We start from the raw sequence: 144179 nt of genomic DNA, 5'->3' as shown, positions 1-144179 counted from the left end.
TGAAGGAATTTGGGGGCCCCAAGCAAAATGGACATGGAGTGCTTCATAATTGTGCTTGCATTTATTAATTATTATCTTAATGAATAATACGACAAGGAAGAAGCATGTAAACTGCGTTGTTTGTTTATTCAGAAATAACTGAATGGATCGGAAAAGTAACAAAAGAGGACATTGAGGGCTGAGACTGACTACTATCATCATCATTTCTGTCATGGCAAGCCTGCTTCATGTGTCTGTTCATCGTTGAAGTCCCCGTTTTTTTTTTTTTTTTTTTTGCTGTCATAGGCGAGCAGCATGCCGCATTTAATGCACGAGACAAAGCCAACTCATATGTTGTCACCCACGACTAGTTTAAAATGTTTCCATACCTCCAATTTTCCTCCAAACTTGCTCAAAGTTAATTCTCCTGTTTTTTCACTTTGCTTCTTCAAGCTCCATGTTGCACTTAAGCTACTGAATAGTACAGCACGCACAGCAGGTGTGATGCGTCACGCGTGCAAGACTGCGAGTGACTGCGAGTCGTATTTTTGTATTTTGCCGGCAGCAGAGATCACGTGGTTGGCTGGCTGCTGTCAGCGACTACTGAGAGGGGCCCCCTTGAGGGGGAACCCGATAACAGTGTCATTGCACTTTACTGCATTGACAAGGGGAGCTCACACAGTTTGTCGTTGCATTTTATTCTTAACCAGTCGTTGTCTTGGGGCCCCTGGCCAGCTCGGGGCCCCAAGCAATTGCTTGGTTTGCTTGCCTTGTTGCGACGGGCCTGATCATGGGTGTGGTAATGAGAACTTTTAGGAGAGTCACAGTTTCGGAAAATACTTCTTCGAGATTATTCTCCATAAACAGCTGGAATATGTATATTTTTCAGATAGATGTTTGAGGTCTCTTACCCCCGTTGTTGTCCACAAAACTTCAGTGACAAAACAAAACGGCACTGCTAACATCACATCCAGCCAGCCACCTCCATTTCTCATAACACGCGCGGGTGAAGCTCCGGGTGTAGCGTTAGCTTCGTCCTCAGTCACTGGGCTTTTTTTTTTTTTTTTTTTTTTTTTTTTAGCGAAAGCCTTGTGAAAGTTTTTTTTGTAAATAAATTTCAGAATTTGGATTAGCTGCTGCGATTATTTCTACCAAAGTGGTCAGCCTAGCAAGGTTTTGATGGAGTCAGAGTGACGGTGTCGCCCGCACACTCGCAGTAGTGGCCAAGAGCGTAAAGTTGAATGACAGGTGACGAGAACCAGTCAGATTGGATAAAATAACATGTTTCCAATTCTGATTCGCCAGGGACGCTACAACCTGCGTCCAGAGGAGAATCTTGAAGAAACCAATTAGAGACCAGCTTCAGGTCACATGCTACCCGAAAATTTAAGGACTCAGATAGATATCCATATGTCCGGTGTCCCTTGCTCTTGAAACCGCATGAAACATTGAAAAACATAGAAAATAATTAACCGATTAAAGCCAGTTTTTATTAAATGTTGATGCTCTTCTTACTACCAGCCGGCACATCGCTGGTATTTTTATTTTTGTATTTTTATATAATTTTTGTACATGTATATTTCTCGAATTTTGATGGGGGCGGCGCCCCAGCGCCCTCTATTGACATGCCGCCACTGGTTAACAGTGAGTTTCTCTCTACTGGCAGCATCATGGAAATGTTGATCGTCCATCAGTTTGTAAAACAAAATGCAGAATGTTACTGCAGTAAATATACGTACGATGGAGGTCTATGAGATAATCATAAAAGAGGGTTTAAAAGCAGAAATGTCAAGTTGTATTTTTATTAAAGCTGTAATAATAATTCAGTGTAAAAAGAAGTGTTATTTTTGCTGTCTATATTGTCCTTGTGAAGTGAGGAAACCTTTTAGACAGTTTATTTTATAGTCAGACTTCTGGTTGTGTGTCAGTGACGGGATCTGTTTGCTCATTTGAGATCCTAAGTTTTTGAACAGTTCTTTTGATCTGATGTGGATTACACTTACTGGAAACGGTATTTTACCCAGGGTTATTCTGCCATGAATTTCACACCACTATGATATTATTTTGCCTTACAACATTCACGTCTGGGAATAACTGCTGGACAGGCCAACAAGACGCCCCCTCACCTGTTGTCACTTATTCACTACGCCCTACTGGCGGCTCTTCATCTGTAAACCTTGAGGATTGTTATGCAAACCGGCTGCATGACAGATGGTGTGAGACACCGAATCTGGAAACACTGGATCAGGTTTCCTTAGCCCATCATTACCCTGTCAAATGTGCATCTGGTAATGAACTTATGCTAAGAGCTGATCATGATTGTGAATTCAGGCCTTGTCCGCACTAATACGTTTTTGTTTAAAAACACATCTTTTTCTCTCTGTTTTGGCTTTTCGTCCACACTGAGACCGTGTTTTTAGCAATGAAAACGAAGCTTTTCAAAAACGCTCTCCAAAGTGGATACCTTTGAAAAAGCCGTTTTCGTGTTGTAGTGTGGACTGTCAGAACAGAGGTATTTGAAACCGATGATGTAAGTTTAGTCATGTTGTAACGCTTTAAATGTAGCCCTATGCCTAAACTCACTGCTTCAGATCTATGTGTCCTCCAGAAGCTTGTGTTCTGCAAGTGAACGGCGCCTTGTGGTGCCATCATCCCAAAGAGACACAAAACCACTTTCACTGACATTTACCTGGACTGTTTCCTGGTGGTGGAATTACCTTCCCAACTCAACACATTTTCAAGAAACTGCTAAAGATCCATCTTTTTCATAAACACTTCACCCAATAAAACTAAATCTTAAAAAAAAAAAAAAAAAAAAAAAAACTTGCTATGTGTACTGTGCTAGACTAACTGGGACTTGTCACTGCACTTGTTGCTTTTTATTATCTTTAATTATTATCTTAATTGGTAAGTCACTTTGGATATATGTAATTGTAAATGTTAAAATAAGTTATACTGTAAAGGTATACGGTAATTGCCTTTTATTGTGGATATTTTTACATGTTCTAAATTATATACTAAGCTTCTATTTCCTATCAATCACTTATCTTGATGTTTAGTGTTTGTTCAATTACTAATTACTGTAAATGTGCAGGTATTCTGTACTCATACATTTAGTTAATTTGAAAGAATTTGAATTTTTTTAAAGGTGTATATGTCTTTTTTTAAACGTTAAAAATCCCAATAATTACATAAGATTTAATGTAATATTAAAGATACAATCTGTTATTTAATTATGGAAAATTACTGTATTTTAACGAGATTGTTTTTTGCCATTATTTTACGGCAATTTTTTGGCGCCCCAGCTGCCTGAATAATACCGTTTTTTCACATTTTTTTTTTTTACAGTGTACTTGTAACAATGTGACGCATATTGAACTTTTATGCTGCAGGAGAGAGAATAGCGAAGAGCTACAATGATGCACTCGCTCTGCAGGTCAACCTGTTTTAATTCTTGGAGACTTTCATTTATGTGACTTATCTGAATATCTACCTACTCTTAAAGGGATACTCCACTTTTTTCGGAAATATGCTCATTTTACATCTCCCCCAGAGTTAAACAGTTGAGTTTTACCGTTTTAGAATCCATTCAGCCGAACTCCGGGTCTGACGGTACCACTTTTAGCATAGCTTAGCACAGATCATTGATTCTGATGAGTCCAGTAGCATTTCTTTCAAAATGTTTTTCCTATTTAAAACTTGACTCTTCTGTAGTTAAACCGTGTACTAAGATCGACGGAAAATGAAAAGTTGTGATTTTCTAAGCCTATATGGCTAGGAACTACTCTCATTCCGGCGTAATAATCAAGGAACTGTGCGGCTGTACCATGAGTGCAGCAGGCGTAATGATATGACGCAGCGCCTGAAAATAGGTCTAATAGGTTAGACAAACTTAGTCCCGGTCACGTTGGAAGAAGTTACCGAGCTGGGGACTATTTTCAGGCGCTGCGTCATATCATTACGCCTGCTGCACTCATGGTACAGCCACATAGTTCCTTGATTATTACGCTGGAATGAGAGTAGTTCCTAGCCATATAGGCTTAGAAAATCGCAACTTTTCATTTTCCGTCGATCTTAGTACACGGTTTAACTACAGAAGAGTCAAGTTTTAAATAGGAAAAATATTGAAACTCTTTGGTCATTTTGAAAGAAATGCTACTGGACTCATCAGAATCAATGATCTGTGCTAAGCTATGCTAAAAGTGGTACCGTCAGACCCGGAGTTCGGCTGAATGGATTCTAAAACGGTAAAACTCAACTGTTTAACTCTGGGGGAGATGTAAAATGAGCTTATTTCCGAAAAAAGTGGAGTATCCCTTTAAGCAATATATGGACTGTCCCACTCATTTAAAGGAGTCATAACCTAGTCTTAATTTGGATACCTACTGCTGTATTATAGTCTTTCATGCCCTTCTAAAAAAGAAAAGTGGAAAAAAAATAAAAACAGAGCTCCTAAAACCTTTATTTCTGAAGGCATTATTGTCTCGCGAGATCTGATGCGATGTTTTGGCTGTCGTGGACGGTCATTTTAATAATGCAAATGAGGGGCGCGTTGATTGGTTGCAGGAAGGAGGGGGGTTGACACCGCAGGTAACTTCAGCATCATTACAAACTGACATCATGGCGCAAGTTGTCAATGAACCCGACCTGGCCGCGACCTACGGAATTCAACCGTATATGTTTGAGCCAGACTCTGAACCTGAGCTGGAAAGGGAAGATGTGGAGTCGATGGAAGGACGTCTACATCAAGATGTCTCTGAATGGTAAAGATAATCATTTTGACTAACGAGCTAAAACATTTGTTGCTAATTTCTCCCAAATAGGTTTACCTTTTATTTAATGTAGATTACATTAACGGAGATGTAGTCGAATTTTTTTATCAGCTTACAGTGGTTATTGAGATCAACGTTTGCTATCATGTGGTGTTTTTGCCTTGTTTCACGTTCTGGTTTTTTAGACATTTAATATTTTTCTTCTACAGACATGTAACGTGATGTTTTTCTATAAGTTTCTTATTACTTGACTGTTTGTTTTATTTATCTATTCTATAAAAAAAAATCAATACAATGATATGGCTAGCATTCGTAGAGTCCATTCCCCGTGTTTACCTCGAAGCTAACGTTACTTACAATAGCCGCATTAGTAGTTAGCTGCTGTTTGTTACACACAGTAGAGCAATAAAAAACAGTCTTACCGTTTCAATTTCAGGCAAGTCCCGGATGGTTGGAATGACACCTTTTTTCAAACGGAGCTTCGTGGCCAACTTCGCCTGATACTGCCCCAAATTTGTGAATGATTCCGGCATAAAATGTTTAGCGCAGACACCGAACAATAAGCCAGTTGAAAGTGTTGCTGGGACAGCGTCATTAAATTTTATCCACTGGTCCCTGATAGTTTGGTCCGTTTTTGGTATAGAAAACACATTTGCATGTTGTTTCTGGCAGTCAACCACAGAGCAACTCACGTGTGCACTCGGTTTCTCCATCTTTCGCGACTGAAGTGAACTGAATATGAGGGGGAGAGGGGAAGGGCGGGCTTCCTGCTGCGGTGTCCATATATGGTATATCCTGCCCCGTCTTGACGTCAAGACGGGGCTGAAATCAAAATCTCGTTTTTTAGTGCGCGTGCACGTGGGCTATTTTACAAACCCTGAAGTAAACAAACGCTTCACTTTTAAATATCGGCTTCCCGGCCAGTGTATAATCATTATGCAATCATAACATACATTGATTCTCGTGGAAAAGTGAAATTTGCAGGTTATGACTCCTTTAAACTGGACTATTGATCGATGGTGTTATGTTGTATATCAAATTTTGATAGATTCAGAAGATATTGTCTGAAACTAAAACTGAAAATTTCCCCAAATAACAAGCTCTCAATAACAAGGCCAGTCATTTGACCTCCACTGTGGCGTCTTTACGCTCGATGGTGTTTTAAGCCCCCAATGGCTCCTTAGAGGCAGCTAACCCTACCCTCAACCTTAAACCTACCCATGCCCTCGCTGCCTGGAAGGCGCCGTTTGGGGCTTAAAACACCAAAGACCCGTCTTTACTAGATCCACTCCAGTTCACATATAAGATAGACAGAGAGACAGATGATGCTGTGCTGACCCTGCTTAATACAGTTACTAAACATCTTACGCATCCTAAAGGATATGCCAGGGTTTTATTCATAGATTTTAGCTCAGCTTTCAGTTCAACGAAGACACACATTCTCCTGAAAATGCTGATTGATCTCAATATTAATACAGGGTTATTGGTCCACAACGCTGCGTTCTCTCCCCTGTTCTTCTTTCTCTTTTAACAAATTACTTTTTGATCAATGAGAAACACATTAGATTGTTTAAATATGCTGATGACACGGTCTTAGAGAACACAAACCCCTCAGCTGATGCTGCCTATCTGACTCACATTAAGACCCTTGAAACATGATGTTGCTCTCGCCAGTTAGAAATTCACTGGAATTTCAGCTTCTCTGGAAATACAGAGTATGTAGATGTAGTTTTGTGTTGGTGAGCCATAGACAAATTTCCACTCCAGTGGACAATAAAGATATTTAAATTCAAATAAAGTTTATACAAGGATAGTTACATAATGTGCTTTACATGTCACTAAAGTTCACATAATGCTTCATTAAAGCTGCAGTCCGTATCTTTTGGGGCTTTAGCGGTTAACATTAGAACTGCCGTGGCGGTCATTTTGACCGTTTTGAATTTTATATCTGCAATAACTTTGTTGAAAAAATAAATACAATCCTGCCGGTACCTGACTTTTCCTAAAACTGTCTGTATTTTCATTTAAAATGTGTTTCATATAAATTACACATAAGGCAAAAAAACAAATGAACATATTTACCTATTTCGGCCATAGACGGTCATATTGACCGCACTGAATTTTGCGGTATTATTATAGGCTATACTAATATACACAACAATAAAATGTGGTAAAAAAATACACTAAACATATTCAACAACAAATCATTTAAATATAATGATATTCAGAACAGAACAAGAATGAAAAAAACAAGCCAAAATGAAATAGCCTACTTTATAAGCGAAAGTGAAAGTAAGCGGCGTTGGGCTCACGTAACTCTCTAATTAGAATAAAAATGTTTCAACATTTGCGATGTATTTGGATGGTAAACTATTCTTTATTATAGGCTTTGTACTTCACTCACGTTCCAATATCGACAGAAAAAATCATCCTCTTCACATGCGCAAAATGGTACGAATTGTAGGCTATACTGACAAACAGAGCAGTGGAATTTTTATATGTTAGGTTGACTATTTTATTATTCTATTTTATTATGGCTATAATGAACAGGCTGCAATGTCAAGATTGCAATGCTGGAATATGGTGTGTGTGTGTCAGTGTTGCCAGATGTACGATAATTATCGTATTTGTACGATAATTTCGACCTCTGTACGATGTACGATCAATAATGGAAAAAATCCTATAATGTACGATAATTTCAGAACTGTGTGACACTTCAAATGATGGTCGTTGTAATAGGACTTCTCATTGATCTAGCAGTGGATTTTACCGGGGGAAGAACGTGTATAGAGAGGGAGTGAGAGACCTTGCGTGTGTGCTAGTGTGCCTCATGAAGCGCATGTAAGGACCCAACCAATCAACTGTAAGTGCAGGCGGGCTTTTATCTATACTCCCGAATCAGAACCGAACAATCATTTTATTACATTACATTTATTTATAAATATATAATTAAACTTTGTTTAAATGTACAGTTTGGTGTTGTTTTGTTTTTAAAAGACATCCTAATACAATAAATGCATTAATCTCTCAATTGGGTATTTATCATCTAAGATATATATATATAGTTTGGAATCTAGCGGTCAAAATGACCGCTTACGGCCATTCTAGTAGTTATGGAATTCTGGCACTTCTAGAGTTAATAAACAGACCTGCATGCGCCTTACGGAAGAACATTGTAGCCGGAGCTACTTCTCTCTGTTTATGTCTATGACGAGTTACGCAGGCACTGGGCTCCTCTGCAGCATGTACGATCCGAACCAGTCTAAAATAGTCCCAATATAAACACTTATTATAGGTGTACCGTAGTGATTCAGTTTGGAAATTGGTTTCATGATGTACTTGCTCATTATATAAATTTGATAAATTTTGAACACAAAAAGTGTTACGGTCTGCAGCTTTATGACATGAGTTGAAGATATAACTTTAAGTGATTTTATAATAATGTGGTGATCACCAGCACATCACAGATGCTTACAATTAATTTAACACTTTTAAAAAAAGTTAGATAAAAACCCTGTAATTGATATTCACATACCAGTTTGATTGAGGTCACTGTTTCTCTTCTTCTGCTCAGTGATTTCCTGCTCCAGCTCAGTGTTTCTCCTCTTCTGCTCAGTGTTTTCCTGCTCCAGCTCAGTGTTTCTCCTCTTCAGCTCAGTGTTTTCCTGCTCCAGCTCAGTGTTTCTCCTCTTCTGCTCAGTGTTTCTCCTCTTCTGCTCAGTGTTTTCCTGCTCCAGCTCAGTGTTTCTCCTCTTCTGCTCAGTGTTTTCCTGCTCCAGCTCAGTGTTTCTCCTCCTCTGCTCAGTGTTTTCCTGCTCCAGCTCAGTGTTTCTCCTCTTCTGCTCAGTGTTTCTCCTCTTCTGCTCAGTGTTTTCCTGCTCCAGGTCAGTGTTTCTCCTCTTCTGCTCAGTGTTTTTCTGCTCCAGCTCAGTGTTTCTCCTCTTCTGCTCAGTGTTTTCCTGCTCCAGCTCAGTGTTTCTCCTCTTCAGCTCAGTGTTTCTCCTCTTCTGCTCAGTGTTTTCCTGCTCCAGCTCAGTGTTTCTCCTCTTCTGCTCAGTGATTTCCTGATGCAGCTCTTTAATGAGATCTTCAGCCTGTTTCTCTGCTGCTTTATGCTGTTCCTCCATCATCAGCAGCTCAGACTGATATCTCTAAAAGGAGCGGATCAGATCAGTTAAGAGCTCAGTATAAACCAAGCTTGACATTGCTATTCTCTTGTCTTGTCATGGTGAGCGTGTGGTTCCCTTTCAGTCGGTCACTCTTGACGTCACGTTAGTGACCGACGAATAGGAATCTCGCTAGAGAGGCCAATCTACTTTGAGTGTAACTAAAACGAGTCAATGCACATCTCTGATAATTGCTATCAGCTGCGCTGCATCATGGCACGAGCATATAATGAGCAGCAGGTGCATCGCATCTCAAGGTTACTCTCATACACACTCTCACATACTCACGGTATATTGTTTAGGCAAGATGATCAATGTTGCTACCAACAGGACACCCAGACCAATAATCATCCAGTTGGAAATGTGGACGGTCCGAGACGAAGTAAGGAAACAATCATTGGAGGCGCGAGTCTGCAAAAAGAGGAAGATTAAGTTCAAGCAACACTTCTCGAAGAAAGATCGCAAAGCTCGTGTCAAGTTGTGCAAGAAGCCAAATTATAAAAAAAAAAAATTCCACTCACTTTTCTCTGCTCTGAGCGCGTGATCTCTTGAATCTTCTTCATTCTGTCCTGGATCATCTGCATACAGAGAAAAACACAGACACATTTATCACTGAATTTAGCGTTAAATCTTCTGACAAAAAAACAATCTTATTTGAATAATGAATGTTAATTTTTTTGTCTCCTGGCTTTTAGTCCATGTCTGTCAGCTTTGAAGGTAACATATTGCATTCTCAAAAATTTACAAAATTAACTTTTAGCTGGTTTAGGATGCATTTCACAGTGTGTTTAATGTGCTTTGTCTGTGTCTGTTTGCCTTCTCTCGACTCACCTCCTCTATAGGAACAGTGTTGTGAGTCATGTGTTCTCCTTCAGTGCAGGACAGACAAACACACATCTGGTCATCTCTGCAGAACAGCTCCAGAGGTCTCTCGTGTTTCTGGCATATATAATCCTCCAGATTTTCCACAGCGTTGATGAGTTTGTGTTTCTTTAGACGTGGGACACTGAGATGAGGCTCCAGATGAGTCTCACAGTAAGAGCTTGGACACGTCAGGCAGGTCTTCACTGCTTTCTGCTTTCTTTCACCACAGAAGTCACAGAACACCTCAGATTCTTGTTTAAGCTTCTTAAAGTGTTGCACAAGCTTTCCGAGTGTTGTATTAATCTTGAGATCAGGTCTTCTGCTGAATTTTTCTTCACAGAGTGGACAGAAGCAGGTCTGTGTGTTCGTCCAGCTCTTGCTCAGGCAGGTTCTGCAGAAGTTGTGTCCACATGGAGTGGTGACTGGATCAGTGAACACCTCCAGACAGATGGAGCACTGGAGCTCCTCATTTAGTGCTGGACCACTGGAGGATGCCATGACTGAAAAGATAAGTAATGACGACAATATATCATCTGCATTGCTGAAAAGAGCAACTTTCATAATACAAGTAATGTTCACTGAGTAAATTAGTTTGTGTTCTAAAATGTATGTTGCATGGTTAAAAATGATTGTAACTAAAATCTGTACTATGAACCACTGTCAAGCAGTCAAAGCAGCCATACGTGCCATAAACTGGCGTATATGAGACAGCCGTTTCTGACAGGAAGTTCCTCCGCCTCTAACTCTAACCTCACTGAGCCTATAAGCTCCGCCTCTAACTCTAACCTCACTGAGCCTATAAGCTCCGCCTCTGACTGCCAGTCTGAGACCATGTGCTGTAGTTAGATCTATTAGGCTGCAGAAGAAGAATCTAAATACAGAAACTAAATGTGTCACTAGGAGCCATAGTACAGCGAATGTATCTGGTTTTTACAACAACATATTATACAATCATGAAAAGATATGTTTATATATAAAAGACAACACAGAAAGGGGTGAAAGTGTATTTTTCAAACAAATAACCCACTAAATGAACATCTGTAAACACCACGTGTCAGTTTTGTTCAACCCTCTACTGCACACATTTTGATGGTACATGATAAAAATGTGTTCCACATCATTTCTTGGTTCATTTAGGAACATTTTATTGATAAAATATTTTTTCGTTGCCTAATGATTAATTGACATATTACAAGAAAATGGTCAGAGAGCAATACAAAATCACAAATCTTTTAAAAAAATGAAATCTACTAACTGTATTTAGAGCTTATATTGTGCACTAATACGTGATAATATGTGATAACGTCCAAACACATTGTTAGCAAAGACATCCTTGAAAAGTACCCCTTAACACACAACGTTGCCCTGAGGCAACAAAAGGAAAAACTAAATGAACTGAAAATGCAAAATAAATAAAAAACTTCATAAAACCTTCTCTACACCGTCATTCACACACACGTTTATGTACAGTTCATGTCATTTTAAATAAGATTACTAAAGCAAATAAACTTACTTTCTTCTCACACCATGTGCTCCTGTGACTATGTGTCAGAAAAGGAAATCCTGCTTTCAAATGCTGCTCGACTCCCACACCTTATTACACTGCTCTTTGATTATTTTTTGTCCATTCTAATTGGTTGCAATCTTTTATAGAAACATATAGTACTGAACATAGAGCTTAAGAAAACTTTCAGCGCTGTGCTGTAGAGGGTTAATAGATGTGACTTTTACTAGAGAAGTCATCATTCTGATTTTTCATTTGTTCATTCTGTCGCCAATTCAAGTACTTCCTGTTTCTAAAGTCTCTAAAGTGTGACATGACCACAAATAATCACACTTTGATTTACAGCCACAAAAAAATAGACATACAGTACTTTTACCAACAATCTGATGAATCTACTGAACTAGCTCTTACATTTCCATCACTTACCTGTGAGTGAATATCAGATCTGGTCGTTGATTTCAGAGTTTCTGAAATGAAATGCTGTTTGATGAAGCCTCCTGTTCATATGTTTAGCTTCACTTTCACTTAAGTCTTTACACACTTGCAGTGATGCTATAGCTCTGCCCATAATCATGAATATGGAACAGTTCTGCTCAGATTGTAATAGTGTAAGAAAGTTTTAGAATATCAAGTTTATATTCTCATTTTACCACATTTATGTATCACAGTTTATACAATTGCAGCTTGATAGAAACGACACGCTAAACATGTTTCACAGTGAAATCTTCTGTGTTCCCTTTCAGTCGGTCACTCTTGACGTCACATCGGGTTAGACTGGCGAAATTTTTATCTGCCTTTTATTTATTTATTTATTTTCATATTTGCCTTTCGCTTCAGAGCCGAGCAGTTCATATGTTCTGCTCTGCGAATTCACAGACGAGTTTACCAAGACGAGTCTGTTGTTCTTTTTGTAGGAGCCTCTCGAGTTGGTGTTGGTGTGACAGTGCTCACAGTGGAGATCGGGACTCCAGAGAGCTGCATAAACAGCAGTTTTCACAGTTGCGCCTTCAAAGAGTTGCTGTTTTACAAGCCTGAGAGAGAGGTTGCGCCTTCAAAGAGTGTGTGAGTACACGGCGGGCTAATAAGGTGTGGGAGTCAAGCACCATTTGAAAGCGGGGATTTCCTCAAACGAGGTGGAGTCCCCTCGCCTATGCCCTGATCTAGTTCCTCTTCTGCTGCTCCAGAGAAGGGCTTCTTCAGCGAATAGCCAGGGTGACCTGAGGATCACAGTGAGGGCCTCCCTGCCCGGTAACCAATCCCTGTGGACCCCTCACTCCTCTATCACATCGCAAACATGCTGAGACTGCGTTCGTGGGTGGTTCATGTTCTCTCATGAGAGCATTACCATGTCGGCACATTGTTCGTCTTGCCTTTCACATTAGGAGCTTGAGCGTTCAGCGCGCCGTGTGCTGTCGAGTTTGACGGCCACGTTCTCTGTCTCGTATGCCTGGCAGCTTCCGGATGGGATTGCTGGTCCTTCTCATGATGGACCTAGCATTTCATTCGGGGCTCCAGCTGAGGATCAGATGTCGATCGCTGCATCGGAGAGAGAGCTGTTACGCTCTGGAAATGAAGATGATGCTGAGCTTCCCACTGTAATGGTGTGCGTGCTCATGCTGAATCAGATTCAGACTTGACAGCTGTGCTTTCCCTGGCTGTGATGCATAAATCATCTTGCCCTGCCCCCGGGCCTTTCCGGATGTGTGTGAAGAACTATGGAAGCATATTGGTGATGCCAAATGTGCCTAAATCTGCAGAAAAAGTTTTTCTTCTCTTACTACCCTCAATGCTGGGGCTGCAGTGCTACTGTAGACCGCCTCTTCCCTGCATGTGACGGCCCCCCTGCAAGTCTGTGAAGGCCAAAACACTCATAATGCACGAGGATAGTTCTGAGTCAGGTTGAGCTGCGCATGGTGACTGACTGTGATTAAAGTCACAGCGTTGGCCCTCGGCCAGACGGTGTCCACTCTGGTGGTCCAGAAGCGCCCCTGGCTAAACCTTGCAGTGGTGTGAGAAATCGCCAAAGTTTGCTTTCTCGATGTTCCCATCTCACGAGACGGACTTTTCGGCGACACTGTTGAGGACTGTGCCCAGCCGTTCTCCGCAGTTCAGAAGCAGGCTGAGGTAACCAAGAACTTGCCCTGATGTGCTATCAGAGTCTCTCATGGGCTGCTCCTCAGTCTGTTCATCTCCAAGGGTGTCAGTTCCCTGTGGAAATAAAAGAAATTAACAAAAAAAAAAAAAAAACCTCTGCCACAGTCAGCTCTACTGTGACGTCTAGGCTTCGCAGGAAGATGGCACCACCCTTCTCAGCCACCCCTGAGACGGGCGACCCAGAGTTGAACTGCTCTTTTCCCGGAGGGCGGAGAATCTTTTGTTGAATCAGAATTCTGATCCATCTCTGGCGTCTCAGTCATCGGTACCCACATTCTCAAGCCTTCTCTCACACACCCTTTGCACAACCGTGGAGTCAGGTAAGTGTTGCACCAGACACTCAGACCCCACTTCAAGACGCTATGCCTCCTGAGTCGGGTCCCTACCCTCCACCTCGCTGTAGGTACTGTATCTACAATGTGATTATGACTAGTCATATTCTTAAATTGACTTCCATTGGAAAATATTTCCAGATATCTTCAAATGAGTTTTGACTAGTAGAAATTGTAATTAAAGATATCTATAATTGATTTTGTACTAGGCATAATTCTAGAGATATCTTGAATTACAATTTTACTAGTGATAATTAAATCTCTAACTGAATTATTACTAGTAACAATTATATAATTCAAGATATCTCTAACTGGTTTTTGACTAGTCATAATCAAATTGAAGATATCTTTAATTTATAATTTTTAAAGATATTCAAAATACATTTGAGGATGTCTGAAAGTAATTTATTCCTAGTCAAATCTCATGTAAATATATCTGCAATTTAATTATGGATATCTCAAACAGATTTTTGACTAGGAAGACCTTTCTTTGGAGATATCTGCATTTAGCTTTGTGACTAGAATTCCAATGTAGATATCTGGAATTAACATTCTGACTAGTCAAAATTCCTTTATAGATACATGCATGCAAATACACATTTGCTAAACTACACCTTAAACATTTTTTTACCAATCCTACCTTGGAAACTGTTGGCATCCGCCATTTTGTCTAAGAATTGTATAATAAAAGTCCTACGTCTTGGGGTCATTTTAAACTGCTCTATACAGTGGTAATTCAAAAGTATGGAAAATAAAAATGTAGCTGTGGCACATGTAGAAGTGACATGTAATATGCAGAGAAGACTCAAGAAGGTTTTTTTTCCTATTCTATATTTAAAGGGTGTCTAGAGGATCTACAGACGGTTCTGGTGTGGCAAAGTGAAGAACCCCAAAATGTTCCTCCTGGCACTTTTTATTTTTACAGTGTAAAGTTAGAACTATTTATGATTAATAAATTGTTAACAAAGCATAATCATGAGCACATTAAACACTTATTAAAGTGACAATGAATGAAGAACTCACTATTTGTATATAGTTTATTAATGTATTAACTACAGTTTATGTAAGGGTTAATGCCTGACGAGGTGTCCATTGTCAGGTATTAATGGACGACGGCGAGGCGTGAACCGTCCACTGCGCAGCCGAAGTCCATTACCTGACAATGGACACCTTGAAGGGCATTAACCCGCTTATACCATGGTCACTTGCCAAATAACACATTTTTAAAACATTAGTTTATATTTTAATTAGTTTTACAATCAAATCTAAAGTTTTTACAAACAATAACTTGGTTTCCCTGGTTACGCCTGACGGTTTATTTAGCAACCGGAGATATTTATAGTCTGCTCAAATTATAGTCCGTATAGATACTTTGACTGCCTGTTGCTATGGTTACTCACAGCTGATGTAGCCAGCACATTTATTTATTAATTTCGAACGGTAAACAGTCAGTTTCACCAGAACTCCTTTACTAGGTGTCCTCTATCACTTTTTAATGGACACCCTGCAGCCAATCAGAATCGAGTATTCACACAGACCATGGTATAAAAACTATTAATTAACTATAAATGAATAGTTTGTAAATTACTTAAGTGCTTTATTACTGTGTTATTATAAAGTGTTATGGTAAAATCTACTTGATTGTGGTTGTTGTGGCAAAAACAATAATTAACAAACAGCATCAAGGCATAAGAGACATCAGAGTCAAATTGTATTAAAGAGAAGTAGTTTTATTCTCTTTAAGAGGCTTGGTCACAAAAATCACTGCAGCTACCCAGTGATAGGAGCAAGACCTAATCACACAGAAAACAGACAGTCTTTTTATACCTATAGTCTCTTCTGTAATTTTCCGCTCCCCTAGTAAACCAGATCTAGCTGGATTTAAGAAATACAGTGGTCCTTCCCCCTGGGGTTTTACTGTCCTCACTCCTGTGAGGTCAAAAGGTCTTTGTTTGTGGCTAAATAACCCCTCTGTCTTTCCTGACTAGAGAGTTCAAAGGATCATCTGACCATTTGTTTTACTGTGTGTGTGTCTTTGTACCTGCCAGGTGCACACATACATTCCAGGAGAGAAAACACTTGATTGAATTGAAAGAAAACCCACACAATGTCTAAGGAAGTAAATAAGGAAAAAGTAAACTATTCATTTTTCCATAACATGGTTTAGTGCAAAATCTTTTTTGGGTTTTCATTGACATATTCTAATCCATTAAAGGTGAGAAAGGAGTGATGATCAGTGGGTTTGAGTTTTTACCTTCATCATTATCGCATGGGCTGAAATATGGATAGAGTTTGTCAGTGAAAGTCTGACCAGTGAAAGAGTAGATATGAGATCTGGACTCCACGTCATAAAAAGAGACCAGACCCTCCTCATAATCCACAAACACACCAACCTTCTCACGTCCTGAGACATTGAGTCTCCTTCATTGACTTGTTTTCCATCATCAGACAGGATGAGAAATGGATTCGCTGAATCAGGATCCAGAGTCACATCCACTGAGAGAGATCAGACATTATCAATCAACTTCAGAACAAACATTTTCAGATGTACAGTATATAATATAGATTAACACAGTATTGTGAGTGTATTGAAGAAAATAGTGTCAGTCACACTGTACCTGCAAACTTCTGCACAAACTTCAACCCTGTGGACACAGATGACAATATAATGATGAATTATTTATAGCAATAATTTCAGGTTAACAGTGAGTTTTATTTAGAAACACCATTGTTAGTTCCCAGCATGCTTTGCACATGACTGGAAATGGAGAGTAAATATTGAAATTAAGTGTTATTTTATGTGTTTTTGAGTGAAGGGAAACATCAGTTAATGTTTAATGTTCAGTTATGTTTGACATGTGAAAGAGTTTCTGTTATGTTGATGTTTTGATCGTTTCCATCTACATGAGGAAATGATCAGAGAGTGTATCGTATGGGCATAAGAGATGCAAAGCTCTCGGAGAAACTGGAACTAGATCCAAATTTGATATTGGACTAACTCAGCTCAGGCAAAACAAGGAAATAAAACATCAATAATATGACAAGAAAAGTCTGAAGTGAGAGAAGTGAAAGTCGAAGGAGTCATGACAGAGAATGTCTAAAGCAAAAGTGACGTCGCAGAGAGTAGAGAGGACAGATCAGAGAACACAGCAATTATAATACAGTTCAGAAAATAAAACAGATGGATTCCTGTAAGAGATGCGGGAAAAGTCCTCAGGACTCATGGAAAATGTGTCCAGACAGAGAAATACAGAGAAATGCTGAAAGAAAGGACATTTTGCTGCAGTGTGCCGGTCAGCTCAAAGACCAGAAGCAATAGTCGACAGCTCATATGAGTCAGCTTTCTTGGGAGCGATCGAGACCCAAAACCAAGAGAAAATGTGGCAACAGAAAAACCTGGTGAATAAAGAACCGATCGCCTTTAAACTATGTACTGGTAGGATGTTTTGGACGTGTAATGTGCGCATGCGCGGGATGCGCGGGGAATGTGAGTTTCAGTAAAAGCTTCCATGTTAAGAGCCCGCTGTCTCCTGTCTGTTTGTTATGAATAATCTAACATGGTGTCAGAAGCAGATAAGAGATAACAGTCATCCATTCCACACCAGCGCGGCGAAAACAAGAGGTTGTAAGTGAAGTTTCGAGGAAACAAACGAGATCACGCGATCGGCACGGCGGCAGCTGCGAGACGGACACAGAGTGTGAGTGAGCTCCGAGACTATAAACTCGGAGACGAAGAAAACGCTCCGAGACGAAGAAAAGTCAATATAAAACAGCATCAAGGTAAACATATAAGATGGATACTTTGTTCTCAATAAGCCCGCCTGAACATTTCGACTTCAATGATTTTGGCAGCTGGCCAAATTGGATTAGACGATATGAGAGATTCCGCATAGCAGCAGGAATTAGTGAAAGAAGCCAAGAATATCAAGTTAATTCGCTTATCTACACAATGGGAGATAAAGCTGATGATATCATGTGCACGCTGGCTCTTTCTGAAGAAGACAGAAAAAAATATGACAAAGTTAAAGAAGCGTTCGAGAAACACTTCGTATGTAAACACAACGTGATCTACGAGAGGGCTAAATTCAACAAGAGGTGCCAAGAACAGGGCGAATCAGCTGAAATGTTCATCACTGCAGTTCATAAACTAGCAGAAAATTGCCAGTATGGAGTCCTTCAAGAGGAAATGATACGAGACAGACTGGTAGTTGGCATACGAGATCACGGATTGTCAGAGAGATTACAGCTTGACCCCGAGCTCACACTCATTAAAGCCATCACAAAGATAAGACAAAGTGAAGAAATAAAAAAGCAGCAGACGATCTTAAGACAAGCAAGCGGTGACTCAAATGAGGTAAACATGGACATGTTAAAATACAAAATGAAACCAAGATTTGCACATAAAGGACTGCAAAGACGACAAGACAGTGCAAAACACAATGAAGCCAGCAAGGGATGTGGCAGATGTGGAAAGCCACAAGCACACTCACTGAATAGCTGTCCAGCGAGGGAGGCTGAGTGCAGGAAGTGCAACAAAAAAGGCCACTTCGCGGCAGTCTGCAAAACAAAGAAAAGACTGGAGGAAATATATCATTGTGATGAGACGGAGAGCATAGAGACTGTGTTCCTGGGAGTCGTAAAGTCTGAGAATTCGACTGATGTCTGGCAAAAGTTCATTGCAGTGAACGGCGAGCAAATTCTTTTCAAACTGGACACAGGAGCTGCAGTGACAGCCATCCCAGAGAGCATGTACTCAAAGACGAGCCACGGTGTTCTCAGCCCGCCAAACAAAAAGTTGTGTGGACCAAGCAACATGTCAATACAGGTGAAAGGGCAGTTTAAAGCATCACTTTGTCATCTGGGAAGAGTGATAAAACACCCAGTGTTTGTGATACCAAGACTGGTGTCCCCTCTCCTTGGACTACCAGCCATAAAAGAGCTGGACTTACTTCACACAGTGGATGCAATGCAAACAGCAGATCCAAACTACAAAGAGATGTTCCCAAAAGTCTTCACAGGACTTGGAAAATTGGAAGGAGAATACAAAATCAAACTCAAAGAGTTAACCACTCCATTTGCTCTGGCTGCCCCTCGTCGAGTGCCCTTGCCCATGATGAACAGAGTGAAAGAGGAGCTAGAAAGAATGGAAGAAATAGGAGTTATAACGCCCATTGAAGAAGCAACTGAGTGGTGTTCAGGTATGGTGATAGTGCCGAAACCAAATGGCAAGATTCGAATCTGCGTTGATTTAACACATCTAAATAGTAATGTCTGCAGAGAGAGACATATTCTGCCTGCAGTTGATGAAACACTGGCTAAACTGTCAGGGGCAACAGTGTTCTCTAAGTTGGATGCTACTGCTGGATTCTGGCAGATTCCTTTGCATAAAGATTCGGTCCAGCTCACTACCTTCATTACGCCTTATGGAAGATACTGTTTTAACCGCCTTCCATTTGGCATTTCCTCAGCACCTGAACACTTTCAGAAACGGCTGACACAACTGCTGGAGGGCCTGGAGGGCACACTGTGCCACGCAGATGACATTCTGGTGTTCGGTGCTACACGTAAAGAGCATGATGCAAGACTTCTCAAGGTTCTGAACCGTCTGGAACAGAAAGGGTTGACACTGAACGAAAAATGTCAATTTGCAGTGCCTCAAGTTAGGTTCCTAGGACACATTGTCAGTGCAGAAGGCATACGGGCTGACCCAGACAAAATAAAAGCTATCAAAGAAATGCCAGAACCTAAAAATACGGCAGATGTCAAGAGATTCCTTGGCATGGTGAATTACGTTGGAAAATTTTCACCCAACATTGCAGAGTTGACTGGACCTATCAGAGACCTGCTCAAAGCTGAAAACGTCTGGGTGTGGGGGAGTCCACAACAACAAGCTTTTGAAAAATTGAAACAAGAACTCAGTTCTTCGGCAGTATTAGCACAGTACTGTCCAGATCGACATACCAGAGTTTCAGCTGATGCGTCTTTCTTTGGGTTAGGAGGAGTATTATCTCAGCTGCAGCCTACAGGTGAATGGAGACCTGTTGCTTTCAGTTCGAGGAGCATGACGCCTACGGAGAAAAGATATGCTCAAATTGAGAAGGAGGCCCTAGCAATCACGTGGGCCTGTGAAAGATTTCAAACCTATCTTCTGGGACTAGATTTTGTGGTCAGGACTGACCACAAGCCACTAGTCAGTCTACTTGGCTCGAGATCGCTAGATGACCTGCCTCCACGCATATTAAGATTTCGTCTACGACTCCTGCGGTTCTCCTACACGATCATGCACGTTCCTGGAAAAAATCTGATCACAGCGGACACACTCTCCAGAGCTCCACTCAAAGATGAGCCATCAGAAGCAGACCTAAAAAGAGAGGAAGAGGTAAAAGTGAGTGTTGATCATGTCATTCAACAATTGCCAGCAACACCTACCAAGCTTGCTCAAATAAAGAGGGCTCAGGAAGAGGACGAAGTGTGCAGACAGCTAAGTTCTCTTGTACGTACAGGTTGGGATGGAAAAAAGAGTGTTCCACCACACCTAGCATTGTTTTGGCAACACAGACATGACCTGCTCAATGCAGAGGGTTTGCTGATGAAGGGAAAACGACTAGTGATACCTGGCAGTATGCAAAAAGAAGTCCTAGAGAGGTTGCACCAGGGACATCAAGGCATCACTAAATGCTTGGCAAGAGCCCAAATGTCAGTATGGTGGCCAGGTATAACAAAGCAAATCAAAGACAAAGTAAGTCAGTGTGAAACATGTGTCAAAAACAGCTAGTTACCCAGAACCCCTGTTGACCACTCCATTACCTTCACGACCATGGCAGAGAGTGGCAGCAGATCTTTTCCATTGGAACAAGGGTGATTATGTTCTGCTGATAGACTACTTTTCACGCTACATAGAAGTTGCTTCTCTCACTTCAACAACATCAAGAAATGTGATGGAGAAGCTCAAAGCAATGTTTGCTCGCCACGGGGTCCCAGAAGTCCTAGTTACAGACAATGGCCCTCAGTTTGCAGCATCAGACTTTGCTGACTTTGCAAAAGACTATGATTTCCATCATGTAACCAGCAGCCCGCACTATCCTCAAAGCAACGGAGAAGCGGAAAGAGCAGTGAGAACTGTTAAAACACTACTGCGTAAAGGTGAGGACCCTCACAAAGCACTTATGTCTTACAGAGCTACGCCATTAGCATCAGGAGCTTCACCTGCTCAACTCCTGATGGGACGGAACATCAGAACTACTCTCCCAGTGAGTCCATCCACACTGAAACCAGCCTGGCCAAACCTCAACACCTTCAAAAGAAAAGACAAAGAGTTGAAGGTAAAACAGACTAAATGGTACAATAAACGCCACAGAGCACATACAAAACCTGCTCTACAGTCTGGACAATCAGTCTGGATTAAGAATGTGCCAAACCCAGGCATAGTCATGAGTCCTGCTGATGCTCCACGTTCCTATATTGTAGAAGGGCAGTCTGGTAATTTGAGAAGACACTGTTCCCATCTGAGAGCAGTTCCTTCACAGCCAAGAGAGATTAGGGACTGTGTTAGAAGCAGAGTGGGCAGGGTGATCAGACCGCCTTTAAGATTAAACCTTTAGAGTTTGACTTGTTATTGTCTGTTCTGTTATTTCCCTTTCTTCTGTTGAAACATAGTAATAAGTAAGGAAAATTAGTAATAATACCTGTGTTTTGTTTTTCTCCTACAGAGACATTGTTTTACTAAAAAAAAAAAAGAAGGGGAAGGAATGGACTGAATGAGAAATTAATAGTGCAGTAATATGTTATGTTAATGCAGGGAACGTTCTTTAGCTAAAAGGGGGAGATGTACTGGTAGGATGTTTTGGACGTGTAATGTGCGCATGCGCGGGGAATGTGAGTTTCAGTAAAAGCTTCCATGTTAAGAGCCCGCTGTCTCCTGTCTGTTTGTTATGAATAATCTAACAAACTAGATACAGGCGCAGGAGTTATGCTGAAAAACAGGAAACCGAAAGATTCCAAAAAGACAATCTTGAGCCCTATCAGTTCTCCTTTATAAGTGATGGGTATTAGTACAAGTAGCCAACTTACACGAACCTGGAGAGCAGTACAAGGCGATGTTCTTTAAGGTTTTCTCAGGACTTGGGAAATTGGAGGGCAGCTTAGAGATCAAACTGATGGAAGGAGCAGTCAGCCATGACGAGCACCGCTGCCTCTCGTGGAAAAAGTAAAACTAGGACTGCAAAGAATAGAAGAAATGGTGAAACCGAGCCACTAACAAAGTTCATCACACCCTTTGGGAGGTACTGTTTCCGGCATCTTTCGTTTTGGGAAATCTTTGTCCACGAAGCATTTCCAGCTCAGAATCTCACAGATCATTGCAGGATCGACTGGAACTCTTTGCCATGAAGACGATATACTAGTGTTTGGAAAAGAAAATGAAGAAAACAATGAGAGACTGCTGAATTTTTTTGAAAAAGCAGGGCTGACCCTCAATGACAAGTGTGTGTTCGCTGTCGAGAGTGAAGTTCCTAGTGATTGAAGTACCAGATTAAAGATATTCTCAACACGCCTGAGCTACAGAACGTGGAAGGAGTGAGACGCTTCATGGAAAGGTTTACTACGTCAGGAAGTTTTCATCAAAGATAATCAAAGAAAAACTGCATAAACAGAACAGACGCACGCAAGCTACAGCGACAATGGAGGCCTACATAGACGAGAGATTGTGCGAAGATGTTTAAAAGTACCCTTATTTGTACAACTCTAGCATGAAAGAACACAAAGCTATTTACATGGGTTGTAACTCGTGGCGAGAGATTGCTCAAAACTTCACGTGTCAAACGCCTGTGTATGCGTACGAGTCAAGTGAAGTATACTTGGTGTGCGTTCTAGCATACTCGTAAAAAACTTTTATTTTCTGCTTTAGAGTTTACGGTGCATATCGACCACAATCCCCTAATCTTAATACTTAATACTTCATGATAAGTGTAAAGGTCTTTGTACACCGAGTTCGAAATTCTAGTCTGAAAATTCCCCATGTTAAAAATTAAATACGACCTCACGTTGTGTCTATCACGTTTACACACTGCCTCCGCAACGTTCGTACATAATATAAAATATCTGGATCGGGTTAAATTTTCGGAGCTTTTCGCATCTGTAGCAAGTATGTTGAGAGGTCTTTTGACAATCCAGAGCCACCGTACTAGCGAACGCCAAGATACAGAACTGTTCAGGATCAATATGTCCTCATAAATGGGTGGTCTTGTTTTTAATATGCGTCTCCAGTATCGCTCGCAAAGCATCAAACTGAGCCACTGACATCCTTGAAGTAAACTTTGAATCGGTCGGGATAATCCCGCAGCTTTCCTTCCTCTCTACGCAATCTCAGGATTGGATTGATTGATTGATTTATTTCTGGATCAAGACGATATAAAACAGTAATCCAGAGGATAACATGCTAAAGTAAAATATTTATTTCTAGGACGGTCCTTGGTGTTACACACAAGAAACAATAAACAAGAAGCAGACAAACCAGATTAAAAAAAAGACATACAGTATGAGGAGGGGGATAGAAAAGACATCATATAACCCCCCCCCCCCCCCCCCCCCCCCCCCCAAAAAAAGACACTGTAAAAAAAACTCCAATTTATCCATAAATATTCACCTTATTCCATACAAATTTCTTGACCTGTGTTTTAAACATCCCTCGTGATGGACCCAATATTTCCTTTCTTTTTCTCTTTTTACGAAGAGAGAGGACAACAAAATCCTCCTCACTGCTTGAAGACTCCATTTTTTTATGTTTTGCGAATTTTTTCGCAACGGATGAATAAATACGCATCGGACTCAGTGTACAAGGTTTCTGTGTGTGTCAAAGTTTTAGGATGACAAAAACCGCATACGAAAATTTCGGATTCATTGTGGACCTTAAGAAGCTAAAGTGATGATAATGTAGCTTCATTCATTAATCACTGTGTTAGTGAACTAAAACTACACACGTTTAGACCCTTGACTGTTCAACTTTAAACCTCTGAGTCACAGAGGCTAGTTATTTAGACAAACTAATGTTATCTGAGCGTTCAGTTTAAATCTTATGCGCTCCTATCAGAATTGAAGGAACATTCTTCCTTGTTTATGTGTAAAGTTATCTATATCAACCACAACAACAATTCTAATGGGGACACATTAATTATATTGGAGTTAGATAAATATTTGAATTATACACGTGATCCTCCAGCTGTCTTTTGTTATTGGTTCAAAAGAGCAGCTTAAGCTTCCAGCCTTACATACTCCAGTCTTCAGTGTCACAAGATCCTTCAGAACTCTTGCTAATATGATGATTTGGTGCTCAAGAAACAAGAAACATCTCCTCGTGTCAGCGTGGGTTTCCTCTGGATGCTCCGGTTTCCCTCACCGAGTCCAAAGACTGTAAGTGAGGAACAGACTCAATTTATTCTCTCTATCTTAGATTTAAAATCTCATTCTCTATTTTGAACATTCAAACTCGCACGATGTGTTCAGTTATTTCACGTGAGAATCTATTGCTTATCTGGATTCAGTTCATCACAAAAATAATCTCTTCTTCTGTTGATTGTGTTTGCATGTTTCAGCCTCTAGAGGGCGCTGTGGTGGGTAAAGAGTTGACGGTCAAGATCACGTTCCAGAACCCGCTGTCACAAGTGTTGAGGAACGTTTTGTTCCGTATAGAAGGATTGGGAATTCAGAGCGTCAGAAAGATCCCGTTTGGGTAAGTGTTTCACAGCAGTCTAATTTCAGCTGTGACGTGTTCATGCACTGTAGATATGCTTCAAAACATAAATTATACTGCATTAAATATGATATTTAAAGAGTGAAGCTTCCAGAGAGTTGATATTGTCTTTGTGTCTGTCAGTGATGTGGAGAAGCTTGCGGCGGTTACACTGATGGAGAAGTTTGTTCCCACCGTCTCCGGCTCTCAGAAGCTCCTGGCATCGATGGACTGCCGTCAGCTCACTCAGGTGCACGGATTCACTGATATTGTGCTCAAACCAAAGTCAAAAACACTGTCATTGTGAAGTCTTCTTATGCTCTCGCTTCTCTTGAAGAATATGTACTAGATTTAAGGATCATCTGCATTGAATAATAATTCTGTATTTTCATTCACATTTAATGTAATTCAGCAATAAAGATCCTCCATGTTTAAATTATATTCTGTTGGTCTGTTGTAATGTTTATGTGAGCAGTTTGTGAGTTAATGTTTTTTTTGGTTTACAAGACATATCAGTTATAGAATTGAACACTTTCAGATGATGCAGTCATTAAAATATAAACCAAAGCTGGAGAGGAGAGAGAGAAAATGGCTTCAGAGATTTCCTTACAAAATAACATGGAGAAACACTCTGGAAATTTAGCATATTATGTAGAAATTCAACATATATATTTAATCATATAAAATTGTATAGTAGATAAAAAAGCAAAGAAATAATGACTGAGAAAAGCAAGGAAGTCATTGTCTTGACTAGAAATATAGATTCATAACAAATTGGACATTCAAATGTGCATAACTATATTGTAAGTAAAATATACTTTTATTTTTTAAACAGCACATCCATTGTTAATCTTTTCAGATTTCTTTTTTTTTTTTTTTTTTTTTTATCTGACAGGAGTGATGATCAGTGGGTTTGAGTTTTTACCTTTATCATTATCGCATGGGCTAAAAAATGGATAGAGTTTGTCAGTGAAAGTCTGACCAGTGAAAGAGTAGATATGAGATCTGGACTCCACGTCATAAAAAGAGACCAGACCCTCCTCATAATCCACAAACACACCAACCTTCTCAGGTTTCACTCTCAGAGGGAATATAACCGGTGGATTATCACTAACTACATTTTGATCCTCATTAATCAGACCCAGAATCCAGTATCCATTCTCAGGACTCGGGAAACTGTCAATCTCCTCCTTGTTAATGGATTCTCTGAACACTCCTAAAGCCCACTGAGTCTTTCCCTTCACCTGCACCTCATAGTAAAATCTCCCTGAACTGAATCCCTGCTTTGCCAGAACACAATCCTCATCAAATATCTTTGGGTTTTCTGGGACGTCCTGCTCAATGTCTCCATAACTGACTTGTTTTCCATCATCAGACAGGATGAGATATGGATCCGCTGTATCAGGATCCAGAGTCAAATCCACTGAGAGAGATCAGACATTTCAGATGTACAGCATATAATACTGATTAACAAAGTATTGTGAGTGTATTGAAGAAAATGTTGTTAGTCACACTGTACCTGCAAACTTCTGCACAAACTTCAACCCTGTGGACACAGATGACAATATAATGATGAATTAATTATAGCAATAGTTTCAGGTTAACAGTGAGTTTATATCCACTGGCAGCATCAGTAGCATGCAAATGTTGCTCGCCCCTTCATTTGTAAATGTAAATATTGTAAATATACTTACAATGGAGGTCTATGGGAAAAACATAATGAGGATTTAAGTGACGAAATTTGAAGCTTTTTTATCAAAGCTCTATTATTAACAATTCAGTAAAATGTGTCATTATAGTTTGTATACAGATAGATACACATTCTGTTCTAGTATTTCAAGCAAAACTGCTTTAAATGGTCATGAGTTAAAGTTTATACAGTGAGGAAAATAAGTATTTGAACACCCTGCTATTTTGCAAGTTCTCCCACTTAGAAATCATGGAGGGGTCTGAAATTGTCATCGTAGGTGCATGTCCACTGTGAGAGACATAATCTAAAAAAAAAAAACAGAAATCACCATGTATGATTTTTTAACTATTTATTTGTATGATACAGCTGCAAATAAGTATTTGAACACCTGAGAAAATCAATGTTAATATTTGGTACAGTAGCCTTTGTTTGCAATTACAGAGGTCAAACGTTTCCTGTAGTTTTTCACCAGGTTTGCACACACTGCAGGAGGGATTTTGACCCACTCCTCCACACAGATCTTCTCTAGATCAGTCAGGTTTCTGGGCTGTCGCTGAGAAACACTGAGTTTGAGCTCCCTCCAAAGATTCTCTATTGGGTTTAGGTCTGGAGACTGGCTAGGCCACGCCAGAAACTTGATATGCTTCTTACAGAGCCACTCCTTGGTTATCCTGGCTGTGTGCTTCGGGTCATTGTCATGTTGGAAGACCCAGCCTCGACCCATCTTCAATGCTCTAACTGAGGGAAGGAGGTTGTTCCCCAAAATCTCGCAATACATGGCCCCGGTCATCCTCTCCTTAATACAGTGCAGTCGCCCTGTCCCATGTGCAGAAAAACACCCCCAAAGCATGATGCTACCACCCCCATGCTTCACAGTAGGGATGGTGTTCTTGGGATGGTACTCATCATTCTTCTTCCTCCAAACACGTTTAGTGGAATTATGACCAAAAAGTTCTATTTTGGTCTCATCTGACCACATGACTTTCTCCCATGACTCCTCTGGATCATCCAAATGGTCATTGGCAAACTTAAGATGGGCCTTGACATGTGCTGGTTTAAGCAGGGGAACCTTCCGTGCCATGCATGATTTCAAACCATGACGTCTTAGTGTATTACCAACAGTAACCTTGGAAACGGTGGTCCCAGCTCTTTTCAGGTTATTGACCAGCTCCTCCCGTGTAGTTCTGGGCTGATTTCTCACCTTTCTTAGGATCATTGAGACCCCACGAGGTGAGATCTTGCATGGAGCCCCAGTCCGAGGGAGATTGACAGTCATGTTTAGCTTCTTCCATTTTCTAATGATTGCTCCAACAGTGGACCTTTTTTCACCAAGCTGCTTGGCAATTTCCCCGTAGCCCTTTCCAGCCTTGTGGAGGTGTACAATTTTGTCTCTAGTGTCTTTGGACAGCTCTTTGGTCTTGACCATGTTAGTAGTTGGATTCTTACTGATTGTATGGGGTGGACAGGTGTCTTTATGCAGCTAACGACCTCAAACAGGTGCATCTAATTTAGGATAATAAATGGAGTGGAGGTGGACATTTTAAAGGCAGACTAACAGGTCTTTGAGGGTCAGAATTCTAGCTGATAGACAGGTGTTCAAATACTTATTTGCAGCTGTATCATACAAATAAATAGTTAAAAAATCATATATTGTGATTTCTAGATTTTTTTTTTTAGATTATGTCTCTCACAGTGGACATGCACCTACGATGACAATTTCAGACCCCTCCATGATTTCCAAGTGGGAGAACTTGCAAAATAGCACGGTGTTCAAATACTTATTTTCCTCACTGTATATGACACGGTTAGTTGTTAAATTATTATATTTTTGAAACACTGAGATCCTTTACAAACTGAGACTAAATATAGTTTCTGCTGATCACCAGCATGACATAGATTTAACCCAGAATATTCCTTGAAAATAATATTTTCTTAGTTACTGCCAAAAAAAAAAAATCTATACACTGTTGTGGCGAAGGGGGCGTTGTTCAGCGAGGTCTGCAGCGGGAGAGAGAGTCGGGAGAGTAGTGGTAACCTGGTCAATTGCAAAATGACAAACACCTGTGTCTTGTTGCCATAATTGGCATGGAGAGACCGGATAAACCACTGGGAAACGGGAAGCAAATGAGAGAGACTGGACTGAGGAGGACCAGATGGTGGTGTGCCCTGGGGTTGGTGAATCCTTGCCATCTCTCTCTCTCTCTCTCTCTCTTTCTCTCTCTCACACACACACACACACACACACACACACCTCCCCTATGATTTCTCCCTCTCTTCCTTCCAACTTGTCCCTTTCCCTAGGTCCCGTTTGAATGTCCCTCCTCAAGCCCCATCCCAAAGGGTTGGGTGGTCAGGCTCATGAATCTCCAGCTGGCCAGAATATACCACCCGGGGGGACGGGGGTGGCCAGTGCTGGCAGAGCGTCAGCTTCCATTCCTCCTCTCTCTCCACATCAATTCCTTGCCCATCCTGTTGGTGTTAAGGGGACACGGGACATTGCATTGACAGGTGTCCAGTAATTGAGGTGGGGACCCTGATTCAAGTACTGGAAGCACCGCAGGCTGCCCCAGATCAAGCTGGGTTGTTACAAATACCCATGAGTATTAAGAGGGGTACTTAGTCTATGGTGAAATCAGGATGTAACCTAACCTCGATCCATTAAAGCCTGATTCAATCCGAGGCATTGGATAAGAGCTGGATGGTTCAGGTGCGGTGTGTGCACCGGTGTGGTAAAATATCCAATAATGTCTGCTTTTGTTCAATTTTCAGGGACAAAAGAATACTGTAGAGGGTAAAGTTAACCCGCGCCTCAGACATTCACTGATTTTTGGAACGAATTGGCCAGCTTTTAGTCATTTATTGGGGTATTTAGTGTGCAGATGAGAACAGAGAGTGGGAAAGGAGGGCGGTCGCTCAGTTGGGAGAAGCTGCGGGACAGACGAGACCTGAGTCAGGGGAACAGAGCACTATTGAGAGGCTAATCCTCATAGAGTGCGATGATTTTCCCCTGAAGCAGTCTCAGGATGAGAGATTAAAAATGCTTTTGAACAGGTCTGCTCTATCGATGGTCAGCTTCTCCAACCAGCTCGACCGCTCTCCTATCCATATTTCGCTTTTTTAAAAGATAGGTTGTATCGAGTGACCCAAGAGGCTCAGACAAAGCAAGACACAACCCTATATTTAGTATCCGAATACCGTTGAGAAATGCTTTTCCAGGTGGCTTACTGTAATCCTATGGCAGGATATTTAGGGAAGTCAACGACACTAAATCATCTCACGACCCGATATTTCACGAGAAAGTGTGCAAGTGATGCCTCTCTAAAAGCACCTTTGCGCCCTCTTCCTCTAATGCAGGTCCCCTTCAAGAGAATTGGTATGGACAACACAATAACACGACACACAGAGACAGTTGCACTCCGCAGCATTTCTGCAAAAAGCGCAGCGGACGCACTGTTTTGTTTAATCTCCCGAGTGGGAATCCCAAAAGAGATTCACTGATTAGGGCACGGCATTCATGTCACGGACATTACACAAACTATACGTGTTTAGTTGGGCATTACATCAATTCGCACCAGCGTTTTTCAGCCCACAAACAGACGGTCTGGAGGAACGATTTAACTGCACATTGAAAACCATGATTCAAATGTTTGTTCATGAAGACGCCAAAAAATGTTGTTCACTTTTGTTCACTGTGCGCAAGGTCCTGCAAGCCTGCTGGACGCCCTGAGAGAAACTTGGAAAGACGGACCTTCTGATAGCAGAAACGAAATTCAGTAATTGCTGGACCTGAGATTAAAACCCCACACTTTGGGGCAGCTCTCTATGGAAAATTTGTTACAGGCCCAGGACAAACAGTGTCAGCTGGGAACCAGACTGCGTGAATTTTCACCGGGAGATAAAGTACTTGTATTGCTCCCTACATCTAGTTCCAAATTACTCATCAAGTGTCAAGGACCCTTTGAGGTCACACAGTGAGGAACACCCTAACCCCAATCTCAATTATGAGGTTAGTTGAACAGACAGGAGCAGGGCATGTCAAATATATCACCTAAGCCTTCTTAAAAAATGGAGTGAGGCAGGGTCAGTGATGCCAGCGATGGCGGGAAGGAAGATCTCAAGCCAGAAGTGAGCACCAATATCCAATCTCTTGCTCTTTCCCAGGAGGGGATCACCTCTCGCCCTCGCAGCTCACTGATGTAGCAAGGTTGCAAGTAGAATTTGCAGACGTGTTCTCGCCCCTGCCTGGTCAAATGAACCTGATTCAGCACCATATTGAGATCGACCCGGGCGCGGTGGTACGCAGCCGGCCATATCGTCTACCTGAACACAAAAAAAGGTGGTTCAGACTGAATTAGAGGCGATTCTAGACATGGGAGTAATAGAAGAATCCTACAGTAATTGGTCATATGGAACATCTGCGTGCTGTCCTGAGAGCGCTAAGGGTGGCCGGCCTGATGGTCCACCAGAAGAAGTGTGCGGTTAGCTGTGTGGAGGTCAGGTATCTGGGCTTCCACTTGGGTCATGGACAGGTGTGTCCCCAAATTAGTAAGACTGCAGCAGTTGCAACCTGTCTGAGACCCAAGACCAAACAGAAGGTAAGGCAGTTCCTGGGGCTGGCAGGATATTACAGAAGGTTTGTGCCTAATTATTCAGACCTCACCAGCCGCTGACTGACTTGAATAAAAGGAAGTACCAGATCCGCTCCAGTGGACGGAGCAGTGTCAGCAGGCTTTCAACCAAGTAAAGGCTGCTCTGTGTGGCAGGCCGTATTACATTTTTCTGATTTTTCTCTCCCTTTTATGTTGCAGACTGACTCGTCAGACAGAGGGCTTAGAGCGGCCCTGTCGCAGAAGATAGAGGGAGAGGCCGGTGCTGTACATCAGTAACAAGCGCTCAAAGAGAGAGAGACGAAGTACAGCTCCATCGAAAAAGAGTGTTTAGCAATTAGATGGCCCTCCGCTATTATCTCCTGGGATGAAATTCTCCCTCTGTTTGGACCATGTGCCCTTGCAATGGCTCCACCGCATGAAGGATACCAACGCATGGATCACGCGTTGGTGTCTGGCATTACAGCCCTTTAAATTTAGGGTGGTCCACAGGCCGGGGGTACAGATTCCTATCCAGGAATGTGGGGCCTGAGTTGGGCAGTGGGGGTATGTGGCGAGGGGCGCGTGGTTCAGTGAGGTCTGCAGCGGGAGAGAGAGTCGGGAGATGAGCAGTGAGTAAGTAGTTCAAGCGCGGAGAGACCGGATAAGAGCCAAAGGGAAACGGGAAGTAATGAGAGAACCTGGACTGAGGAGTTGTGCTGTTTGAACTTGTGATACTGCTTGAGAAACTGCTGTCACTTTGTTCAGAAGTTTGTTGAGAGCGCAGAGAGCACAAGTTTTGTTTTTGTTTCATTTGTGAAAATAATAAAAAGCACAAGCCTCAGTAAGCCGGCCCAGCCTTCTTCCTCACTCTGAACTTTATCTCGACTGTATCAAAAATTCACATACCAGTTTGACTGAGTTTTTCATTCAGTGTCTCTTGAGTTTTCTTCAGATGAGTCAGGGCTCTATACAGAGAGTTCACATTCACATCAGAGTCAGTCCTGATCTCAGTCCAGTTCTTGGTGTGTGGACGACTGTCCAGGGATGAGCACATCTACAGCAGGAGAGACAATTATTTTATTATTGTTATTTTTTCAAATTTGACATTATTACTGTTTCGTTCTGTTCAATTTCGAAAGACAGGTCCTGTAATATTGTACATAATGACAGATGTTAACAGACCTCTCTGAGATCTAGATGATCGTCAGTGTGTGAGAGCTGCTCCAGCTCAGTGTTTCTCCTCTTCAGCTCAGTGATTTCCTGATGCAGCTCTTTAATGAGATCTTCAGCCTGTTTCTCTGCTGCTTTCTGCTGTTCCTCCATCATCTTCAGCTGATCAGACTGATATCTCTCAATGGAGCGGATCAGATCAGTGAAGATCTCAACACTGGAGGATCTCTCTTTATCTGTGTTTCTCTATAAAATAAATGAGCAGATTAAATATAATATATAAATATATAATATAAAAAAAAACATTAAAACGTCACAGGAAAAGTGTTCAAAAGCAAAATGTCGTAACTTCTAATGATTTCATGTAATGTAAGTGTTTCATTCTTTTATTTATTTAAAATGTTATTGTGAACATGCACTGTATTAATGATTAGGACTCATAATGAAGGTTTTTCATCTGCCATTAGATAAACTAGTGCAAAATACCCGTGCAAAATCAGTTCTTGTGTGTGTTTTTAGTAATTGTTGGTTTGGTGTGATTGAATGCTCATTGTTACAATTACACAGCAAAAGTTCAGTGACATTTTTATTTGTGCATGGTAGAAAGCACAAAGTGAACTCTGAGAAAACGCTATATTTGAGCAAACAGTTTGTGAATAGGCAACTACAAATGATGCCAGTGAAAGAGACTGTGAACGCATTGAATAGGATATGTTTAGTTGGTGAATAGCATAGGCTACTATTACACAGTAGCGATTAACGTTAAGCGCACCAGAATGAAATATAATATTCAGAAGTAAACAGCATAGCTGACATATAGATTCAGTTAAAGGAGTCATAATGTTGTGTTACCTTGGATACCCAAATGCTCTATTATAGTCTTTCAGGCACTTCTAAAAAAGAAAAGTGGAAAAAAAATCAACACAGAGGCCCTCAGACCCTTATTTCTAAAGGCATTATTGTCTCGCGAGATCTGATGCGATGTTTTGGCTGTCGTGGACGGTCATTATAATAATGCAAATGAGGGGCGCGTTGATTGGTTGCAGGAATGTATTTTACTACTTCCAAGCGGTACAAAAACATAGACAAAATACTGCAATAGCTCAATAAATGTGACGGTACTTATTGTTAGTGAAATTGTAATCACAACCAACGAAAAAAGAAAAAATACACCATTGCCAGATACATTCTTACAGAAGCCCCACTAACTGAAAGCTATTTTCAAACTGCATGTTTTGCATGAGTTTGGCTAATAATGTTTAGTGGTATATTGTTTTCATACTTGCATTTAAACAGTTTTAGCCACTGAGCATGGACTCCTGTACCGTCACTACTGTAGCTGCTAGTGTAAAACAAAGTGGAAAGATGTGGCTAGCATTCGTAGAGTCCATTCCCCGTGTTTACCTCGAAGGTAACGTTACATACAATAGCCGCATTAGCTGTTAGCTGCTATTTGTTAACCACAGTAGAGCAATAAAAACACAGTCTTACCTTTTCAATTTCTGGCAAGTCCCTGATGGTTGGGATGGCACCTTTTCCCAAACGGAGCTTCGAGGCCAAGTTCGCCTGATACTGCCCCAAATTTGTAAATGATTCCGGTGTAAAATGTTTAGCACACACACCTAACGATACGCCACTTGAAAGAGTTGTTGGGACAGCGTCATTAAAAATGAATTTCCTCCACTGTTCCCTGATAGTTTCTTCCGTTTTTGGTAGATAAAACACATTTGCATGTTGTTTGTGGCAGTCACCCACAGAGCATCTCAGGTGTGCACTCGGTTTCTCCATCTTTCTCGAGTCGACTAAACTGAATCTGAGGGGGAGAGGTGCGGGCTTCCCGCGGCATAGGTTTGCGGTGTCCATATTTGGTATATCCTCCCCCGTCTTGACGTCAAGAAGGGGAAGAAATCAAAATCTCGTTTTTTCGTGCGCGTGCACGTGGCCTATTTTACAAACCCCGAGGTAAACAAACGCTTCACTTTTAAATATCGGCTTCCCGGCCAGTGTATAATCATTATGCAATCATAACATACATTGATTCTCGTGGAAAAGTGAAATTTCTACATTATGACTCCTTTAACATCCACAAATGAATAAGCACGTCGATTCAGGGAGCAGTGCAAAGTGCCCGTGCAAAATCAGTTTTTGTGAGCTGATCGCCGTCAAAAAAGTTCAGGAGATATTTCTTAGCGACGGCTGATTTCAACAGTTTCAATATGATAGCATTTTGAAGAAAAAAGTGTCATGAATTTATTGCATTTTTGGGGGAAAATAATCCGTTTTTATAATAAATCTTTGAAAATCCAAATCTGGATTTGAATTTTTTATGATATTATAACCTAAAGATGCTATGTGAAAGTTTGAAACAGAAAATAGTGGTTTTCATCTTGCCACTTTCTTGGTAAAGAAAACACATTTTTACTCAAATTAATCAAAATGGATTTGTCACGTTTTGGAACCAAACTCTAATATTCAGAAGTAAACAGTGTAGCTGACAGATTGTCAGAATGTTTATTTTTAAACCACAACCTTCTCGGGGCTTCTTTGACCGATACAACTCTCTAGTGTCAGAATGTTTATTTTTAAACCACAACCTTTTAAAAATGATATATTTAACGATATCTTTTGCATTTCTCATCCAAACAATGTCAAACTTGGCACTGCACTTACTCGTGCCCGTGGCGAGACACCTGTCGAGTTTGAAATCAATCGGACTAACGGTTCGAGAGATATGCGAGGAACAGACACACACACACACACACAGACAGACAGACAGACAGACAGACAGACAGACAGACAGACGTTTCTGTAATTTATAGATAGATGTGCGTCAGTTTCACTAAACGGCCCAACGCGCTCGCTGGTATGGACATTTTAAGAATGGATGGATATTTGCTTCAAGTGACAGGCTTGGTGAGTGAAATTTTATTTGTATTATTTTTCTGTACATGTATTATTTTCTTTCGATTTTCTGTCTAAAAGTGACCAAAAAGACATTTAACTCCAGCTCACCATCGGTGTCGCCAAACTGCTCCATCTCCAAAATGTTCGTACGCATGGGTCAGAGTTTGCGTGCTGGTGTGACAAGTTTTCCCGTCAAGTTTGTTTTTATAAATCACAAATTATGCGTTGGAAGTGCTCTTTCAGGGCCTGTTTTGTGCGTACGCAACGGTTATAAATGAGATTTTATCTTTTATCTTCAAAATCTCCTTCTGCCATATCATCTACCGGGATTCGGCTTTTGCTTTCTACAGTCGGCATTCATTATGTTTACATTATTACATTATTTGACACTGACACGTACGTGCCAGCTTTGCAGGTCATGCATTCTGTTTCACACGGATCCTTTCTCCACAGAGCAAGAGACTGTTAGCTTAGCTTTAAAAAAAAGATGGCTGACAATATTTGTACATTCTGTGAGTGAGATCCACCCTCTATGGGCGGGTTGAAAACATGCGGAACGAGCTCCTACTACTGGCTACTACTCTCACCTCTGGACAAAAAAAGCCTCAGATGACGCAAAATGACGAATTTTTTTCCAGACACACTATATATAAATCTCTGGTCTCAGGGGGACATGAGGGAGGGAAGCACAGCCATTCGAAAATACTTCCGGGTTTCCACTGATACAAAGCTTAATGCTAATCAGTGAAGTATCCCTTTAAGGGTTATTATGTATTTACATGTTTAAAGGAATAGTAAAAAAAAGAAAAAAAAAGAAAAGGAAATTCTCTCACCATCTACTGGCCTCATGTCACTTAAAAGTTGTTTTAATTTATTTAATTGAGCACCTTTATTAAGCAGATTAAAATATTATAATTCATTATTAATGTAGCATTTTTACTTCCACTCACTTTTCTCAGCTCTACTGAGTTCTGGATCTCTTGAATCTTCTTCATTCTGTCCAGGATCATCTGATAAACATCTATCAGTGTCTGATCCAGCTGATGAGACACACAGAGAAACACACAGGTATAGATTACATATTAATTTCATATTAATTCCATATTAGTGCAAGGAACCCTTAACTGGACTGCTATTTTCCTCCTGGTCGGCAGTTGGCGCCTCTCACCAGACTCCTGCTGAACACTACCACTCATTATGCCTGATGCATCACACCTGTATCTTGCCCTATTTAAGTGCGTTTGTGACATGCCTTATTGTTCAGTCTTGAGCCTATGTTACCTGTTGCAAGCTAAGTCTGTTCGAGTTTAAGTCTTTGGACCCTTGTGTCTATTTTTCTTTGTACTGTTTCTTGGAAGCCCGACTTCCTTTGTTTGGTTGTACTTTTTATCAGTAAAGATTGTCCTTTTGTTGAAGATCCACGACTCCTTGCCTTTTGACCACCCCTGCTCTTGGTTTCATTTATTGGGGAGCTACAGTAGCTCAATCCGTTAACTCAGTGACTTTGAACACAACAGACCGGGTTCAATCCCCATCTAGAACAGTCCTGTTACAATTAGTCATTTGAATAATTATTTTTAAACCATTTTAATGACTTCAAAATTTAGTTTGGTGGCTTTTAGTTCATGTCTCTAAGCTGTGTACTCTTGAAAGTTGACAATTTATTTCTGGCATATATACAAATTTAAGATGTATAATCTTTATTTTCTGCGAAACACAATTTCAAGACTCATCTTGCACCGCTTGTCCAATCAAACTGGCTGAAATAAAGGTTACGAGCCCTTCAAAATGACCTGCACCAACATCCACATAGGAAAACTGCATTTCAAACTGTGTTTAAGGAGTTTAGTTTGCATCTCTTTACCTTCTTCTCTCGACTCTCCTCCTCTATAGGAACAGTGTTGTGAGTCCTGTGATCAGCGGAGGACGTCATGACTGACAAAACAATGAAGAGAAGTAAGAGAGCAGTTTTGATAATACTAATACTCAAAGAATATTATGTATTTCTCCACTGACGGCCCTTCAAAAGTAGCTGAGAAAATATTCCTTCTCCAAGTGACATAAATCACACATATCTCACTGTATCTGAGATCCACGGCTCATACAGCAATAGTAAAGGAAAAGTGTTTGGGACTGTGTTCACGAACTCTCTTTCCAGTTCAGCTCCGGTTATGTGTGGCGTTGTATTATTTCAACTCCAAACATAAAATGATCTTGTGGCTTTATGGACGAGGATTTATTTGAATTTCAGGTTTTTGAAGGGGAAATGCACAAGTTAGACCAGTTTACAAGACCTCTCACTTTTAACTAACTATTAACTACGACTTTCGCCTCAACAAACTCCTAATTACTGCTTATTAATAGTTAATAAGATATTGGGTAGGATTATGGGATGTAGAATATGGTCTTGCATAATAAAGGCATTATTATTTGCTTTATAAGTCCTAATAAACAGCCAATATCCTAGTAATATGCATGCTAATGCATATTTAACAGTGAGAATTGGACTAAAGCGTAACTAAAGTATTTAATACATAAATACAAATAAATGTTTCAGACTCTTTCACACAGCAGACTGATCTCAGGTAAGTTAAGTTAAATGATACACTATCAGACTTCTCTTTGACATAACTATACTAAAATGATTAATTAAATGAACATTTACTTGAAATGCAATAGTTAGACGTTAAAGCATTTGAGTAACAGTTGTTTCCTCTGGAATGTGATGATTTTTACTAACCTTTAGCTTTAAATGAGTGTGAGAGAAACTGCTCTGTGTTGTCTGAGGATGCAGTCGTCATGGTAACTCTCAAACTCTCAACTGCCAATCAGAATTTAGAAAATGCAGCTTAATTCCCTGCAATACACACTCATTAAAACACCTTAATGTAATAAAAACACCTTATAAAATACAAGTAAATACTAGTTCACACATGCAAACATCACATAATACAGTACTAATAACACAACATTCTTGTGACCCAAATTCAATGTGTGTGTGTGTCTTTATTGAAGAGAGAAACCACAGCTGAGGAAGAACAGAGCGATGAAGATGATGATGATGAAGATGATATTATTCCATCAGGTATGTTTCATCCTTTAATCTTTTAAACTTTTTCATGATATTTGTCTGCTATGTCAGAAACTGTTCCAGAAAGATTTTTTTGTTAAAGTCACTTTTATATAGTTGTTTTTTCTCATCTGTGTAATTTTAACAATGATATATCAATGAAGGGCTGCTATTTTGATTATCTGCCATTTATTTCTTGTTTTATTAAGAAAGAAACATGTCAATCCTCATCCTGCCCATGTTCTCCTTCAATCAATGTGCAAATTACATACATTATAAACAAAAGCATGTTTCTCATTACTGTTATAACTTGACAGAGTAGACTGACTCACAATATCATGCAGAATCTGCTATTTAACAGATTCAGTTCAGTAACTCTGAATTCAGTGAGTCTGGATTAGTCTCTTATGGGGGAAATTACACTAATAATGATGTTTCTTGGTCTTGGCAAGCAGTTATACTGTATTATCTACTATATTTGATCATATAAACATGACAGAATTGACCTTAAACATGTAAAAACAAATACTTCTGTTTATTTCTGTCTAGGTCCCTTCCATTTCTTTTTGCTTAACATTGGCCACAATAGAATTAATTTTTGACAATTTCTGACAATTTATACTTGATGGATGTGAAAGATTGCTGCAACGTGATCTCATGAGAATACGTGTGTATTTTTACGTAAAGTGTTCTACCATACGTACATTTATTTACGTTTTATACACACAGAAACGTATTACTGACGTATTTACAGCACTAAAACGTATATTTACGTATTGACAGCAAAAAAAACGTAATTTATTTACGTATAAACAAATTTACCGACGTACAAATTTCTACGTATTCATATTTAACTTATTAAAATCGTGGCATTACTGTTTTGACTCTATTGCATTCAATTGTCTTAATTAAATTTCCAGTCCATAATTAATAGTTTAACGTTACTCATAAATAATAACAATTCGCTCTGTTCGTGCCTTCTGCTGCAAACTCGTTTCGGAGGATTAGCCTAACTTACATGGTGTTAAACAAGAATACACTTTAAAACCTTAAAAATGCCTTCTTTAATCGTTTAACCATTTTGTAATATTAGTTTATTTACCGTGAGACACAAAAGGCGTTTTCTCCTAGATCCATAATACACTAAAACACAACATAAATTCACAAAAGACATCAATTTTATTAGCTTGGTGTAATCCAAATCATTAGAATCCATGCGTTGTTTGCAAGAAACAGATCATAAATTCAGCCTTTATCCTGTGATCTTCATAATTTCTCAACAGCAGCGACCGTAAACGTCAAATCCCGGCATCCCGCACTTGTTGTGAATTCAAATTTAAAAATTGCGCCCGAAGCATTACGACATGTTTTACGGCAGTGATATCAAACGCTCATTGGCTCTCGCATGCTTCGTCACAGATTGCGACATGCCGTGTTTAAGTTGGTGTGCTACATTTGAAATTGAGAAGCGCGCGCGCCTTCACAGAGCGAACGAACCAAAACTGGATTAACATTTTCATGGATTAATAACTTAAATTCTGCTCTGTAACGTTACCTCATACAAAACTATTAATATACTGCCAGAGAGGACTGCGACACATCGTCATTTAAATGACTTTTGGTACCGGTTTTGACATTTTCTCACTAAATAAATTATTGTGATTAAACGTGTGTTGTTTTTCTTTATAATTGTAGCCTAAAGGGCCTTACACACCGGGACGAATATCGGCGCGCGTTATTCGCCAGCGTTTTTCAACGCGTTTTTTGTGTTCACACCCAAGCGATTTTCGCTGACGATGAGCCGAGTGAACATGCAAATTCATTCCCTGACATTAGATGGCGCGATTGTCAAACGTTCGTGGGAAAAAGTTACAAGCCTATGTACATGAAAGACAATTAAGTAAAATGAAACTCACCATCAAGGCCCATTTGCTCTGCAATACCACTCCATAACAGTTCTCTTTTATCAAGATTTTTGTAGTCGCGTTTGTCATATAGTTCTTTATGTTCCGACACCAACAAGGCCAGCAGCTCTACATTCATCTTGCCTTGCATCTTCCTCGTCTTATTTCTTCCCAGCAGTGTAGACGCTATCTTCTTCGCCTGTATGTGTGCTCGGCAAGACCGTTTTGTGTTTGAGCGCCCCCAAGTTGTGTTTTACTGTAACTTCAGAAGCTCCAGACACGTGAGCAAAAGCGCCAATCTCATTGGTCGGATAGTTTTTGACGCGGTGCGTCAAACCAAAAAAACGAACCCGAGGCGTTTTTTTTAAAATGACGCTTTTACGCGTGGCGTTTTTCGCGTCGGTGTGCACACTCACATTGGCGCCCTTTGTTTAGTCACGAGGCGTTAAACGTCGGCGAATATCGCACGCGAAATTCGTCCCGGTGTGAACAGGCCTTAACGTTACGTAGTTTTAAGAAATTGTGAGGGGTAGGGGTAGGATTAGTGGCTCAAACTATCTTTTAATGCTATATTGTTAATAAAACTGCCATTTCCCTACACATGTTCATTACGTTTTATCCTTTTAATATTGTCAATAAAATGAGTATGTTTAGGTGTGGGAGTATAGGGTTAAGGGATCTAACATTTATAATCTATAAAAGGGGAAATATACAGATATCTTTTTTTTTTTTTTTTTTTTGCTGTAAAAACGTAATGTTACGTTTAAACGTTGCAGATACGTCCATATTATACGTTTCAGCATCTATCCAAACGTACAATAAAGTACGTTTTCTATCTTTGAAAATTATGTATTAATACCACTGATCTATATAGAATGACAATGTCATTATATAGATCAGTGATAAATACCTACGTATTAACAATGAGACCAGGGTGAAGATGAAAGTGACAAACTGAGATAATAGTTTTTTTAATTGTTAAGTGACAAACTGCTGATATTGTGGTAAAAACACTGTCATTGTAAAGCCTTCTAATGCTTTCGCTTCTCCTGAAGAATATGTAGGCTACTAGATTTAAGGATCATCTGCATTAAATAATAATTCAGTATTTTCATTCGCAATTAATGTAATTTAACAATAAAGATCCTCCATGTTTAAATTATATCCTGTCTGTCTGTTGTAATATTTATGTGAGCAGATATTCATTGTTCTCCAATGTGTATTTGCATAATAATTATCAAGCTGTTTAGATTATAATCAATATCAGTTATAGAATTGAACACTTGTCTTTATTCAGATGATGCAGCTATTACAATATAAACCAAGATCCTCAATATTTCACAAGTAATTCAATGTTTACAGCTGGAGAGGAGAGAGAGAAAATGGCTTCTGAGATTTGTAGCATATTATGTACAATTTAACCATATATAATATTAAATCATATGTCAATTCCATTTGAAAAGCAAAGTAAAAATGAAAAATAAAAGCAAAATCATTGTGTTGATTAGAACTATACAGATTCGTAATAAATTGCCCATTCAAATATAGCCGTGATGAAATATATTTTTTAAACAAATCACACTAATATGTCTCACAAATATCTGATTATAGTTGATGTTTTGTCAATGATTGAATATAGGCTACAGGGTTTTTGCACTTGTACACATTTTGTCTATCACATTATTATTTTATAATTGTAAGTAAAATCGGTAACAATTTATAAAGTAATAAAGTATTTAAAAATCATTTGCAAACTATTAGTTTATAGTTAATCAACAGTTAATAAACTGTAGTTAATACATTAATAGACTGTATTCAAATAATGAGATCTTCATTCGTTGTCACTGTAATTAATAAAATGATTATTGTTTAATTCGCTCATATATAAAGAGTTAGCCTAGATGATGCTTTGTTAACAACTTATTTTTATTTTTTTTACTTTTTTTATAATTAGGTGCACTTATAATGTTAATATAATTTTGACATCAAAAGATTGTCTGTTTTCTTTCCTGATTTTAGCCTCTGATTTCTGTTTCCGTGTCTACTGTGAGACTTCAGTGTAAACGCCCACTGCTGTGATTGGCTGTGAGACTTCAGTGTAAACGCCCACTGCTGTGATTGGCTGTGAGACTTCAGTGTAAACGCCCACTGCTGTGATTGGCTGTGAGACTTCAGTGTAAACGTCCACTGCTGTGATTGGCTGTGAGACTTCAGTGTAAACGTCCACTGCTGTGATTGGCTGTGAGACTTCAGTGTAAATGCCCACTGCTGTGATTGGCTGTGAGATGTCAGTGTAAACGCCCACTGCTGTGATTGGCTAATGTTACCGCCCCGTCCCGAGCGAGAGTACACTGAACTCTCTTCATTGCAACTTTTTCTGAACTCTCACGAATGCTTTCACCATAAATAACAATGCAAACTCGATGTAAGAGTAAACACTGTTTGATTGACAGCTCCAGCGATTATAAAGAGACCGTTCTTTGATCGCTTTCTGAATATAATTTAATCAATTTAAATAACATTGTTTTCATGCTACTAAGAGAAACAATGTGAAGTTGATCGTTTATTATAATTATAATTTAGTCACTGGCTGGATTTACTGATGCATAAACAGTATTGAATGATTTTGAGAGAAAATCTGTCTGAACTTGAATAATTACATCAGAAATCACTGATCAGAGATCAGACATTAGAGTAAACATGGTTACTTACATGTTTGTGGCGTTGCAGTGTGTGTGTGTGTGTGTGTGTGTGTGTGTGTGTGTGTGTGTGTGTGTGTGTGTGTGTGTGTGTGCGCGCGTGCATGAGAGTGTTTATGTGTTTGTGAGAGAGAGAGAGTGTGTGTGTGTGTGTGTGTGAGTGAGTCTATGAAATAAATATAAAATAAAATAAATAATCTAAAGTGAGTCGAGTGACTCACACACTGTACAAACTACAGTTTGTAAACTGTTAATTAACTATAAACTAATAGTTTATAAATGACTTAAAGCCACAGTGTAACTTTTCAACCTTCATAATATTTCCAACCCTTGTGATGGTACATCGACTTACAATAGGTTGAATGACACATCTGCCAGAGCCTGACGGGGTCTGTATCGCTTTTACTGGCACTATGTAACTTCGGGGTTCGGGTAGTAACCAGAGCACAAAAAGAACTACAAAATTCGACTGCTTTACGGCATACGTCACTTCCCCCACCACTTCCTCAAATTCGGACGAGCATTTATATACTGTCTATGGACGTGAGATGCCAACCAGCGTTTGTTTTCGGCTTTCGTGCGTATGTTTTTGTCATGGGGGCTGTTGTGTTTAGACCTGGCCACTTCATGCGTTTTCTCAGATCAGATAGCTATCCGATCGTGAAAAGCCCAGGTGTAAATGTCCTCCGAAACGCATTCAAGACGGATTTGAATCCGATCGTTAAAACCACTTCAGGAGGAGGTCTGAGACGCATTCCAGACGAAACTGGACAAGTGTAAATGCATCTGGTTGTTGAAACCACATATGTAAATGGTACTCCTCCCAAAAATGCTAAAAAATAAATAATTAAAAAAACGTGTGAGAGCGTGTTTATAGGCTATATGTTATTGCCAGATATGACGACGCGCTGGAACACGCATCACCGCAGACGAGCAGCTGAGCATCTATTCATTAAACCAACGTGCAAACTATCGCAAATCAAAGTGAAAGTAAGTCGCAGACGCTTAACACACAATCATCATCATTGAAACGAAATGATCTTTCCAGGGCTGTTGCTGCTCTCTCTAATTGCGGTCTTTGATTTAGAAATTTTAGCTGGTGATCAATAAAATGCAGCTCATATCTGTTGCTTTCGGTGACGTGCACTCCATTAAATCTGCATATAGCGCGAGAATTGGAGATCGGATTTAAATCCGTTTCGCAAAAACACATTTGTGACCAGGTGTAGATGGAGTCGTTTTGATCAATCTGATAGCTATCCGATCTGAGAAAACGCATGAAGTGGCCAGTAAATAAATCTCTTATTTGTAAACTTGTTTGCATTCTATGTTGTATGTTGTTGCGCTTGCTTGTAGTATGTTTTTTTTACAAGCTGTTCATTGATCCATTGTTGATAATTAGACCAGTCCAATAATTTCCACATATGTCTAGCTAGCTTCGATTATCAGAGCTGTTAACAGACTTACAAACACTCGTTCTCTTACGTGTTTTTTGCATTATGCTTTATTGCCTAGCTTGCCTCACGAACTAGTTTGCCAGCTGAACTCAGGTGTTGTGAGATTTACACCAGTGCAAGTATTCCACAGCGACTCTAGGGGTCGCTGTTTGACAAAAACACAATTTCTCCACAGTGTGCCTTTAAGTGCTCTATTACTGTATTATTATAAAGTGTTCTGGTAAAATCTACTTGATTTATTTTGTTCGTTTCATCTGACAGGAGTGATGATCAGTGGGTTTGAGTTTTTACCGTCATCATTAAACCCTAGGCTGAAAAATGGATAGAGTTTCTCTGTGAAACTCTGACAAGTGAAAGAGTAGATATGAGATCTGGACTCCACGTCATAAAACGAGACCAGACCCTCCTCATAACTCACAAACACACCAACCTTCTCAGGGTTCACTCTCTGAGATAAAGAGGAAGATGGACTATCAATAACTACATAATCATTTTCATTAATCCGCCACAGAGTCCAGAATCCATCCTCAGGAGTCAGTATGATCATCTCCCCCTTCCTGTCAATGGATTCTCTGACCACTCCTAAAGTCCACTGAGTCTTTCCCTTCACCTGCACCTCATAGTAAAATCTCCCTGAACTGAATCCCTGCTTTGCCAGAACACACAAACCCACATCAAATCTCTTTGGGTTCATTGGGACGTTCTTCCAAATGTCTCCATGACTGACTTGTTTTCCATCATCAGACAGGATCAGATATGGATTCGCTGTATCAGGATCCAGAGTCACATCCACTGAGAGAGAACAGACATTATCAATCAACTTCAGAACAAAACATTTTCATGTGTACTCTGTGAGTGTATTGGTGTCAGTCACACTGTACCTGCAAACTGCTGCACGAACTTCAACCCTGTGGACACAGATGACAATATAATGATGAATTATTCATAGCAGTAATTTCTGGTTAACAGTGAGTTTCTCTCTACTGGCAGCATCATGGAAATGTTGTTCGTCCATCAGTTTGTAAAACCTTGTGAAGTGAGGAAACCTTTTAGACAGTTTATTTTATAGTCAGACTTCTGGTTGTGTGTCAGTGACAGGATCTCTGTTCACCGCGTGTGTTTTGTTTGCTCGTGTGTGAGATCTTAAGTTTGTTTTGAACAGTTCTTTTGGTCTGATGTGGATTACACTTGCTGGAAACGGTGTTTTACCCAGGGTTATTCTGCCATGAATTTCACACTACTATGATATTATTTTGCCTTATGACATTCACGTCTGGGAATAACTGATGGAAGACCGACAAGACGCCCCCTCACCTGTTGTCACTTATTCACTACGCCCTACTGGCGGCTCTTCATCTGTAAACCTTGAGGATTTTTATGCAATCCGGCGGCATGACAGATTGTTAAAGAGGTGAAAGAGAGGAAAAAGAGGAGGTGTGAGACACTGACTCTGGAAACACTGATACAGGTTTCCTTTGCCCATCATTACCCTGTCAAACGTGCGTTCGGTAATGAACTTAGAGCTGATCATGATTGTGAATTCAGGTCTTGTCCACACTAAAACGTTTTTCGTTTGAAAACACATCTTTTTCTCTCCGTTTTGGCCTTCCACCCACACTGAGACCATGTTTTTAGCACTGTCAACACTTTAGGACTGTCAAAATGGAGGTATTTGAAAACGACGACGTAAGTTTAGTCATGTGACCAATACTGAACCCATAGATATTCATGTTTTTACCGGTATTGTGCCCGTTATGTGCTATTCACTTTCACACAGTTGCTAAAATATGTTACTTTGCACACTCTTCATATCACAGTCCTGCAAAGATGACAGAAAATTCACTCGCATTTGCAGCAAAACATGAGAGCAGTTTTAGCATTTTAGACCAAACCAGTGCTTGAAGTGGGGCGGTACTGGCACTTCTGCATTTTACTCTTAAGCGTACCTGCACTTTTCATTGCGTACCGCTACTTCTCGCAAGTAGCTGGTATTCTACCACTGACAGAAAAGCGTCAGTGTCACGTCCGTTTCACATATACTGCGTTTGCAGTGCGTATGCGGTGCGTATTTTTTCCGCACCCATGTTAACAGGTTATAGCTTTTACACTGCATGCGGATGCGGTCCAGGAGCGTTGCGTATACAGCATGACATGTAGAGATCGTTTCCACACCGAGTCTATTTCTGCTGTGCTGCACGCGCTGAATTAAAGTGACAGCGCATGGTTCGTGGTCAAAATGAACACAGATTGACATGAAAACAATTTCTTTAGCCCATTTTATCTCTCAAGGGAGATCAGCAAGATCACAGTCAGATTTACTAATGTACTCGGACCGAACGTTGATGCTGCAGGAGAGAATAGCGAAGAGCTACAATGATGCACTCGCTCTGCAGGTCAACCTGTTTTAAAGGGGTCATGACATGGTTTTTTCTTTTCTTTTATTGTGTTCCCTTAGGTGCAATTATAGTATTACTATAGTTTTTTGGACAAAAAACGTTTAAAATTGAGTGATTTATGACCTTTTCCCACCCTGTTTCTCATGCTCTGATTCAAACAGTCTGTTTTGGGGGTGTTTCCCCTTTAAGAGTTCAGTGTTAACACCCACTGTTATGATTGGATAACGTCAGTGCCTATTCATCAATTGTTAACGCCCCCTTTTCAAAACGTGCGGATTTTGCGGAGCTGTGTTTACCGTTACCATAGTAACGGGTGATGCGTGCGAGGCGATGGCGATTGCAATGATGTTTGAGTCGGAATCAGAGGAAATGAACCATCAATCAACACAACTAAGAATGCATCAGCCCGTCCACATAGAAAGTGTGAAACTATTTTGTCAGTTTAACAGCCTACATCTTTTAATAGCCTACGGGGCATGAACATGATGGTCATAAAACAATACGTAGGCTAAACTAAGTAAAAACACGGTGATTATTCATAATGAATTAAACTGCAATTAACGTTTTAAAAAAGTTTTAAGTTTTAAATAGCCTACATTACTTACAGTTTGCGTCGTTGTTGAGCCCAGAATAGTCCACATGGCCTTATCTTGTACAAAAGTTTTCTGGCAAAGCCAGCATCAAACTGCGATTGTTCTCAACTGTCACTCATCCTTGAAATGTGGAGAACACACGCTTATTAACTCTGCCATGACTGGGACGTCCGCAAAAAATAAACTGCATCCATTTTCCCCTGACGTCTGGATCTTTCAGCAGCGTATATTATTCAAACATGTTGTTTGTCCACAGCCAGGAACAGCACATCTGCGTGTCGTGACATCGCAATCTTCTTGTAAACAGACCCACTCGCTGCACGTCGACTGAACACATGTGAAGCGCGTGACAGATGCGATGATGAAATGAGGCGTAGTTATCTTGCGCTTGAAGCGTAGTTGTCTACGCTAGAGGTGGTCATATGCAAACGACTGCTACGTCACTTCGTACCGTGACGTCACTTCATACCATGGATCCAGAACGAGCTGTATTTAGAGCTTGATTAAATAAATGATTCGTTTATAATGGGAAGGACGTCTTAAGCTATGAAACTTGCAGGACGTTTTAATGGTACAAAGACCTCTTATATGCCAAAAGATCAAGGCAAATTTGGTTTCTCATGTCATGACCCCTTTAATTCTTGGAGACTTTCATTTATGTGACTGAATATCTACCTACTCTTAAGCAATATGTGGACTGTCCCACTCATTTAAACTGGACTATTGATCGATTGTATTACATAGTATTTCAAATTTTGAAAGATAGATTCAGAAGATATTGTCTGAAACTAAAACTGAAAATTTCCCCAAATAACAAGCTCTCAATAACAAGGCCAGTCATTTGACTTCCACTGTGGCGTCTTTACTAGATCCACTCCAGTTCACATATAAGATAGACAGAGAGACTAATGATGCTGTGCTGACCCTGCTTAATACAGTTACTAAACATCTTATGCATCACAAAGGATATGCCAGGGTTTTATTCATAGATTTTAGCTCAGCTTTTAATTCAACGAAGACACACATTCTCCTGAAAATGCTGATTGATCTCAATATTAATTCAGGGTTATTGGTCCACAACACTGCGTGATTTGCGTGATAACTTTAAGTTTATAATAATGTGGTGATCACCAGCACATCACAGATGCTTACAATTAATTTAACACTTTTAAAAAAAGTTAGACAAAAACCCTGTATTTGATATCCACATACCGGTTTGAGTGAGGTCAGTGTTTCTCCTCTTCAGCTCAGTGTTTTCCTGCTCCAGGTCAGTGTTTCTCCTCTTCTGCTCAGTGTTTCTCCTCTTCTGCTCAGTGTTTTCCTGCTCCAGCTCAGTGTTTCTCCTCCTGTGCTCAGTGTTTTCCTGCTCCAGGTCAGTGTTTCTCCTCTTCTGCTCAGTGTTTTCCTGCTCCAGCTCAGTGTTTCTCCTCCTCTGCTCAGTGTTTTCCTGCTCCAGGTCAGTGTTTCTCCTCCTCTGCTCAGTGTTTTCCTGCTCCAGCTCAGTGTTTCTCCTCTTCTGCTCACTGTTTTCCTGCTCCAGCTCAGTGTTTCTCCTCCTGTGCTCAGTGTTTTCCTGCTCCAGGTCAGTGTTTCTCCTCTTCTGCTCACTGTTTTCCTGCTCCAGCTCAGTGTTTCTCCTCCTGTGCTCAGTGTTTTCCTGCTCCAGGTCAGTGTTTCTCCTCTTCTGCTCACTGTTTTCCTGCTCCAGCTCAGTGTTTCTCCTCCTGTGCTCAGTGTTTTCCTGCTCCAGGTCAGTGTTTCTCCTCTTCTGCTCAGTGTTTTCCTGCTCCAGCTCAGTGTTTCTCCTCCTCTGCTCAGTGTTTTCCTGCTCCAGGTCAGTGTTTCTCCTCCTCTGCTCAGTGTTTTCCTGCTCCAGCTCAGTGTTTCTCCTCTTCTGCTCAGTGTTTTCCTGCTCCAGGTCAGTGTTTCTCCTCCTCTGCTCAGTGTTTTCCTGATCCAGCTCAGTGTTTCTCCTCTTCTGCTCAGTGTTTTCCTGCTCCAGCTCAGTGTTTCTCCTCTTCAGCTCAGTGTTTTCCTGCTCCAGCTCTTTAATGAGATCTTCAGCCTGTTTCTCTGCTGCTTTCTGCTGTTCCTCCATCATCAGCAGCTCAGACTGACACCTCTAAAAGGAGCGGATCAGATGAGTGAAGAGCTCATTATAAACCAATTATGACACGGCTAATCTCTTGTCTTGTCATGGTGAGCGTGTGATCAGTGTTGGGAAGGATACTTTCAAACCATATTTCATTACAGAATACAGAATACATGCCCCAAAATGTAATTTGTAACGTATTCCGTTACGTTACTCAATCTGAGTAACGTATTCTGAATACTTGGATTACTTCCACATTGAATTGCATTTTATAAGTGTAGGAATGCGGAATGCGGTGCGGTGATGCGTTCATGTAACGGGTGGCGCTGCCAATAAAAGCTGTCACAAAGAACCGGCAAAAGTAATGATTATGAATATGTCAAATATAGCAAGGATATATTTTAATTGTTTATTAATAAACAAGTGTTTTCTGTGTCAGTGTCGGCTGCAAAGATTAATTTGACAATGCTGATTCACGATCTTCGCAGTAGTGAACGCGGCAGAAATGCACATTTCATACGGATTACATAAGCAGAGAGCAGTCTGTTTTCTTTCATTTTGAATAGTTCTGTTTAAAAGTAGACATGTCTGTGAGGCAAGTATAACCTTATATGCCAAGTTTCGGTTCATTTATGAGATGAGCTCCAGTTCACCCCCCCGGTGCCTCCGTGTCGTGATTATTGTCTGCTATTACTTCTTATTTATTAAATCCAGGCAATTGGTTGATGAAACATTTATTAAAATTAAGATACAATTAATACAAAACGAAATTCACTTTAAAGACAGGCTTTGTGCTTTGAGGTCTCTGTGAAAGTTTTAAAGCAGTCTTTTAGTGCCGCTTTCAGAGCGGTCACACCGGTAACATTGTTTTTTCCTCATAAATGCGAACATTAAATTACTATTTTATGTGGAGAGACAACCCTTCTTCTTCTGGTGGGTAGTATTATTTTTGGTTTGCGCAGTGTAATTCAAAGTACTAAAAAAATATTTTGCTACCTAAAAGTTAAAGATTTTTTTTGTGTCACACAAGTGTATTTCCCTCATATTAAATATAAAACACATGTGTAGACAGATATTTTTCTAATGTCTGGACTCCTTTATTAAGGGAGTATGGATATATAAACAGACGATAGTACTTAGTAGTAAGTCAATGAGACCAGAAACTGTCTGGTTACTGACATTCTTCTAAATATCTTCCTTTCTGTTCAGCAGAAGAAAGAAATTCATACAGGTTTGAAACAACATGAGGGTGAGTATATGATGACAGAATTTTCATTTTAAAGTGGAGTATCCCTTTAATAGTGCCATATTTGAGGGTATAGGGGGCGATTTCAAATTTATATACTGTCTATGATCGTAACGTGTGTATCTTACTACTTCTCACCACTGTGTCCTGATGGTTTAGAGGACAATTACTCCCAGTCACACCCTGTCGTTTCAAAGAATATTACAAAGGCGAGCGCATCAAGTACAAACGCCTCGTCTGTTTGGGGAGAAGTGTGCGGAGCCAGCGGAGGCTCGCGCTGCAGAGCCAGGCCAAACTATAAACAAGGCTTCTGAGTTCTCTCATCAAATCCACTAATAAACAGACCGAAGTGACAGAACACTGACACTGTTTTAATGACCAACAGTAATATCAAGTGATGCAAACCAATTTTATTTTTTGGTGAAATTTTCAGTTACGTGTGATTTATGTAATTCATTGACTGTGAGGAGACTAGAAGACTAGATTTTTTCAGTTTTGAATATTCAACAGATTAGGTATATGAATACGACTGAATAGGTGCATATTTAAAAATATATACATATATTATTTGCAAACAGTAACAAAAAACGTTATTCTTTTACTGCTCTATTTATTTTAACCTCCAACTGAACTGCTGAGACCATCACATTGTTCAAGAAGCAGCTGAAGACACACTTAACCGCAAGTACCAAACCACACACTCCTAAACAAATGCACTTACACACACTCTCGCACACTCACGGTATATTGTTTAGGCAAGATGATCAGTGTTGCTACCAACAGGACACCCAGACCAATAATCATCCAGTTTGAAATGTGGACAGTTCGAGACGAAGTAAGGAAACAATCAATGGAGGCGCCAGTCTGCAAAAAGAAGATTCAGTTCAAGCAACACTTCTCGAAGAAAGATCGCAAAGCTTGTGATAAGTTGCGGCTCAAATTGCAAGAAGCCAAATGATTCAAATAATTTCTTACACTCACTTTTCTCAGCTCTGAGCGTTTGATCTCTTGAATCTTCTTCATTCTGTCCTGGATCATCTACATACAGAGAAAAACACAGACACATTTATCACTGAATTTAGCGTTAAATTTTCTGACAAAACAATTCTTATTTGAATAATAAATGTTAGACCTCATGAATTAAATGGCTTTTATACATATGGCTTTTAGTCCATGTCTGTCAGTTTTGAAGGTAATATATTGCATTCTCAAAAATTGACTAAATTAACTTTTACCTGATTTAGGATGCATTTCACAGTGTGTTTAAAGTGTTTTGTCTGTAACTCTTTACCTTCTTCTCTCGACTCTCCTCCTCTATAGGAACAGTGTTGTGAGTCCTGTGTTCTCCTTCAGTGCAGGACAGACAAACACACGTCTGGTCATCTCTGCAGAACAGCTCCAGAGGTCTCTTGTGTTTCTGGCATATATAATCCTCCAGATTTTCCACAGCGTTGATCAGTGTGTGTTTCTTTAGACGTGGGACACTGAGATGAGGCTCCAGATGAGTCTCACAGTAAGAGCTTTGACACGTCAGGCAGGTCTTCACTGCTTTCTGCTTTCTTTCATCACAGAAGTCACAGAACACCTCAGATTCTTGATTAAGCTTCTTAAAGTGTTGCACAAGCTTTCCGAGTATAGTATTAATCTTGAGATCAGGTCTTCTGCTGAATTTTTCTTTACAGAGTGGACAGAAGCAGATCGGTGAGTTCGGCCAGCACTTTCTCAGGCAGGTTCTGCAGAAGTTGTGTCCACATGGAGTGGTGACTGGATCAGTGAACACTTTCAGACAGATGGAGCACTGGAGCTCCTCATTTAGTGCTGGACCACTGGAGGATGCCATGGCTGAAAAGATAAGTAATGTCAATATATCTTCTACATTGCTGAAGAGAGCAATTTTGATAATTATATGTACTGAGTAAATTAGGCCATGGATCTTGCATGTTAAACACCTGTAGAAAAAAACTGAAGAAACGTACTCGGTTACTAACGTAACCTCGGTTCTCTCTAGAAGAGGGAACGAGTACTATCTAAAGAGGGAACGAGTAAACCATCTAAAGTTACCACGAATGAAATACAAATCTGCATGAACGATGGAAGATCTCTTGTAAATGTAAATGCATTTAAGTACCTGGGACTATGGTTAGATACTGAGCTATCATTTAATGCTCATATTGAAGCTACAGTAAAGAAAGTTAAACAATGCTTGTGTCAGTTGTACCGTTCAATTGATTGCTTTACATTTGGTACAAGAAAGCGTATTGCACAGCAACTCCTAATACCGCTAATTGATTATGCAGATATTGTTTACCACACATCAAGTGTTACTTCTCTCAAAGCTCTAGATCTTTTATTTAATTCCATATGTAGATTTGTTTTAAGGTATCCATTTATGACACATCACTGTACGCTCTATGAAAAATTGGATTGGCTCCAACCTAAAGAAAGAAGAATGTATCATTGGTATATGTTTATTTTTAATTGCACTAATTATGCCAATAAATGTCCCCCTTATCTTCAACAATACTTTGTCAGACACATCTCAGCCTATCCCATACGACATTTGCTACATCCATTTTTTGTTACACCAAGAATCCGACGGGAAATTGGGAGAAGAGCATTTTGTCATAAAGCTCCTATGGACTGGAATAACCTCCCACTGTCACTGAAATCTATTACATCTTTACATTTATTTAAATCAGCTTTATTTTCATATCTAAAGACACCATGCACATGTTTTAATTGAGGATTCCTTTTCTCAGTTCATTTTGTAGTAAATCTTGGGCACATTAGAATGCTGTAATGACATGTGAACATTCTATGAGGCCTTGTTATTGTTATTATTATTATTATTATTTTTTTTTATTTTTTTATTTATTTATTTTTTTTTTTTTATTGTTTTGTCAATGTAAACCATGTCATTTATTGTATAATTTGGGAAGGTGGTGGGTCTTGTGGGGAAAATGCTGTGAATGATGTCCTGTTGAGTTTGGTCTTTATTTTTGTGCTGTTTTTCTTTTTACATGTGTTATTGTGTATTGTTATGTTTTGAGCATGTGTGGCTCTTGGTGTTATTTTCAATTAGTGATTGAAAGGACCCCCTTGAAAATGAGATGGTACATCTCAAGGGGCTATCCAAAATAAAAGAATAAAGAATAAAGAATACTGCGTAAGATTATCTTACGCTAGGGGAAAATCCTTTTTCCGCAAGATATTGAAGCCAAAAATTATAATTATAATTTATAATTAAAAATTATAAAATTGTAATAATGCAAAACGCGTTGCGGCAGCATACAGACATAGGCGAGGCAGCTCGCGCGCCTATTGGCTGTTCTGCGGCAACTGCAGCAGCCTATCGAGCGAGGCCTGGCGTGACGCCAGACCCAATGAGGGTGCTTCGCGCCCACTGCGTCACATCCCGCCGAAACGGGCGTGGTCTAGGCCTATAAATACCGCTCGCAGGCAGCTATTATCCGTTTTTTTCATCATAGAAGCAACCAGAGCGTGCGCATGCACGGCAAGATACGCAGTACTCGTTCCCTCTTCTAGAGAGAACCGAGGTTACGTTAGTAACCGAGTACGTTCTCTTACGAGAGGTCTCTCGTACTGCGTAAGATTATCTTACGCTAGGGGACCCAATGCAAAACGCTGTGCATGCTGAGATCTGACACCAAAGACCCAAGGGCGAAAGCCCGGGGTTCATATAGTGCACAATCACCCAGGGAACTCACAGGGAGTCCGGGAAGAGGGAAGGGCGAAGCCGCACTCTTCCACATATGGCAGTGTCGCTCAGACACAAATTTCATCATACAGACAGGGCGGGGTACGGCCTGAACTGATGGGGAAATGTGGGTCTTACACAGTTTGCCCAGGCACATCTTGTGCTACTGCTTTTCACTGTCGATCATCGAGCTGTGCTCAGTATACACAGCATTCTGAGCTGATAGCATCAGGTCAGATAATACTGGTTAACTAGACCGACAGCAGCCTGGCCTGTAGGGCGGGAACCTCTAGGTTGTAAAACCTTATAAATGTAGACGGGGAGGCCCAGCCCGCCGCCGTACAAATATCTTGTAAGGCAATCCCACTCGACCAGGTCCACGAAGAGGCCATGCCTCTCGTGGAGTGCGCTCTGACACCCAACAGGCACTGCATGCCCTTGGAGGTGTATGCTAGCGCTATAGCATCAACTATCCATCTGGATAGGCTCTGTTTCTACGCGGCTAGTCCCTTAGAACGCCCGCTGAACGAAACAAAGAGCTGCTCTGTCTGTCTGAAAACAGACGAGCGAGACACATAAGCTCGTAATGCCCTGACTGGGCAAAGGAGGCCCGCGTCTCTTTCCTCATCAGGGACCGGTAGGGCTGACAGGGAGATGACCTGCGCCCTAAACGGTGTGTTGAGGGATTTTGGAACATAACCGTGCTTAGGTTTGAGGATAACTTTTGAGTCATTAGGCCCAAATTCCATGCACGTCGCGCTCACAGAGAGCGCGTTTAAGTCCCCTATGCGCTTCACTGAAGCGAGAGCCAGCGGAAACACAGTCTTGAAAGACAGATGTTTCAGATCAATCGTCTGTAAAGGCTCGAATGGTCCACCTTTCATGGCTTCCAGCACCGTAGAAAGGTCCCATGCGGGGACTGAGGGAGGTCTGGGAGGATTCAGTCTCTTAGCCCCTCTAAGGCAGCGGATGACTAAATCGTTCCTTCCTATTGACTGACCAAGCGTTGTTCTTGAGAACGCTGCTATAGCCGCCACATAAACTTTGAGCGTGGAAGGGGTCCTGCCCTTATCCAACAGCTCTTGTAGGAAGGAAAGCACCTCCGTCACTCCACAGTCTGTGGGTGACACGCCACGGGCTGTGCACCAGCCCGAAAACACTGACCATTTCGAGGAGTAGAGCCGTCTCGTAGACGGAGCCCTAGCCTGTGTGATCGTGTTTAATACTCCCTTAGGGAGTTCAACATGTACCCGTTGATGGCCCAGACATGAAGGGACCACAATTCCGGGTGAGGATGCCAGATCGAGCCGTGGGCCTGAGAGAGGAGGTCTCTCCTCACTGGCACTGGCCACGGGGCAGTGCTCGCTAGCTGCATCACAACTGGGAACCAAGGTTGGTTTTCCCAGAACGGTGCTACAAGCAGTACTGAGCATCCTTCTTCCCTGATCCGTTCTATCACCTGAGGCAGGAGAGAGACGGGGGGAAAAGCATAGAGCGGGCGGCGGGGCCATACATGAGCCAGCGCGTCCCTGCCCTTGGAGAAAATTTCCGGGCAGTGAGCGTTTTCTTGAGACGCGAACAGGTCTACTTCCGCTCTGCCGAATATCTTCCACAGCAGTTGGACTATCTGTGGGTGTAGAGACCATTCGCCTGCCGCAATCTGTTCCTGGACAGTCTGTCTGGTCCTATGTTTAGGAGCCCTGGCACGTGCGCTGCTCTCAGCGAGCGCAGGTTGCGCTGAGCCCATACCAGGAGGCGTTCTGCTAGCCTGTACAGGTTCCTGGACCTGAGGCCGCCCTGGCGATTTATGTAGGACACCACAGACATGTTGTCCGAACGGACCAGGACGTGGTGTCCTTTTATTTGGGGACAAAAACGCGTCAGCGCGTTGTCTACTGCCAGCATTTCGAGGCAGTTTATGTGCAGGAGCTTCTCCCGTTCTGACCACTGGCCGAAGAACGGTCTGCCCTCGAGCAGCGCTCCCCATCCCGAGGTGGATGCGTCCGTGGACACCACTTTCACCCTCGGGGAAGTCCCCAGGCTTACACCTGATTGGTACCAGTCGTCCGCTCTCCAAGGTTTCAGAGCTATGACGCACTTCTGATTGACCTTGAGGCGAAGCAGACCGGATGCCCACGCTTGCCGTGGGACTCGCGCTTTCAGCCAAAACTGCAGCGGGCACATGCGGAGCAGGCCCAGCTGGAGCACTGATGATGCTGAGGCCATGAGACCCAGCATCTTCTGAAATTTCTTGAGCGGGACAGATGCGCCGCAGCAGAACGAGTTCGCTGTACGCTGAATGTCTACCGTGCGCTGTGGTGATAGTCGCGCTATCATGGACAGCGAGTCCAACTCTGTGCCCAGGAAAGATATCGTCTGACTGGGGGACAGAGAGCTCTTTGTCCAATTGACACTGAGACCCAAATTCTCGAGGTGATCGAGTAAAATGGTCGTGTGTTCTATGAGCACTGAGTGAGATTGCGCTAGAATCAGCCAATCGTCCAAATAGATCAGTACTCGCACGCCCCTCATCCTGAGGGGTGCGAGCGCCGCATCCATGCACTTCGTAAATGTACGGGGTGCCAGGGATAAACCGAACGGCAGGACTGTGTACTGATATGCCTGGCCCTCGAAGGCGAATCTCAAATATCGCCTGTGACGTGACGCTATCTGTATTTGAAAATACGCGTCTTTCAGATCTATTGACACAAACCAATCTCCTTGGCGAACCTGCGCGAGGATTTTTCTGGTCGTGAGTATCCTGAACTGTCGCTTCACAAGCACTCTGTTCAGTTGCCTTAGATCTAGTATGGGTCTGAGACCCCCGTCTTTTTTCGGTACCAGGCAGTATCTGCTGTATAGCCCTCCTTCGCTCTGAACTTGAGAGAGAGGCTCTAAGGCCCCTTTGCTCAATAGTTTCGCCACTTCGGCTCGAAGTAAATGTGCTTCTTCTGTTTTTACCGTGGTCTCGACGCGCGCCGTATAGCGGCGAGGGCGTCGGCGAAACTGCAGCGAATAGCCTCTTTTATAATGTTTAGCACCCACTTCGAAACCCCAGGCAGCTTTGCCCATGCATCTGCATGAATAGCTAGGGGTTGAATAGGAAGCGTGCTCCGTTCGCTCAGCGATGGAGAGGCTTCGGTGTGCTGTAACACAAGCGTCGCGCTCGTGACATTTCAGGCAGGGGCGCGCTGATAACAGCGGGCAGATTGCCCGCGCTCGACTCCTCTGCGGCGGTCAACCGAGAGAGGGAGGGCTGGGCGAGTCCCGTAGGAACTGTCATGTCTGTGGATGTGGGCGCGGGATAGCGGGCACATTTACCACACCGGAAGCATTGTTCGCTTGAGTGAAGCGAATGCACATTGGTTTCGTTTTTACAGAAACCGTGAGACATGCATAACGTAGTGTTTGTGGGCACTGGGTAGTGGGCACATTTACCACGTTTGATGCGCAATCGATCTGAGTCGATTTTATGTGCGCGAGCCCTGTGTGACGGGCTGTGCTTGTGTGTAGAGATGGGCACTGGGCAGTGGGCATTCTTTCTACACATAAAACACCATCGGCCGTAGCCGGGACACCAGAAAATTCACTCTTATGGGATTTATCTGGGTAGCCGTAAAAGCGGCGTTTGTGTGCAGGCAAGCGTGCTGCGTCGCCGACTTGTTTACTGCAGAATACACTGGAACAGTCACATTTACTGGAACTGAACGAGCGAGAAGTTGCCATAGAAACAGAGAGCGTCAACGTGCTGGCGTTCGTTTGCAGGCATGCGTGTATTACAACAGGCTTGCTCACTGCAATATAGACATTTCCAGTCGCCCGAACTTCAGAGGGGAATGAGAAATGTCTGAGGAATGGAGGTCGGTCCGTCTGCAGCGGGACCGGAAACACTCTCTTTCCTCCTTATGCCAGTGGGGAGGAGCAGTCTCGGAGAAGGCTGCCAGGTAAGTCCTAAGAGTCACCATAGGCAGTAGCTAGCTCGCAGTGAGGGCAGTCGCCGTCAGTGAGCGCGAGAGCTGCGTGATCCTCAGGAAAGGGACGTCTTGAAAAAGACGCCCGGCTCTTTTAGTGCAATGAGAGTGTGTGTCGCGGCGGCGAGCGCACACACACATACATAAACACAGTAGCAAAGAAAGGATATAATGCCGGAAAGCGCAGCAGGAAGGCAAGGAAGGCGGCGCAGCCAGCGACTTCAGTGACTCGTCCCGCTGAAGGTGCTCTCTCTCAGACGGCGCGGCTTCTTCTCCAGCTCCAGCGATGCGTGTGCTTCGCTTGAAGGATGAAAAAATCGGATAATAGCTGCCTGCGAGCGGTATTTATAGGCCTAGACCACGCCCGTTTCGGCGGGATGTGACGCAGCGGGCGGACTCATTGGGTCTGGCATTACGCCAGGCCTCGCTCGATAGGCTGCTGCAGTTGCCCAGAACAGCCAATAGGTGCGCGAGCTGCCTCGCCTATGTCTGTATGCTGCCGCAACGCGTTTTGCATTATTACAAAATTAAGGACAATATCTCGCGGAAAAAGGATTTTCCCCTAGCGTAAGATAATCTTACGCAGTACGAGAGACCTCTCGTAAGAGAACCAAATACAGAAACTAAACTAGGGAAAAAACTAGAAACTAAGAGCCACACTACAGCAAATGTAACAGGTTTTTACAACAACATTTTAATACCATCCAGGGCTCCAGACTAACTTTTTAACATGGTTGCACTGGTGCGCCTAACTTTTTTATTTAGGTGCACCAGCACAAAATTTGGGTGCACCCAAATATTTCCTCGGCTTGCGTGACCTTTAACGCCACAATTTCAAGGTCACCTTTTTATCACGCTCTATATACATTCATATATATTATGTAAATGATTTTAAACAAGAATAAGTTTAAATAAATAATTTTTTAAATAATAATGTTTAAAGTGCTTCACTGAGCTGCCAAACTAACTATTTTGAGTCTCTAGCTCAGGCGTGGTAGGCTCTACCTCCGTCTCTGAGACGGATGCCATCTCCGACGAAGGACCAGGGCTTGGCATCTTACCAGGGACTGGGGAGACTGGAGGCTGAAGTAGCTCCATGTCTGGGCTGTTGTTGGAGCATTGACAGGGGAGTCGGGTTTTAACAGTATTCCTATACTCTTACTGATACTGTATTCTTATTGGTTCTTTTTGTTATATATATATATATATATATATATATATATATTAAACAAAGATAAACAATAGATAAACAAAAGATAAACAATTAAACAAAGATACACATTATATAGGCCTACACAGGGCTTTAATTTCAGGAAGGTGTACTAACATTGCTGTTCAGGTATGGTCTAAAAAGAAATCTAATCAAATGTAAAATAACACTGCATAATTTATCATAAATAGATGAATGCTTATTAAAGCTGAAGTTATTCTTTCAAGAGCCGTGAGTGATTTTTTTCTTGTTTGATTCACAGTAATGGCGCAATCGTCAGCGTGTTTATTAGACTGCGGCCCCTTTAAGACCGAGTGCAGATCTAATAGGCTACTGATGCACCATATTCTCCCAACTATTTCTATAGCCTAGAAATCTAGACGCACCCTAGTGGCAGCAAAATGTATTTTGCACCCAGGGTAGTCTAGCAACTCTCCATTGACTTTCGAGCTGCAAAAACCTAAATTGGGTCAGGCCAATCACATCATGTATAGAGTAGGCGGGGCGGGCTTAACATAATGACGACAGAGTTGCAACGGTTCCCTGCTACTTGAAAACAAAGAATGGCTGCTGGCGAACAGTCTTTCGAATCGGCTTTGGCCGCGACTCTGGAGGACTTGGAGGAGTTAAGTTTTTCTTTGAGAAAAGAGCAAAGAACGGCACTTAAGTCATTCTTAAAAAAGGAAGATGTGTTCGTAGTTTTGCCGGACAGATTCAAAAGTTGAATCTATCAACTAACGTTAGCAACTAACGTTAACTCTGCTGGGAAAACGCTCTGGTTGGTTGAAGCGCTGTCCTATTGCGTGCAGCGGGAATTTGAAAGACAGCCATTTATCCCGCCCCTCGGATTAAAGCTACATTCACACTACACGCGACCAAGCGACGCGATACCATTCATTTTCAATGGGGAGCGGGCGACTTCCGGTGACTCGCGCAGTCGCGACCGTTGGCGACTGGATGGGGCGTGTCTGGCGACGCGACAAAGTTGAGAAATGTTTAACTTTATGCAAATTAAGAGCGACTTTCGGGAGCGACAACCCATAGGAGTGAAGTCAGTGGAGCACACGTGATCCGTCACTCTTCAGTGCTGCGTCAGACCGAGGCAAGATGAATGAGAAGTTTATTTTAGCAGTCCGAAACGGTCCAATAATGTATGATATGTCTCCGTGTACATACAGTGGTACTCGCCGTGCTGACTCCGAGTCTGGATGGTTTCGTGAACTCAGAAAGACCAGTATTTGCCCATTTGCTGCAGTTAAATAGCCGTGATAGCACAGGGCACTCGCTGTTTCTCATTCATCTTTAATATTATGCATTTAATGTACTGATTCCATTTATATTTAGACTTTTCCTTCCAAAATGTTAGCTTGTAGCGGCAAGAAAACAGATTTGTTGTCTACAACATGGAGTAACATCCGTGAATGTCACTCACAAACATTACTAGGCAACCAGTAGTGGGAACGCCCACTAAAGACCTCACCGCCAGCCACTGGCGACATGCAGCGACAAAGTCGCTTGTAGTGTGAACGGGGCTTAAGCTGTGTCTATGGTGAGTTGCCAGACCTAACATCTTGATGTAGGTTTGGCTTGCCAGGCTAATAACTACGTCCATTTAAGACATAAACCCCTGGTTTCACAGACAGGGCTTAAGACTAGTCCTAGACTAAAATGTAAGTCTGAGCTGTTTCCACTGAAATAAACTTGCACTGACTGATCTTAAAAATATATCAGTGCCTTTTTAGTTTCAAGATGCACATCGGTAATGTTTTTTTTCTAAGCATGTTTATAAAAATTACTTAAATGTCCTAATTGATCTATGGTCTAATCCTGGCTTAGTCTAAGCCCTGTCTGTGAAACCGGGCCAAACTGTTTTTAGTGAATCTCCAAGCCGGTCATTTTGACATACTTTTGTGTACATTTGATCGTTTAGACGCGCACATGAAACCTAAAGTATAATTTGCTTGTCTCGGTCTGTTTCGGAGCGCGCGCCGCCTTGCGAACAGCATATCTTGCTCAGATTTTTGTGCTTTTAATAGCTCTTTTAATTATTTAACGCGTCCCGAAATTTAGCAACAGTAGCTAGACTGCATTTTACAACAATCACCGATCGTGCTGATTCTGTCGTTAAGTTTGAGTTTTAGGGAGAAATGACAGCGTAACGCTGCGAAGGGAAGAAGTAGCGCTAGACAGAATGCGGCTATAGTTTTTAATTATAATGATATATAGTAATTATAATGAACTATAGTTTTTAGCTATAATTTAATATTTTACCTCAATATATTATTTTTTATAATCTTTGGAAACCGAAATCTAAAATAAAATCATACTAATATCACAGACCTTAAGTGTTACCAGGCTACGTTTGAATGTTTAATTCTGTCCTCCGTCGTCACTCATTAAGCAGGGCTGTAGTGTTGTGCGAGCTGTGGCACCGCGTGAGAGAAGAGTGTGAGTTCCCATGAGTGTGAGTTCCGTCAAAGGAGAACAAACGCTTACGCCCGTTTCACACATACTCCGCGTGCAGTGCGTATGCGGTGAGTGTTGCAGTGCGTATGCGGTGCAGGAGCAGCACGCACAATAGTGCTTTCACATATGCTGCGTTTGCAGTGCGTAACTGATCCGCGGCTGTACAAAATACATACTCTATTTGTATTTCAAATCCAGAAGTTATTAGCAACTTTTTATTTTAAAAAAGTTTTTTTGTCAGCATTGCGATTCTCTTTGTACACATATACACTCTTTAATAGACGTATTCACGTTTAAATACAATTTAAACAACGTATTATTCAATGCATTATACTTCTATATAATTATATATTAAGTTGCTCAAGCAAGTGGTAAAAAATGCAACCATGTAATTATATTAAAATCGCATAGCCTACATTTTTCAATTACAACTATAAAATTGACAAAAACAGCAGACTCATACTTTTTCTTTTGCATAATTTAAATCTTTATACAATAAATCTTGCATGTCACATAGAACTTGTTTTTCCACCTCCACGAATGAGACGAGTGTTGTTCATTATGTTGCCTTGTTGAACGTCTTAACGCTTAACGTCTCAGCATTGCGATTCTCTTTGTACACATATACACTCTTTAATAGACGAGACGTATGCACGTTTAAACACAATTTAAACAACATAGGCCTATTATTCATTGCATTACTTCTACTTCTATTAAGTTCCTCAAGCAGTGGTCAAATATTTAACCATGTACTTATATAAAAATCGCAAACATTTTAAATTAAAACTTAAAATTGACAAAAACAGCCGACTCTCATATCTTTTCTTTTGCATTTATTAATACAATAAATCTTGCATGTCACAAAGAACTTGTTTTTCCACCTCCACGAATGAGACGAGTGTCGTTCATTATGTCGCCTTGTTGAGGTAAATTGTAGTTTCCCTTGCTTTACCCCGGTCTTAAAGTGAAAATAGTATTTAATTAAATACATTTATGGTGAGATTACTACATTTTATTTAATTAATCGCATTTATGGTGAAATTACTACATTTTTAGGTCATTCTGTGTTCATTTTGACCATGAAACATGCGCTGTCACTTTAATTCAGCGTGTGCAGCACAGCAAAAATAGACTCTGTGCGGAAACGATCGCTGCACTGCTGTATACGCACCGCAACTGGAACGGATCGACGGACATACGCACTGCATGTGCGTATGTCCGTATGTTCACATTTATGTGTGAAACGGGCGTAACGCCCGTTTCACACATACTCCGTTTGCAGTGCGTATGCGGTGCGTATTTTTTTTCGTACCCATGTTAACAGGTTAGAGCTTCCACACTGCACGCGGTTGCAGTCCGTCGATCCGTTCCAGTTGCGGTGCGTATACAGCAGTGCAGAGATCGTTTCCGCACCGAGTCTATTTTTGCTGTGCTGCACACGCTGAATTAAAGTGACAGCGCATGTTTCATGATCAAAATGAACACAGATTGACCTAAAAATTTAGTAATTTCACCATAAATGCGATTAATTAAATAAAATGTAGTAATCTTAACATAAATGTATTTAATTAAATACTATTTTCACTTTAAGACCGGGGTAAAGCAAGGAAATCTACAATTTACCTCAACAAGGCGACATAATGAACGACACTCGTGGAGGTGGAAAAACAAATTCTTTGTGACATGCAAGATTTATTGTTTTAATTTAAATGCAAAAGAAAAGGCATGAGAGTCGGCTGTTTTTTATATAGCCTAGGCTACATGGTTAAATATTTGACCACTTGCTTGAGGAACTTAATATAAGTAGAAGTAATGCATTGAATAATAGCCTACGTTGTTTAAATTGTGTTTAAATGTGCATACGTTAGAGTGTATGTGTACAAAGAGAATCGCAATGCTGAGACGTTAAGACCAGGGTAAATCAAGGGAAAATACATATTTCAACAACGCAACATAATGAACAACACTCGTCTCATTCGTGGAGGTGGAAAAACAAGTTCTTTGTGACATGCAAGATTTATTGTATAAAGATTTAAATTATGCAAAAGAAAGAGTAGCCTATATGAGTCTGCTGTTTTTTTTTTCAATTTTAAGTTTTAATTTAAAATGTAGTCTATGCGATTTTAATATAAGTACATGGTTAAATATTTTGCCACTTGCTTGAGCAACTTAATATATAATTATATAGAAGTAATGCAATGAAGTTTGTTTAAATTGTGTTTAAACGTGAATACGTCTATTAAAGAGTAGGGTGAATTGCCCTAATGTGGGACACTGCCTAATGTGGGACACCTAAGGTCTAGTGTTTGTAGGTCCCCCATAAATACATGAATGACAGTGAAACTATGGGTTAGACAAAGCTGTGGTGTCATGTAATCAAAATCACATGACCTATCAAATGTCCAATAATATTTGAGGGTGGAGCAATCATCAAACAGGAGGCACCTTGTGTGAAGACCATCCGAAGGCCAATGACATAGAGTTTTAACCAGTTTGATATTAAGGAGTTAAATACATTTTAAACAATGCAATCCTGCAACTTTTTAGCCTAATATGCTTATGAAATGTTTGTCCATCAAAAAATAGTCTAACTTTGTGCGTATCAACTATATATTTTATATTTTTATCAAATTTCTTAGTGTCCCACATTAGGAAATGTGGTTTCCAAATCCGGGACAGTATGATCAGCCTAATGTGGGACAGTACTTCATTGAGTCAAAAATGTGTGGTGGGGCATGGTTTGTGGGACAAACATGGTTATTTACATGGTTTTAGTCTTGTAATGCAATATTACAATACTGTTAATGCAGATTTTTACAGTCATGTGAATTTTTTATTCTTGGAGGGCTGTTTGAAGGCTCTTTTGTGCGTGTGCATGCCTATATACGTGTGTGTGTCTCTCTCTATCTCTCTTTCTCTCTCTCTCTCTCTGTGTGTGTGTGTGTGTGTATGTGTCATGTATATGTCATGTATGTGTAAAAGGTATAGTTGACTTAAAATTAAAAATAGCTCTGAATTTAAAAATGCCGTTTAAAAATCCACTTTATTTTATGCATCTGATTAATTCAATGAAATGCATTTTAGATCACAATGGTAAAGGTGAGAAAGACAGGGACAGATTGTCAGATGCAGAAAGAGAGGCAGAAACAGGTAAAGGATAAGAGAAAGAAACTTAATCAGTGGAGGCAGGACAGGATGAGAGGAGCCATAGAGGAGTATAGGCAGATTGTTGAGGATGGTGGGGTCCCTCAGCTGAGACTGTTGGCCAGGGCATGGAATGTCCCTAAATCTACTCTCCAGTGAATCTAAAATAAAAGATTTTACTATTCTACATGTATCAATGTGATTTTTTTGGTGTTTTATCATAGATTTTTCAGTGTCCCACATTGGGGACACGTTCTGTCCCACATTAGGAAGCTGCAGTTTTTCTCAGACGACTTGCAATAAGAGCACTAATATGTCTATAATTTATCTTATGAATGGGTTATCTGAATTTTCTCTTTTGTTTTCATTAGGATACATCCTGGTTTTTTTTTAATGGTATTGGGTGTGGATTTAATGTTTTGGTTACACATCGAAATATGTCACAGAAGTCTGAAGTGCAAAAAATGTCCCACATTAGGGCAATTCACCCTATATATGTACAAAGAGAATCGCAATGCTGACAAAAAACTTTTTTTTTAAATAAAATTTGCTGATAACTTATGGATTTGAAATACAATTTGTTTGTGGTAGAGCCGGATCAGTTATGCACTGCAAACGCAGCTTATGTGAAAGCACTTTAGCGCGTGCTGCTCCTGCACCGCATACGCACTGCAACACGCACCGCACACGCACTGCACACGGAGTATGTGTGAAACGGGCGTTAGTTCGTGGAGAGGCAGCGGATGCGAGGACGTTACGTGCACCGGTGCGACCTAGGAAAAATTTTAGTCGCACCTTATCAAAATTTGGTCGCACTAGAGCCCTGCCATCATAAGATCTTTTATAAAAGACAACACAGAAAATGAGTGGAATTGTAATTTTTCAAACAAATAACTTACTAAATAAACATCTGTAAACAAGTGTAATTTCTGTTTGAAGTTATGATTTTCACTTTACTTGTTTATTCTGTATGCAGTTCAAATACTTCCTGATTCTGATATGTGTTGCATAAACACAGACTTTCATTTTACAAACGTTCTTGTACTGCATCATGCTATTAAACTAGTGAACTTACATTTCCATCGCTTACCTGTTTGTGAATGTCAGATTTGATCGTTAATTTCAGGGTTTCGGAAAATGTTGTTTGAAGAAGCTTCCAGCTCATCTGTTCAGTTTCACTTTCACTGAAGTCTTTACACACGTGCAGTGATGTCATGGGCTATACTGTAGCTCCGCCCATAATCATAAATATGAAACTGTTCCTAATCCATCCATGATGAGTGAGTAAACAGTGTAAGAAACTTTTAGAATACGTGTAGTTTTGTCCTTAGTTTTTTGTCCTAGTAGTTTTTCCTTAATTTTTTTAAGAGAGCAATGGCAAATATCAAGTTATCACAGTTTATACAATTGAAGTTTGTTTGAAAAGACACATAAACATATGATTCAGTGTAATTTGCCTTTATTTCCTGGATCGGTAAAACAATAAAACAAAGGCTTTCTAGTAGCTAAAAATAAATTATGAAGGCGTGGTAAAAAAAAAAAAAAAAAAGTAGTTTTTAAAATCAACCCCATAGAGATAAAATGCTGACCGTTGTCTGGCCACTGTACGAGTGCACACTCACGTCACCATCCTGAAGCGCGAATCACAGCCATTTAAATTTAAACACATATTTTGGAAATCTGATTTTACCCGCCGGCAAAACCACTAAAGAAAGAGCTCACAGGAGGATAAAACATATATTTATTAACATTTTTCAAATATGCTAGCAGTCACTATAGTGTGAAGTGCTTTTTGTTTGCCGGTGTGTTTGTTTGCCGGTGTGTGAGGCTCAGTGTGGATATGAAGAGATGAAGGGTGTTTTCTGGTCCATATACTGCCAATAGGTGGCGCTAATGCACTGTTTAGTGGTTTAACCCAAGGGGCAACATTCTAATCTGAAAAATGAAGCCTACCCGGAAGTGCTAAAAACTGCAATACATCGAAAATCCGCTAGAGGGATCCGCTAAATGTCCATAGACCCCCATGTTAAAATGTCCGTTTTCACAGCATAAATTCATGTTTTTACAGGTTGGTCCCATGGACTTTTATTGTATTTTTCGATAGGTTCCGAGTGCCTGACAACTGTGAGGGGGTGAATTTTTTTCTAACTCGTTAGTTTAGATCGTATTTAGATGTATGACAAATAAGGGCGTGGTTAACTTTGATTGACAGCTTGATTGATAGCTGAGCATAGGCTGCGCCGAGTGGAATTCCTGATATTTGACATCTCGGCCATGATCTGACACAACACATCATACCACCTCTGTATCCTTTCTGAACATTTGTATTGAAATATCGTACATAAAATGGGTTGCTCTGCTATAAACTGCACTAACCGACACTGTAGGAGGACTTCGCTCCAGTTTTTCCGGTAAGTGACAATCCACTACTTCACGTAACTAGTGAGCACTATTTAGCATCAATGTTTGTGGGCAGTGGCACTGCAACAGTTAGCATGTATTTTAACTTATACGTTTCATATACTAGTATTTAACCGAAGCTGTAGTTTGTGAAATTAAACATTTCTCGTTGTTAGTGTGTTTTTTAGTTAGCTTAGACAGCCATTATGAAAGTATAAGTAGCCTAAAAGGTATAAGAAGCCATAAAACGATTTGCCAGGGGAACAAATTATAGATTAATGAGATCAAAGATCGTCCATTAGATATAGCCTACACAAGACTAATTATATCCCATGTTTAACCACTCCACTAGACTAGAGACATCAACCAGCGGCAAACGTCAGCAACACTAGCCGAGGTAAGACTGTTCCAGGGGGGATACATAGCGTTGAGCGCCCGGTGATCCCTTGGATCTCACAACTCCGCAAACGTCAGATAAAAATTTTAAATAGGCGCTATCTGTATAAACAAACAACATATTTGAGATTAAAACAACTACATTCTCGACTGAAAAACTCTTAAAACTACATTTCGTGACACAATAACAGTAGTATTTTTCAATTTCGCGGCCTTTCTCCTCTCCTATTGACGCAACTTGAGATTATAGCAGCGGGATTTAGCATTCTACATAAAGCTACCACATAATAACACAAAAACAGCTCGGACGTTAGCCCGGACCAGAGCCATAGAGAGAAATTCTCTCTATGGCTCTGGCCCGGACTCATCACACCGGCTCAGTCTCACACAAAGCCCGCCCTTTTACCCATATATGGATTGGCCAGAAGGTGGGCGGGGTTAGGATTTCCCAAGGTTTTCCAAGATGGCGCCGCCCATACCCCCCATAAACGGCCTCAAAACAGTTCTTCAGAAAGTCTATGGGTGACGTCACAGACGCTTTGTCCATATTTTTTACAGTCTCTGGTTAAATGTAGATAATATATCTATCCATCCTGGATATTGATAGTTTCATAACAGAAATCTGTCAGCTGATGAAAGAGAAGGCGTCACTGGAGGTAAAGATGATGGAGAGAAACCAGAAACTGAAGGGATCGAGAGGTTTGTACATGATAAAGATTCACTTCATCCTTAAATACCTGAATTACCTGAAACTCTGTTTGTTTGTTTTTCTTTCTCCGTTTTTTTCTTTCTTTCTGCTGACTAATGAACTAATCAAATTGATTCATTGATTCAATTCTCACAATTCAAATATCTTGATATGACTGCAGATTCTGACTGCAATGTTTATATATAAAATAAATGTGATTTAGTGTCAATATTACCAGAACAACGAGAAGCTTCCAGACATTAGAATGGCTCCATGGTCTAAGATAGATACTGCTATTTTGACATATCTTTCATATAAATTGAACATCGCTGTGATTCTGTGTTCCTCAGGAGCTGGAAGAGGTTTGAGTGTGTGTGACTGATGGACAGGATTCAGTGGAGCGTCAGAGATCAACTTTCTGAACACACACAGATCCAGAGACACACAGGACTCACTTTACTCTGTTACACTGATGCTCAGGAGAGAGAGAGAGAGAGTGTGTGTGTGTGTGTGTGTGTGTGTGTGTGTGTGTGTGTGTGTGTGTGACAGTCATGGATCCACCGATCAAACCTGCACAGAGTCTCTGGGTTCAGACTGTAACGCTGGAGAACAGCAGATGCTGCAGACTCCACTGAAGATGATGAGAGAAACCACAGCTGAGGAAGAACAGAGCGATGAGGATGATTATATTCCATCAGGTATGTTTCTTCATTTTATTACTTTTTCATAATATTTTACATTTTTAATTTCAGAACCTGTAACAAGAAAGATGGTTTCACTTGAGTCAAAGACAACAATTTTAAAAAGGCTAAAAAGTGTGATTTTTATTGTAGATTCAAAAGTTCTCAGTCCCCTTTTAACATGTGCACTTTTTATTTGTGATAATTATTTTAAGCTACAGCAGTTCTGCAAGTGAACTGACTCTGAGTTATGAAGCGCAGACATTTAACAACACATAACTAGTGTTATCTAGACACAGCACATACTCAGTGTTATTCTGCCTAACTCAAGCCACATCTACTGCCTTCTGCCATCTCTCACATTTCAAAATTAATACAATTAATAAATACAGATGAATATAAATGATGCCTACGTATGAGTTTCTTTACAAAAATCTAGAACTTCCCAGAGAAGATGTGAGATGATTTGCAGTGCTAAAATGAATGTGCTCACACTGTAAAACGAGACGTAAAAACACATTTCATGGCATCTCTATCTTTGCTTAAGATTCACTTATTGGGTGACAGTAAAGTGCAAAGTTTTTTGAGGAGAAGAATCTGTAGGTTTATCGAGCTAAGATTTGAGTATTGTTTTTGTTTGTATTTTTGTTTTACATTTACATTTATGCATTTGGCAGACGCTTTTAAACAAAGCTTACATTGCATTTCAAGGTACACATTTACATTCTTATCAGGTCTTGCTTTCCCTGGGAAACGAACCCATGACCTTGGCGAATCTGTAGGTTTATCGGGATAAGATTTGAGTATTTTTTTTTTTTAGGTTAAATCTTTTTAAATAACTGCAAACACGTACAGATTGGGACTTTTATAAGCGGGTAAAGTATTCATTAGTCTTCATCATAGAATTTATGAAATTCTTGTAACAAACTAGAAACGATTCTAGTGCCGGTAAAATCATAGAAAAGAAAGAAATCTCGCATGAGGATAAAACATGCCTTGTTGTCTTCAATCAGCTGAACAAATTCTTATGCTCGAATGGATACTTTGACAATTTTCAATCTGGTTTCCGACCGCACCACAGCACAGAGACAGCGCTCATAAAGATAATAAACGATATTCGCTTAAATACTGACTCAGGCAAATTATCAGTGCTGGTACTACTCGACCTCAGTGCTGCATTTGACACTGTCGATCACAACATACTTCTGGACAGGCTGGAAAACTGGGTGGGGCTTTCTGGGATAGTCCTAAAATGGTTCAGGTCATACTTAGATGGGAGAGGTTATTATGTGAGTATAGGAGACCATAAGTCTGAGTGGACATCCATGACATGCGGAGTCCCTCAAGGCTCAATTCTTGCACCACTCCTGTTCAACCTGTATATGTGCCCAATGAGCCAAATAATGAGAAAGAACCAAATTGCTTACCACAGCTATGCAGACGACACACAGCTCTACTTAGCCCTATCGCCTAACGATTACAGCCCCATTGACTCCCTGTGCCAATGCATTGATGAAGTCAACAGTTGGATGTGTCAAAACTTTCTTCAGTTAAACAAAGACAAAACTGAAGTCATTGCGTTTGGAAACAAAGATGAAGTTCTCAAGGTGAACGCATACCTTCACTCTAGGGGTCAAACAACTAAACATCAAGTCAGGAATCTTGGTGTGACACTAGAGTCAGACCTTAGTTTCAGTAGTCATGTCAAAGCAATAACTAAATCAGCATACTATCATCTGAAAAATATAGCAAGAATAAGATGCTTTGTTTCCAGACAAGACTTAGAGAAACTTGTTCATGCTTTCATCACCAGCAGGGTGGATTATTGTAATGGACTCCTCACTGGCCTTCCCAAAAAGACCATAAGACAGTTGCAGCTCATACAGAACGCTGCCGCCAGGATTCTGAGCAGAACCAGAAAATATGAACATATCACACCAGTCCTCAGGTCTTTACACTGGCTCCCAGTTAAATTTAGGATTGATTTTAAAGTATTATTACTGGTATATAAATCATTCAATGGCCTAGGACCTCAATACATTGCAGATATGCTCACTGAATATAAACCCAACAGATCACTCAGATCATTAGGATCATATCAGCTAGAAATACCAAGGGTTCACTCTAAGCATGGCGAGTCCGCTTTTAGCTATTATGCCAGCCGCAGCTGGAACCAGCTTCCAGAGGAGATCAGATGTGCTCCTACTGTAGTCACATTCAAATCCAGACTCAAAACACATCTGTTTAGCTATGCATTTACTGAATGAGCACTGTGCCAATGTTCGTCCGACTGTTTGTACTGTATTTTATTTTGTATTCTTCTAAACTGTTTTAACTATTCTTATTTCTTTTTATTATTTTAATTTCTTCTATGTAAAGCACTTTGAATTGCCATTGTGTATGAAATGTGCTATATAAATAAACTTGCCTTGCCTTGCCTTGCCTAAAACATGCTTAAACATACAGGAAATAGATATGCTCCTGAAATCAGCTGAGAATGAACACTGGAGGGAAGCCGCACACAATCTGTGTCGGAGGAGTTTAGCACGTGAAGAAATCAGTTTTACATGATCGTTCACACTGGAGCGAAGCCGTTCACGGGCCGTCAGTGTGGCGTTTCACTCAGATAGAGTCACGCTTTTTAATATCATTGTGAGTCGTAACAGTAATAAAACTATTAATGGACTGCACTAAATTGTGTTCCCATTGAAACTGAATAATTAACAATGGGAGCAAACTATTTTTCTCAGCTGATGAAGAATATAAAGATTGGGTCATAGATAGGATAGGCTACGTTAAAAATGCCATTTTTGTGTAAATTCTAATTAAAGCCACTAATACATAGAGTACAATGTGCTAAATGTATATGAAATTATCAGCAATAAAAAGTCAGTGGCTTATTTAATGAAAGCAGAGAATAGTTTTATTTATGAAGTGGTTCAACTTCTCACACTTGCACCAGATTAAATGTAAAAATGCAGGTTTTCTGTGAGGGTTGTGGGACAGAATATACAGGTTGTACAGTATAAAAATCATAATCCATAAATCATGAAAACTCAATGAGTGTGTCCCCTGGTCTGAGATTGACAGCGCAGACTTCATCATATGGTAAACACATCCCATCATGCCTCACTCACTGACCACAACACACACACTGGTTTTCACTCATCTTTCCTGACAATATTATGTTTTCTGTCTCTTGCAGGTTTGATCTGGCAGTGGTTTATGACAGTGATGTTGGACTGATAACGGATCTGATAACCATCAACGCCGGTCAGATTTGGTCAGTGCTCACAAACACATACACACACACACACACACACACCATTTATAAAAACAGCTACAGTTAACAAAATTAACATTTTAATGAAGACATTTCAGATTCAGTTTGTTCAGGAATGAGTTTAAGATCTCAGATTCTAGTTTTTAATGAGTGCTATTTCTAAATAAAACATTTTTAACTACAGCTTTTTTCAAAAACACATTCATTGGTCATTACTGGCATCCCATATATACTCCCATACCATACCATCTTCTTCCGCTTATCCCATATATACTCAGTTTCCAAATTTAATAAACTACATTCAGGTCCTTTTCAAACTGAATTGTAAATTTGTTAAAGATGTATTCTAGTTAATTATAATTTATACTATATGGTTATGATTTGACTTATCCATCAGGTTGTAAAACAAAAGAAACAATACATATAAATGGGAACATTGGGAAACAGATCTGTGCCATCTCGTGTCTCCAGACTATTTTTTGGATTACAGTAATAGACATAAAATAAGATTAATTTTCTTTATGCAAAATGCATTTCTCTTTGTTTTTCCTTTTAATGATGTGGAGACGTGACCTGACGTGTTAGTCCTGTTGTGTGTTTCTGGTCTGATGACAGCAGGGTTTTACTATGGTATTCCTGCTCATGTGTAAGCATTTAAAACAAGTATGTTAACTAATCTGTTATATACGTATGTGTATCTAAATTGTATTGTGTAAACTCGTTTATCACATTAACAATATGGTCAATCTAGCAATTGTGAAGTAATGTGAGCAGTATTTTATTCATCTTGAAGTTTAAAGTTAATTGATAAATGTAGGGGTGAGCAGGGCACAAACTAACTCAGGGCTCGTTTTAACACACATGTTTTAAATACTTCCACACATGCAGCATTTTTTGTGTTTATTTAAAATGAGACCAATCTGATATTATTTTAATCTTATATCTGTTATTCAACAGTTGAGATAGTTCTTTAATGCTTCGCTAGCAGAAGACACTAGCCGGGTTTAGATCCCAGTTGTGCAGGCGGGGCATGTTGTCACACTGCGTTACAATGAGCCCCTATTAGAACTATGCTATTCTATACTATACTTTTATTAATTCTATTGAGAAAAAAAAAACATGAGAAAAAGGTGAATAAAGACTGAGATTCAATGTTCAGAAATTATTAATGATTATTATGTTTTGAACTGTGCTCTATAGCTGTGTTTTGTGGTGTTTGTTTTGTCAAACTCAAAAATAACTTATTTTATATGAATAATTAAAAATAACTATTTTTATTTATTAAAAAAATGGCATTATTTTATATGAAAAGGTGAATAATTGTATTTTATTCACAATATATTTTAGTTTGTCTTGTCAATTTTTTTGATTAGATAAAATTGTAATCTGTCATATGGTCATGTTACTGTGGGGCATGTTGTCACATTTCACTTCCATTCTTTCGGGGTAAATCAAGAAAAAAAAATACACCGTATTAATGAAACAAAACCACATAATTTAATAATTTGTGAAATTAATGTGGGAAAATAATAATTCTCTGAACCCCAAGTGGATTTACACAAACTGAGAAAGTCAGAGAGTGTTCGGTTGTGCCCCGCTCTCCTCTATCAGTTATAGAAGTGAACACTTGTCTTTATTTACATGAACCAAGAACCTCAACATTTCACAAGTAATTCAATGTTAACAGCTGGAGAGAAGAGAGAGAAAATGGCTTCAGAAATTTTTGTAGAAACACTGGAAAGTTTGAAAATGTTGTATTTTGTAGAATCCACCATATAATATGAAAGCATATTATGTAAAATTTCATAGTAGATTTGAAAAGCAAAGTATTAATGTAAAACAAAAGAAATGTATAGATGTGTAACAAATTAGCCATTTACACGTGTGTATTCAGTATAACACAAATATTTCATTATAATTTTTAAGGGCCTGAATATAAAAAAAAACAAAACATTTTCCGCTTGTTTCACATATTCATTTTCTTAATTGTAAGTAAAAACATGATTGTGGTTAGTGTACATTCTTTTTGTTTTTTATTTACATATTCTAAAAACAGCACATCCATAGTTAATCTTTTGAGATTTTATGTTATTTAGTTCATTTCATCTGACAGGAGTGATGATCAGTGGGTTTGAGTTTTTACCTTCATCATTAAACCCTGGGCTGAAATATGGATAGAGTTTGTCAGTGAAAGTCTGACCAGTGAAAGAGTAGATATGAGATCTGGACTCCACGTCATAAAAAGAGACCAGACCCTCCTCATAATCCACAAACACACCAACCTTCTCAGGTTTCACTCTCAGAGATAAAGAGACATATGGACTATCAAAAACTACATAATCATTTTCATTCATCAGCAACAGAATCCAGACTCCATCCTCTGGTTTCAGTGGGATCCCCCCCTTCCTGTTAATGGATTCTCTGGCCACTCCTAACCTCCACCAAGTCTTTCCCTTCACCTGCACCTCATAGTAAAATCTCCCTGAACTGAATCCCTGCTTTGCCAGAACACACAAACCCACATCAAATCTCTTTGGGTTTTCTGGGACTTTCTGCCTAATGTCTCCACAACTGACTTGTTTTCCATCATCAGACAGGATGAGAGATGGATACGCTGTATCAGGATCCAGAGTCACATCCACTGAGAGAGATCAGACATTATCAATCAACTTCAGAACAAACATTTTCATGTGTACATTATAAACAAAAGTATTGTGAGTGTATTGGTTTCAATCACACTGTACCTGCAAACTTCTGCACAAACTTCAACCCTGTGGACACAGATGACAATATAATGATGAATTATTTATAGCAGTAATTTCAGGTTAACAGTGAGTTTCTCTACTGGCAGCATCATGGAAATGTTGATCGTCCATCAGTTTGTAAAACAAAATGCAGAATGTTACTGCAGTAAATATACGTACGGTGGAGGTCTATGAGACAATCATAACAGAGGGTTTAAAAGCAGAAATGTCAAGTTGTATTTTTATTAAAGCTGTAATAATAATTATTCAGTGTAAAAAGAAGTGTTATGTTTGCTGTCTATATTGTCCTTGTGAAGTGAGGAAACCTGTTAGACAGTTTATTTTACAGTCAGACTTCTGGTTGTGTGTCAGTGACGGGATCTCTGTGCTCTAGTGTTGCCGACTTCAGAAAAGGAAAATAAGGGACAATCGTGGTTCTTTATAAGGGACACTCAAAATATGTGTACTGTACCACACAGTGCATGTCATTTCAGTGTCTGCAGTTTAGTGTGTGTATAAAAGGTTCTCAGATATAAACACATTTGTTTTGCTTAACCTATCAATGCACAGTTTAATCCTTAAAATAATTTTAACGTCATAGAAATAAATGTCAATTGTTACACACAAACCATCTAAAGCTTTTGTAGCATTATACACTACCGTTCTAAAGTTTGGCATTAGTAATAATTTGTTTTAAAGAAATGAATAGTTTTATTCAGCAAGAATGCATTAAATGTATAAAAAGTGACAGTGAAGACATTTTAATGTCACAAAAGCTTTCTATTTCAGATTAATGCTGCTTTTTTTGTTTTCTTTTTTACTTTCTATTCATCAAAGAATCCTGAAAAAAAAAAATGTACACAACTGTTTTCAACATGGATTTCTCATTACAGTATCACTGTGAATATCATAATTTGTTTGAAATATAATCTACAAATGTATACACAAACAGATGTTCTGCCGCATTTTACACGCATACTAGCCTGGGTGCCAGCCCGAACCCCCCCCCCCCACAACATTTTTTGGTCGGGAAGTTCGGTCTGGACTCGCTCCGTTGAGGAGCTATTATGCCCGAACAAAAATTGTTCGGACCAATCAAATTGTCAGGGCGGGCTTTATACGATGATGGACAGATGAGCAACGGTAACGTAATCATCCACGTCACCAAAGAGCGCTTGATTTGAATTAGTTTACAACAAAGACGACTGCTGCTGGAGAATTGAGATTTCACGAGTCCACATTTACAAATAAGTCAGATAGAATAAATGCGTATATAAGATTTCACACAAATAAGTCGATAGAATAAATGCGTATATAAGATTTCACACAAATAAGTCGATAGAATAAATGCGTATATGACGTGCTGTCCGAGGAGAGGGCTGTGGGCTCGGTAGCCATACTCCCCCCGGTATTCCTGGTTGTGAGAGAACAAGACAAGAGTGAGGATTCGGGGTGGTGGAGGGATGCTGAAAAACTGTCAAGGAGTGTTAGGTAAGTTGACAGAGTGAATATGCTTCCTCATGCTGATAGATAGGGTAACGTTAGACATGGTATTGTTTGATGACAAGTTGATATTGGATTGATTATTTGTACGTGCTCCTCCCGAACTTTGTTTATGAAACATCATGTGTAGATTCCGCCATCACGTCTGTTATAGAAGATATCCAGAGCGCATTCATTTTAAAAGAGGAACAGAGAGCCGCGACATTTTGTTGGTTGAAAATATGAATGAAGAACATGCGTCATTTACTCCGTTGCTCTGATTGGTTGTAGGTCTATCCAATTGAGTGCAGAGGTTTTTTTTTTCCTGGTTCCGTTGAGACACGCCCCATAATCAAATCTCTATGGAGCAGTATCAGACTCACATTCTGATTAGAATCTGAGTATGACGACGTCATTTTACACGCATACACCTAGTTTGCCGAACAAATTAAACCAACAAACTAAACGCTCTCGTGGTGTCTGCCATTGCTAAGCAATCATGAGCCACGTTCTCCATGATGAAGTCTCAGCAAAGGATAAATACTTGCATTAGCTCTACTGCTAGATATATTTATGGAGATGAGCAAGCTATGATCAGCTGTTTGTCCATTTTGGCTGAGCTTTCAATGTTGTTACGGAAAGGCCAAAGCTGATTGCTTGGTTCGATGTCACGTGACCTGCTTGCGGCATAGACGCGCCTGGGGAAAGCGAGCGTCACAACCAGTGACGTGCGGTCTGGGTAGGCAAACTAGGCACTGCCTACCCTGTCAAAATTCAAAAATAAAATGGTTTATTAAATAATAAACTTGTATTTGTATTTTTACTGTTTATTCTTGTGATTTATATATGCAATATGTGTGTTATTCCAATTATTTAGACGTTATGATGACAAATGTAGCAGTTACGCATAATCAAATAAAAAACTAATCGTAGAATAAGCAGTGCTTTTACTGTCCATTCATTGCAGACGGCAAGCGAAAAACCCATGTTGCGCATGCGCACTTTGATCCTGTATTCTTTAACATGTACGTCAAAAAGCACAACTCTGCTGTGCCTTTGGACGTAAATATGGTATGCCCGTAACATCTCCGTAACATATCAGACATGGACCAATTAAAATCAAGATATTACTGGACATTTGCGCAGCTAACGTCATTAACGTTACACACCACAGATAGCCTACATGCCTAATCCCCGCGGCAAATTCAAAGCCAAAATGACAGCACCGGAGTTAAAAGGCTGTCATCAGAGAGTTAAATGTTTTAAATTGAGAGCCAGAGACTGTGCAAACTGAAGGCCCGTAAAGATGAGTTTTACAAAGCTGCGATCGACGTCTTCATGAGGAAATGGCGGCGGATGAATTTGATGTAGGCTACAAATAATCTACGGATTGGTGAGTCAAAAACTATTTTGGGCTTAATATTGAATTGATAAATATGGTTGAATTAATGCAAGCCATTTGACTTCATATTCAATTGAGCGGTGTGTGATTTTACTTTTACTTTTGGCCGCTGTGCAACAATAAGGATTAAGAATGGTTGCATTCTAATGCTGGAGTGGACATAAACTACTGTTACTCGCGGTGTGTGCCTGTGCCGCGCTTGTGTGTGTGCGACGTGCGTGTATGTGTATGTGTGTGTGTGTGTGTGTGTGTGTGAGAGAGAGAGAGAGACTGAGAGAATACACGCGATATACATCCTGATTTGTACATTTCTTGATATGCCGCGCTTGTGCGTAATGTTTACTGTTATTATTAGCCTTTAAACAATAAATCAGGTAATCTTTCATAACTCAGTGCCTAGCCTCTTTAAGACATCACCGCACGTCACTGGTCACAACGGCGTTGCTCTCTATGTGAGCGTGCTTGTAGCGCATCTACATTTAAAATATAAAACTTGAGTGCGCAAAAGACGCAACATATGTGAAGCCCCTTAGTGGTTAGATCAGCGTAGCAGTCAATAAACGGGACAAGGGAGGTCACATACGGGACAAATTATTTAGGCCCAATATACAGGACGTCCCGGCTAATATGGGACAGTTGGCAACCCTACTGTGCTCACCGCGTGTGCTTTGTTTTGCTCGTTCTGTATTCTGTCATGACTTTCACACTACTATGATATTATTTTGCCTTACGACAGTCACATTCGTGCCTGGGAATAACTGCTGGACAGACCGACAAGACTATGCTAAGAGCTGAACATGATTGTGAATTCAGGTCTTGTCCACACTAATACGGTTTCATTTGAAAAACACATCTTTTTCTCTCTGTTTTGGCCTTTCGCCCACACTGAGACCGTGTTTTTAGCAATGAAAACAAAGCTTTTTGAAAACGCTCTCCAAATTGGATACATTTGAAAACACATTTTCTGCGTTGTGGTGTGGACTGTCAGAACAGAGGTATTTGAAAATGATGACGCAAGTTTAGTCATGTGATGCATATTGAACCCAAAGATATTAAAGGAGAACTCCGGTCAATTTTAACATTGAGCTAATTCTTTTGTACATTTGGAGTGCTGTCAATACAGAGAACAACAACAAAAATCGGGGTTGCCTACACCGAGTTATTCTATTTTTAAAATTTGCACCCTGTTGACTTCAATGGGGCAAGTAGTAAACCTGCTTTTAGCCTCTTGACATCCTTGATGTGTCATTACAAGTGCACAGAAAATGTGAGTGATTCCTTCTGAGTGAACACGAGTGAATCTGACTGCAGTAGATGTGAAAGATATGTATAAAAATGATGTTCACGCGCATAGGTTTAGTTGCTATGATCACGCGCGTGAACTCGGCAATCGACTACTTTGGACTTCAACCGAAAACAGGATGTAAACACAGGTATTTGCGCTGGCTTAAATAACAGCCATTTTATCTCTCGAGGGAGATCGGCAAGATCACGGTCAGATTTACTAATGTACTCGGACCGAACGTTGATGCTGCAGGAGAGAGAATAGCGAAGAGCTACAATGATGCACTCGCTCTGCAGGTCAACCTGTTTTAATTCTAAACTAAAACTGAAAAGTTTTATTCATAGATTTTAGCTCAGCTTTTAATTCAATGAAGACACACATTCTCCTGAAAATGTTGATTGATCTCAATATTAATACAGGGTTATTGGTCCACAACTCTGCGTTCTCTGCGTAAAGATATAACTTTAAGTGATTTTATAATAATGTGGTGATCACCAGCACATCACAGATGCTTACAATTAATTTAACACTTTAAAAAAAGTTTGACAAAAACCCTGTATTTGATATTCACATACCAGTTTGAGTGAGCTCAGTGTTTTCCTGCTCCAGGTCAGTGTTTCTCCTCCTCTGCTCAGTGTTTTCCTGCTCCAGCTCAGTGTTTCTCCTCTTCTGCTCAGTGTTTTCCTGCTCCAGCTCAGTGTTTCTCCTCTTCTGCTCAGTGTTTTCCTGCTCCAGGTCAGTGTTTCTCCTCCTCTGCTCAGTGTTTTCCTGCTCCAGCTCAGTGTTTCTCCTCTTCTGCTCAGTGTTTTCCTGCTCCAGCTCAGTGTTTCTCCTCTTCAGCTCAGTGTTTTCCTGCTCCAGCTCAGTGTTTCTCCTCTTCTGCTCAGTGTTTTCCTGCTCCAGCTCAGTGTTTCTCCTCTTCAGCTCAGTGTTTTCCTGCTCCAGCTCAGTGTTTCTCCTCTTCTGCTCAGTGTTTTCCTGCTCCAGCTCAGTGTTTCTCCTCTTCTGCTCAGTGTTTTCCTGCTCCAGCTCAGTGTTTCTCCTCTTCTGCTCAGTGTTTTCCTGCTCCAGCTCAGTGTTTTCCTGCTCCAGGTCAGTGTTTCTCCTCTTCTGCTCAGTGTTTTCCTGCTCCAGCTCAGTGTTTCTCCTCTTCTGCTCAGTGTTTTCCTGCTCCAGCTCAATGTTTCTCCTCTTCAGCTCAGTGATTTCCTCCTCCATCATCTTCAGCTGATCAGACTGACATCTCTAAATAAAGCGGATCAGATCAGTGAAGAGCTCAACACTGAATTACCCCCAAAAGTTACATTTTAAGCTGGTTTTCCTCTAATTCTAACATCACTCATCAATGCCAAAATTACTGAGATGGCCAATCAAATCAATGAAGACAGGCTTTACTGTTCACAGATGCTGAGCTTGAATTTCAGCAAGGAGCTTCAGTTTTTAAATGGTCAAAGAATCAACATAAGAAGAGCCTAAACATTTAATACTAGTATTTGACAACTGTTTGTCAAGGTTGAGGTAAGGGATGAGGCGAGAAATGGGCTTTTGTTTGTTCCCCGTAGGACAAAACAGGACCGGTCAGCTTGCCTTGGCAGGACAAGACTTGGTAGCAGGACATGACATGGCTTCAGGAATCAGGACACAAGGAATGTAAGACAACAAACTGTCACAGGACTGAAAACACAAGGAGAATAAATTGGTAGAAAACAAGTGGCCGATGAAAACTTGACCCGTGTTCTGCACAAAACACAACAACATGCGAACAGAATAGCGTATGGCCCAAGTAAACTCGAAACCGCACGCTCACACAACTAGACAGAGCTCATGGAGAATGAGGGAATGCTCATCCCGTGTTCTCACAACAGAAGACAAACACATGGAGCATGAATGTCCAAACCTCGACACAGAACCGAAACAAAACTAGACTGAAGTGTCGGGATCTGAACACTACGCTCCACACACAAAGCAACTCACATGGACAGAAGAGCATTCGGCCCGATCGAACCGCACGCTCACCATGACAAGACAAGAGAATAGCAGTGTCAGAGTTCTGTCATCAAAACCAAGAATAAACAGACTAAAGTGACAGAACCCTGACACTGTTTTAATGTTAAACAACCAACAGTAATATCCAGTAATGCAAACTAAAAAAAAAAATTATTGAAACTTTTCTTTATGTGATTTGTGTAATTCATTGACTGTGAGGAGACTAGAAGCATTTTTCCATTTTGTATTTTCAACATATTTGGTGTATGAATACGACTGAAATAAAATATTATTTTTAAACATTTTCAAAAAAATCTTTTACTGTTCTTTTTTTCTTTCCCGTAAATCCATTTGAATCCTTTATTTATTTATTTTAACCTCCGACCGAACTGCTGAGACCATCACATCATTCTAGAAGCAGCTGAAGACACACTTAACCGCAGGTACCAAACCACTCACTCCTAAACCAATGCACTCACACACACTAGCATACTCACTTACGCTGGTATACATCAATGCTGCAACCAACAGGACACCCAGACTAATAATCATCCAGTTTGAAAAGTAGACGGTCCGAGAAAAAGTAGGGGGACAATCCATGGAGGCTTGGCGAGTCTGCAAAAAGAGGAAGATTCAGTTCAAGCAACACTTTTCGAAGAAAGATCGCAAAGCTTGTGATAAGTTGTGGCTCAAAGTGCAAGAACACAAATGATTTTAATAATTTTTTTCCACTCACTTTTCTCTGCTCTGAGCGCGTAATCTCTTGAATCTTCTTCATTCTGTCCTGGATCATCTGCATACAGAGAAAAACACAGACACATTTATCACTGAATTTAGCGTTAAATCTTCTGACAAAAGAAAATCTTATTTGAATAATAAATGTTAGACCCCATGAATTAATTTTTTTTGTCTCCTGGCTTTTAGTCCATGTCTGTCAGCTTTGAAGGAAACTTATATTGCATTCTCAAAAATTTACAAAATTAACTTTTTAGCTGGTTTAGGATGCATTTCACAGTGTGTTTAAAGTGTTTTGTCTGTAACTCTTTACCTTCTTCTCTCGACTCTCCTCCTCTATAGGAACAGTGTTGTGAGTCCTGTGTTCTCCTTCAGTGCAGAACAGACAAACACACGTCTGGTCATCTCTACAGAACAGCTCCAGAGGTCTCTCGTGTTTCTGGCATATATAATCCTCCAGATTTTCCACAGGATTGATGAGTTTGTGTTTCTTTAGACGTGGGACTCTGAGATGAGGCTCCAGGTGAGTCTCACAGTAAGAGCTTGGACACGTCAGGCAGGTCTTCACTGCTTTCTGCTTTCCTTCATCACAGATGTCACAGAACACCTCAGATTCTTGTTTAAGCTTCTCCTTAAAGTGCTGCACAAGCTTTCCGAGAGTTGTATTAATCTTGAGCTCAGGTCTTCTGCTGAATTTTTCTTTACAGAGTGGACAGAAGCAGATCGGTGAGTTTGGCCAGCACCTGCTCAGGCAGGTTCTGCAGAAGTTGTGTCCACATGGAGTGGTGACTGGATCAGTGAACACTTTCAGGCAGATGGAGCACTGGAGCTTCTCATTTAGTGCTGGACCACTGGAGGACGCCATGACTGAAAAAATAAGTAAGTAGTAATAAGATAAGTAATGTCAATATATCTTCTACATTCCTGAAGAGAGCAATTTTGAGTAAATTAGGCTATGGATTTTGCATGTTAAATACCAGTAGAAAAAATCTGAAGAAACTAAATACAGACACTAAACTAGGGAATAAACACAGTACAGCAAATGTAATAGGTTTTCACAACAACATTTTAATACAATCATGAGATTAAAAAAAAAAAAAAAAAAAAAAAAAAAAAAAACAGAAAATGAGTGGAACTGTACTTTTTCAAGCAAATAACTTACTAAATAAACATCTGTAACCACCAAGAGTCATTTCTGTTTAATAGAGTTATGGTTTTCATTGAACTTTGTTTATTCTGTCTGCAGTTCAAATACTTCCTGATTCTGATATGTGTTGTATGAACACATACTTGAATTTTACAAACGTTCTTGTACTGCATGCTATTAAACTAGTGAACTTACATTTCCATCGCTTACCTGTGAATGAATGTCAGATTTGATCGTTAATTTCAGGGTTTCGGAAAAGAAGTGTTGTTTGAAGAAGCCAGTTCATCTGTTCAGTTTCACTTTCAACAAAGACTTTACACCATGCTTTACACACATGCAGTGATGTCATATACTGTAGCTCCGCCCATAATCATAAATATGAAACTGTTCCTAATCCATCCATGCTAAGTAAGTAAACAGTGTAAGAAACTTTTAGAATGTGTGTAGTTTTGTTCAGTTCCTTAATTTTATGAAGAGAGCAGTGGCAAATATCAAGTTATCACAGTTGTTTGTTTGAAAAGGCACACATTAAACATATGATTCAGTGCAATTTGCCTTGATTTCCAGGAGGATCGGTAAAACAATAAAACATATAAAGCCTTCCGGGTAGCTAAAAATAAATTATGATTATTATTTAATTAATTATAAAAAAAATATATAAAAAAATTGGTAGTTGTTTTTAAAATCAACCCCATAGAGATCAAATGCTGACCGTTGTCTGGCCACTGTAGGAGAGCAGCACACACACGTCACGATCCTGAAGCGCGAATCTCAGCCATTTAAATTTCAACGGTTATTTTGGCGGTCCGTCTGAGGGAAATCTGATTTTACCCGCCGATAAAACCACTAAAGAAAGAGCTCACAGGAGGATGAAACATATATCTATAAACATATTTCAAATATGCTAACAGTCGCTTATAGTGTGCAGTGCTTCTTGTTTGCTCTGGATGGTGTGTGAGGCTCAGTGTGGATATGAAGAGATGAAGGGTGTTTTCTGGTCCATACTGCCAATAGGTGGCGCTAATGCACTGTTTAGTAGTTTAATATCCACTGTAAACGAGGAAGCAGCAGCAGCTCACTTTTGAAAGGAGTTCAGTTCACACAGTGCTCACAGATTCAGAAGAAACCAGTAAAAGTTTGAGAATAGCATGTTTAAAATGTAAACCTGTTAAATGTAGATAATATATATCTGTCCATCCTGGATATTGATAGTTTCATCACAGAAATCTGTCAGCTGAAGAAAGAGAAGGCGTCACTGGAGGTAAAGATGATGGAGAGAAACCAGAAACTGAAGGGATCGAGAGGTTTGTACATGGTCCGTGTACTTTTTGGTCATTTCATTTCCTGTTTGGAATGGAATAACGAGAAATGAAAACCAGCTCGTTTATTCGTTTTTTAGTTTAGTTTAAAAAACGAAAAATGAGATTTTGGCTCGATTTTTCATTTTTCGTTTGTGGTTTACAAATCGGTTTATGGGTTCAATATTTCATTTGCACACGTGGGCGGTGCTGAAACGCCCCTTTCATCTGATTGGTCATACTATATTAAACCGCTCCTCCTTCAGTAAGCTACGAGCTTTTCTTTCTGTCAGGCAGAATAAGAGTCAGTACAAACGCACTTTAATAAAATAATGTCTGAAACCACCACTCACTGTTAACTACGCACAATATTTGAAGCAGACTATGTTGCTGGTCACGTAATTCGTGCTGCTGCGACTTGCAAGTGTGACTCCATTAATGTGAGCCACAGTAAATGACAGATTATTTTAGCATGATGTATTTCCCATTGATAAATACAGTGCAAATAGTTCAAATATCTCTTTGGATAAAAGGGAAGTGGAAATAAAAATCAATAATAGGCTGAACTGTACCATGATATGTCCATAACATGTGCGTAGATGACCTACCCATAACTGTTACATTAGAGTTAGCTAAGTTTAACACAGTTTGTACAGTAGCTATAAAAGTTAAAAAATTATGTCTAAAGTTAAAACCCAACAACCCAATGGGAATATATCCTTGTTGTGTAAAACATCTGTTCATAATCTGTGATTACACAATTCCAATGCGAATAGCACCGGGAGGCGTCTGGAATAACTCTGCAATGATCAATCTGCATTTTTAAGACATCTAATTTTACAGTAGGCTCATATTCAGAATGTCGACCTTCTCGTATAACGCCAATGACCGCACAAATGGGCTTCCTTTGTGAAATATAGCAGACCACCGTTTTAAATAACAGTTTAAAAAAGATGGTTTGTTATAGTCCGACAGACAGACAGACAGACAGATAGATAGATAGATAGATAGATAGATAGATAGATAGATAGATAGATAGATAGATAGATAGATCTTGAAGTGTAAAGCTGGTTCTCATACACAGATAATGCCTATTTATGAATGAAATTCATGCGTTTATTTGTCATTTAAACTGATGCAAACAGGGAAAGAGTAGAAAAGACGTATTATCCTGTCGCCCCCTCTAGTGGACAGCATTAAGTATTACTGCCTTCATTGCTCAGATAACGCAGGCAAGTCAATGGATTTTTTGGGGAAGTCAGTCTGACCAGACCACTAGTTAGAAAAGATATTAGCGAGTCAGACCAGTGTGAAGGTCTGAGCTGAGTTTGGTGATGCATTTAAGTTCTAGGTGGAGTCAATTTCTCATAATAATAATACATAATAATAATGTTTAAACATACACTCTCAGAAAAAAAGGTACAAAAGCTGTCACTGGGACAGTACCCTTCAAAAGGGTTCTAATATGTACCATTTAGGTACTAATATGTACACGTTTGGTACCAATATATAACTTTGAGGGACTTATATGCACTCTTTAGGTACAAAGGTGTACCTTTTGAAAAGGTACCGCCACAGTGACAGCTTTTGTACCTTTTTTTCTGATATGCTAGCTTTTTCAAGCCAACATAATAAAGAAAACTCAGAGAAACATCGATCAATTCAGTATGTAATAAAATTGTATTAGTTTTATAATAAAACTAATAACATTTTAAAGGTATGCCGTGCTCTTCAACCGACATGATTTAATTAATCCCAAACCTGGTAATTTTGTCAGTACTAATGTACGTTCACTTACAGTTTCTCTCTTTTCTGTCTCTTTCTTTTCATGTGAACTGAGGCTACACATGCATACATTCATAAATATAATCTTTATTTCTATTCAATTTTCAAAATTATGTATACGTCACACACGCCTACCGGCCTTCTGATGTAAATAAAAGACGAGAGTGGTAAATGTTACGGACATATTATCAAGGTACAGTTCAGCCTATTATTGATTTTTATTTCCACTTCCCTTTTATCCAAAGAGACGGAACTGTTTGCACTGTATTTATCAATGGGAAATATATCATGCTAAAATAATCTGTCATATACTGTGGCTCACATTAATGGGGTCGCTTGCAGCACGAATTACGTGAGCAGCAACAAAGTCTGCTTCAAATATTGTGCGTAGTTAACAGTGAGTGGTGGTTTCAGACATCATTTTATTATAGTGTAGCCTATGATTTGTCAGTGCCGCACTCGTACTGACTCTTATTCTGCCTGACAGAAAGAAAAGCTCGTAGCTTACTGAAGGCGGAGCGGTTTGACCAATCAGATGAAAGGGGCGTTTCAGCACCGCCCACGTGTGCAAATGAAATATTGAACCCATAAACCGATTTGTAAACCACAAACAAAAAATGAAAAATCGAGCCAAAATCTCATTTTTCGTTTTTTAAACTAAACTAAAAAACGAATAAACGAGCTGGTTTTCATTTCTCGTTATTCCATTCCAAACAGGAAATGAAATGACCAAAAAGTACACGGACCGTACATAATAAAGATTCACTTCATCCTTTAATACCTGAATTACCTGAAACTCAGTGTTTGTTTGTCTTTCCCTCGTTTTGTCTTTCTTTCTTTCTGCTGAGTAATGAACTAATCAAATTGATTCATTGATTCGATTCTCACAATTCAAATATCTTGATATGACTGCAGATTCTGACTGCAATACAATAAAGTGTATTAGTGTATTTAGTGTATTACCAGAACAACGAGAACGGCTATGATACTGCTATTTTGACATATCTAAAAATGTTACATCCAGTTTATTTTTCTCTAAAATAGTCTCCTTCAGAGGAACAGTTGTTATATAAATTGAAAGTCGCTGTGATTCTGTGTTCCTCAGGAGCTGGAAGAGGTTTGAGTGTGTGTGACAGGATTCAGTGGAGCGTCAGAGATCAACTCTCTGAACACACACAGATCCAGAGACACACAGGACTCACTTTACTCTGTTACACTGATGCTCAGGAGAGAGAGAGAGTGTGTGTGTGTGTGTGTGTGTGTGTGTGTGTGTGTGTGTGTGTGTGTGTGTGTGTGTGTGTGTGTGTGTGTGAGACAGTCATGTGGATCCACCGATAAAACCTGCACAGAGTCTCTGGGTTCAGACTGTACCGCTGGAGAACAGCAGATGCTGCAGACACCACTGAAGATGATGAAGATGAAGATGAGGAGAGAAACCACAGCTGAGGAAGAACAGAGCGATGAGGATGATTATATTCCATCAGGTATGTTTCTTCATTTTAATACTTTTTCATAATATTTTACACTTGTAATTTCAGAACCTGTAACAAGAAACAATTTTTCACTTGAGTCAAAGACAACAATTTAAAAAAAGGCTAAAAAGCAGGGCCGTGCACAGACATTTTGAGGGGCAGTGGCTTAAATCAAAAAAGGGGGCACTATAAGGAGTTTGAATGAGGCAGTATCATCTTAATATAGAAAATTAAAAACAACTCTTTTATATGGGCAATAAGATTACAATTAGGATTTAGTGCAAAATCAATTTATGCTGTTATAATTTCTCTTCCAATTAAATAATTCAATGTCAATGCCAGTTTAACTGTCTGATGCTCAGTGGGCTCTCACTCTCTGAGCTGCCTCATCCTATGGAATTAGTATAGACATTTAATTTAATATTATACAGTTAAAGTATAAATTGAAATGATATACAGGTTACAACAGTTATAAAGTCACACCGGGGAAGAAATGCGCATTTGACTTAATTCTCTTTTATACCACTAGATGGCACAAATTCTGCTCAGCACTTTTTTTCATAAACGCTTTTGATGATGGACTTGGAAATTTGGCTGATCATTGACTTGATCAAAGGTGATTCTGTGCTAATTTAATCTACTATTTTATATATTTTTTTAATGTTTTAGACTTATGTAGCAATTTAAATACAAAGATCTCAAGAATCTTGTTTCTGTATTTTTTAAATGATCATAAAAAATGAAAATTAGGACAGATAGCCTATATTTATTGAACAAACATTTATTATTTAATTTATCAAAATAACTCCAAAAATTGTATAAACTTTGCTAAAGTGATTGGTTTGAACAAGTATCGACTTAGACATTATTAAAAGCATATTAATTTAGCTTAAGTATTTTTATCAATACTGTGTGTCTTTACCGTGCTGGTTTTACCCCGTGTGTGGCTACCTCCTTGCCACCTCATACATTAATAAGATTTTTAAACGAACCACCTTTCTGATTTATTTTCACACAAAATCTGTTGCTCCATCAATTTTCAAACATATATTGTTGTGTAATCATACACTGGGAGTAGTGAAAATTAGAATTCTTGTTCAATCAAATTATTTAACCTGATCTAATCTAATATAAATAACACTAATAAATAAATCACAAATAAATAAATAACATTTTCTGTTGTCTGCAAATTTTGTAGACAAAAAAAAACAATGCCTTCACAAAATTAGAAGAACAGAGTGAGAAAGAGCAAAGACAAAGCCTATTGCAAAAATTGAATCAAAGTTCTAGAAAGCCAGAGGGTAAATCATTATGTATAGAATATTTAGCAGACAGTTTTTCACACTTTAACTCCTGTAAATATATTTCCCATCATAATCAGTTGCCTTAGTTGATATACTAGTATATATCTATAACATACATCATATTTATAATATTTAATGAGACCATATTAACATTATACATAATAAAAAGGTAATATACTATATATTATCTAAATGTGTTCTAATCTAAATGAACAGTACCCTAGTATAGTAGGTTACAAGGGGGCTAACGGCACGAAACATTTGTTTTTCTTCCAAGAACATGGATGTTGCACGAGTTGTTAGCACTATTTGAAGACAAGGATCAGAACATTTTGCGACAGAAATACAAAAACTTATTACCAAAATACTAATTTTGTGGATCGACTACTGTCTGTAATGTGGATTGTAATTTGTAATCGACCTGTGAATGGGACAACATTCTATTCTGAAACTGTCGTCGGAGAGCGGGCACATGCTTGTCTACGAGTGACATGCTTGTCTGCGGAAAATTTTCAATTTTCCTATTGAGAGGATTAGCGGAATCAGTGGATCTTTAGCGGAGCGATAACAGAACGTTTTTATGGGAATTTTCTGGAGGGTTAGGGAGGGGGGCGAGAGGGGCACCTCAGCTGATGAGGGCAGAAGGGCAGTGGCTCTAGCCACCGGGCCACCCCCCTGTGCACGGCCCTGCTAGTATTTATATCAGTTAAATTGGTGCAGCAGAGACTATGATTTGGACTTTTGGTTACTAGTCAAAAGCTATTTAACATTTTGGAGATGTTATCCGACAGAAGATCCGCTCCGAATCTGCTTGGGTGTAAGCCATCGGCACGAAAAAGCCTAGGACGCTCCCAAAACAGATTCCAATTATTTACAAAGAGCAGTTTCTGCTCACTGCACCATAACATTAACCATTCATTTAGCGCGAATAATCTACTAAACTTTTCAAGTCCTAGTCGGTACGTGGGAAGCGGTCCTGACACAATGATTGTTGTTTCAGGCGATGTGCTGCGTACCGTATCGATCAGATTCCTGAAGTCTTTCTTCAGAACCTCCGTCTGGCGCAGCCTGATGTCGTTCACTCCCGCGTGCAGGACAACAGTTCCGACGCGCACGTCACCGTTCAGAATCTCGGGAACGCGAGCAGCGATGTCAGAAACACGAGCACCAGGAAAACAGTGACTGTGCACCTTACTTTTACCTAACGTAGCGTGTACGTGCCGAACGATGGAATCGCCGATGATCACAGCATCGCGTTCTGTTTCGCGAAGAGGGGAGAAGCGGTTTTGGGTGGATATCTTGAAAACCGGGAAGGGCGGAGAGATTCTTGGTCTAGACCTGACTCGCGTCTTCCGCTGCGGAACCATCCAGGCTTCGTGATGGCGTGTTGGAGCCGGAGTGAACGAGACCATGGCTGATCGCGATCGCGAACTCGGCGCTCGGGACCGATGCTGAGAAACGCACGGAGTAGACGAGGTCGGAGTCAGCGGGTTAGTAACGTTAATCACTGATTTGTGTGCATCGGCGCGTGATGTTTCAAGAGCTAGACGCCGGTCTCGCAGCTCGGCTTGTCTCACTAAAAGGTCGTGGATCTGTTTCTCAACAGCTTCCAGCTCAGACTGCAGTGCGTGCAGCTCAAATGTGTCCTAAACCTGCACCAAAAGGTAGACTACTTACATCTGATATATTCGCCATTTTAACAGATGGACAGTACTACCAGTGATGCTATCAATATTAATACTAGTTTATGACTGAAGTCTTGGATATAATCCGTTTTTTAGTGGTACGGGTGTAGAGTAGACGCACGATAGATGAAAAAATGTTTGTAAATGAGTGTGGAGAAGACGCGTTCAGCCGTGATCCACGGGAGTAACCTATAAGAGTATCCGATGTTGGATCACTAATAGGCTCTGCTCCACAGTCCGCGTTGTAACTATGAGGTTTGAGCAGCAGTGCTTCTCAGTGAGGAAAAGTGGAAAATGTTCGTTGTAAGTGAGTTTAAAGAGAAAATCAAGAATTATAAATCAAAACGATGGAGCTCCAAAGACAACAACGCGTTCAGACGCGACGCATGCGCATTCGTCAACAGGAAGTCCAATGAAGAACTCAAATGAGCAAAAAAGGAACGATTTAGCAAAATGAGCAAAAAAGGAACGATTAGTGGATTAGTGGAAACCGTAAGAAAAGCAGCACAGAGCACTGTGTGTGAGTGTGTGTGTGTGTGTGTGTGTGTGTGTGTCTGTCAGTGTGTGTGTGTGTGTCTGTGAGTGTGTCAGTGTGTGTGTGTGTGTGTGTGAGAGAGAGTGAGTGTGTGTGTCTGTGTGTATTTGTAAACATTTTAAAGGTCCTGTTCTTCGTGATCCCATTTTTCAAACCTTAGTTAATGTGTAATGTTGCTGTTAGAGCATAAATAATACCTGTAAAATTATAAAGCTCTAAGTTCAATGCCAAGCGAGATATTTTATTTAACAGAAGTCCCCTTTCAAAGCCTTCAGCGAACGGCTGGTTTGGACTACATCCCTCTACTTCCTGCTTTAATGACGTCACTAGAACAGTTTTTTGACTAACCTCCGCCCACAGGAATACACAAAAAAAAGGGGTGTGGTCTTGATGCGCTCCCACGGAGAAGAGGAGTTGCGCTTGTAGAGTGTGTTTGTCGCCATGTCGTCGAGACGCTGTTATTTTCATCCCGTAGTCAAATCACCTTTGTTTGGCCTTCCCAGGGACGCTGTACTTAGAGATCAATTACAATTTATAATTTAACTAGGTTCCCGGAAATTATAATCCACATTAAAACTATGTGCAGTTTGCTGAGGACAGCTTCCTCAATCTCAATCAGTTTAATGCCGGATTCGCACAAAGATTATTCTTGAAAGATGGAGTAGTTCGCTCTTTGTCTGGAGAAGGCGTTGTTTATGGACCACAACCGGTAAGTGTATTTTATTATTTAAGTTGGTGCGTTTAACAGTTTCTGTAACTCATTACACAAAGGGCAACGCTGTTTAGCTTTGTTAACTAGATGGTAATTGAAACTAATCCGACAAACTTTTTAAAAAAGTGTAGTAATTCAACCAGACACCATCGATTGTTGGTGTTTATAATGATCAGTTTAAATTATTTGTTGATTATATCTATTGTTTACTGTTTAACCACATGTTCGTTTAGCTGCAGCCACGCAAATCGTTCTATGTTTGTGTAACGTTACTTACTGTAGTAAAGCCATGTTTGTTTCCTATTTATTGCGAAGCTATTATGCTACAGTAGTCATACGAAAATAAACCTATAACCTATACACCTATAAAACATATATTACTAATCAAAACTGATGCTTACGTGTAACTAAGGTAGGAATAAACAATGCACTTATTTTAAAAATTCAACAACACCATTGTTAATTCGACAGATGGACAAAACCATATACCACAAGCTTTTATAACAGTTTGTAACATTTAACATTACAATTTAACCAATTCAAGGTAACAGCCAAACGTAAAAGTATGACAACTACTAAATAAACAGCTTACCATTGTGAAACATCCTGCAAAAGTCGATCTTGAACAGGTTCTAATCGATCCTCTTCATCTATGTTCTCCGGGTCTGATTCCGGCTCAAATTGTTAAGGTAATATTAAAGACATGTTTATAACACTGAGCGCATGCATCTCCACGTTATGGTAAGAGGCGTGACCTTTCCGGGCAACGTGCGCTAAGCTGCTGTCGAATCACAACACAGGAACCGCTGGCACAATCAGAACTCGTTACGTATGTCTGAAGGAGGGACTTAGTTGTGTTTTTTTACACGCGAAACATGAACACATGTTATATTGCACACTGTAAACACAATCAAAGCTTCAAAAACACAGGAAAAACGGGACCTTTAACTTAAAATACTAATGTAATTAATGTCCAATAAAGGCTGGATTAAACCGTTAAATGAATAACTTTTTCTGTGACCTTATCTAAAGTGAGAACTATGAAATAAATATGAATATAAAATAAAAATGAAAAATGATCTTAAGTGACTCGACTCGAGTGACTCACACACTGTACAAACTACAGTTTATAAACTTTTAATTAACTATAAACTAATAGTTTGTAAATGATTAAGTGCTTTATTACTGTATTATTATAAAGTGTTCTGGTAAAATCTACTTGATTGTGGTTTAGTGTAATATTTTTTTTGTTTGTTTTCATTTACATATTCTAATCCATTAAAGGTGAGACAGGAGTGATGATCAGTGGGTTTGAGTTTTTACCTTCATCATTACGGCCTGGTCTGAAAAATGAATAGAGTTTGTCAGTGAAAGTCTGACCAGTGAAAGAGTAGATATGAGATCTGGACTCCACGTCATAAAAAGAGACCAGACCCTCCTCATAATCCACAAACACACCAACCTTCTCAGGTTTCACTCTCAGAGATAAAGAGACAGGTGAACGTTCACAAGCAAAATATTGATGCTCGTTCCTCAGAGCCACAGTCCAGAATCCATTCTCAGGAGTCAGTGTGAACGTCCCCTTCTTCCTGTTAATGGATTCTCTGATCACTCCTAAATCCCACTGAGTCTTTCCCTTCACCTGCACCTCATAGTAAAATCTCCCGGAACCGAATCCCTGCTTTGCCAGAACACAAGAACCCTCATCAAATCTCTTTGGGTTTTCTGGGACGTCCTGCTTAATGTCTCCATGCCTGACTTGTTTTCCATCATCAGACAGGATGAGATGTGGATTCGCTGTATCAGGATCCAGAGTCACATCCACTGAGAGAGATCAGACATTATCAATCAACTTCAGAACAAACATTTTCAGATGTACAGTATATAATATAGATTAACACAGTTTTGTGAGTGTATTGAAGAAAATGGTGTCAGTCACACTGTACCTGCAAACTTCTGCACAAACTTCAACCCTGTGGACACAGATGACAATATAATGATGAATTATTTATAGCAATGATTTCAGGTTAACAGTGAGTTTCTCTCTACTGGCAGCATCAGTGGCATGAGAACATTTCACTTATAAAACCAAGAGATACATTTTCCTCATTTTTTAAGGAAACTTAAGCAGTTCCCTTTCGGTCACTTTGTATTGCGTAGCTATACGCAGTGGGGAAACTCCTTTTCCTCGATTTACTGAAGCCTAAAATGTAAAACGCATTTGCAGCTGCACAGTGAGTGTCTGGCTCACTCATTGACTGTGCTGTGGCAACTGCATATCCCAACATGACATCATGACTTTGCGTAAACATACACGCCACTTTCAAGTCAAGTGGCGTGTTATCTATACGCATTTTGAGCTATCCACGTGTATGTTCACGCCGAAACTAACCGTCATCTTCCGCGTGTATGTCTACGCCGTTAAATGTCAGAGTGATTTCGTGTGTATGTGTACGCCGTTAAATGTCCGCGCGAAACGGAGCAACATGTATATCTGGGGATCGATTTTTTTTTTTCCTAGGATGGTAGGGGAAGACTCATAAATGGTATTAACCCCAGTGACGGGTAGGTTTAGGGACGGAGCTGGGGTAGGTCATATTTATACAGTAATGTAACGTTAAGTCAACGGCGTTGATAAACACGCTGAAAAGCGATTATGCGTGTTGATAGCACGCCAAAAATGGAAATACGAATTGGCGTGTCATACATATGCCATTTCATGAGATCAGTCTGGCATATCCAATGGCGCGGGTGCCAATGAGCTAGCAGCGCGCCATTACACGTCAGCCGCCACGTTCACACAGCTTAAGGAGCGTGAACGTTGTTACAAATGCCTCGCTCTACACGTGCCACATGCGAATGCCATCTACACGAGGCCTACGGGCACACGAAGTGCGTCACATGCCTGGGAACCCCCCATGCTGTAGCTGCACTCTATGTCGGAGGCTGCTCTCTCTGAGAGAGTATGCCTGTTCTGTGACTGCGCATGCGGCTAGCTCTCTGCAAGATGGCGACGCCGCTTCTCCTGCTCTTCTTTTTTCTGAGGAAAAGACAAGAGCACGCGCTCTCTGTATAAAAGCTAGCAGCCTCATTCAAGGCAGGTGAGCGCGCACCTCTAAAGAAGTTTCAGAAACTTCTCAGTCTCATGGCAAAGGAGCCAGGAGGATGAACCCCTCCAGACCTCCGTCTGTGCCGTCTTGGGACCTCTCCACGGTCCTTGGGGCCCTGAAGAGACCACCTTTTGAACCGCTCCAGTCGGTTGATCTTAACCTGTTAACGGTTGCCAGTGCGCCCGCGCACTGAAGCGTTATTTATTTATTTAATTCAAAATTACTATCAGATTTAATGTTATACCTTGACAAACTATACATAATTAAAAAGATATAATACTCAAGTTTCAGTATTTGACCACTATTGTATTCTGAGAAACTCATAGTGACAGTTATGTCTTAATTTGTGTCAGGAGTTATGAAATGAAAAAATGAGTCGATACCTTTAATATGAATTATGCGCATCAGCAGCTTTCATTCATAAAAAACTGTCGTCATGACAGCGATACACAAAACAACGTCCCTCAGGGCTTTAGCTCAAAAATGTGCAGATTTGGAGAAATATTGATAGATTCTCATAGATTTACATCATATTTCTATAGACAGGAATAATATTTATTGAATTTATACCCAAATGCGTCGATGTAATCTTTATGAGCATTTGGTATTCCGATACTGTGTTTTTTAATTCATACCAATAGCCTGAGGGCGCTACATGCACAATAATAGTCCATATATGGAACATGAAGAAGAGCCATGACCATGTGACATTCCAGGACGTCACTGATACACACAAAGCTAACAAGAGATCGCACTGTAACATGCAGATACAGATGTTTTGAAGACAATAAACATGATTGCACTGATATTTGAGTTACCTGTGTTTTTCAAGCCATGCCAGGTATTTTCATAATAATAGATTATATTTATAATGTAATGCTAATCTATATAGACTATCATTGTGCAGAACACTATCCAATAGTATATTTTCTGTCTGATTTTTTTTATCTGAAGCCAAATTAGATCACAGAAGATTATTTAAAATACTCAACGTGCGTTAAAAAGTAAGTTTAGAGCACAAACATGGTTTTAATCTCATAAATTGTCGTGTATTGATGGTGTGCTAAGCTAACATGCTAGCTAGCCCTAGGTGCACCTGCTACCTAGAAGTTATACTTTTATTATTTTTTGAATGCTACCTGAAATGTGTCTTTATTCAAGAAATGCATTTGATACAGTTTAAAATGTGTGGTAAACTTTGAGAAAAGAAATTAGGGACTGAAACCCTATGAATAGCCTGTGAATAGCCAGTCGTTAGTAGCTATAATGCAGACAAAAGAAATGCATATTTCGAGCCATAACCAGGCTGGAGAGGTGTGAATGTGTGCAGGGGGAGACTGAGACTGAATGGGGATCGTCTGCACCACAAAACAATAGAGACAATATACTGGATAGATGGTTAGAAGATGACAATAAACATCAGTAGCATTTTAGCGTCAAATCAAAATAAAGTCATTTGACATGGTCTTGAAAAACATTTAACTAAATACAGAGTTTTGGACTTATTATCTTCAGATTTTAAACATAGAATGTTTAGACATATGGCTTTAGCTGTAGTGCATTTCTAGATTGCTCCAGTGCCAACTTCAATTTTATTTTCATGAGGATGTTTCATAAAAATTAATTTCTTATAATTTTACAAAACTTTGAAGCTATTTATAACAATTTTTGTCATTATGACAATAATTAATTCTACATTTACAATAAACTGCCAGGTGTCAGCTTTCAAATGAGATCATACTTGTGCTTTTAATGCAAAGGGTTCATGAACTGTATCTGTTTCAGTTTGGGTATGTCATTTCTGGGGATTTTTCAAAAGTGGGGTTGCAGCTTAACAGGTTAAACCTCTCACGCTAAAGACTGCTCTCCTGCTGGCACTGGCATCTATCAAGCGAGTAGGAGATCTGCAGGCCCTCTCCTTTCCATGAGCCCTTCATGTTTGGAGTTTGGGTTGGATGACGCCAGGGTCATCCTCAAACCCAGACATGGCTATGTACCCAAAGTGCTCTCAACGCCGTTTAGAGCACAGGTTATCACATTATTAGCTCTTCCCCCTTCTGCTGAGGATGGGGAGGCTAATCTACTCTGCCCTGTCAGAGCACTGAGAATCTATCTGCATTCTGCGTCTTTTAGACAATCAGAACAGCTCTTTGTCTGCTTTGGTGGCCGATCTAAGGGATATCCAGTCACTAAGCAAAGACTGTGTAGATGGACAGTGGATGCCATTTCTCTGGCGTACACCTCAGTGGGTCAGGTTTGCCCTATAGGTATCAAGGCTCATTCGACGAGAGGCATGGCTTCGGTGTCCGGTCTGTTCAGTATATATACTGAGGGTTCTGGCTTGTTTCTGTGAGCTCAGGGGTCCTGAGCTGCAGTAGACAACCAGTTACTTATAGTGCGGCGTTTTACATGGCGTCCCCACTGCATATATCTACACAATACGAAGTGACCGTTCTCGAAAGGGAACTACTCAGTTACTATCGTAACCTCGGTTCCCTGAGAGTAGGGAACGAGTATTGCGTAGTCGGCCGCAATATGGTAACCTGGCAAGTTGTCGCTTCAGTCGTTTAAATCTGCTAAAATGGCGTTTTCGGGGACTAATATAGGCTAAGGCCACGCCCCCTTGGCGGGTTCTGACGTGTAATGGCGCGCTGCTAGCTCATTGGCACCCACGCCATTGGATATGCAGTTGCCACAGCACAGTCAATGAGTGAGCCAGACACTCACTGTGCTAGCTGTGCAGCTGCAAATGTGTTTTACATTTTTAGGCTTCAGTAAATCGAGGAAAATGAGTTTCCCCACTGCGTATAGCTACGCAATACACGTTCCCTACTCTCAGGGAACCGAGGTTACGATAGTAACCGAGTAGTTTTGAGGCTTGAATTGAGGAACCGATTAAGCTGATAAAATTAAGGAAAGAAGGCTACCTATTTATTTTAAGAGAATTAGTTCAATTTAGCAGTTTTATTTAGAGACACCATTGTTAGTTCCCAGCATGCTTTGCACATGGCTGGAAATGGAGAGTAAATGTGGAAATTAAGTGTTATTTTATGTGTTTTTGAGTGAAGGGAAACGTCAATTAATGTTTAATGTTCAGTTATGTTTGACATGTGAAAGAGTTTCTGTTATGTTGATGTTTTGATCGTTTCCATTGAAGAGTGGAGCTTATGGATAGGTTATGAATAACTGCATGTACTAATAATATGTTGCTTTATTCAATAAGCAATAGCTTTGCTAATGCCAGTGCAGTAACAAGTGTTTATTATAATGTGCATGTGCACGCCATTGGCATTCTCACTGGTTCGCGTTTTTGACGTTTGCGCAGAAAGAACTTAAGAGGTTTTTTTTTTGTTAAAACGGTGTCGTTTTAGCGCTATAAAGCGCTATATAAATGAAGATGACTTGACTTGACTTGACTTATTGTGCTGTGCTGAGCAGCATACAGTCTTTTACTTGTACAACATAACTTAAAGGGATAGTTCACCCAAAAATGAAAATTAGCTTATATGTGCATTTCCTAGGTTCTTCTCTCAGTGAATGGCTGGTGAAAATTTGAAGCCCAAAAAAGTGCATCTATCCATGATAAAAACTCTCAACATAACTCCAGAGCCAGGACATTTTTTTAATATAACTCAGATTGTATTCGTCTGAAAGAAGAATGTCATATACACCTAGGATGACTTGAGAGTGAGTAAATCATGGGCTAATTTTCATTTTTGGGTGAACTATCCCTTTAATGTCCAATAAAAACAGGTAATTTCCGTTAAGTAAAAATCATACACTTTTGAGAGTCAACTTAAATTAAAATAGCACATTTCACACAAAAACATATTCAATTCATTGTGTCATATACTATATAATTTAGAATTTACATGATTTATTCAGGTAAAATTTATTAAAGAAATCAAGCCTTAAAAACTACTCAAAAATATCATGTGTAATATTGTTACTATCATTTTTTTAGATAGCATGTAACATGTTTTACAGTGATTTGTATTAGTGTTTGTTCATGAATAGGTACATTATATCACTTATATGTCTCTAAAGTAAGTTAAATTAATACTGCAATAACTGGTTATAACAGTTAAAGTTTGGATATAACTTTACATACTCTACGTTTAGTAAGTGATTTTATCATACCAGTCTAATGCTAACATGGCAAGTTTAAGTTATGTTATGATTATATTTTTCAAACAGTGTGATCTTTTGCAGACTGAGACAAAAGACTGAGACTGTGGTAATCACCAACTTTTTATTCAACCCTTATTACATGGCTTGGTTGAATTCCAATGTAGAATGCGGTCTGTTATTTCTTGATATCAGACCACTGCGAAGTATAACAGACCGTTGCCATGAAAAACAGAGCGTTGCTATGGACGCGGAACAGACTATTTTCTTTAGCGGAAGCAATATAATCGTTTTTAAATCAATAAACTCCTTTTTAAATCAATATGTTGTGTCAAATTATTTTGTAGGTAGCCATGTAATAAGCGGGATAATGTAGAGCGAGGCGGTTGTTATAGCGAATAACAACCCCTTCAGGCTGATTCAAGCTCCGCTTCGCGTCGGGGTCCCGTTTAGCCTGTCGGGGTTGTTATTCGCTATAACAACCGCCTCGCAATACATTATCCCTTACATAATATTCCTTGAAAAACATAATTTCTAAGTTAATAGCAAAAAATCTATACACTGTATTTGATATTCACATACCAGTTTGAGTGAGTTTTTCATTCAGTGTCTCATCTAGAGTTTTCTTCAGTTCAGTCAGAGCTCTACACAGAGAGTTCACATTCACATCAGAGTCAATCCTGATCTCAATCCAGTTCTTGGTGTGTGGACGAGTGTTCAGGAATGAGCTCATCTACAGCAGGAGAGAGAGAAGAATATGATCATTATTATTAAAGCAGTTCAATATTTTTTGAACTGGAGCTTTACAAAGAAGCTTTCTAACACAGTTGAAGCAAAACTCTGTATGAATATGGATGTATTATCACCGTACTTCCTCTAGTTATATCTGGGTATTGGGTTAAAATGTGCTCCACGCATTTTACTTATTATTTACAGGCCTCCAAAATACTCTTCATCCTTTGCTGAGGACTTTACAGAACTGTTATCAACAATTACCTCAGAGTTTGACTGTTTTGCCATTGCTGGAGATTTTAACATCCACATAGATAATGCAGAAAACAATATGGCAAAAGAAATCAAAACTAGGGCTGGGTACCGAGTTCGATACTTTTTAGGTACCGACCGAATTGCCTCGATACTATCGAGTATCGAAAAATGACTTGTTTTTCGGTACCAGATTTCGATACCTAAGGGGTTAACTCGTCAACGTCAGTGCTCAAACAAATACATATGAAATGCACAACGACACGCCTAAATTCGCTCACGCACATAACTCTCCGCACATACTCTTATGAGACGCGCGCGCGCACACAAACTGTCCACGCACATTCTCAGGAGACGCGAGCTCATGGACGCGAGCACACACACACAAACTCGCGCACATACTCAATGACACGCAAGCACACACACTCACAATACCCTAAAGATGTGGAAAAGTCGATCAAAAGTGTGGCTACATTTCTCCAGGCTCGATGCCAACAGCGTGCGATGCAGTATTTGTGGTAAAATAATGGCTGCAAAGACGGTACCGCGACAGATATAATGAAGCCCTTGACAGTGCACGGAGTAAACATAAGAGCAGAAAGTTGCTGCGTCTTCGACTGGTAAATGAAGAGATACCTTGTTGATCACTCTGACTGTGTTTATATTGCAATAATGACCTACAATGTAGGCCTACACTGCCGTTCAAAAACGTGTTGGTCAGAATTCTTTTTCAGTAAGCATGCATTAAAGTGATCAAAAATGACCTTCCAAAAACTGTTTTCATATTTCAGCTTTGACAACACAGGAATAAATTACATTTTGAAATATATTCAAATAAGATTTTAAATTGTAATACTATTCCACAATATTACAAGTTTTACTGTATTTTTGATGAAATAAATTCAGCTTTGGTGAGCATGAGCTCTTTATAAAAAAAATATTTTGTACCTTATGTATATGTATAAGGAATATTTTGTTCCTTTGTGCTTTTTTTGTTCCTTTGTGCACTGACTAAGGAGCATGAGTCAAACTGAAAAAATAAAACCAAAGTTTTTCTGAGGTAATGTGTTATGTAATCTTGTTAAAATGGATTTCATAAAATTGGTATCGAAAAAAGTATCGATCAGGAACCGGTATCGAAATCAAGGTATCGGTATCGGTATTGGTATCGAAATTTTTTGAACGATACCCAGCCCTAATCAAAACTGTTTTAAAAACTTTTGATCTGACTCAGCATGTACATGGACCCACACACAATCGTGGACACACTCTAGATTTACTTATCAGTAAGGGTCTAAATATTTCATCGTTTGTTATTAAGGATGTAGTACTGTCTGATCACTTCTGTATTTTCTTTGATATATTAATCTCTCCTGCCACTGAAGCTAGATCGGTGTGTGTCAAGAAGAGATGCTTAAATGAGAACACTAGTGTGCTATTTATGAAGGCTATATCCTTAAAACCAAGCATATCTGCAGACTCTGTTGATTTTCTCCTTGATTCTTTTAACTCAAAAGTTAAAGGTGTAATTGATGATATTGCTCCTGTTAAAGTCAGGAAGAAGAGTGGCAGACAAAAAGCACCTTGGAGAAACTCAACAACAGTGCAAAATATGAAAAGACAATGCAGAAAAGTAGAGCGCATGTGGCGGAAGACAAAACTTGTAGTCCATTATAACATCTACAAAGACAGCCTTCATGCTTTCAATATGGAACTGGGCAAAGCTAGACAGACTTTCTTCTCAAATATTATAAACAGTAATCTAAACAACACACGCACTCTCTTTGCTACTGTAGAGAGACTGACAAACCCCCCAAGCCAGATTCCCAGTGAAATGCTCTCAGACAACAAGTGCAGTGAGTTTGCTTCTTTCTTCTCTGAGAAAATCAATAATATCAGAAAGGTGATCAGCACATCCTTGAGTTGCGCTGGGGTCAGACAGATCAATCCATCTGAGAAAGTAGTTACGATGTCTGATTTCAAAGAAATTGATGGCAAAATTTTTGGAAGAAACCGTACAGCACCTTAAAACATCAACATGCGCTCTTGACACACTTCCCACATTATTTTTCAAAAGTGTGTTAAACAGTTTAGAAGCAGATCTTCTAGTAGTGGTAAATGCTTCACTTCTCTCTGGGAGTTTTCCAAACTCCCTAAAAACTGCAGTTGTCAAGCCCCTCCTGAAAAAGAGCAATCTGGATAAGACCATATTAAGCAACTATAGACCGATCTCAAATCTTCCTTTCATAGGCAAGATCATTGAAAAAGTTGTCTTCAATCAGCTGAACAAATTCTTAAGCTCGAATGGATACTTTGACAATTTTCAATCTGGTTTCCGACCGCACCACAGCACAGAGACAGCGCTCATAAAGATAATAAACGATATTCGCTTAAATACTGATTCAGGCAAATTATCAGTGCTGGTGCTACTCGACTTCACAGCTGCATTTGACACTGTCGATCATAACATACTTCTGGACAGGCTGGAAAACTGGGTGGGGCTTTCTGGGATAGTCCTAAAATGGTTCAGGTCATACTTAGATGGGAGAGGTTATTATGTGAGTATAGGAGACCATAAGTCTGAGTGGACATCCATGACATGCGGAGTTCCTCAAGGCTCAATTCTTGCGCCACTCCTCTTCAACCTGTATATGCTCCCAATGAGCCAAATAATGAGAAAGAACCAAATCTCTTACCACAGCTATGCAGACGACACACAGCTCTACTTAGCCCTATCACCTAACGACTACAGCCCCATTGACTCCCTGTGCCAATGCATTGATGAAGTCAACAGTTGGATGTGTCAAAACTTTCTTCAATTAAACAAAGACAAAACTGAAGTCATTGCGTTTGGAAACAAAGATGAAGTTCTCAAGGTGAACGCATACCTTCACTCTAGGGGTCAAACAACTAAAAATCAAGTCAGGAATCTTAGTGTGACACTAGAGTCAGACCTTAGTTTCAGTAGTCATGTCAAAGCAATAACTAAATCAGCATACTATCATCTGAAAAATATTGCAAGAATTAGATGCTTTGTCTCCAGACAAGACTTAGAGAAACTTGTGCATGCTTTCATCACCAGCAGGGTGGATTACTGTAATGGACTCCTCACTGGCCTTCCCAAAAAGACCATAAGACAGTTGCAGCTCATACAGAACGCTGCCGCCAGGATTCTGAGCAGAACCAGAAAATATGAACATATCACACCAGTCCTCAGGTCTTTACACTGGCTCCCAGTTAAATTTAGGATTGATTTTAAAGTATTATTACTGGTATATAAATCATTCAATGGCCTAGGACCTCAATATATTGCAGATATGCTCACTGAATATAAACCCAACAGATCACTCAGATCATTAGGATCATATCAGCTAGAAATACCAAGGGTTCACTCTAAACATGGCGAATCTGCTTTTAGCTATTATGCCAGCCGCAGCTGGAACCAGCTTCCAGAGGAGATCAGATGTGCTCCTACTGTAGTCACATTCAAATCCAGACTCAAAACACATCTGTTTAGCTATGCATTTACTGAATGAGCACTGTGCCACTGTTCGTCCGACTGTTTGTACTGTACTGTATTTTATTATTTTTTTTATTTTTCTAAACTGTTTTAATTATTCTTATTTCTTTTTATTATTTTAATTTCTTCTATGTAAAGCACTTTGAATTGCCATTGTGTATGAAATGTGCTATATAAATAAACTTGCCTTGCCTTGCCTAGTTGATTGATCACTTAAAAATTGCTAATATATTCTTTATTAAAACCTTTGCGAAATATTTAAATATGTAAATTAGTTAAAGGTTTTTAATGAGGGGATTTTGGATTTCTCCTTTTCTCACTCCATAAATCAGAAAATACTGTCAACAGACAGAAAAAAAAGATTATTTTTCACCATGTTTTCAGGAATAAAATGTTCTATAAATCAAAACTTGTACTTTGAAACCATCTCAGGTTACAAATGTAACCTTTGTTACATGAACAAAGGTTACATTTGTAACCTGAGACGTTCCCTTTCGAAGGGAACCTCGACAATACGTCATCGGCGTAAAGTCCTCTCCTTCTCCCCGATGCCAGCCAGGTTCACCCACAGGTGCCTCTCCGGAGAGCCAGGTCTGTGGTGCGGCGCAGCTCGGCCACCGCATCAGGGGATTAGCCCTGACCCTGGTCCAGGTCCCTCAGCAGGTCAGCCTGGTACGCCTGCAACACGGCCATCGTGTGCAGTGTACCACAGGCCTGACCTGCCGCCGCGTACGCCCTGCCATTCAAACGGGATGTGGTCTGAAGGGGTTTGGATGGCAGGGTGGGAGTCCTTAACGTCGATGCCCCCTCACCCGCCAAATAGTTGGCGAAGGAATCCTCAATGGGAGGCATCGACGCGTAACCATGCTCCTGCATCGCCTCCACGTTTGCATAACTCAAACGCTGGAAGCGATGAATGCGCGAGGAGTATGGTTTCTTCCATGCCTTCACGACCTGAGAATGGAGGTCGGGAAGGAATGGAAGGCTCCCGGGAATCGATGGGGTGTGGCCAGAGAGGAAGCGCTCGTCAAGCCTTCCACGAGCAGCTTCCTCTCTTACGCGCTGCCAGGGCAACTCGAGCCTGGCAGTGGCACGCTCCATCACCTCCATCAATTCCTCGTACGCGGGGCAGGAGGGCTGGGCAGGCTCAAGCATCTCAGCATCCTCGCCCGCCTCGCGCTCCTCCTGCTCGCCCTGGCTTGACGCCAGAAGAGCACTGCCTGCTGGCCTAGAAGATGCCGAAGATGCATCATCATCGGCCAGCAGCTCGTCCCGCGCTGACGATTGAGAGAGATTCACTCCTCTCTCAAACTCGTCAGCGAGGTCTCTTTGTGATCCCCACGTTCTGAGTCTTCTCTCGGCCTCGGCGCGAGAGGGGCCCGATCCGCGGGGCAAAGCAGACTGTCCCTCTCCCCTCGAGAAGAGGGACAGACGAGAACGAAGCGTCCTCAAGGGAAGACGCTCGCAGTGTGCGAACTCCGCCCCCTCGAGAGCAGAGCGCGCGTGCTCTTCACCCAGACACCAAACACAAAGGTTGTGTGAATCACCAGGTGCGAGACACCTCTCGCACGGGTCAACGCACTTCCTGTATCTTTTCTTAGCTTTCTCCATAATTACCAACTTACAGCACTCAGTAAATCAGTCCCTGAAGACGAAAAGAGGATGACATGTTCTCTGGGCGCTCTATTTATACTTCCTGGGCACGCCAGAGAGTCACGTCACGGCTGACGCGGGCCAATCCGATTGGCGGGTTTCCACAGGTACTTCAGTAATTGGTCACGCTGAGGCGATCCCCCATAACGTCGATGACGTATTGTCGAGGTTCCCTTCGAAAGGGAACTGTTTTCAAAACGTTGCGTTTTTAGGCACCCAAAAACGCTGTTATCATGTAAACGAACGGCCAAAACGCATAAAAAGTTGTAATTTTTTTGTTGAAACTGGTGTCGTGTAAACAGTCCCTAAGACTAAACTGAACTGAAGCACAAGAAACAAACACACAGGAATGAAACCAACACAAAGATACTTTGATCTCCTGAGACATGGACAATACAAACACATTCAGTCATGGATGCTGGTTGTAAATGCAACGCAAATTTTTGTTCATTTACATTTATAATTTTTTTTTTTTTGCATTTATTCATTTATTTGTAATAAACACTTTAAGTGGGCTATTTTTTTTAAAAGTATTGTTTATATGTTAACTTATGTTTTTTATAACATACGCACAGAGTGTGACGTCATATTGTGAATATTCGTCCGCTTTACTCCTGAGCACAGCTCCACCGTCAGTGTTACCAATGCTTTTTGTTTATCTTTTAATAAATATATCTCATTCAGTTGTCTTTGTGTCTTTGCGCTAGCTACATTAAGCACCCTAAACAATTTCTGCTTTGTTTTATACCACATAGTCATATTAAAAGATATAATACTCTCCACAAGATTCTTTTATACCATCTCTAAAATATTCTTGCTCACGCCAAATTGTTTTAGCCTCCGAATAAGAAGCAATCTCTGCATTTCCTTTTTAAAAACATAATCCACATTTCCAGCAAAACTCAAAGTACTCAACACATCTGTGAATGTTCCCAAGTATTTAAAACTATTGGCTATTTCTACCTGGTATCCACTGAGTATCAAGGGTTGCAGTTTTTCAGAGAATTCACATTTGTTTCTACTAATCACTAATTCCTTAGTTTTATGCAAATTTATCTCAAGTGCACTCAATTTGCACCATTTTAATACAATTTATTTATTTCGGTTCCACCTTTGTACAGAAGGCCAACAAGAATCATCAGCGTATTTAAGTAGACTAAAATATGTATTGTGAATTTTAAATTAATTTATGTACAATGAGAATAATAAAGGAGATATAGTTCCCTGTGATACTTCTGTGTTTACAACAAATGCATTTGAAACTTTACCATTAACGAGAACTCTTTGTGGACGATTTAAAAGAAAGTCTCTAATCCACCAGATGAGGCCACCATTCACCCCTAAATCAAGTAATCTCTGTAAAAGAACATCTATTTTAAATGAATTAAACGCTAAACTAAAATCTATAAATAAAATTATAACATAATTTGTGGTCTGTTGAACATGTTCAGACACTAAATTGCATCGGGTTAAAGTGGCGTCATCAGTGCCCCTAGCTCTCTTATGAGCAGGGTCTAAATCTTTATTAACATCAGTCCTAATATGCCTAGTTAGCTTTCCATACTTTACCCAAAATAGATGTAAGAGCTATTGGTCTAAAGTCCTTTAACTGAGTAGCATTAGATATTTTCGGTACCGGAACAATATTTGATAATTTCTATGAACACGGAACCACCTTATTATTTAACAGGAGCTGAAACAATTGTGTAAAAACACCAGTCAATTGAAATGCACCATCCTTTAGCACTCAACCCTTTAATCCATCTGGACCAGGTGCTTTATTTGGCTCAATACAAGCGAGACTAGCCACAATGTCATACTCTTTAAGAATAATAGGCTCATATGTAAGAATGTTAAGGCATATTCTATCACAATCAATATTACGCGTTCCACCATCAAACCCACTAAAAAAGACATTCAGATTTTCTGCAAAAGAAACACCTTGTGAAGAATACATTGGTTTCCTAGTTTCTCTCCCCATAATAGTATTTAGATCCTCCCCTCAAAAACGTATTGTCAGAAATTAAGACTCCAATCAAAGTGCCTCATTCCGGCCTTTATTAGCAGAAGCTCTCAGCCCCAAATCCTGGGTATATATATATATATATATATATATGAAGGGAAGTCTTTGGCTTTAGTCAATAGGAACATACATGACATCATATATAATACAGTGGGGCAAAAAAAAGTATTTAGTCAGCCACCAATTGTGCAAGTTCTCCCACTTAAAAAGATGAGAGAAGCCTGTAATTTTCATCATAGGTACACTTCAACTATGAGAGACAAAATGAGGGGAAAAAATCCAGAAAATCACATTGTAGGATTTTTAATGAATTAATTGGTAAATTCCTCTGTAAAATAAGTATTTGATCACCTATTAACAAGCAAGATTTCTGGCTCTCACAGACCTGTAACTTCTTCTTTAAGAGGCCACTCTGTCCTCCACTCGTTACCTGTATTAATGGCACCTTTGAACTCGTTATCAGTATAATAGATACCTGTCCACAACCTCAAACAGTCACACTCCAAACTCCACTATGGCCAAGACCAAAGAGCTGTCAAAGGACACCAGAAACAAAATTGTAGACCTGCACCAGGCTGGGAAGACTGATTCTGCAATAGGTAAGCAGCTTGGTGTGAAGAAATCAACTGTGGGAGCAATTATTAGGAAATGGAAGACATACAAGACCACTGATAATCTCCCTCGATCTGGGGCTCCACGCAAGATCTCACCCCGTTGGGTTAAAATGATCACAAGAACGGTGAGCAAAAATCCCATAACCAAACAGCGGATCCTAGTGAATGACCTGCAGAGAGCTGGGACCAAAGTAACAAAGGCTACCATCAGTAACACACTATGCCGTCAGGGACTCAAATCCTGCAGTGCCAGACGTGTCCCCCTGCTTAAGCCAGTACATGTCCAGGCCCGTCTGAGGTTTTCTAGAGAGCATTTGGATGATCCAGAAGAGGATTGGGAGAATGTCATATGGTCAGATGAAACCAAAATAGAACTTTTTGGTAAAAACTTGAGATTTTGAGTGAAAACCTCCTTCCATCAACAAGGGCATTGAATATGAAACATGGCTGGGTCTTTCAGCATGACAATGATCCCAAACACACCGCCCGGGCAATGAAGCAGTGGCTTCGTAAGAAGCATTTCAAGGTCCTGGAGTGGTCTAGCCAGTCTCCAGATCTCAACCCCATAGAAAATCTGTTGCCCAGCAACAGTCCCAAAACATCACTGCTCTAGAGGAGATCTGCATGGAGGAATGGGCCAAAATACCAGCAACACTGTGTGAAAACTTTGTGAAGACTTACAGAAAACGTTTGACCTCTGTCATTGCCACCAAAGGGTATATAACAAAGTATTGAGATTAACTTTTGTTATTGACCAAATACTTATTTTCCACCATAATTTGCAAATAAATTCTTTAAAAATGTGATTTTTCGGGATTTTTTTTTTCTCATTTTGTCTCTCATAGTTGAGGTATACCTAAAATTACAGGCCTCTCTCATCTTTTTAAGTGGGAGAACTTGCACAATTGGTGGCTAACTAAATACTTTTTTGACCCACTGTACATTGTATAACAAGTCCATATGTGGTCAGTTTCCGGCTAGATCTCCACACCAGGGGTGCGTTTCCCGAAAGCATCGTTGGCCAACTATGGTCGCAAGTTCCGTCGTTACCAATAGAGTTCAATGGACATTGCGATGAACTTGCGACCATAGTTGGCCAACGATGCTTTCGGGAAACGCACCCCAGAATGGCCCTTCAATGTGTCATATGATTGATGGTTAACTTTACTTTATTTTGGAAATTATTGATTGATATAGCGATTTTTGCCTTAACACTTTCATATTTGTTTGCTGTGGATTAATTTATTATATTGTTTGTTGTGGATTAACTTTTATATTGTTTGCTGTGGTTTCCCCTTGTTTGCTGTGATGTTGCTGGACCATTGATAGTACTGTTTTTCCTCCTTCACAAACTGCAACAACAAACACTAATTGACACACCTGTAGAACCCCGTTCACATCAGCGATCTAATTTGCCAGCTGATCAGATCACTCCCAATAAAATGAAGCTAGACCTCCTTTTGAAAAAAGACAACGCTCTGGACAGATGGACGTGCCGTGTTCTGCAGCGGACTGGTTTGCTGATCTTCTTTTCCCTCGGTGTTGTTGCTGACTGGATCTCCTGTGCCCTTGGTGGAGCCAAATCCCAGACTCTGCAGTGTCAACGTGCACAAAACTCAGACTAAAGGGAAGTGGTTCTTTTATCCCACACTGATGCGCGTGTGTTTTTAGCATTTGAGCTAAAGAAGCTGTTGTTAGTTGTTGTTAATTTTTGCGAAAGTGCCAGATCCAGGGGCCGACGGCAGAGCAGCAGACACAACAGTATTGTTGATGAGCCCACTTGAAGTATAGGAAAGGAAAGTTGTCACTCTAGTCACCCGAGACTGTTCTAAAGTTCCCGGGCAACGAGCAGGCTACCCATTGATTTTACGATCTCTCCACTGACAGAAGCAGAGCGGCGCCACGGAATTCCGGGTCCTGGATTTTTGGATTGAATAGGCTATTTGAGGTCCCGCTGAAGCAGACATTCTGTGTCGGCGACAGGGGAAACACGGAGCTAATTCCAGGCTGGACTGGACTTGTGTATTATTTCACCCTGGGACAGAATATTGGATGGTTTTATTGTCTCCCCTGTTTTTTGAGGAGGAGATGGTGATTTTTATGTCCTGTTAAACTTAACTTTTAAAATAATAAAATACTATTTTTATATATTTCTTGTGTCTTTCTCGCTGTGTTGGTGTGGCCGGGAATCTAGATTTATTTTAAATTGTTTGAAATAAAATAATTATTTTAAATGATTATATAAAATTATTTAAAATTAATTTTATTTAAAACAGACTTTCAATCTGTTACAAATGCTTTAGAATCGGGAGTGAAAGACCCTTCCTCTAGAGATGCGCGGTTGGCGGTTACAGCCGCGGACTCCGCGGATAAACCGCAGATTGGGCGGATGACGTGACGAAAAATAATATTTTAATTAGATTCGGGCGGGTGGCGGGCGGTTGAACCAATCAAATGAAAAATATATGTATACACAAATCAACGGATGGCGGGCGGGTGCGGTTTTGAAAATTGGTCAAAAACGTTGGTGCGGCTGGATGGTGGACGGATGATGATTTTTGTGATGCGGTTGCGGATGAAATAATAGCCCATCCGCGCATCTCTACCTTCCTCCCTTCGAACACAGAGGTCCTTCCTAATGCACAACAGATGTTGCCAGTACATTCATACAAAACAAAGAAATTCTATACTGCATATGTATACATTGTAAGCCATGGACTCTGCTGAGACTTAAACTAGAACTTTGTGATTTCATGTACATTTTCACATTCATCAAAGAACAGTTGCCACTCGGTTTCATCAAAACGGTCTCTAAGCTCCTCTTCACTTTGATCCGTCCACAGTTGTATCTCTTTGGTCACTGGTTCTCTTACGAGAGGTTCTCTCGTATTGCGTAAGTTGCTTACGCTATGGGTAAAGTCATCTTTTCTCGAGATATGAAGCCAAAAAAATTATCCTTAATTTTTGTATTTATTGTCAACGCAGTGCAGCAGCTAGCAGACCTAGAGCAAGCTATCTAGCGCGCTCATTGGCTGTCCTGCGGCAACTGCAGCAGCCTACCACTGAGCCCTGCGTGACGTCACGCCCAATGAGGGCGCTTTGCGAGAATGGGGGTGCCCAATGGGGGTGCTCACAGCCCGCCAGAATGGGGGTGGCTTAGCGTATAAAAGGACGGGCTCGCGGGCTGCTTCCCTGATTTTCATCTCTTCAGCAAAGCTCTCTGCATCGCTGGACTCTGAGAGAAGCCGCCACCGTCGAAGCAAGCGACCAGCAAGCTAAGGACATCGCCTAGAAAGCCGGTCGTTTTCGCCCCTTTTTTCTCGCCACGAAATGTTCTCCGTCCCAAGCGACCGGCCAGTCACCGCTGTCAGCGAGCCGCCGTATTCAGGCACAGAGAGCGCAAGCGCCGATACCTCTAATACAGGTTCCCAACCCCACGCAGTGCGGCGATCGGAACCCAGAGGCCATTCTACCCCTAGCTATACATGCAGAAGCATGGGAAGCTATCCCAGGCTTGTCAGAATGGGTGCTGAACACAGTAAAGCAGGGCTTTTCGCTACAGTTCGCTCGCCGTCCCCCGCGCTTTCGAGCACGGACCGAGACGAGAGTGAGTACGGAAGTAGCACACCTACTTCGTGCTGAAATAGCAAAGCTACTGTGCAAAGGGGCAATAGAACTGGTACATCCTTCTCTGAGCGAGTCGGGCTTTTACAGCCGTTACTTCCTCGTGCCCAAGAAGGACGGAGCTCTCAGACCTATCTTAGATCTGAGATATTTGAACAAAGCTCTCATGCAGCGACCGTTCAGAATGCTCACAACCAGAAAAATCCTCGCGCAGATTCGCCCGATGGACTGGTTTATTTCTCTCGATAGTAAGAGTTCCTCCCTGGTGTAAACGAGGACGCCATTTATAGTATCCACTCCTGAGCCGGCCGTGAATATATAAAATGTTGGCAGACATGTCGCTATCCAAATTGCGAAGCTTCATGTTGAGTTCATAAAAATAACTATATATAAAAACTGTGCATAAAAACACAAAACAAACAACAAGCAACTAACACGTGAAGCACTGGGTCAGCAGCAGAGCCGCACCCCGGAAGGTTTTAACTCCGATTTAACTCAGTTTTTAACTCAGGCACATCGGGGGATCGCGGGACTACGGGACCCGCGCTTTATTTTTTTGACCGCCCACTCCCGCACGCTGCAAATGTCCAGGTGTGTGTATGCTGTTCAATGAGTTCAATCTCACCCATACGCTTGTTGTGTTTCACAGAGATTTGACAAGTTTTACAGACTTGATATTGCTTTTTATTCAAAAGTGGTGAAATTTTATTCATGTTTGGTATCATTGATGGTATCATCTCAGTGCGATTGGAACAATGGCCACATTTCCAGAGAAATAGACCAAAGTTAGAGAGTTTAGAGCCCTTTACCAGGGTCTTTCATGCAAATTGCCTTTGGTCCTCAATAAGGTCTAAACTACCCAAGTCTGGGATCTTGATCAATGCACATTCCAATTGTTGTTTCGTGCCTCCATTTGGAGGAAGTTTTTTTCTCTCTTGTTCTGAGTATTTAAAGAAATGTTGCAAATGGCTCAGGGTGATTCTGTAGTCTGATCAGCCCGTAATGCTGAGTGTCTTTTATACATTATGATCTGTATATTTCAGATTTCAGGAATGCATCTTTTACTCTTTATTTCTGAGCATTTGATGTTTTGTATTGATTATCTTCGATATGATTATGTAATTGGCATTATAGATTTACCTGACTTAGTGGCCTTTAAATATTATTAGTCATAACCTCTGTGTCACAAATCAAGCCTCTGTGGTTCCTCCCACTCGCCACCAGAGGGCTCCATCTCCTGAATATTAACATTACACATTTTCACTCCATTTCCCATAACCCCATGCCTGGTACTGATTATCTGCACACCTGCCTCTCATCACCTGGATTATTTATACAGCCCTTCTCCACTGCTTCAGTGCGAAGTCTTGTTTCACCCTGGTTGATATTTCTGAGCGGTTTCCCTGTTTATACTGATTCCTCGTTTACTGATCCTGGACTGTTCTACTCGACCGTGAGATTCACGTTAACAGCCGGTGTGAGACTCTGAGCGACATTGGAATCTGAATTAACAAGTACAATCTAAAGTAAAGAGTTAAATAGAATAATCAAATATCTAGATACATTTTAAATAACCAATAATCCATTGACATTCCAACCTAAATTTAAGGTCAAGATAAAATTGGGTCAGATAAAAGTGTAATTGAAATTAAATCACTCAAGCGACCAACAAACAGGAAACCTTCAGATACACCATTGTTGGGTCAACTGGATGGACCTTACAGAACAGACTGTATGTCCTGTAATATTGTACATATTGACTGAGACAGATGTTGACAGACCTGTATGAGATGGAGATGATTGTCAGTGTGTGAGAGCTGCTCCAGCTCAGTGTTTCTCCTCTTCAGCTCAGTGATTTCCTGATGCAGCTCTTTAATGAGATCTCCAGCCTGTTTCTCTGCTGCTTTCTGCTGTTCCTCCATCATCTTCAGCTGATCAGACTGATATCTCTCAATGGAGCGGATCAGATCAGTGAAGATCTCAACACTGGAGGATCTCTCTATATCCGTGTTTCTCTGATGATTGAGAACAGTTTTAATTGTTAATCTATTCTGTATTCACATATTATTTACAGGGATAGTTCTATCATCTTTAATTAACCTTATGTCACTTAAAATGTGTGATTTTCAGTGAAACACAAAATAAATGTTTTGCATGCTGCTCTTGAGGACTTGCTGTTGAGGAACTCCAATAGAACTCCATACAACAGATTTGTGCTCTATGGGGAAAAAATCATATGTGTTTGGAGCAACACAAGGGTTACTAGATGATGGCTGAACTCACAATTTAATTAAACTCTTTTATTAAATAGATTGAACTATTATGATGCATATAATTTTTTTAAATGTATTTTTTTGCTAGGATAGTTAGAGAGTGAACAGAAAGTGAAAGAGAAAGAGGGATCGGAAACGACCATAAGTCAGGATTTGAACTCGGGTTGATCGAAGCACAAACCTTTCTCAGCTCTACTGAGTGTTTGATCTCTTGAATCTTCTTCAGTCTGTCCTGGATCATCTGATGAACGTCTGTCTGTGTCTGAACCAGCTGATTCTACATACAAAGAAAAACACAGACACATTTATCACTGAATATAGCTTTCCATCTTCTTAAAGTCTTATTTTTTTAAACCATTTAAAGATCAAATGAATTCAAAATTATAGTTTTGAATCTTTTAGTCCATGTCTGACTGTTTTGAGAGTGACAAAATCAGCTTTTATCAGATGTAATGAAAGACTGTTGGATTTAGCTCTTGTTGTTTTTTTAACTAAAAAGGGACAGGTTCTACAACATGTCAAGACACAGGAAAGAAAATGTCTAGGTTACTAATGTAACCCCCATTCCCTGAAGGAAGGAACTGAGATGTATTGTGATCTCGCATTAAAGCCCAATTACATTTGAGTGGTAACAGAACACGCCAATGTGAGATTTTGCATAGCAAGCCACTCACCGCTTACGTTTAATGTTACGTTATTACGTTTTCTGCTTAGGAGCTGAGATGGTGTCCCGGCCGTTTCAGCGGAGGTACAGGCTAATGTAACCTAGACGTTCTCTATCAGTCAGTCATGTTCGACATTACATCGAACTGAACTAATGTATTGGGATCCCTATGGATAGTGCCAGCTTCCCCGAGTAACTCGCCTAATCCCGCTGCACCTGTTGGGATGGAAGAAAGGACAGGGCTTTGCACAGAGAATGTCAATCACTGGTGTTCCTTCTGAACCTATACAGTGAGATTACTTGATAATAATGGGAAAGCGTGCCTCTTCCAACCAGAAAGGAATGCTACAGAGACCACATCCTACAGTGCTACATATGGAAGATTTTTGTGGTAGATCCCACCTTGTTAAGGGGTGGAGTCAATACTGTTACAAATATTGCAGAGTGGACTACGCCGAGTGAAAGACATGGGCTCGCAAACAGGGAAGCCATACTGTGAAAGAATACACATACTGTATGAGATCACCTAGGAGGGGAATCACAACATATAGGCATCTAGTATAGTACAGGGGGCTGACCAACCAGGCATACACATGAGTACTAGACCTGGTGTAAGATAACTCCGCCGCATCTGACTGCCTAGGATGCTGGAGGAACTACACCAGGGTTCAACAGTCGGGGAACTCACCTGAGGAGCACAATAGGCACTCGTATCCCATCCTTAGAGGGGAATGGTGCAGCAAGCGAGACACCGAGCCAGCCTACCCGCAAAGTACCTGTTTGGAAGAACGGGAAGAAAGCGGCTACATTTAGGTGTTGCCCAGCCAGCAGCTCTGCATATGTCTAGTAGAGAGGTGCCGTGCGCCACGCCTAGGAGGAAGCAACACTTTGAGTGAACGAGTCGAGTGAACTCTCACTACAAGGAGGCATGGCTCACCTTGGGATTGGTAAGCTGAGACAATGTCATCCACTTTCCAGTGGGCCAACCTCTGTTTGAAGACAGCCTTTCCATTCTGTTTCCATTGCAGACAGAGAGCTGTTCTGAGGTTCTGAAGCTCTACTTGTGGTCCACGTACAAACACAAGGCACAACCAGGACACAGCAATACCAGGGCTGGCCCTGCCTCCTCCAGGGGCAGCGCTTGCAAGTCCACCACCTGGTCTCTGAAAGGAGTGGTGGGAATTGTGAGCACGTTTCCAGGCAGGGACTCAGGATGATGTGAGAGTTGGCCGGCCCGAATTCCAGGCACGCTTCGTTGACAGAAAATACCTACAGTTCCCCCAGCCTCTTAATGGATGTGAGCAGAGTCAGGAGCACTGTCTTCAGAGACAGGATCTTGATCTCTACTGACTGCAAGGGCTCAAAGGGCCAGAGAGAAGTCCCAAGAGGGGATGAGGCTTGGCTGAGGAGGATTCAATCTCCTGGTGCCTCTCAGGAACCTGATGAGCAAGTCGTGAGACTTACTGTCTACTGCGTTGTGATGTGCTGCGATTGCGGCAACAAACACTTTCGAAGTGGAGGGAGACAGCCTTCACTCCAACCTGTCTTGCAGGGCATCTACGGGGGTCTTCCCTGTGAGAAGAACACCAATCAACAAAGGGGCTCCACTTAAAAGCATAAAGCACTCTCGCTGAAGTGATTGTGTCAACAGATGCCTCCAGCACGGGCTGGGATGCTGTATGCGACATGTTCCTGGACATTAACTTGACTATAGTGGATAGTGGCAGTCACTGTTTCAGTGGAACTGTTTACCTGCCCCTGAACAAATTCAAGCAGTTCAGCATATACTGTAAACACTCATTTGTGAGACGTGCTGTCATGTCAACCAAGTCCAACTCCATACAGAGAAAAGAGATTCTCTGCATGGGGGAGAGTTTGATCTTTTCCCAGTTGACCCGAAGCCCCGAACGGCTAAGGTGCCTGAGCACCAGGTCCTTGTGTTCGCTTAACTGATCTCGCAACTTTGGACAGAATGAGCCAGTCGTCGAGATACGTCGAGATAAGTATGTGTCCTTCAGGGTGATCGCTGCAAACCAAACTTGGTGGCGAAAGCACGTGAGGATGCATTTCTGCGCAGAGGCAGACTGGGACAAAATTTCAGGCCGGGAAGTCTCACACTCATCCAGGCCATCCCATAAACACACAACAAAATTTTGAAACTACGGACAACCCTATTTTTGTATGGCCATCACCATTACATAAAAAGGTTTAAATCCTTAGGGCTGTGCAAAATAATTGAAAATTCTCACCTTCACTTCCATTTTCCTTTTCATTTTCCTCATTTTCCCTGAGTGTGTTTGTTTACTTTAAAAAAAAAAAAATTCCTGTACCTTTCACTTTTTCATTAACATGTCTCTACCTTGTTGCAAAACAACCACCTCATTGTAATTTGTTTGCACATAATATAAATTAATTTTAGTTCAATTCAAATTATTACACTACGACTATGTGTTATTATTTTATCTTAAAATGACTTAAATACTCGAGATTTAACAAAACTATATTATCTAAATTTCCTAAATGTCAAAATAAGTACAATAATAACTACATTGTGAAAATATATTTATTGAAAAATCCTAATACTGAACATGTTATTGCATTATCATGAACGATGTTTTTTTCCTTACGAAAATTAACCATGGTTTTATGATAGTAAAAATATAGTATTGATTACAATTTATTACCATTTGTAAAACCAGAGTTTTACTACAAATACCATGATTAAGCTATGGTTAGTGTAGGAAAATCATGATTCATTTGTGGTTACCATGGTTTAACTATAGTATACATGGTTTTTACTTGTAGTAAAACCATGGTTAATTTTCACTAGGGTTGTGTTGTAGTCTCGCTCTAAACCTATAATAAAATGATGTGGATATTTTTCTACTAAATTACTACTGTAACATTAACATAGATAATGATATCCTTTAGCGTACAGTATTTTGAGTGATGATAGTAATGGGCTGCTACTGCTAACAGTTGCTAGCAGTTTAATTCTTAACTAAGCAAAGACAAAACTACAATACAATAGCCTATTTTACAATTACAGATGAAACTGGCCTGCAATTGAAGTCCTGAACGGGTCAGTAGTTTTGCCTCTCTGCCTTACCTCCCTTCAGTCTCTACTTCCTTTAGTCTCTCGCATTGATGATCGAAACCATTGCACGCGCAAGGCGATTCGCTTTGCCAGTCAGTGATTCATGATTTACTAGAGATTAATTATTGAAAGGAGAATTCGGGAAATAATCACTTTAGTACATTTGGCAGACAATAATATGTATGTAACTAACAACAACAATAATAAAAAAATATATAAAAATATATTAAAAAAATACAGGGCAGCAGGCAAAATCGGCTGCCAGGCCACCGGGAATTCTCCTGGTTCTCCCGATGGCCAGTTCGCCCCTGTTTCTGCGTCAGCATCTTGAACGGAAGCATCTGAAGGGCCGAATTCAGGACGCACAGATCCAAGACACAGCACAATAGCATTCTTGTCTGCCACTGAGGTAAACCACGGTAAGACGCTGCTGAATCAGGGGGATGCCGGCGCGACCTGAATCGCATTGCCAAGTCTGATTATGCAAATGATTCAAGTCAAGTCAAGTCAAGTTTATTTATATAGCGCTTTTCACAATACAGATTGTATCAAAGCAGCTTCACAGTATTAAATTAAAATAATACATCAATGTTTGTTTCTAGTGGAAACATCCACGTTTGGTAATGCTGATCAATAGTATTGTTGATTGATTAATTAAATTAAATATCCCCAAATATCCCCAACTGAGCAAGCCAAAGGCAACAGTGGCAAGGAACCGAAAAACTCCATCAGGTGACCTAATGGAGAAAAAAAAACCTTGGGAGAACCCAGGCTCAGTCGGGGGCCAGTTCTCCTCTGGCGTTTATGGACTAGAGACAAGGATTTAACTGTAAGATTAAAAGTATTATATGAATGCCTGGCTGAAGAGATGCGTCTTTAATCTAGTTTTATTTGGGAGAGCGAGTCTGAGCAACGAACAGTATCAGGAAGACTATTCCAGAGTTTTGGAACTAAATACGAAAATGCTCTCCCTCCTTTGGTGGACCTAGATATTCTAGGTATGACCAAAAGCCTTGAATTTAGTGATCTTAAAGAGCGCAATGGATTATAGGGCGATAGAAGATCCGTTAAATAGACTGGAGCTAAGCTGTTTAGGGCTTTATAAGTCAGTAGCAATACCTTGTAATTAATACGGAACTTTATAGGTAACCAATGTAGTGATGATAAAATTGGTGTTATATGATCATATTTTCTTGATCTAGTAAGAACTCTAGCGGCTGCATTTTGGACTAACTGTAACTTATTTATTAAGGATGCAGGACAACCGACTAATAAAGCATTACAGTAATCTAGTCTCGAGGTCATGAATGCATGAACTAACTTTTCTGCATCAGAAACTGATAGCATATTACGTAGCTTAGCAATGTTTCTAAGGTGGAAAAAGGCTGTTTTTGTAACATATGAAATATGATTTTCAAAAGACAGGTTGCAGTCTAGTATAACACCCAGGTCTTTTACTGTAGAGGATAAAGTAACAGGACATCCTACTATGTTAAAGTTGTATTGTGAGAGGTTTTGTGGGTGGTTTTTTGAACCGATAAGTAGTACCTCTGTCTTGTCTGGATTTAATAAAAGAAAATTGCGCGTCATCCAATCTTTTATATCTTTAACACACTCTGTCAATTTGGATAATTTAGCGTTTTCATCTGGCCGTGATGAAATATAGATTTGAGTGTCATCAGCATAACAATGGAAACTAATTCCATGTTTCCTTATAATATTTCCAAGTGGCAGCATATATACTGAGAATAACAGAGGGCCTAACACAGATCCCTGCGGCACTCCATAGTTTACTGGAGTTATGATCGATTTTTCTCCATTTAAATAGACAAAATGGTAGCGGTCTGATAAGTATGATCTGAACCAGCTTAATGCTTGTCCTTAAACACCAGTATAATTTTGTAGTCGATCTAAGAGTATTGTGTGATCTATAGTATCGAACGCAGCACTAAGATCAAGTAAAACTAATATTGAGATACAGCCTTGGTCAGAAGCTAGACTTTCGTCGTCCTGAGGGGGAGGTCCATGTGTGAGTTTGCAAGCTGCATTATATAACTGGAAGCGGGGAAGTGGCTTGCGATGCAGATCTCTTTCGCCAATGTGCATTGGCTTGTTCTGTTACCACTCAATGGTGATTGGGCTCTCAGGCGAGATCCCTATACGTCAGTTCAGTCTGATGTAACGTCAAACATGACAGAATGGTAGGGAACTGAATTTCATGGGGTGTTTAAAGTGTTTTGTTTGTATCTCTTTACCTTCTGCTCTCGACTCTCCTCCTCTATAGGAACAGTGTTGTGAGTCCTGTGTTCTCCTTCAGTGCAGAACAGACAAACACACGTCTGGTCATCTCTGCAGAACAGCTCCAGAGGTCTCTCGTGTTTCTGGCATATATAATCCTCCAGATTTTCCACAGCGTTGATCAGTGTGTGTTTCTTTAGACGTGGGACTCTGTGATGAGGCTCCAGATGAGAATCACAGTAAGAGCTTTGACACATCAGGCAGGTCTTCACTGCTTTCTGCTTTCTTCCATCACAGAAGTCACAGAACACCTCAGATCCTCCTAGATTGAGCTTCTCCTTAAAGTGTTGCACAACCTCTCTGAGTGTTGTATTAATCTTGAGATCAGGTCTTTTGCTAAATTTTTCTTTACAGAGTGGACAGAAGCAGATCTGTGTGTTCGGCCAGCACTCGCTCAGGCAGGTTCTGCAGAAGTTGTGTCCACATGGAGTGGTGACTGGATCAGTGAACACTTCCAGACAGATGGAGCACTGGAGCTCCTCATTTAGTGATGGACCACTGGAGGATGCCATGGCTGAAAAGATAAGTAATGTCAATATATCTTCTGCATTGCTGAAGAGGCCAAGTTTGATAATTATATGTACTGAGTAAATTAGGCTATGTATGTTGCATGTTAAATACTATTATAACTTACAACAGTAAATTATGTACCACTGTCTATATCAAAGTCAAATACTGTTTAACATGCACCAACACTAACCAGGGACGTGCACAGGAATTTTGAGGGGCAGTTGCTCTGACCTGAACCCCCCCCCTCCCTCCCTCCCTCAAAAAAAAACAAAAAAAACAACTCACGGGCTATATGAAGGACTGAGAATAATAGGGTCTTTATTAAAATATATATACACAAAGAAGTAAAACACTGAAATAGCACTCAATCACCTTAACTAGGCTACTACTAATAATAACACAGATTTGATCAATAATAATGCCACTGACGATTCTGATTATCGATCCGATTCTTTAACGCTTCTTCTTGATAGCACTGTGTGGAAAAATGTAGTCATATGCTTTTCAAAAAAACAAGTGGTTTTATTTATTTTAAAGCTTAAGCTTGAGTAAGCTAACTACTTTTTATGTAATTTATGTAATAAATAGAACCTTATTGTAAAGTATTACTGATTATACACCGATTCAGACGTCTCCTGAGTTCACTGTTGGAAAGATCAGCTGGTTTAACCATTCATTAAAATTAATCGGTTCAAAGGAGTCATTAGTTCGCGAATTGGACGTGTCATGCGCGTTGTGTGATTATCCCAGCAGTTAGGACATGGACACATCCAAGATTTGTGTCAACACAGAAAACATTTCATCACTGGATAGTTTTTTTTTTTTTTTTTTAATTAAAGTTTTGTTTTATGTCAGCTGAATGTCCGGAATGATTTTCAGAGAAGATAAGGCAACTTATTTAGCACAATTCACACCCAGCCCAGCGGTAATTCAGGAAAAAAATATCTCCGAATGCTCCACATGAAACTTTTGGTCTTCCGACCTTTTACCACCGTGTCGATTTATTTTGTTTAATATGTGCAAGGGAGAGAGAGCAAGACAGCGCCTAGTTTGGAGACGATGAAGTCTCGTATACACTTTCGCCAGGCTCCGAAGAGAGAGAGAGAGAGTGCGCGCGCGCGACCGAGTCTCTCTCTGCTCGTTCTTTCAGTTAAACATGCGCCCTGTCACAAGCGCAGCAGTTCATCTACATTACTCACCGATCAAATAAGACTTTGGCGGGCGCTAAAACAAGTTCAGTGCAGGAAAATTCATGCGTGAATTTAACTGAGTAGTACATGACCATGCACTCGCACAAATTGGACCACTTAAAATTTTAACTCGCACATTCTCAAAAACTGGTCGCAGTCTGGAACCCTGATGATGATCGTTCGTTTGATATACATCACAAACACACCTTTTCCGACAACGTTGAGTCATCTCACCTGACAACCGCGACAATCTCCTTCTAGGGCCGCTCATGCAGGCTCAGCTCAGGTGCTGATCGTGTGCAGCGCTGCAGCCACGTAAACAGAGTTTGCCCTTCCCCTACTGACTTTCACTTTCGGTGCCCGAATGGAAGTGAATGAGGCTTTGCGATTTTTTAATTGTTTAATCTAGGCCTACGTCAAATTCTGCATCCATTGTAGTTTTTATTTTTAAAAAAATTTTCGCCCTCGGAAGGGCAACGTGAGTTGAGAAGGGCATATGGGCAGTTGCCCGGGCAACCTGAGCAACCCCCCTGTGCACGTTCCAGACACTAAACCTAACCACACTGAGCCTATAAGCTCCACCCTTAACTTCTGGTCTGAGACTGCTGGTTTTGTTTTAGATGGGTACTGTATTGAGTAATAGAAAAAACATGAAGAAACTAAATACAGGAACTAAACAGAAACTAGGAGCCACAGTACAGCAAATGTAACAGGTTTTTACAACAACATTTTAATCAGTGTTGGGAAAGTTCACTTTCTACATGAACTAGTTCAAAGTTCAGTTCACAAATTTTAAACTAAGTTCACAGTTCCAAAAATGAACTAGTTCATAGTTCTTTTTTTCCATGTTGCTGCAAGATATTATTTTTCAAAATGATTGCCACTGCCCATATAGAACCACAGACAATTATTTTATGAGTTTTAACACTGATAATTATGTGTCAGATTTTTCCCATCCTCACCGACCTTGTCATAAAACTCGTTTAAATGATCATAGGATGCCTCCTTGCTGCTTTTTGTTTTGATTTGTAACGTAAGTGATGAGTCGTTCATGAACGATCCATTCATTGCGTCTGTCACGTGACAAATGAACGGAAGACTCGGAAGGTAGGCTAAAGTAATTATTTATGTTCCCTGTAAACGATTTTTGACTGCATTATAATGATTTCTTAATTCAGAATATGATCAAGATTGCGTAGGTGGATGTGTTCTGGGAATTTGCCAGTTAATAGTATAACATTTAACGCCCCTTAAATGAACGAAATGACTCGAAAAAAGATTTGTTCATTTTGATGAACGAGATCGAACAAGAGAGTCAGACACTGGTGGCTGGTGTTGCCAGATTTGGTGTTTTTTCCGCTACATATTAAGGCCGGTTTACGGTGTGTTTTAGCCGGGTTTTCGCCTGGAAGGTAGTGCTGGGCGGTATACCGGTTCATACCGAATACCGGTGTTTATTTTTGTTATGATATGAATTTTTAAAATACCGCAATACTGATGTATGTCGCTTTAATAATATTATTGATAATGATCGGAACGCGCCGCGTCACGACACTGTTTGAGAGGGTCCTTTTTCTCTGTTGCACTGTAGTGATGCACCACACGTGTAAGCGTGACTTTGAAGGTGGATAGGTTAAACTATAATTGATAGCTGTCAAATTATATTACAGTGTTTCCCATACATTGGTTCACAATATCAACACAGCCTTTTGAAAAATCTATTTGTGGTTGGCATTGACATCGTTGAATAAACATGAGCATTGCACGTTTCAAAATCAAACGCGGCGTGGGTGTTTTTATATTAATGTATCTGAAGTGAACTGACGGTCTTTAGACAAGTTTCTTTGTTATTACAATTGAATCTTTCTTTATCATTCCTGATAAAGCAGCGTTTATGAGCGTTGCTGCTTTGTGTACAGCCGTTACCGGGGAAACCGCTATTTCTGCCACTCCTAAAGCGCCTCCTGCTGGCACCTCTTTATAAACAGCCTTGCACACCTGTAAAAATAGGCTATGTAGGTCCAAATAGGTCCAGGACCCCCCCATAAGCATCAAGGGACCCCCCATAAGGCCCAAAAAAATTACCTTGGGGGGGTCCCCTGGTTTTTCATTAAAACTAAAATAGAAACAATATTTGACCTAGCCCTATCTATTTTTTATCAAAGTATTGCGCTGCACTCCCATAAAAAGCTACTTCAAATTAGATGTGCATCTGAAAATACGCTCAAGTGTGCCACACACTGTTTTCTGAAGAAATTTACAGACTGCGGGCGCGACGTCGCTGTGTGATTGGCTGGCAGAGTGATCCTTCCTCATTATTTTACCTCACGATGACGGTAAGATAATATTTCTTTGTTTTATGATTGTTTGGTACACCAAATTTACTGCTACTGAATACGTGTTTATCTTAGAATCGGACAGTCACTTTTATTTTAATCTTGGTCTGTCAATAGTTGCTTTTTTATCTTATGACGCTAGCTCACTATCGGATTGTTAGTAATTAGCCATCTAATGTAATTCTGAGAAAAATAGAATCTTGTTTGGAGCTAACATTGCACCCATTCTGAATTAAACAAATCATTTTAAATCTAGTAACCTTAACTGCTCAAAAACAGTGTTAATTTAATTAAGGACATTATTACTGATGAAAATGTTCATCAGATGAAGGCTTTTTGTGTGTCAACGATGACAAAGCAGGGTTGCTAACTCTCACACATGCATTGATTATTACACCGAAGACAAACATGCAGATCAACCGTTTTTGTTATGAATTGCATAGGCGTAATTTGCGGGTGGGACGGGTGGGACATGTCCCCACCACTTTTTGCCATGGTCGATATTGTCCCCACCACTTTTAAAAACATCTCGCGGCACGAATGTACCAATTCTACAAATAAATAAAACATCTCCAGTTAACTGGCAGAGCATTCATTTCGTTCGTTTTTTAAATAAGAGACTAGCGCTGAAATGTGTTTTTTAAATCAAGTGATCAAAATGTTCATTGCCGCTGCGATCAGTGGCGCGGATACAGTGTTTTCTCGTGTGGCTCGTGCACACGCCGCACTGTCTTAACTCAGACCCGCGCTTCAGGTGAAATCACAAAACATAATGCACACAAACGTGTCAATGCTTGATATACAACCACTGATGAACATAATCGGTTTTGATTAGAGAAAAAAAAAACCTATACGGGGGCGGATTAGAACACAGAACCTCTGACACGGCTGGCGAAAATTCTACCACTGGACCATTAAAGTTGGTATCAGCAATTTCAGGCCCAAACATAAATGTTCACAATCATCTAATCTTTCCTAACGATCCGCTAGCTGGCCGCCCCATAAGCATGCCGTCAAAAAAACGCGTCTCTGCAGGCAGCCTAGGCTCTGAGATCTGCACACAAAAACAGTTGGAAACAAATAGTGTTCCAACCAATCACCGACAGGGGTGGGTGTTGTGAGGTTTTCGCGTGCAGCCGAACCCCTGTCGGTGATTGGTTGGAACACTATTTATTTTGGTTTTGAGTGGTTGGTGAAACCGGGTGAAAACAACTATTTTTGTGTGCAGATCTCAGAGCCTAGGCTGCCTACAGAGACGCGTTTGTTTGACGGCATGCTTATGGGGCAGGCAGCTAGTGGATCGTTAGGAAAGATTAGATGAATGTGAACATTTATGTTTGGGCCTGGAATCGCTGATAGGCGATAGGCTAAGATAGGCTATATGTTGATCAAGCAGGCGGATCTATATTATTCACACGATGTTAAGGAGATCTAACCAATCAGCGACAAACTTATTGGTGACGTCGGCAAAGGACGTTTGGTGGCGAGTTAGAAACTTCCCGAACAGTTAGCAAGCAGACTTAAGAGAAGAACACGCCTCGTATATTCCTGTATATTAACCTTCAGAGTTTACCTTCTGTGTGTGCGTTCATGATAAAATGTAAATAAAAAGTTTATTTACTTATTTGTGTTCTTTAGTATAGTTATCTGCCGTGTTACAGTTTGATTAATGTAAATTATCGAGTTGTTTATCTCTTTAGTGTCCAACTGTATTCACCTCGTACTGATTGCCACAAATATAACATATATAGAAAGTAATTTGTTATTCAAGTTATTTACTGGCTTTATTCCTTGCTTGTGATTACTTTAATTACTGTGAAGTTTATAGTATTTGTCGTATTTCCGAACCCTGCCGATATATATATGATGATTACTCAGCGTTTTCTCAGAGACACAGAGAATTCGCGATCCTCATTATATGTGCTTCATGCGACATCTAGCGGTTAATTTCGGTAGTGCAGTACAAACCCTGATAACTGTATTGGATGTAAAATATGTATATTATTATGTATGAATACTGTAATTACTTATTGTAATGTTATTCATTTGTTTATTTCAGACCACACATATATACTAATACAAAGTAAAGATGAGAAGATTCTGAATCCTGTGATGTGTTTTGATTGACACCCTGAGGCGAGCACAATCACCTAATCAGCACATTAGTTAAAACTCCTTTACATAGTGGTCCTTCGAGCCGGATATGTGTGCTTACCACGGAGACAGGATGTCAGAGCAGCCTTTTCACCAGAGTGTGCGCCCACGACGTACAACCCAGCCTCCAGTTTATCTCAGAGACTATGAAGTCCAATATCCAATGCAGCATTCACCTGTGCCTGAATCACAACAAAGTGCACGGACATACCAGTCTGAGATATTTCCTCCTGACTCTACACTTTCAAATTCACATGATTACAGCACTGGAGCAACAGCTGGAGCCACGATTACTCCCTATTCCAGAATGACTGCTGGCAGACAACCTGACAGATGGTGACCAACCGCACCTCACTATGAAAGTGATGAAGAGGAGGAGCATGATGATGAGGCTTTCATCACAGCTGTTAGACACAGGTTGGATGTTCAAGACTTAAAACAAGAGAACAGGCAACTGCGTAAAGCTCAGCTGGTCCTTAAAGAGGAAATTCTGCAGTTACAAAATCTTCACAAAGGTATGCAAGATTTAATTATACAGCAGCAGTCAGCTTCACTAACTCCACAACCACAGCATTCAAACCAGACTCCAGTGCCATTACCCAGAACCATTTATAGACCACCTCAGATAGCAGCACCGAGTCCAGCTCCCCACACTCCACAACCTACTCCACGCAGAGTTCAAGTACAACCCAGAGAGAGTCCCTTTAAGCCTGGTGCTGACATTTACACCTATAAATCAAGTCCACAGCCTGCCACTGTTCATAATCTGCCATATTCTTCTCCCACGGGGCGGCCTCATAGCACTATATGTCCAGAGACTTCCTACAGGGGCCCACAACCAACAATTCCATGTTTCACACGTCGTGACCCTAGCGAGTTCGCTCGTTTGAAGCTAGCCCTTGACAATCTACTTCCCAATGATGCGACTGAGCTCTTTAAGTATCAAGTCCTTCTAGATCACCTGAAGTTTGAAGAAGCACGCTTAATTGCTGACTCATTCCTCAATTCCCCTTGGCCATACACAGACACTATGACTGCACTTACTGACAGATTTGGAAGACCTCACCAGTTGGCCCTAACTAAAATAGCAGCAGTCATGGATGCCCCTGATGTTCAGCCTGGAGATTTGGCCAGTTTCGATAGGTTTGCCCTTCAAATCCAAGCTCTTGTGGGTCTCCTGAGGACATTGGGTCCTGAAGGTAATGTGGAGTTACAGTGTGGGTCGCATGTAGTCCGTCTGCTCACTAAACTCCCTCCAGATTTACGTGCATCATTCAGACGACACATGCCTTATCAATCTGGTGTAGTCTACACTTTGCTGGATCTGGCTGAGTGGCTCAAGTTTGAATTCTGGTGCCAAGACTGTGATGATTTAAATTCAAGAAAGGAGCAAAGACGTAAAACGGCGCAGCAAAGATCAGGCTCTGTAGTTAAGTCCAGATTTGCCACTGTTCTTCATGGAGCTGATCAAACCCCTGACACAGCTACACAGGTACTGTCATACTTCAAGCCAACCAAGACAGCACAGAGACCTGAACAAAGCAAAGTGTTGTGCCCATACTGTGACAGTACAGAGCATTTCCTAAGCCAGTGTCCCACCTTCCAGAAATTCAGTAAAGAGGAGATGATAAAATGGATTAAAGACAACAACCGTTGCTGGAAATGTGGACGGTCACATTTAGCAAAAAATTGCACCCTGAGAAAGCCCTGCCGCCGGTGTAATGGGAAACACCTTCAAATCCTTCACAAAGTTAACGACCGGTCTCAGACAGAGGGTACCTGCCTAGTGAGTTCCACAAATGAGTCCCTGTACTTGGACAGGCCAGAGAGTTCCAAACATGTTCTGCTGAAAGTGGTTCCTGTTGTCTTGCAACACAAGAATCAAACCCTAAACACTTATGCAGTACTTGACGACGGATCAGAAAGAACCATGCTACTTCCAGCTGCAGCTCAGAAACTAGGGCTTAAGGGACAGACTGAGGACCTTGCATTAAGAACAATTCGACAAGATGTCAAGAAACTTCATGGGGCCTCCGTTTCCTTTAGTGTACGCTCGATGTCACAGCCAGAAAAGAGCTACCAAATCCAGAACGCATTTACCTCTGAGCACTTAAATTTGGCCGAGCACTCTTACCCCACTAAAATGCTCCAGCAGAAATACTTGCACCTAAAAGGCATCCCATTGCACCCCATTCTCAAAGCACATCCCCTCCTTCTAATAGGTGCAGATCATCCCCATCTGATTACCCCTATTGAGCCAGTTCGCCTTGGCCCACCTGGAGGTCCAGCGGCAATTAGAACTAGACTGGGTTGGGTGTTACAAGGACCAACTCGCCTTCTACGGCAACAGTGTCAGCCTCAGCAATGCCTGCACCTCTCCGTCACTCCTCAAATGGAAGAACTTTTCCGGAATGTTGAGAGACTTTGGCAAGAAGATACCATTCCCTACAAAAATTAAAGACTGGTCACACGATCCAAACAAGATCAGAAAGCAATGGACTTGCTACAAGTTAAAACCACCAGAGTGATGGTAGATGGAGTGATGCGCTATGCCACACCCCTGTTGCGCAAGACTGACATGCCTCACCTCAATGCCTCCAAAGACTCTGTCATGCCTAACCTGAGAAACACAGAGCGGCAGCTAAATAAAGACCCTGTAAAGGCATCTGCATACAAAGAAGAGATCAAAAGGCTGGAGGAGAGCAATTATGTGGTCAAACTTAAAACAGACTCTGTAATTGATGAGGAAGAGTCATGGTTTATTCCCCATCACATGGTTCATCATAACGGCAAAAACAGAGTGGTGTTCAACTGCTCCTTTGAATACAAGGGGCATAACCTCAAAAACCACCTCCTTGCCGGACCTGCACTAGGCCCTTCCCTTTTGGGGGTTCTGTTGCGATTCAGGGAGCATACTGTCGCAGTGAGCGGAGACATAAAAGGTATGTTTCATCAGGTCCGCCTACTTCCTGAAGACAGAAACCTACTCCGCTTTGTCTGGCGTGACCTTGAAACAAATAACCCCCCCAGCATTTATGAGTGGTAAGTGCTTCCCTTTGGCACAACTTGCAGCCCTTGCTGTGCTATCTATGCCTTACAGCGTCATGCTTTAGATAACACCAAGCCAAATGACTCCCTCAGATCAGCGGTCGAAAGGAACTTTTACGTAGACAACTGCCTAAAGAGCGTAATGTTCCCAGATGAGGCCAAGCAATTAGTGGATGGGTTACGAGAACTTCTTGCCAGTGGTGGCTCTGAGATCCGTCAATGGGCTGCCAACATGCCAAATGTCATTGATCACCTACCTAAAGAGGCTCGTTCAGACAGCACTGAGCTTTGGCTGTCACATGACAAAACTGAACCACAAGAATCCACTCTTGGATTGAGATGGAACTATGACTCAGACATCCTTGGATACAAACATCGCCCGGTACCAGAAACCACACCCACTATGCGCCACATTTATAAGGTGACAGCAAGCCAGTATGATCCTCTGGGATTCATTCTCCCTTTCACCATCCGTGCAAAAATCCTGATCCAACAGCTGTGGAACAAACAAAGAGATTGGGATGACCCCATGTTTAGGCTTGGCACGATAGTCGGTGTTACCGGTGTTACACGGTGTTCAGTCGCAACACCGGTTTCATCACTTGCCCACCGCAGCACCGCAAAAATTTTTTTTTAAAGCAATTACGCAGTATCCGTATTTTCGGTCACCAGTTGACTAGCGTTATATGATCACGCTCAACCATTCAAGCGGGACAAAACAAGATACCGCGCTGTAAGTCCTGCCTATTACACACACGTGCGCACACACGGAAAAGACGCGCGTCAGTATCGAGTTCTCTTTTCGGCCTTGAACAAAACATAACACACACAAATTATGCCAAAATGTCCGTTTTGTTGTTGCGTTTTTCATGAATAATAACGAATAATAACGAACCCACCATTCAAAACACTGTGGTTGAATCCGAAATCGCGCCCTATACCCTCAAATCGGGCGTTATTGTTCTCAACATGATCTCAAGCAGTGAAAAATAGAGGACACTGACAACGCGCTGAAATACAGGACCGAGCAGGTAATATTTAATATGAAACAAAGTCTTAACTTTCAAATTTGGTCAGTCAAACAAAAATAAAATAGGCCTACCGTTTTTTGGCTCTTTAATGTGTCGTGACAGATTGCCTCAGTTAAAGCCAAGTTCAAATCCACCGAAGTTAATCAATAACTCTTCTGACTGCTTTGTCGCACAAAAATGGTGGAATTTGATTGGTCAGATCGCATGTCAATCAAACTCAATACGAATGATGAATTGACGCCATGTAAAAAAAAAATTACATCACTCTAACACCCCCCACCCCCACGATGAAACCGGTAATACCGGTGTTGTCACAATTCGATTAACCGGTGGGAGAATATTATCACCGTCACATCTCTACCCATGTTGCCAACAGATCTATTGAAAGCCTGGAACGGGTGGGAGAATGAGCTCCTCTGTCTTTCTGAGGTTACCATTCCACGGTGCTATGTCTCAGCAGATATGGACCAACCCAGTGTTACACGACAAATTCATATTTTCTGTGATGCCTCAGAACAGGCATACGGCTCTGTGTCATACCTGAGAACTGAGAACTGAGGACAAAGAAGGCCGAATTCAGCTTGCATTCTTGATGGCCAGATCCAAAGTTGCCCCCAAGCGGAAACAAACTATCCCTAGACTAGAGCTGTGTGCAGCACTTATTGGTGCTCAAATGGCAAAGCTGCTAGAAACCGAACTTACGATGGAAATAAGCCAAGTGGTCTTGTGGTCTGATTCCACTACAGTCCTTTCCTGGCTGAAATCAGAGTCTTGTAGCTTTAAAGTCTTCGTAGGGACTAGGATTTCAGAAATCCAAGACCTTGTTGATCAGCATGAATGGCGATACGTAGATTCTCTCCGAAACCCTGCAGATGACCTCACAAGGGGTCGCAGCCTAAAAGAACTTGCGTCACCAAACAGATGGAGTCAAGGCCCACCATTCTTACTACAGGCTGAATCAGAGTGGCCAGCTATGCCAGTTCTTAAACCTCCTGAGGATGAGATGGAGAAGAGAAAGAGTGTATTCTGCGGTGTCACAAGAGTATCAAACCCCTTGAACACCAGTGAGTACAGGACATGGAAGGACCTTGTTGAAGCCACAGTCCAGCACAGTCAAAGTGACCCAAACCAACCCAGTCCAGCTACGGCTAAAGACTACATGAAGGCAGAATACCTCATCCTCCAGAATATCCAACTTGACAGTTTTTCAGAGGAATATGAACGATTGAAAGCTGGTAAGCCTGTATCCACTACGAGCCGATTACTCACTTTATCACCAGAGTTTGATGAAGCCAGTCAGCTTATACGTGTTGGAGGACGTCTACGTCGTGCTGAAGGTCTAGAACTCCAGACAATTCACCCAATAGTTCTGGATCCTCGCCATCCAGCAACCAAACTGCTCATGCAGGACTATGACAGGACTGGACTCTGTCACCCAGGAACAGAACGGGTATTTGCTGAAATGAGGAGAAATGTGTGGATACTGAGAGGTCGTGAAGCAATTCGCAAATTCCAACACAACTGCATAGAATGTCGCAAGTGGAAGGCCAAAGCTGAGGTCCCTAAAATGGCTGATCTACCCCCAGCACGTCTAAGACTTCACAAACCTCCTTTCTATAGCAATGGGATGGACTGTTTTGGTCCCTTCCAGATAAAAGTAGGACGACGCTGTGAAAAAAGATGGGGTATAATATTCAAGTGTTTGACCACTCGATGTGTACACATTGAGCTCCTCACATCTATAGACACAGATTCCTTCCTTATGTCCCTGAGGAGATTTATTGCACGTCGAGGCACCCCATCTGAACTGCTTTCTGACCAGGGCACTAATTTCCAGGGTGGAGAGAGAGAATTAAGAGAAGCTTTAACAAACTGTAGCCCAGAGCTTCAACAACATCTTGCCAAACAAAAAATCACCTTCCTCTTCAACCCTCCAAGTGCTCCCCACTTTGGTGGAATCTGGGAGAGAGAAATCCGATCCCTCAAAAATGCCCTCCGTACAGTAGTAGGTTCACAAACAGTGACAGAGGAAGTGCTTCAAACAGTGCTTATTGAGATAGAGGGAATTCTCAATAGCAAGCCCCTAGGATATGTCTCCTCCAATGTAGCTGACCTGGATCCAGTCACCCCAAATCTCCTGCTCATGGGGCGGCCAGACAGCTCTCTACCTCAAGTGATGTACCCCGCTACTGAGCTCATAGGACGACGTAGATGGAGACTCTGGTCAAGCTTTATGAGACACTACTTGCCTAACCTCCAGTTACGACAGAAATGGCATGCAGAAACTAAACCCATTACGGTCAGATCTGTTGCAATGTTGGTTGACCCTCAGCTACCCCGTGCCCTCTGGTTAATTGGGAGAGTAGTCAGGACATTCCCTGGGGCGGATGGACATGTAAGGTCTGTAGAAATCAACGTTAAAGGCAGGTTATATACGCGACCTGTTGCCCGTCTCATTCCTTTACCAGAGATTACTGACTCTAAGTAACTTAGATGCAGGAACAAATATGCCCCTGCATATTTGGGGGCGGCGATGTTAAGGAGATCTAACCAATCAGCGACAAACTTATTGGTGATGTCGACAAAGGACGTTTGGTGGCGAGTTAGAAACTTCCCGAACAGTTAGCAAGCAGACTTAAGAGAAGAACACGCCTCGTATATTCCTGTATATTAACCTTCAGAGTTTACCTTCTGTGTGTGCGTTCATGATAAAATGTAAGTTTATTTACTTATTTGTGTTCTTTAGTATAGTTATCTGCCGTGTTACAGTTTGATTGATGTAAATTATCGAGTTGTTTATCTCTTTAGTGTCCAACTGTATTCACCTCGTACTGATTGCCACAAATATAACATATATAGAAAGTAATTTGTTATTCAAGTTATTTACTGGCTTTATTCCTTGCTTGTGATTACTTTAATTACTGTGAAGTTTATAGTATTTGTCGTATTTCCGAACCCTGACAATATATATATGATGATTACTCAGCGTTTTCTCAGAGACACAGAGAATTCGCGATCCTCATTATATGTGCTTCATGCGACATCTAGCGGTTAATTTCGGTAGTGCAGTACAAACCCTGATAACTGTATTGGATGTAAAATATGTATATTATTATGTATGAATACTGTAATTACTTATTGTAATGTTATTCATTTGTTTATTTCAGACCACACATATATACTAATACAAAGTAAAGATGAGAAGATTCTGAATCATGTGATGTGTTTTGATTGACACCCTGAGGCGAGCACAATCACCTAATCAGCACATTAGTTAAAACTCCTTTACACACGATGATTCTCAGTACATGTTCTGAAACGCACAAAGTAAATGAAATTCACAAGTAAAGTAAATGAAATTATAATATTATATGGAATAAATAAATACAAATATGTATATTATTAGTTTTTTTTTTTGTTTTTTTTTTTGGGTGGGGTGAGGGGGACCCCCCAAGAGCTTTGACACAATTCGAACACTGTCTATAGAAATATGATACTCTATTGAACGAAGTTAAACTGAGAGAGCGTGACGTTCACAGACACCAGAATGAACGAGTTCACAGTAACGTTCGTCAGGCAGTAATAGTCCAGGCGTTTTAGGAAAAAAGGGTGAGCAAATTGCAACAGAATCAAACTCAACTGATTTTGTATCCTCCATATGTCCTGAGTAAGGAAAAAAAAACCCAGAAGAATCCCATTAGGGGAAAGTTCCGAAAAAGACCCAAATATAGCCTATTCATACTCCTATTCATTTTTCTCACATGAATAGGGTAAAACATTTAACCTTTAGATATCACCATGAAAATTACTGAGTTGATTACTTATATCAAGACAAACAAAAAATGTATTACAAGTTTTTTTGAATTGTTTGTTAACATGGACAAACGGTGCATAATCTAATTACAGATGTGCTAATTTGCATAAATACCACAGATCTAAACATTGGGTATAGCCAGGAGAAAATGTCTTGTTGAATCTTGTTAACATATTCCGGGTTCCATTCAGACCTTAACATTAAGTATTTTACTGTTATGTGTCAACAAGATTCAACAAGACATTTTCTCCTGGCTATACCCAATGTTTAGATATGTTGTGGTATTTATGCAAATTAGCACATCTGTAATTAGATTATGCACCGTTTGTCCATGTTAACAAACAATTAAAAAAAACTTGTAATACATTTTTTGTTTGTCTTGATATAAGTAATCAACTCAGTAATTTTCATGGTGATATCTAAAGGTTGAATGTTTTACCCTATTCATGTGAGAAAAATATTGAATAGGAGTATGAATAGGCTATATTTGGGTCTTTTTCGGAACTTTCCCCTAATGGGATTCTTCTGGGCTTTTTTTTTTTCTTACTCAGGTCATATGGAGGATACAAAATCAGTTGAGTTTGATTCTGTTGCAATTTGTTCACGGTTGACCCCCATTTTGGTTTAAAACGCCTGGACTAATACAGTAGGCTACGTTCAGTTCACGGTCACCCAAAATATGAACGAGTTCATGAACTATCGTTCAATAAACGCGTTCAGGCACAACACTGATTTTAATACCATCATAAGATCTTTTATAAAAAACAACACAGAAAATGAGTGGAACTGTAATTTTTCAAGCAAATAACTTACTAAATTAACATCTGTATACACCAAGAGTAATTTATGTTTAATAGCGTTATGATTTTCATTGAACTTTGTTTATTCTGTCTGCAGTTCAAATACTTCCTGATTCTGATATGTTTCATAAACGCAGACTTTCATTTTATAAACGTTCTTGTACTGCATCATGCTATTAAACTAGTGAACTTACATTTCCATCGCTTACCTGTGAGTGAATGTCAGATTTGATCGTTACTTTTAGGATTTCGGAAAAGAAGTGTTGTTTGAAGAAGCTTCCAGCTCATCTGTTCAGTTTCACTTTCACTGAAGTCTTTACACACATGCAGTGATGTCATATACTGAAGCTCCGCCCATAATCATAAATATTAAACTGTTCCTAATCCATCCATGATGAGTGAGTAAACAGTGTAAGAAACTTTTAGAATATGTGTAGTTTTGTCCTTAGTTTTTTGAAGAGAGCAGTGGCAAATATCAAGTTATCCAGTTTATACAATAGAAGTTTGTTTGAAAAGACACACTAAACATATGATTCAGTGTAATTTGCCTTGATTTCCTGGATCGGTAAAACAATAAAACAAAGGCTTTCTAGTAGCTAAAAATAAATTATGAAGGCCTGGTAAAAAAAATAAAAAAATAAAAAGGCTAATAAAAAAATAAAATAAAAAATGGTAGTTTTTAAAATCAACCCCATAGAGATAAAATGCTGTCCATTGTCTGGCCACAGCACACTCACGTCACGATCCTGAAGCGCGAATCTCAGCCATTTAAATTTCAACTGTTTTGGCGGTCCGTCTGAGGGAAATCTGATTTAACCCACCGGTAAAACCACTAAAGAAAGAGCTCACAGGAGGATAAAACATCTATAAACATATTTAAAATACGCTAACAGTCGCTATAGTGTGCAGTGCTTTTTGTTTGCCGGTGTGTTTGTTTGACGGTGCGTGAGGCTCAGTGTGGATATGAAGAGATGAAGGGTGTTTTCTGATATACTGCCAATAGGTGGCGCTAATACACTGTTTAGTAGTTTAATATCCACTGTAAACGAGGAAGCAGCAGCAGCTCACCCTCACTTTTGAAAGGAGTTCACACAGTGCTCACAGATTCAGAAGATACCAGTAGAAGTTTGAGAATAGCATGTTTAAAATGTAATCATGTTTAATAGAGATATTATATGTCTGTCCATCCTGGATATTGATAGTTTCATCACAGAAATCTGTGAGCTGAAGAAAGAGAAGGCGTCACTGGAGGTAAAGATGATGGAGAGAAACCAGAAACTAAAGGGATCAAGAGGTTTGTACATGATAAAGATTCGATCACTTCTAGCCTGGTTAAAACCAGACCATTCTCAGTAGTAACTGAGTTATAGTCTGGCAAAGCTCCATAGACAAATCATTTCCAAAGGGGCGTCACCAACGGACGTCGCTCAAATGCCTCTGGACACAATAGGGTATATGTCGAACGCCGCATTACGAAACCGGAAAACAGAACGCATCGCTTCCGGTTCAGGTCTTTTGTATGTGCTTCATGCATTTTTTTACTGTTTTACTCAAGATAACTTAAAAGGAGCGAGCAAAGATGATCATAACCAATGTCCCTCGCATGTGAAGATCGATATTTAAAAGTAAAAAAAAATAAAAAATCTTCACACTAACGTTTAGATATTTAAATAGAATAAAAAGCTAATAACAAAGTGAGATAGGTAGGTTAGCTGATTACCTTAAAATTCCATAGATATCGGCATCAGTTCATACGGCTGTTAACACTTTCTATGACAAGCGGATGCGATGAGACCAGGTTTCCGGTTTCGTCATGCGACGTTCGACATATACCCTATTGACCCTTCGCTAAGCCACGCCCGAAAACCGCCACTGGCCAATCGTGGCTTAGCAACCGTAACTAGGCGCGGGAGGTCTGGCAAGCTTTCGAGCAGGGAAACATGCCCATGCGTTATGCGTATGGATTGTGCAAATCTGATACCCGGTATCCTAAAAGTTTGGACGGGGTGGTGGATTTTGTTCCCTTCCCGAAACCTAAAACCCAAGGGGAGAAATGCCGGGCGTCATCTTTATTTATATAGCGTTTTTAACAATGTAGATTGTTCCAAAGCAGCTTTACATTCATAATAGGAAATTAAAAGTAAAGTGTTTTGGCTTTATAGCAGCTCTAGAATAAAGTTATTGTCCAGCTCGTGGATCAAGCAGTGTGATTAAAGGCAAGACGGAGGCTCACTGACATAACTTAACGTTACTTAAAAATATATTTCAGCATTTTGTTAATCGACGGCTAAACTAGTACCCCAATCCGATCGCGACTCTCCCGGTGTTAGTTCTAGTATAAGTAAAAGGTAGTTAGTAAAAGGAGGGAACATCAGGGGGCTTGCCGGAGATCTCCAAGGAAAAGGTTGGTATGCAAACTTAATCAGTTCATAACAGTAACGTTAGTCACTTATGTGACCCACGACGTGTGAGCTGTAGCCTGGCGCACTAAAAATATAAGCGGGAGAATGTTATCATTGCAAAGTGGTCAGGCTAATGTCTTGTGTTTATTCCACAATACTTATGGATAAGCTGTTTGATTTATAAATATTAGATTTTCAAATTTCACTCACCCTGCTGTGCATGCACATAGCTGTTCCTCAATTTGTGTGTTTCCCATTTGAATGGTCAGCGTATGAGGCGCTGCTGCTTGCGCTGGGACCTAACGATCTAGGCTTTAGCTTCAATTTTGATGAAATTATTCTCTAATCGTTTGCATATTATGTCGTGGATATATCCCTCGAATGCATACTGCAGTCCCTTTTGTCTTGCTCTCTCAGATTTTCACCTGTTCGCCAAAAATGACTAATTATCTCCTTGGGAATGTCTGAAACCGGTGCATACATACTGTAATAGACGTGCCAGGCGCAAAAGCTTGACAGGCGTAGCAACAGTAACTAAGGAGGGCGGGGCTTAGCGAAGGGTCAATTGGATAGACCTAAAACTCCTAAAACCAATCAGAGTGATCGTCATGTGTAAAGCCATATGCTGCGTCCCAATTCGCCTATGTTAGCCTACACTACGCCATAAAAGTACTCTTTTTGTGAAGAAAATGTATTTACTTTTGAATGTGTATCAAAAAAGTAGGCAACTTTGGGACATACTACTTCGTCATCTTTATCGGACGCATTCCGTCATGTAAACTGCCCTGTCAATCATCTTGTCACAGTTAAAATCCTCTATTAAATCTAATTTAATTTCCTACCGTTTCGGAGAGAAATGTAGTAGCACGTTCATCTGCCAGTGGGTCTTTCATGGAGACTGTCCTCATGTGTTTGCAATTTGAATATAATAATGCTGCATTTAAAAGTTGGTGCGCTTCACCAACGGAGTGGACGTCACTCAAATGCCTCTCGGCGCTTTTGGATAGGCTAGACCTAAAACCAATCAGAGCAATCGTCATCTTATAAAGCCCGCCTCAACGTTTCTGATTGGTGCCTTGATTTCTGGGCGATAGAAATGGACTTGAATGAGCTCTTTGCCAGACTACTTGTAGAGCAAATCTAAATTTGCCGGAAGTTGTCTGAGTTTTCCCAGGCTAATTCACTTCATCCTTTAATACCTGAATTAAAAAAACCTCTGTGTTTGTTTGTCTTTCCCTCATTTTTTTCTTTTTCTTTCTTTCTGCTGAGTAATGAACTAATCAAATTGATTCATTGATTCGATTCTCACAATTAATATTTCTTGATATGACTGCAGATTCTGACTGCAATGTTTATGTACTAGTGTATTAGTGTATTACCAGAACAACGAGAAGCTTCCAGCATTACTGTCAGACATTAGTGTGACGAGAACGACTCCATGGTCTCTACTGCTATTTTGACATATCTAAAAATGTTACAGTACATCCAGTCTGCTTAGTTTATTATTCTTTAAAATAGTCTACTTCAGAGGAACAGTTGTTATATACACTCACCTAAAGGATTATTAGGAACACCATACTAATACTGTGTTTGACCCGCTTTCGCCTTCAGAATTGCCTTAATTCTACGTGGCAGCATTCTTTAGAAATGTTGGCCCATATTGATAGCATCTTGCAGTTGATGGAGATTTGTGGGATGCACATCCAGGGCACGAAGCTCCCGTTCCACCACATCCCAAAGATGCTCTATTGGGTTGAGATCTGGTGACTGTGGGGGCCGTTTTAGTACAGTGAACTTATTGTCATGTTCAAGAAACCAATTTGAAATGATTCGAGCTTTGTGACATGGTGCATTATCCTGCTGGAAGTAGCCATCAGAGGATGGGTACATGGTGGTCATAAAGGGATGGACATGGTCAGAAACAATGCTCAGGTAGGCCGTGGCATTTAAACAATGCCCAATTGGCACTAAGGGGCCTAAAGTGTGCCAAGAAAACATCCCCCACACCATTACACCACCACCACCAGCCTGCACAGTGGTAACAAGGCATGATGGATCCATGTTCTCATTCTGTTTACGCCAAATTCTGACTGTACCATCTGAATGTCTCAACAGAAATCGAGACTCATCAGACCAGGCAACATTTTTCCAGTCTTCAACTGTCCAATTTTGGTGAGCTTGTGCAAATTGTAGCCTCTTTTTCCTATTTGTAGTGGAGATGAGTGGTACCCGGTGGGGTCTTCTGCTGTTGTAGCCCATCCGCCTCAAGGTTGTGCATGTTGTGGCTTCACAAATGCTTTGCTGCATACCTCGGTTGTAACTAGTGGTTATTTCAGTCAAAGTTGCTCTTCTATCAGCTTGAATCAGTCGGCCCATTCTCCTCTGACCTCTAGCATCAACAAGGCATTTTCGCCCACAGGACTGCCGCATACTGGATGTTTTTCCCTAGAAATGGTTGTGCGTGAAAATCCCAGTAACTGAGCAGATTGTGAAATACTCAGACCGGCCCCGTCTGGCACCAACAACCATGCCACGCTCAAAATTGCTTAAATCACCTTTCTTTCCCATTCTGACATTCAGTTTGGAGTTCAGGAGATTGTCTTGACCAGGACCACACCCCTAAATGCATTGAAGCAACTGCCATGTGATTGGTTGATTAGATATTTGCATTAATGAGAAATTGAACAGGTGTTCCTAATAATCCTTTAGGTGAGTGTAAATTGAAGGTCGCTGTGATTCTGTGTTCGTCAGGAGCTGGAAGAGGTTTGAGTGTGTGTGACTAATGGACAGGATTCAGTGGAGCATCAGAGATCAACTCTCTGAACACACAGAGATCCAGTTACACACAGGACTCACTTTACTCTGTTACTCTGACACTCAGGAGAGTGTGTGTGTGTGTGTGTGTGTGTGTGTGTGAGAGACAGTCATGGATCCACCGATCAAACCTACACAGTCTCTGGGACTGTAACTCTGGAGAACAGCAGATGCTGCAGACGCCACTGAAGATGATGAAGATGAGGGGAGAAATCACAGCTGAGGAAGAACAGAGCGATGATGATGATTTTATTCATTCAGGTATGTTTCTTCATTTTATTACATTTTCATAATATTTTACACTTGTAATTACAGAACCTGTAACAAGAAACAATTTTTCACTTGAGTCAAAGACAACAATTTTAAAAAAGGCAAAAAATTGTGATTTTTATTGTAGCTTCAAAAGTTCTCGGCCCCCTTTTAACATGTGCACTTTTTATCTGTGATAATATTTTAAGCTACAGCAGTTCTGCAGGAGAACTGACTCTGGGTTATGAAGCACAGACATTTAACAATGTCTTGCTTTCCCTGGGAAACGAACCCATGACCTTGGCGAATCTGTAGGTTTATCGAGCTAACATTTGAGTATTGTTTTTTTTAGGTTAAATCTTTTTAACACTAGAAGTGCCAAAATTCCATAACTACTAGAACTGCCGCAAGCGGTCATTTTGACCGCTAGATTCAAAACTCTATATCTTTAATGATAAATACCCAATTGAGAGATTAATGCATTTATTGTATTAGGATGTCTTTTAAAAACAAAACAACACCAAACTGTACATTTAAACAAGTTTAATTATACATCTATCAATAATAATATCAGTAGATGTCCTGAACAAAATGACGGAGTAGCCTGTTTTCATGTTTACACTCGATCGCGTCCGCGCCCGCCGACACACAAACTGAACACACACACGCACACACATACACACACACACACACACACACACACACCATAATTCCATTGCAATCTTGACATCGCAGCCCGTTCATTACTGCTCGATATAGTCAGTAGCCTAGGCTACAATTCGTACCATTTTGCGCATGTGAAGGATGATTTTTTCCGTCGATTTTGGAACACGAGTGAAGTACAAAGCCTATAATAAAGAATAGTTTACCATCCAAATACATCGCATGTTGAAACATTTTAATTCTAATTAGAGAGTTACGTGAGCCCAATGGCGCTTACTTTCACTTTCGCTTGAAAGTAGCCTAACCGATTTCATTTTGGCTTGTTTATGGATTATTTATTTGTTATTGTTCTGTTCTGAATATCATTACATTTAAATGATTTGTTGTGGAATATGTTTTGTGTATTTTTTACCACTTTTTATTGTTGTGTATATTGGTATATGTATAATAATAATACCGCGAAATTCAGTGCGGTCAATATGACGGTTTATGGCCGAAATAGGTAAATATGTTCATTTGTTTTTTTGCCTTATGTGTAATTTATATGAAAAGCATTTTAAATGAAAATACAGACACTTTTAGGAAAAGTCAGGTACCAGCAGGATTTTATTTATTTTTTCAACAAAGTTATTGCAGATATAAAATTCAAAACGGTCAAAATGACCGCCATGGCAGTTCTAGTGTTAAATAACTGCAAAAACGTACACATTGGGACTTTTATAAGCGGGTAAAGTATTCATTAGTCTTCATCATAGAATTTATGAAATTCTTGTAACAAACTAGAAACGATTCTAGTGCCGGTAAAATCATAAAAAAAAAGAAAGCTCGCATGAGGATAAAACATGCTTAAACATACATGAAATAGATATGCTCCTGAAATCAGCTGAGAATGAACACTGGAGAGAAGCCACACACAATCTGTGTCGGAGGAGTTTAGCACGTAAAGAAATCAGTTTTACATGATCGTTCACACTGGAGCGAAGCCGTTCACGGGCTAAAACTATTACTGGACTGCACTAAATTTTGTTGCCATTAAAACTGAATAATTAACAATGGGAACAATTGTTTTTCTCAGCTGATGAAGAATATAAAGATCATGGAGGAGCTTATAGGATAGGCTACGTTAAAAATGTAAATTATTGTAAATTCTAATCAAAGTCACTAATACATAGAGTGCAATGTAAGCAATAAAAAGTCAGTGGCTTATTTAATAAAAACAGAGAATAGTTTTATTTATGTAGTGGTTGAACTTCTCACGCTTGAACCAGATTATGTTTTGAGTTTTGATCAAATTACTCTTTTCCCCCTTTTACCTCGAGGCACTCGGAGGATTATTGAGTAAATAAAAATGATGCAAATTGGAGGGTGTGTGAGATATGAATAAATTGTAGAGCCTATTAATGTGTTATCAGCACAAGGAAGACACAAGTTTAATGAAACTTTTATTAACAAAACGATAACCAAGGACCTTATTCCACATAAGCCCCAGAGGCCTGTTGCAGAAAGCCGGTTTCAGTGGCTACCCGTATTTCTGAGAATAGTTTGAGCAAACTCTGGTTTTATGGACATTTTTTTTAGTCCCCATGAGGAAAACAGCACATAAATCATACAGAATTATGTTTTGTTTTTGTTTTTCTGTGAGGGTTGTTGTTCGGGTTATGGGACAGAATATACAGGTTGTACAGTAAATAAATCATATGTATATGGAAAGTTTCTTCTACAGACGCGATGGAGGAATCTACACATCTCAATTCTCCAGCGGCAGCCATCTTTGCTGTAAACGAATTCAACCCAAGCGCTCTTTGGTGACGTGGATGATTACGTTACTGTTGATCATCTGTCCATCATCGTATAAAGCCCGCCCCCTGACCATTTGACTGGTCTGAACAGCTCTGGTTCGAGCATAGTTGCTCCACAAGAAAGTTGCAAGAAACTTTGTGGGCGGATCTCGGGCGCTGTTGCTATTATACCGGCGGGATAAATGACTCTTGGCTCAGCTAAAGAGGCCAATAAGAGACTATTAACTACCATTATTCATTTTAATTAGACTGTCTAATTAAAATGTCTACAAATGTATAAAACTGACACAAGATCAGGTAAACCCCAAAGACACTTGTTCATTGGTTCTCATGATTCATGGGTTGACCGAGATCATCGGCCCCAGCGGTGAACCATCGACATTTCGAAATGTTATGAAACAGTTTTGATGTAATGAAGCCTCGTTTACTGAAATCTCGTGACTCTGGCAGTTTGACACACGCTCCGAATCATTGATGGAATGCAATTGAAGCCCTCGCTCCTTTCATCAACCCAAACCCAACACAATACAATACAATACAATATACATTTATTGTCCCCTTAGGGAAATTTGTCTCCAAACAGTGGAGCAAAACATGTTGAACATGTAGACGGTCGTCATATTGCACATCTAAAAAGGCCACTGTTATTGCACAAATAACGGTCGCATAAACCTTAAGAACAGCAATAAAATAACAATAATCAACAATAAATAAGAGTTATAATATAAAGCAAATAAAACATGTTAAATAATCAGTGCTAAACAGAGACAATCATTGGCCTTTGTTCTTGCCATTCAAAAGCCCAATGAACACAGGCACAAAAGAGTTTTTAAACCGGTTCAGTCGACATTCGGGCATCTAGACCTTCTTCCTGAAGGCAGAAGCACATGTTCAGGATGAGGGATGTGAGAAGGGTCAGCCAGTATCTTTCCACTCCACAATTGTCATGGCAGTCTTGATAATGTTGGAAAGTCTGTTTTTTAATTTTACAGAGAGGTTACTATACCAGGCCTGGATCTCATACCTGATTAGACTCTCCAGAACAGCCTGATAAAACACAGTCATGATTTTCTGTAGACACCACACAGTCTGAGTCTCCTCAGAAAGTCCAGTCTTTGTTGGAGTTTAGAACATAAATTGTCAACATGAACCTGCCATGTGAGCATGTTATCAGTGTAGACGCCGAGGTACTTATAAGAACACACCTGTTTGATTTGAGTATCATGAATAACAACAGGACTGTGCGCACCGACTGCTCTGGGATCAAACACTATCTCCTCCATTTTTTTAAACATTTATAATCAATTTGTTTGCATCACACCACTGTTCAAAGTTCTTTATCTCTGAGTGATAGGAAGATGGATCACTGTCTTTGTACAGTAGGCTCAGGATTGCTGTGTCGTCTGAGAATTTAAAGATGAAATTACCATGTGTGAACTTGCGCAGTCATTAGTGTCGAGTGTAAAGAGCACAGGCGAGCTCACACAGCCCTGAGGAGCACCTACTGTATGTGTGTTGTTTATGAGTCTGATAGGATGTTATTGAT

General features: G+C 40.4%; 4 protein-coding genes across 6 annotated transcripts in view; all 4 read right to left on the bottom strand.

Annotated features, from left to right (window-relative positions):
* Nucleotides 1–11856, bottom strand: part of LOC311285718 (uncharacterized protein) — a 16357-nt gene extending 4501 nt beyond the window's left edge. Inside the window, exons 1-5 of one of the 2 annotated variants that reach the window (XM_084435755.1) lie at nt 11712–11856; nt 9749–10281; nt 9439–9495; nt 9206–9328; nt 8287–8902 (exon numbers count right to left, since the gene is read on the bottom strand). In XM_084435755.1, the coding sequence (XP_084291881.1) occupies nt 8287–8902; nt 9206–9328; nt 9439–9495; nt 9749–10279 (1327 nt within the window). In that variant the 5' untranslated portion in view covers nt 10280–10281; nt 11712–11856. Of the gene's footprint in view, nt 1–8286; nt 8903–9205; nt 9329–9438; nt 9496–9748; nt 10282–11294; nt 11397–11711 lie in introns of those variants that run through there. The other variant, XM_084435756.1, reaches the window with a different exon arrangement.
* A 13525-nt stretch (nt 11857–25381) lies between these two features.
* LOC311285716 (uncharacterized protein) lies at nt 25382–66012 on the bottom strand (the record flags this gene model as incomplete). Its single annotated transcript, XM_084435753.1, has 14 exons — nt 65907–66012; nt 51599–52149; nt 51283–51345; nt 51049–51171; nt 48182–49091; nt 44862–44888; nt 44233–44772; nt 37591–37671; nt 36715–36785; nt 35801–35890; nt 31959–32192; nt 31683–31830; nt 26017–26043; nt 25382–25920 (listed from the first exon to the last, which is right to left on the bottom strand). The coding sequence occupies exons 2-14, from the start codon at nt 52145–52147 to the stop codon at nt 25382–25384; spliced, it is 3402 nt and encodes a 1133-aa protein (XP_084291879.1). The 5' UTR covers nt 52148–52149; nt 65907–66012.
* Nucleotides 66013–71919: 5907 nt separating this feature from the next.
* Nucleotides 71920–83388, bottom strand: LOC311285717 (uncharacterized protein). Its single transcript, XM_084435754.1, has 7 exons — nt 83255–83388; nt 82211–82764; nt 81899–81955; nt 81664–81777; nt 79752–80421; nt 75008–75034; nt 71920–74904 (listed from the first exon to the last, which is right to left on the bottom strand). Exons 2-7 carry the CDS (start codon nt 82760–82762, stop codon nt 74366–74368), a joined length of 1959 nt encoding a protein of 652 aa, XP_084291880.1. The 5' UTR covers nt 82763–82764; nt 83255–83388; the 3' UTR covers nt 71920–74365.
* Nucleotides 83389–87449: 4061 nt separating this feature from the next.
* Nucleotides 87450–135473, bottom strand: LOC311285719 (E3 ubiquitin-protein ligase TRIM39-like). Of its 2 annotated transcripts, XR_014626400.1 has the most exons (8): nt 134916–135473; nt 119781–120337; nt 113946–114041; nt 113273–113506; nt 99656–99806; nt 93782–93808; nt 92428–93659; nt 87450–87569 (listed from the first exon to the last, which is right to left on the bottom strand). XR_014626400.1 is itself a non-coding variant. In XM_084435757.1 (7 exons), the coding sequence occupies exons 2-7, from the start codon at nt 120333–120335 to the stop codon at nt 93106–93108; spliced, it is 1617 nt and encodes a 538-aa protein (XP_084291883.1). In that variant the 5' UTR covers nt 120336–120337; nt 134916–135473; the 3' UTR covers nt 92255–93105. The 2 variants fall into 2 exon arrangements, 1 of the variants encoding a protein (XP_084291883.1); XM_084435757.1 differs by lacking the exon at nt 87450–87569 and having other exon boundaries at nt 92255–93659.
* Between the last annotated feature and the right edge of the window lie 8706 nt (nt 135474–144179).

Source organism: Rutilus rutilus, assembly GCF_951802725.1.
Source record: "Rutilus rutilus genome assembly, contig: SCAFFOLD_58, whole genome shotgun sequence".
In the NCBI taxonomy this organism is placed as follows: domain Eukaryota; kingdom Metazoa; phylum Chordata; class Actinopteri; order Cypriniformes; family Leuciscidae; genus Rutilus; species Rutilus rutilus.
The sequence above is the reverse complement of the archived record's forward strand: the minus strand, read 5'-3'. Positions and strand labels throughout refer to the sequence as shown.

Coding starts and splice junctions, on each gene's coding strand:
- LOC311285719 (XM_084435757.1), bottom strand. CDS start 120,335: ATGGCATCCTCCAGTGGTCCATCACTAAATGAGGAGCTCCAGTGCTCC. Junction 93,809..99,655: donor TGAAAAACTCACTCAAACTG/GTATGTGAATAT, acceptor CTGTGTCCACAG/GGTTGAAGTTTGTGCAGAAG. Junction 93,660..93,781: donor GTTTGTGCAGAAGTTTGCAG/GTACAGTGTGAC, acceptor GATCTCTCTCAG/TGGATGTGACTCTGGATCCT.
- LOC311285717 (XM_084435754.1), bottom strand. CDS start 82,762: ATGGCGTCCTCCAGTGGTCCAGCACTAAATGAGAAGCTCCAGTGCTCC. Junction 81,956..82,210: donor AGGAGAGTCGAGAGAAGAAG/GTAAAGAGTTAC, acceptor CTCTGTATGCAG/ATGATCCAGGACAGAATGAA. Junction 75,035..79,751: donor CACTGAGCTCACTCAAACTG/GTATGTGAATAT, acceptor CTGTGTCCACAG/GGTTGAAGTTTGTGCAGAAG.